The sequence below is a fragment of the Hemiscyllium ocellatum genome, chromosome 14 (genome assembly GCF_020745735.1).
Source record: "Hemiscyllium ocellatum isolate sHemOce1 chromosome 14, sHemOce1.pat.X.cur, whole genome shotgun sequence".
Taxonomy (NCBI): domain Eukaryota; kingdom Metazoa; phylum Chordata; class Chondrichthyes; order Orectolobiformes; family Hemiscylliidae; genus Hemiscyllium; species Hemiscyllium ocellatum.
Window position 1 is genome coordinate 25,800,851 of NC_083414.1, and position 139,964 is coordinate 25,940,814.

The 139,964-nt window shown below is 39.5% G+C and overlaps 1 protein-coding gene across 4 annotated transcripts; it reads right to left on the reverse strand.

Annotated features, from left to right (window-relative positions):
• Positions 1-239: 239 nt before the first annotated feature.
• Positions 240-111,455, reverse strand: vgll4b (vestigial-like family member 4b). Of its 4 annotated transcripts, XM_060835516.1 has the most exons (6): positions 111,361-111,455; positions 110,987-111,084; positions 39,645-39,831; positions 17,448-17,664; positions 8,624-8,747; positions 240-2,645 (listed from the first exon to the last, which is right to left on the reverse strand). In XM_060835516.1, the coding sequence occupies exons 2-6, from the start codon at positions 111,048-111,050 to the stop codon at positions 2,365-2,367; spliced, it is 873 nt and encodes a 290-aa protein (XP_060691499.1). In that variant the 5' UTR covers positions 111,051-111,084; positions 111,361-111,455; the 3' UTR covers positions 240-2,364. The 4 variants fall into 4 exon arrangements, with proteins under 4 accessions (XP_060691499.1, XP_060691500.1, XP_060691498.1 ...); XM_060835517.1 differs by lacking the exon at positions 110,987-111,084 and having other exon boundaries at positions 111,361-111,435; XM_060835515.1 differs by lacking the exons at positions 110,987-111,084; positions 111,361-111,455 and adding an exon at positions 48,568-49,035.
• Positions 111,456-139,964: the final 28,509 nt, after the last annotated feature.

Below are 139,964 nucleotides of genomic sequence, written 5' to 3' on the forward strand. Positions count from 1 at the left end.
GTCGGATGGTGAGGGAGCGGCGGCGAAGGCCCAGGACCTCCATGTCCTCGGGAGATGGGAGGGGGAGTTGAAGTGTTGGGCCGCAGGGCGGTGTGTTTTCCAGCATCTGCAGTCATTGTTTTTACCTATTAATCTAAGCCTCTTGATTGCTAGTCCAGTGACGTCATCACTAGGTCACTGTCTCCCTTGCTGGCTGAAAAAAGAACCAGTAACAAATCTCAACAAAATTACAAGAGACAAATGATTTAAGAGCACTTTATTGTTCTTTGAGGCTACTTTAAGTACAAAAAGTGGCCTGTCAAAAGCTTTTTTCCATTTTGGGTGAAACAAGGCCGCAAACGAGAGGGATAGAATTCAAATTTACAAACTGAAACTAACAGTAAGTACACTGTAGACATTTCTGCTCTCTGTAGTAATAAAAATTGTAGACAAACCTGGTCTATACATTTTAGAATGTTTTGCAGTCTCCACGAAATTTATAACTAGTCCACAATCCCTGGATTGTTGTTTGTATTCTTGTTCAGTTGTCTCACATTAACAAAAACAGCCAAGTAACCAGACGTATAGAGTCCACAGACAGCATCTACAGCCTTCTACCATTATAATGCTCAGTAGCCTGTAGCAGTAATGAACTAGTGGCTATTAATGCTAACGCAGTGTTTTCATAGATAACTGTGTTCCTGCACTTTTTACCTTATAACAGACAAATCTACACCAAACAAAAAAGATCAACTTTTTTCTCCAAACAAAAAAAAAATGCATGATTACAACAAAAAGGACAGGGAAAATTAAATAGCTACATATCATTAACAAATTAATTGTTCCTCAAAAAATACCTACGAATTTTTTTTTTGTACATTCTTTACGCACAGCGTAATGATGGTCTTATAGTTACCTATATAAAAAGTGTTCATTTAGTGATTTTCCTACAGAGTAGGGTACTGAATGCCAAAGCAGACAAGCGGTAACTACCCAGTAAGGTGGCGATGAAATGTGTACGTTTTTACTGGGATGACGGAATGTATGGGCATGTGTGACTTTCTCAAAGACAAAGGCTAAATCGGGAAGCTATAAAGCATTACACAGCTGCTTTCTGTACCTCTGCCTCTACTAGTAGTTGTAGTAGCTATTAATACAACAAACAAAATAGCAGTATACTATTAGAGGAATGTACGCCTTGGCACAGGACTAGAATAAGCATAAAAAATTAAAATTGCATTCCACAAGCCATGACAATCTTCATTACCACATTAAAGCCAAGCCAAATGCTTCTCTTTGTTTCAAATAATGTCACGACTTGTTTAGCTGTAAATCTTAGTCTGATTTCACAGACATCATGGGAGCTATTCTATTACTTTGTTAAGCAGGTTTTATGCATTGATTATTCAGTCATGAACAAAGCTATTGCTGCCTGTACCATGGAATTTATAATCTACTGAATATTATATGCAGGCCTTTCCTGAGGCTATCCTCTTTTGCTGGCTTCTACCAGTGTGAATACATGCTTAAATGTCATTGAGTAAAACTGTACCAGCAGTAAGTATCTAGGACTGTTATTGATGAAAATAAACTACAATTCTGAAGAAAAAGCTCTAATATTATTTTTCATTATGCCTATACAATATAGATACCAGCTATTTTTTTTAAATCATGCAGCTACTTTAATAGAAGCACTATTGACCTTCATTTCTCAAATCTATTTGAACAAGCTGACAAATACAGATGAAGGGTGAAGGAAAACAAAATGCCCGTGTTCTTTGAAAACAAATGCAGTCCAGTTGTGAGCACCAAGCACAAATTGTAATCTGAAGCTAGAGAAAGGCTAATACCTGTATGAGACTTTCCCTTCCAAAGCTATCTTGCCTCTGTAAAAGCACAATACATATCATACGAAGCCCTCATTGTCAGCAGTCTGCCATCTAACGAAACAAGAAAATCTGATGTAAAGTTGACAAGCAACCTCACCACTCCCCAATAGTGCAAATCAGACATACAGTTCTTTTCAAGTATATAAACGTACAAAATTACATAACAGAAAAGCAATGTAAGCAAACCACACACACTCTAGTCAAAGGAACTAGCAGAGGCCAAAGCATTTGGGTCAACCAATCATAACATGGCTTTTTGGGGCAGCAGAATTGCATCAGAGGTTTCTTTGGTAACTGAGGCAGGAGATTAGGATGCTACATCATACAATTTATATGAATAGTTCCTGCTATTTTTTTTAGGGCACCCTTCTGCAAATGCTAAGCAAATACACAAAAGTGTCTAGTTAAAAAAATACCCCTCCCACTTATTTAGCAGTGTTCAAGCTCAGTCAAACCATGCATTTCACTCAGCACAGAATGCAATGTGGTCCACTCTTCATGAAACAACTGAAGGGGAGTGATTGTGATTGACCATATGGGACGAGGGTGAGGATTGTCCTCTTCTTGAGCCAGAATCAGGGCTGCTGGAAACACCATCTTTAGCAGCCTTAATCTGAAGCCATGTTTCTCCAAGAGCTTTGGCAAAATGATCATCTACCGATCCTGTGATGGAAACTGAATTTGTCGCAGGTTCTGGTTGCTTGTACCGCTCTCCAAGACTTCGGCGAAAGTGTTCCTCCACAACAGGGTCACAAGTTGTAGTAGTAGTTATGGAGGCTGTGGGGGAAGAGGGGAAAAAAATCCAAAATTTAAAATACAAGAGAGAGAAGCAGGAGGAGAAATCATCCCAAATTAAAGTAACAGTTTCTCAAATTTTGCTCTGATCATAATCAAAAATAATGAAAATAAACACATATAAATGGTTAATTAGGTCCCCCACACATCTACATAGCAACAGGAGTAGGCCATTTAACTCTTTGTATCTATTCACCAACCAGAACATGATTGACTCGTGAGCTAACTCCAAATATCCACCTTTGCTCCATACCCCTTAATACTTTCGAAGCATGTTAACTAACATCAGATTTAATTTATACAAAAAATTACAAAGCATATTTGCTAAATACAGAATGATACTAAATATTTCATCACAAACAGCACAATTCCAAAACCATCTTCCATCTGCTCATTCTAAATAATTCTGTTGCTCTAAACTGTAAATCAGTATTTTCATAACAGAAGTCAGCTCGTTCAACTTGGTGCTGCTCAGATATTAGTTGTGATGATACTTTGCACCAAATTTCCTAATTAAAGAAGAAACAAATCTGAGGACGGAGGACAGAATATCTTAAATCTACTCCTGCTGTCCATGTGATACCTCCTTTAAATGGCTGTCATTGAAATCAAGATGTTTCTTAGCCCCAGGTGGTGATCACCACTGAACTGGCTGCACACCATTTCGCACCAGCTTTTCAAAACCAGAAGGCATTAAGAGTGTTATTTCTGTATGCTCGAGTTAAGTCTAGCCCATATTGACTGCTTTTGGGCACTTGTATAAAGTATCAGAAAGCTGCTCGTTTTATTATACTTGAAGAGTCACTGTCATCAGAACACAAGGGAAGAAGGAAAACAGGAGCAAAAAAAAAAAAATGCAACCAATGTTTACTAATGAACATTAAAAAACAGGTCTGGAAACAGGATCCCTCTTCTTTTACACTTGTCTGCAGTATAGGCAGACAGCCAGCAAAGAAGTAAGCGAAGAGTTATATCTTCTACAGCACTGCAGCATCTACTACAGGTTACTGCAATAATGTGGTATTGCTATGCAACATACTAGTGCCCTGAGTTATGGTGACTGATCAAATCAAATTGCGTTCCCTTTAACAAGGTGCTCTGGAATTTTTGGAATCAGACTCCGAGGCTGTCCATTTATTCATGGCAACTGCAAGTCAGAGAACTTGATTGTAAACTTCTTTATTCACATATTCAAATTTAGCTCTCAAGTTTAATTTAAAGAGGTTAACAGAAGTCGTCTATTCAGAATTTGCTTTTCAACAGTAGTTTAGAGGTAGGTGCTTAATGACAAAGTACAGGCTTACAACAACCCACAAGCTTTAGAAGAATTCCAGGGATGAAATCGCAGGTTTCAGTAAGTGTGGGTTGTAGATCTTGCAAGATTTCGATAGAATGAATGAAGATGTACAAAATAATTTGCTGTATTTAGACAGCGCATTTTAGCACAGGGAAGGACTATAGTAGGGCTGAGGGTTTAAACAGTAAAAAAGGTAAAGCCTGGGGTTTGGGAGCACAAAGATATTTTGGGAGCTCTGACATAAAGAAACTGCAAAGGCAGATTTAGCTAGGATAATATTCCATATTATCTAGCAATGTCTTTGATCAGGGAGAAGTCCTTGAATGGAGCAACAACCTTGGAGCAAAGAATGAAGTCCCCATGTCTGTGTTTTACTCGCTGGTTGCATTAACTAGGAGCACTGAGAAAGAGTGGTGTTGTGGGAAGCAAGAGATAGAGGGAACTTTGGGTCTAAGGCTGTGACCAAGCTGACAGTTGTCAGCAGCTGGGGTGTTAAATCATCTTGCATTAGTAAAAGGTGGAGGCTTCACCATCTGTGTTTTGAGAAATAGAAAGAAAGAAAGAAAGAAAGATAGATAGATAGAAGATTATGGCTACACTAATGGCTTGGAGTGAAGAGGGAATTATTTGCCATCAATAAAAGTTTTAAAAAAAAGTAGTTCAGTCCAAGCTGTAAACACTGGTAATATGGTCCAGAAAAGGAAAGTTGAGACACAGTCAGGTCTGGCAACACGGGGTAGTTTATTTTTGGGAGTTTTTTTGGGGGGGGTGGGGGGATGGATGGTGGTGGGAGAAGGTTGGTGGTGTTGCTGTTTGAGATTGATACATGAAAATCTAGCCCAGGAAAATCCTGGACTAAATGAGTTTGAGAATCTCCGCTTCCCCAACCCCACCCCCAAAGAAATGTTCCATCTGGGCGATATGTTTCAGGATCTGCTTTGTTTATCGACATTTTAAATGCAACTTGGTTATCATATTTTTGACATTTTTCTTTCCACATGAGTTATAATTCACGTAACAATGCATATTTTTGACACTTACTAATTTTGTTGTCCATGTGAGACACTTGACAATAAAATCAACAGAAGCTGGCATTAATTTTTGATCTATCTTCTCAACACTAGATGGCAGGGGATTTTTGTTTTTATTTTTACTCTATTTATTTATTCGGTTCCAATGAGTATCAGCTTTAAATATACTTTTATTCATTACTTTTCTTCTGTGTAGCTAACATAAGGCCCATTTACTTTCAGGTGTTGACCACCTCCATTGTAGTAACCCCAATGGCTGCTCCTACTTGCTAATCTGAAGCCTGCAGTGCTGTGGGCTTTTATAACAAAATAAGTGAATTAGTAGCACACATTGAAGTTATTCAATACAATTTGATAACCATTATAGATACATTTAAGTAAAGCAGGAGCTAGGTAAAAATGGAGGAATTGTGCTGCTGCTCACAGACAGCATCAGCACAATTGTTTGAGATGACTTTGGTTCAGAAGGTCAAGATGTAGAATCAGCTTGGGTGGAGAGGAGGACTAGTAGGGAAAATAAATCACAAGTGGAGGTCGCCTATATGCCCTTTAATGGTTACCACATGTAGGACAAAGTATACAAGAAACATTGATGCTTGTGATAAAAGGTACAGCAGTAGGTGACTTTATTCTACACAATCTGCAAGATATCACGTTAGCTGCATTGGGTTGGATGAGGAGCTCATAGAACACTCCCAAGATGGCTTCCTGGAGCAGCACGTTCTGAAACTGACCAGAGAGCTGGCTATAACAGATGGAACGCATCAGCAGTAAGTTCCCAAGAACTCTTAAATTTGGAAGGGAACGTGTAGTGGTGGTGCTCCCCTGTACCTGCTGTCCTTGTCCTTCTAGATGGAAGTGGTCATGGGTTTGGAAGATGGTATCTTAAGGATCTTTGGTGAATTTCTGCAGTGCATCTTATAGATAAGTGCACCTTTCTGCTACTGAACAATAGTAATGAAGGAAATGAATGCTTTTGGAGGTGGTACAAATCAAGCAGGGTGCTTTGCTCTGGAGAACGTCAAGCTTGTTGAGTGTTGTTGGAACTGCACCCATCTAGGCAAATGGGGAGTTAGGAGGAGAGTTACTCACTGCATTATTCACAAACCTGCTCTTGTAGCCAGTGTTTTTGTGGGGAGTCCAGTTGAGATTCAGGTCAATGGTAGCCTCAAGGATGTTGATTATTGAAGTAAATTGAATGATTTATTGTCACTTGCATTTTAGTGTTTAATATAGTAGAAAACAGTGTAAAGCTTCACAAGTCGCCACAACTCAGCGCCATTTTGAAAAGCTTTTAACTGAAAGCGAGTGTATCTTCATTCTGTTGCCTCCACCAGGAGTCCTGAGTCAGCTCACCAATGACATGTGTTGGACCCACCAACGTAGAAGTTGCCACATTTTAGGTGCCATCTCTTCACCACTGGGCCCACCTCACCATTGCAGTCCCATGCTGTACTCACACTTGACCTGCAATCAGGCGCCCTTGGCTCTGCTGATGTCTCAATATCACTAGGAGTCCCCTTTCTGAGCATCTTCAACACTGCTGCTGCCTTGTCAGCATCGGGGCATTCTTGAACCAGAAGGCCCTGGCTGTATTGCCAGGCTGCTGCACCAACAGTCCCGCTCTGGCCACCCTCCTGTGAGATGCTGCCTTGAGGTCTTGAAGTGTCTGGGGTTGTCTCCTCCAAACAGTGGAGGAGATTTGCTGCGACCTCCGACTGCCAGGAGGCTGCCACTACTCCGCATAAGGCCCACTCTCACAGCCGCACTGATGTTGCCAACAAACTCAGCAAAAAGAAATCAAAGAAAAAACAACAAAAAAGAGAAAGAGCTGAAGTAAAAAGAAAAACAAAGAAAGAAAGCAGATAGGAGTCAATAAGCCTCAGACAAGAGCATACATGCAGATCTGATATTTTGCCGTCATCTTGAAACTACTACTTTCGTGATGATAAGGGTTGTATTGTCTGTTAGAAATGGTCATTGTATGGTGCAAACATTACTTGACACTTGTCAGCCCAAGTCTGGATGTTGTCCACATCTGATCGCATTTGAGCATAGACAGCTTCAATATCTGAGAAGTCAGGAATGGTGCCAAACATAGTGTAATCTTCAGTGAAAATCGGTATTTCTGATATGATGATGAAGGGAAGGTTATTGATGAAGCAGCTGAAGATGGTTGGGCGTAGGACACCACCGTGAGGAAGTCTTGCAAAGATGCCCTGGAGCTGAGCTCAGCTGACTTCAAACAACCACAACTGTCTTCCAACATGCTAGATATGACTCCAATCAGCAGAGTGTCTCGCCCCTGTTCCCCTTTTCATCACTATAGAGGATATTACAAAAAATTCCAATAGCAATTGCAAATCAGAAGTGGAGAGAAGAACATGGTGAAATTACCAAACAAGGAAAATAGTACTGAGCAAACTTTTGAGCAGTGAGCTAACAAGTCTCTGGGTTCAGATGTATTATATCTGATGGTCTAAAAGGATGTAGCTAATGACTATATGTGGTAAGATGTGCTGGTGTGAACTTTGCAAAATTCAGTAGATTCATGCAGGGAAAATTCCATTTAACTGGAAAACAACAAATATACACTCAAAGAAAGAAGGAGACGGAGACAGGAAACAGGCCAGTTAGTTTGATATTTGCTGTGAGAAAGGAGTTAGATTTGATCACTAGAGATTATAGCCATGCACGGAGGAAAAAAATTCAAGGTAATCAAGAGTCAACATGGTTTCATCAAAGGGAAAGGCACAGCAGTATTAACATTCACATGGATAGCAATTCCCTATTTCACTAGCCATAATGGTCATGAAAAGATAACAGATAGTATTCACACTGCTGATAATGGGGGATGCTTAATCATGAAAATGATGGAGAAATGCTCCAGGTAACCAGATATCAGTCTGTGGGAGATGACAACATCAGCCTTTTTCTATAATTTGCAGCAGTATACAATTAGCAACGCTTTGCTGTCCAACTTGCTGACTAGAGAACTACGCACAAAGCAAGGAGTTAAAACTTATCTACGCAAGGGTGAAAAAATACTTAGAAAAATGATTTCCTGACTATTTTAAATTGAACTTCAATTTTTATGTGAGCACCATTTTATTTTTACAGTGGGTGTGATGAAACAACACTGCAAGCAGAAATTCACAGGAGAAATATCAAAGATCGTTTCTCATGACCTACATTGGCTTCAGTTGAAGCCCAGTTGCAGTGAACCCATTTTGTTAATTCATATTCACTTGGCATCACAGTACCATATTGTCACCAATTGTTAAGTCTATTCAGAGTCCAAATTTACCGTGCGAAATGCAATTTGCAATCTTACATGTAGCTGCCACTAGATTCTATATAGTCAAGTGCAGACATATTTTGTGAATTGCCACAAGTATTTGGTATGAAATCTACACTGAGTTAATAAATGCAAAACATGAAAACTAACTCAAAAAAAAGCCTTCGCTTCTGTTTATGTGAGGCCCCTTTACTTGAAGATTAAGAGCTGAAATGATCAAGGGAAATCTATACGGATGTAAGTACTGTATTTTTTAAAAATATAAACAGTGCCCTAAGGGCCTGACTGGATTGAGTTAGATTGCTTACATAAACATCACTGAAATGCAACTTACAATTGGAGGGTCTCCTGTAGTTTAGGGGCATTGCTGGAACACAACTGCTGTGAGCAATAGGGCAATGGGAAAGGTTGCAGTTACGATTGTTACCAGATGCACATGTAATTACCGATGGGCGATTCTGAATGGACAAAAAGAAAAAAAAACAGTGCATTAGTACAATTCCAAAGATCAGTGAAAGGCTTACTTCTTAGCAATAGCAGTTAATATTAATGCTTAAGTACACAAATTCTTCTAGCTATGAATGTAATGCTTTGTAATTCAAATTTATAATGTATCAATGCAAAGACTGATCTCTCCATTAAGTGTATGCATATGTTTTTAAAAAAGAAATCTGATCATGTAATAAATATCATTGGCAGTACTGTTTCATACAACCTAACATTCATCCATTCGATTCTGAGAAATACTCTAGAGTGGTGCATAATCCACAAAATCAATTTCGAGCTCAAAGCTATGTTCCCCAAGGTGCTCACAAGGATCCCAGTGGTCAGGCTTACATTGCCTGCATTGTGTACTCAAAAATCCATACTCTACATTTTATATTTTTTTTGACAAGCGGCAACATGGCTCAAAGTCGGAATATTTTGACTGAGTTAAGTGCCACCAGGGAGCTGAACACATAAGATAGAATGGCAAATTGCGCTGTACTGTTAGAAGTGCAATCACATAATCTTGAACCGAGGCTTCCATGATTACCACCTCAAATCGATGTAAAAACATGGCATAGCAAGATTTAAAAGATCAGCAGAAAAATCTCTGAATCACGGCTAAGGTTTCTCTCAAGAACCTGCTGTTTGTAGGATCTTAACACATGATGACAGTCTCAATTTCCTTACCTAGTAGTGACTGCACTTCAAATCAATCTACTAATGGTAAAGCAATTTAAAAAGTACTAAAAATATGAGGAAATGTTAAGCTTTTTCATATTTTAATACCAGGAATAATGTGCAATTATCCAACATCTTTGATTTATTAGCTGGCATTATCTTTCAAAAGACAGACTCCCAGGAAAGTATAAAACTTCCATTTCACTTCAATGGAAGCAGCAAGCGCTTGACTGATTGTCCACTGGTCTCCACTCACAAACACAGAGTGAATGCCAAGCCACAGAGCCAAACCCCAAAAGTATCAAAAGCATAGGAACATAAGCAGGCCATTCAGCCTATCAAAGTTGTCTTACCATTACAGATCCTGACTGATCATCTTCTCAATGTCACCTCCCCACACTATCTCCCTTAAAAAGTCATTAGTCTCCAGAAACCTAAGAACTTTTGTCTTGAAACTACCTGTTCAACAATTAAGCTCCCACAGCCCACTGAGGTAGAGAACTTCAAGGACTTCCCACTCGGAGGAATTCTTCTGAAAATGGTCTGCCCCTTATCCTGAGATTATATCTACTCATCCTAGAGTTACCAGCAGGAGAGATGTCCTAACTACACGCGCTCGGTCACGTCCAATAAGAATTTGCAAAGTTTCAATGAAATCACCTCTCATTCCTATCTTCCTGGTGTGGAAATTGAATAAAGACTTGTGCACTTTGTGTCTCTCACTGCGTCTCACACCTGCCCACACACACCATGGGTGCTGGGGAAAAAATAAGCACTACCGCAGTTAGGCGGTAGTGCGGGGGTTAATTAAAAAATAAATCACCTCTCATTCTTCATAGGTGTAGTGAATAGAGGCAGTTTCCTTAGTCTCTACTCCTACAACTATTCTGCCATTCCAGACATTATCCTGATGAAATGACCACCGAACTCCCTTTATAGCAAGTATGCCCACCCATACAAGGACTGTCCACAAGACTCCCAGTACGTTCTTGTCAAGTCGGTATACAACTACAGAAAGACATCCTCTGTGTGCTCAAGTCCCCTTGGAATGAATGTCAATCAACTACTGGCCTTCCTAAATGCTTGTTGCACCTGCACTCTAGTTTTTAGTGACTCATGGACAAGCCCACCCAGATTCCCTCGGGCATCTACATTTCCCAACCTCTCAATTTCTGAAATATGGCTTCTTTCCTTTTTTTTCCCTTGTCAAAGTGAATAATGTCAAAACCCTACACAATATATGCCATTTGCTATGTTATTTATTTAGCCTGTCCAAGTCTTCTTGAAGCCTCTTCAGAACCTATACCAAACCCAATTTGGAATCATCAGTAAATTGACCAGATTTTTAAATGCTGAAAATGTGTTGCTGGTTAAAGCACAGCAGGTTAGGCAGCATCCAAGGAATAGGAAATTCGACGTTTCGGGCAAAAGCCCTTCATCAGGGCTTATGCCCGAAACGTCGAATTTCCTATTCCTTGGATGCTGCCTAACCTGCTGTGCTTCAACCAGCAACACATTTTCAGCTGTGATCTCCAGCATCTGCAGACCTCATTTTTTACCCGCAGATTTTTAAATGATCAAAATTATACCTGGAATTGACTGTCAACTGCTTTGTCCCTTCTGTTTAGGGACTATGCTGTCTTTAAAATATTTTAGTTTGGCAACAAATATTAATACTATATGTTAATTTGATTAGTGAAATCTTCTACAACAAATTCACATTCACTTTCAGCCCAGTATCAACTTTTGCAACCTCAAACATCCCAAAATACTTCATAAACAGTTAAAATTTTCTGTAATCTAGCAAAATGAAGCAGAATATAGTCTGCTTCACCTGTTTTTGAGAGCAAAAAATGTTTACTAATTTGATCCTACGACTAAATTTGTGGAAGGGAACCTGCCAAGATATTAGCAATGACACTGCCCTACTCGAGCATTTTTAGGAGCTCCAGTGCTAAATCAAAAACATAGGTAGCAATATCAGTTTAAAATAAAGACAATTCTACAGATTTGGTAGGGCATTGATGCTTCCCTGACCCTGCAGAACTGGAGATACCCACTGCCACAACCTCTTTCACAACTTTCCCAGCAGTTACCCAAGACTGAACTCTTGGCATGGATTCTGGATTAGTGGTGCTGGAAGAGCACAGCAGTTCAGGCAGCAACCAAGGAGCAGCAAAATCGACGTTTCGGGCAAAAGCCCTTCATCAGGAATAAAGGCAGTGAGCCTGAAGTGTGGAGAAATAAGCTAGAGGAGGGTGGGGGTGGGGAGAAAGTAGCATAGAGTACAATGGGTGAGTGAGGGAGGGGATGAAGGTGATAGGTCAGGGAGGAGAGGGTGGAGTAGATAGGTGGAAAAGGAGCTAGGCAGGTAGGACAAGTTTGGACAAGTCATGGAGACAGTTCTGAGCTGGAAGTTTGGAACTAGGGTGAGGTGGGGGAAGGGAAATGAGGAAACTGTTGAAGTCCACATTGATGCCCTGGTGTTGAAGCGTTCCTAGGCGGAAGATGAGGTGTTCTTCCTCCTGGCGTCTGGTGGTGAGGGAGTGGCAGTGAAGGAGGCCCAGGACCTCCATGTCCTCTGCAGAGTGGGAGGGGAAGTTGAAATGTTGGGCCACAGGGCAGTGCGGTTGGTTGGTGCGGGTGTCCCGGAGACGTTCCCTAAAGCGCTCTGCTAGGAGGTGCCCAGTCTCCCCAATTTAGAGGAGACCGTATCGGGAGCAATGGATACAATTTATGATATTAGTGGATGTGCAGGTAAATCATTGATGGATGTGGAAGGCTCCTTTAGGGCCTTGGATAGAGGTGAGGGAGGAGGTGTGGGCGCAGGTTTTACAGTTCCTGCGGTGGCAGGGGAAAGTGCCAGGATAGGAGGGTGGGTTGTAGGGGGGCATGGACCTAACCAGGTAGTCACGGAGGGAACGGTCTTTGCAGAAGGCGGAAAGGGGTGGGGAGGGAAATACATCCCTGGTGGTGGGGTCTTTTTGAAGGTGGCGGAAATGTCGGTGGATGATTTGGTTTATGCGAAGTTTTGTAGGGTGGAAGGTGAGCACCAGGGGCGTTCTGTCCTTGTTACGGTTGCAGGGGTGGGGTCTGAGGGTAGAGGTGTGGGATGTGGACGAGATGCATTGGAGGGCATCTTTAACCACGTGGGAAGGGAAATTGCGGTCTCTAAAGAAGGAGGCCATCTGGTGTGTTGTGTGGTGGAACTGGTCCTCCTGGGAGCAGATACAGCGGAGGGGGAGGAATTGGGAATACAGGATGGCATTTTTGAAAGATGTAGGGTGGGAAGAGGTATAATCCAGGTAGCTGTGAGAGTCAGTGGGTTTGTAAAAAATGTCAGTGTCAAGTCGGTCATCATTAATGAAGATGGAGAGATCCAGGAAGGGGAGGGAGGTGTCAGAGATGGGCCAGGTAAATTTAAGGTCTGGGTGGAATGTGTTGGTGAAGTTGATGAATAGCTCAACCTCCTCGAGGGAGCACGAGGTGGCACCAATACAGTCAATGTAGCGGAGGAAGAGGTGGGGAGTGGTGCCGGTGTAATTAAGGAAGATCAACTGTTCTATGTAGCCAACAAAGAGACAGGTATAGCTGGGGCCCATACGTGTGGAGAAAGTGAAGACTGCAGATGCTGGAGATCAGAGCTGAAAATATGTTGCTGGAAAAGCGCAGCAGGTCAGGCAGCATCCAAGGAGCAGGAGAATCGACGTTACGGGCATGAGCCCTTCTTCAGGAATCAGGATTCCTGAAGAAGGGCTCATGCCCGAAACGGCGATTCTCCTGCTCCTTGGATGCTGCCTGACCTGCTGCGCTTTTCCAGCAACACATTTTCAGCCCATACGTGTGTCCATGGCTACTCCTTTGGTCTGAAGGAAGTGGGAGGATTCAAAAGGAGAAATTGTTAAGGGTGAAGACCAGTTCAGCCAACCGAATGACAGGGTCGGTGGAAGGGTACAGTTGGGGATGTCGCTTATCTCTCCACGCTTCAGGCTCACTGCCTTTATTCCTGATGAAGGTCTTTTGCCCAAAACGTCGATTTCGCTGCTCCTTGGATGCTGCCTGAACTGCTGTGCTCTTCCAGCACCACTAATCCAGAATCTGCAGTCACTGCTTGTACCTCATTGAACTCTTGGCATGACCAATGATACCAACTCTCAACAGGTTTTTTTTTAAAAGAATTCATTCACGAGATGAGGGTGTTACTAGCTAAGCTAGTATTTAATACTCATCCAGAATTGCCAAGGAGGCAGTTAAGAGTCAACCACATTCCAGTGGGTGTGGGGTCACACCTAGGTCAGACCAGGTAGGATAACAAATTTCCTTCCCTGAAGGACCTCAGTGAACCACATGGGTTTTTCCAACAATGGTTGCACAGCCAAGTATATTTTTAATAGAGTTCAAATTCTACCATCTGCTTTGGTGCGATTCTAATTCAGGTCCTCAGAACGTTCGCTGAGTTTCTGGGTTAATAGTCTAGCAATAATGCCACTAATTCATTGCCTCTCAAGTGAAACTTATCAAATGTCCAAAATTCAACCTTTAATGTATCTTCTTGGTTGGAGCCCCCACTAGTTGAGCAACACAAACTGGGGAAAAATATATCCTCAACCCAAACTTATCCTAACGGAACAATGGAGGTAAGTGACTAGCTGGTGATTTAGTTATATTGATTTGAAGAACAAATATTGGCCAAGATACCAGTGACCTCCTCTGCAATTCTCAGATATGTAGCCTGGAATTTTTTATATCGACTGGAAACTACAGACAGAGTTTGGTTTAAGAATTCAGAAGGCTGTTGTGGCAAGTGCTACTGTCCATACTTTGGAGGTGGAAGGTGAGAGTTCAAATCTCACCCGCCCTAAAAGTGTGTCATTATATGTCTGGATAGGTCAATTAAAATATCTGCATTGCACAGAAGCTGTAATTAAAATGGACTGAATTTGTAAACCTGGTGTACAGTGAAGTTTTGGTCCGCTAACTTGAGGGAAGATGTTCTGGCTATGCAGCAAAGGTTTACCTTTGGTTAACTAACAGGAAGCTAAGAATGGGAACAAAGAGTGCTTTTCTGGTTGGCGATGGGTGACTAGTGGTGTGCCTGAGGGATTAGGATTGGGACCGTAATTAGTCACAACTTACATTGATTTGGAGTTGGGGACCACGTGTAGTGTGTCAATGTTTGTGGGTGACACTAAGATGAGTAGTAGGGCAAAGTGTGCAGAAGACTGTGAAACTTTGCAGAGAACATAGATGCATTGAATGAGTGGGCAAAGGTCTGGCATTTGAGGTACAATATTAATTCATGTGAAGACATCCATTTTGGTAGGAATGACAGTAAAAACGGACTATTATTTGAATGGTAAAAAATTGCAACACGCTGCTGTGCAGAAGGATCTGGGTATCCTTGTGCACAAATCACAGAAGTTGGTCTGCGGGTGCAACAGGTAATTAAAAAAAAGGTAAATGGAATTTTGTCCTTCATTGCTCAGGGGATTGAGTTTAAAAGCAGGGAGGTAATGTTGCAGCTGTATAGGGTGCTGGTGAGGCCACACCTGGAATACTGCATGCAGTTTTGGTTCCCTTACTTGAGAAAGGAGGTACTGGCACTAGAGGGGATACAAGGAGGTTCACTAGGTTGGTACAGGAGTTAAGGGGGTTGGCTTATGAGGAAAGACTGAATAGGCTGGGATTATTTTCATTAAAATTTAGAAGGAGGAGGAGGGGATCTTAGAGAAACATAAAATTATGAAAGGAATAGATAAGATAGAAAAACAGAGGATATTTCCACAGGGGGTAGAATTAGGACAAGAGAGTATAACCTCAAAATTAGGGGGAGCAGATTTAGGACTGAATTGAGAAGGAACCTCTTCACCACAAGGGTTGTGAATTTGAGGAATTCCATGCCCAGTGAAGTAGTTGAAGCTACATCACTGAATGTTTTTGAACAGTGTAGGAATTAAGCGTTATAATGAGAGGGTGGGCTGAGGCCACAAAAAGATCAGCCATGATCATATTGAACAGCTGGGTGAGCTCAAAGGGCCAGATCGCCTACTCCTGCTCCGAGGTCTTATGTTCTTGGGATGGCAGGACTGATATAAAGAAAGGTTAAATTGATTATAATTATAATCACTGGGGCTCAGAAGAATTTGGGAGGAGGGGGTCTCATAGATACATAAAATTCTCAGGGATAGGGAATCCAGACTAGGGGGTCACAGTCTAAGGTTACAAGGTGGGCCATTTAGGACTGAGAAGAGGAGAAATTCCTTCACTCAGAGGGTGGTGAGCCTATGGAATTCATTATGAAAGGAAGCGGTCAAGGCTAAAATAATGTACGATTTCAAGAATGAGATTAATATAGCACTTGGGATGAAAGGCATCTGGATGGGCTGAAAGGCCTAATTTCTGCTCCTACGTTTTATGGTCTTATGGATCGATGGATAAGGGGGAGAAAGAATAGGAGCAGGCTACTGAGTTGGATGATCAGCCCTGATCATAATGATGGTGGAGTAGGCTCGAAGGGCTAAATAGGCTGCTCCAATTTTGTGTGTTTGTAATTCCTCTTGCTTCAGAAGACTAATTATTTATGATTACATTGAAATTAGTAAACAGAAAATTCTTTGGTTCATGAGGTGAAATGCAATAATAACCAACTTAGAACACCCATGTACTTACATTGTGACTGAACATGGTCAACCATGCATCATGATGCACCACAATGACAACACTTGCACCCTCTCCACCCTATATCTACAATCATGCTGAGTGAGGTAACCATGTATATGGATAGTATTGCAGTCTTAATATAAACAGTGAGGACCTTTGCTTCATAAATAAGCAAAGTCTCCAGTTGCAAATCAAGTAACTGATTTTTCTTCCCTTGTTTATGTGGGCAAGTTGTGGAAGGAGGAATTCTGCCAACATATGGAGACGGTACAGGATGTGAAATCTGTCCCATTTCTATTGCAAAGCAGTTTACACAAACCAACAGAAAACAAAAAACTCTAGTGTTCTAAAGTCACAAATCTCCACTTTTAATTGTCCTTGCCCAACAGTAAAGATTGTATGAGCAGACTAAATGGACTATATTACTGGACTATGGTTAGAGTGCCAACAGCAAAAAAAAATTCTCCAATATCATTCGCAACTCTGAAATGTCTCAAAGCACTTCACAATCATTCAGTCACTTTTTAAGTGCTGATAGTTTTGTCAGAAATCATGCCAGTCAGTCAGTTTTATTCAAGATCCCACAAGCTGCAATGCTATTAACAATTATTTAACCAGATGCTGCTTGAAGATGAACACTGGGCAGAATAACAGAACTCATTATTTTCCAAAAGGAATCTCAGGATTTAAAAATCCATCTGTACAAGGAGACAATGTGCCTCCATTTGATATCTAATCTGAAAGATGACATCTGTGATATTGCAACACTTCCTCAAAATCTAGACTGCTGTTTCAGTGTCCACATGGAACTCAAATCCACAGCCTGCTGACTCAAAAAAGGTAAAAGTACAACCAACCAAACCAATTCAATAATATGATGCTACTGTGGGGTCCAGAAAGAAAGAAACAGAGGACATCTATTGCTACTTTGCTTATGTGATAGCATTGCAACGTGAATCTGAAGGAACTTTTGTAGAGTTATAATTTTAGTAAAACAAAAAAATGTTTGTCCAGGGATATGGTTAATGATGAGTTAATTAGTCTTACTATTAGACACAAAACAAAAAAATACCCATTCTGTAACCAACAGATTACTGAATGGCTGGACACCAGTTGTTTTTCTAACTCTCCCTTCCCCAGTCGCTCCAGATAAGAGGTGGCATTTGCACAGAGTAAGGATGACTGGCAATTTGAGTGGCACTAGAACAAATCATTTATCTCGCTCAACATCAGCATAATTGACCTCTAGCTCAAGAGTTGCAAAACATTAGGAAAAGACTATTACAAAATATGTATTTGGAAAACCAACCAAAAAAGATCAACATTTATACCTGCTGTCGTTCCACACCAATGCTGACTGTCCTAGCTGCATCCAAGCTATTTTTGGTCAGTGCTAGAGGCTGTTCCATTGACATGCTTGGTAGTCCTATGCCAGCATAGGCATGATTGCTGAGATGGCTCATGGTTGACACTGCAGCACGTTCTATTGGACTACGACTTCGCTCTCTATGTTGATCTTTTCGAAAATCCCCATTGACTGGTTTGGTCCTGCAAAACGGATTCAATTAGTATTCGCTGGTGATATAACATTTTCAGAATAGCAGATGCAGAAAAATTAAGTATGCTTCTCTGAAATACAGCAGATAAAACACAATTTTGTATTCGGATATTAAACACTCAGATCATTCCTGCCAATGAGATAGCAGTGTTGGAAGAGAGATGATAAGAAATTTACTTTATTTAACTTTAGGTTTAAACTGAAGTCAGGTAGCTGTAAGTCACTTAATTGATTACAATAGAAATGTACAAATACACTACATTCATGCATCTATAAATAACTTAGCAGTTCAAATACCCACAAATTGTACTATTTTCAGTTTTTGACTGTGAAATAAGTCACAATTATGTAAACATATAAATCAACAAGGTACTAATTTTCAAAATTTGCCCCATTTCATTTACTGGCTTCAAGTTTATTTAAATAAAGTCATATTTCCATGCATCCATTGAAATTCTTAAAGATTTTGTTACTGTTTAAAAGTATTAAGTGAACTTTATAAATAATATGTAACTCATAGGACCCTGTACTTCTGTTTGTATCCATAAATATATATTAGATCATCATTCATTATGTGACAACTTGGAATCAGTTCCAGAACGTTGTCATAAATAATTAACCCTGAGGTATGTAAATGAGATAAGTGACAAGTTAACACTTTAATAACTCATTGACTCATCTACATGCTTATACAGGTTGACAGCAAAGAAACTGCAACTTACAAAGGAAACTAGTAAAACGGCAATGTCTTTCATGCATTGCCCACATATTGGCACAAGAATACACAGTGAGGGAAAAAGGGTAAGAGGAGGAAACAGATTCAAGTACACTTAATCTAGTTTTTTGATTTGCAAACTGAATACAGTAATCAATTATGTCTTGGTGTCATTTGTTTTAAGACAAGTTCAGGAGAAAATATAAAACTTTAAAATAAAGGGACATTTCTCTAAGTAAGTTGGATATCCATAATGCTAAAAACATACTGGAGAACTGTTACTCAAATGATGCCTATGCTTTGGTTTTAAATTAGTTTTTCAATATTTAAACACCTGTACAGCTGACTATATTATTGTTCAACTGGGTGGAGCCATTTTCAAAGGCACAAGCTTTTTTTGTGCATAAATGCATTCTCTCATTTTGTGCTTCTCACATGTTTTGGTGATGATTGTTGCTAAAATTTCTTCTAATTACAGTATGTGCAGCAATGTGTCATATGATGGAATGCAGGATGTGAGATTTATAGTCAAATATTCATACAAACATACATTACATCTTATCCTCTCATTTAAGCTGAGCATAATATCCCCCTACTTACAGAAACAGTACTTGCTTTGTTGAATTACATGAGAGGTATTCAAATTAGAAAAATAAATTAAGTCTACACAACCTTCTATTTAACAACTGCCAGCTATATGCTAGATATTGATAAATAGCTGAAGTACTTTTATTTGCAAGAAAATAAAGGTTCAAATTTCCTTTTGCGTAGTAATATTTAGTGAAACAGCACATCTATCAGAAAGACACTGTTGCAGTACATAAGTATCAATATTAAACATGGTATTTTCTTTCAGTAAAGTCATGCTTTTAAGCTGATCTTAATATTCCCTAGTGTAACAATGGATTTATTCAAATGGTTCTCCTATCATGTGATGCAGCTAACTACAAAAGGAAGGACAGAACTTTAAACAGTTGCTGGAGAAGAAGCATTGCTCAGCTTTTGTTATTAGCTTGACAAACTTCTGATCATCTGCATGCTGGGTTCTGAAAAGGAGTGGTTGCAGAGATGGTGGACACACTAGTTGCACATTTCCAAAATTCCCTTGATTCTACAAATCTTTTAGTGGATTAGAAAATTGCAAATGCAATGCCTCAATTCAAAAATGGAGAGCACTGGAAATTAGGGTAGTGTTATGCCAACATCTGCTGTTTGAAAAACATGCTGAAATCCATTATGAAGTAGTGGTCAAGACATTTAGAAAATCATAACATAATCAAATAGAGTAGTGATGGATTTATGAAAGAGAAATGCAAATGTTTGATAAATTTATTAGATTTTGAGGATTTAAAAAAGCAATATGAATAAGGGAGAGCCAATAGTTATAGTGTATTTTGATTTCTAAAAGGCAGTCAATAAGAGGACACAAAAATTACTACACAAGAGATTACAGTATTGAGTGGTGATATATTAGCATGGACAGATGATTGGCCAGCTAACAAAATACAGTCAGAATTAATGAGTCAAATTGCAGTTTAGCAAACTGGGACTACTGAAGTGCCACATGGATTAGCGTTTGGGCCTCAAATAATTACAATTTATATTAATTTTCTTCTTTTTTCACATAGCTTTAGAAGAAAAAGCTTTTGCTGTGGCTTTACAGTCAAGATCCACAACTAATCCAAAACCTTAGTGAAAGGTAAGTGCAAGTGCAGGACATTGCTAGAATTTTAGTTTGGGAGCAGGAATGCAGGGAAACCATATACAGTACCCTGTTGTTTGTTATGATCCATACAGTTGCAGCCAGGTGAGGTTTTGAGGTGCTAGGAGCCATATCAGCCACAAATATTCTAGGGAGGGCTGACCACATAGCCCAGGGACAGAATGGAAGACATGAAAAATTTGCATGAAAAGTACAGCAAATAATGAAGAAGACAAATTCAATTTTAGGTTTTATTGCAAGGGAAATGCTAGTATAAAGTGTCAAAATCTTGTTACATTCAGCCATACACGGCACTGGTGTGATCACATTTCAACTGTGTAATTTAAAAAAATAATAGGAGTACACTTGTATTGGAGACAAGGCTGACTAATCGTATTTCTTGGATGAAAGGACTATCTTATGAGGAAAGGTTCAGCACTTCGGACTTGTACTAATCGGAGTTTAGATGAATGAGAGGAGATCTAATTAATTCAGAGGGGTTTGACTGGATAAGTGCTGACAGAATCTTTCCTGTTGTGAGAGGATCTAGAATTTGGATAAAGGGGATCTCTCAATACAAATGAGGAGGAATTTATTTTTCCAGAAGATTGTGAATTGTTAGAATTTGCTCCCCCAGAGAGCTGTGGAGGCTGTCATTGATATATACAATGATAAGGATGTCAGTAATTACAAAGAACAGATAGGCAAGTGGAATTGAGGTCAATATTACATCAGTACCAGCCTTTCTGAATAGCAGAACAGGTTCAAAATTGCTATTTGGTTTTCTCCTATTTATATTCTTCTGTAATAATAGGACCCTAGAATGGTGTGCTCAAGCTTTGCAATTTATGATGTAATTCAACCTTCCCTTTTGAGTCTTAAAAACTTATAATAGTCATGATTTATATTCCATGTAAAAAATATAGATACAAATATTCATCTTTCCACATTTCCTGAAAATTATATCCTGCATTTCGTTTTGCTTCCCATAGGATGTCCACTTCAATATCCAACTCAGATGTTTTGCATTACACTCATCCCCTACCCCCTACCCCCAGCTCATGCAGTCAACCTGCCTAATTTCAAGTAAAAAGGATGGGAAAGAAAATTACATTAGATGTTCAGGGAGCTGGTGAATGTACATTACCTTCAGGAGGGGTAGTCTCGCTAGTTTTCTGACTCAATAGCAATCGCCCATTCACACATTGGCCCAAGTATTAATTTAGGACAACATCAACATCCATATATTTGAATCAGTCAATATCCAGTGGAGAAATTGATCAAAAATTGAACATAATTTGCAAAGAGGAAAATTTAATCAGACCAACCTTGAGGTGGGACTGACTCAGAGCTAGCTTTCATAAAATCATTTAGTGAGAATCAATCTTTGGGGCATTCACGGTGTACCCCAAACCATGGTACAACAACAAACATTGGGAGATCATCACTGCATTCAGAAGTGAACCTAATACAAACTTAAAACAAACCACTGTTCCTGAAACTCTTCCTGCCTGACCACAACCATGACTCCACATCTCCCACATTAAACCTTTAGATCCATAGCACACATTCACTTCACCATAAAAAAAAACTTGTATTCATTGTGTCCACAAAGTTTTCAAAAAGCTTTACAAACAGCAAATTACACAGGAATATTACCAAATACCACAAATTCAAGGTCATAACTCAAAAAAAATAGATGAATATAAAATTGAATTAAATAATTCAATCCAAAGAAACATCCAAACAAACTCCTTCGAGCTATCAATAAGACCTCAAACATCTCAACACTAGCTAGGAGGAAAATGAGCCCACCTCAAGTTTTCATAAAACAGGATCCTCACTTTACAAATGCCCAGTGTCATTCTCATCAATATGATTTATTCAAGCACAGCACAAAATCAAACATGACGGTCTATGATCTAGGAAGGCACAAGCATGGATTAAACAGCTGGTAAACAAAAATGCTGCAGCATGGAATATGAATACCCCATTATTTCACTCATGTGTTGAGATGTTCTTTCCTACCTTTATGCTCAGCCCAATATCATATGGTATCCACTATTAGACAAAGAGACAAAGTTCAATTGTGTTCTCATCAAGTAAAATACATTTATCTACTTGGAGGAAGAGAGTATCTTGAACGCTAAGTAACAGTCCAAGCTGTGCTAATTTATTATGTCGCTGCTCCTTTTCAAAAAGGTGGTAGACGTGTGCAGGGGTGCATCCATTAGTTTTGCATTGTACAGTATTTTCTTCCACATCAATCCTTCAAATCCAATCTCTAACAGGGGCCCCAGTCAGGGTCCACATTTGGCACCAGTACCCATTAAGTTTACATGCAAAGGAAAGAGATTGATAAACAACTTCCAACTTGGAGCTTAAAATGCTAACTTGACAATTACTGTAATAATTAAATGTCCTGATCTGAATCCTCAATGCTCTAAAAAGGAGCTTTGATTGCTTTAAAAAAAAGAATAATTGCAAGAATTTTGGATTTTTTTATTCTCATAACATTATAACAGCTAAAAATAGATCGACATTGGACTGCTCACGTCTTTAATCTTTAAAATTTACTATAAGTGGAGGCTTTGACTTGGTGAGTGGGAATTGTCAAACTTGCAGCTTGACAATAACACAGAAAGCTTGTACTACGGATCATTATCACTAGGCACTCAGTATTTTCTCAAAAAAGGTTTTCTGGTGATTTCAGTTCCACTGATTCCAGGTTGTTGTCCCAGAGTCTGGAGAGGCACAATATATTTTTCAAATCACCACTGCATATGAGCTAATGGTGCAGCGGGGAGAATGGTGTTCACTGCTAAGTAAATAATTTTACCTCTAAAAGAGCACACTGACTCAAACTTTAAAATTAATTGCAGCTGAACATGGAACTACCATCTGTTTTTAAAAAAATAGAATGGAAGGTTTGGTACTAACCTCACTTTAATCATTGTCAAAAAGCATGAAGGCAGCCCAACGTCCTCCCACAAGAAAGTCCTGGGCCCCTGAATCTTGGCAGGCCCTCTTATGAAAAGCTAGGCAGGCAGAAACCATTTCAACATAAAAGTCCTTGGCAAACACAGCAATCAGTACATTGCACATTTTCCTAATCTCCTTTGAACTGCACTAAATGCAAATGAAGTTAGGATCGTACAATAATACATTTAGTCCAAACGATTTTCGTGTTGAAAGGCATTTGTCAAAGAAAATTGAAGACTTTTCTAGCTAAATCAATAGAAATTATTTTCTACATTGTGCCAACTGTTACTACTGGTGGCATTTGTTTTCCACACAGATACAAAGCAACTGATCAATATAAATGTCATGAGAAAGGATTTCTGTCAAGCTTCCCAACTCCCCTGTAGACTCTTAATGCAGCACATTTGCCTGCTGGGGAAGGCTGATGTCAGCGCTTGTGAACACAGCTCAGTGAAAGGATAAGGAGGCCTTTGTTTTCAGTTGAACTGTGAAAATGAGAAAATGGCTCCAGCCGACAAACAAGAAACCCACATGCACAGGTCATCCCAAGCCCTTTGCTTAATGTTTTAAAATACAATTTATGTAATTCATATATTCTCTTTCACAGAAGCTTATTTTTTTGAAAAAAAAATGAAATCTGGAAAAGTGAGACAAAACAGAGGATTCTGATCACAAGAAGATTCACCGAGTCTGACCATGAGAAGAGGGAGGGGAAATTTCCTCAAGTAAAAACCTGGCAGAAAGATAACAGTCAAATTCTCATGTTATTCTGTCCTGGAAGAGTACCTTTCACACATATGGTGAATTAGACAAACTTGAATTTAAAATAACCTTGCAATTTTTTTTCAATGTTTCACAATTACTCTCAGATGAAGAATATTTATATCTCCGGCATATTAGGGTCAATCCTATTTGCCCTGCACAACAAGAATGATTTCAAAGTGCAAGTAGACTGCTCACAAGCAAGAAAATCAATGCTATTCTGATAGTTTATTGAATATTTATGATGGCTTAAACCAAAAGACAGTGAAAAGTTATCTCTTAATGTTTAGCAATGTAATGAATGATTCACTACACTAAATGTTGGAAAATAACTTCAAAGAGGATTCACTTCTCCGCTGCTTCACAAATTTCCCAATTATCAACCATAAAGACAAGGGAGATCCTGGCATCAATCTATAGTCTGTGCCAATGTTGCCAATGCAATGGTCAGGCACTACACTTAGACTTTAAAAGTCTTTGGACAATGGATGTGAATGTTAGTCAATGCTCCAAGCTTTACATACAATAATAAAATATTTGTATCTTCAGACAATAAGGTAAGGCCGGTCATGCTGATCCTCACCAGCAAATCACCATCACGTAATTCTTTTGAACATCAAAAAAACAAGTGGTCAGTAATCGTGGAACAGAACCATACCATAATCAACATACTTGGAGAAAGGTTCATGGAAGATAATATTGATTGTGGGTGAGTGTGATAGAATGTACATTTTCTCTCACATTAATGTTGAAAGAGGATTTCAAGTTGCCTTCTTAGAGGATATAGCCTTTTACTTCAAAGGTTCCCAATATCCTTGTCATTAGAACATGATCAAGACACTGAACACGATGTCGGAGTCTCATCTGAACTAGATACATATTGCTTAAATAATTCTTGTTTAGATAATGAAATTTCATTTGAATGCTATGTATTTCTGAGAATCAGCTTGAACTAAGAGCAAACAATCTGTTCTTCTTTAAGCCATCAATTTTGTGCCAGAGATGGATTCATATTAAATTCACCCTTGCCATGAACTGACATTATAAATCAGTTAGTGCTTCCAAGTAAACCTGTTGGACTAAAATCTAGTGTTGAGAGATTTTTAACAAATTAAATCAGGTTTTAGTATGCTTTGCTTTTAAAACAAAGCTCTAAATTTGAAGCAAGTTTACCAAGTTACATGGCTACTCGACATAAGTAACATGAATTCTTAATCCCCAATCAAAGTAGTTCAACTTGTAGAACACATCAAGCTTGAACGGACCTTTGATGAAGAAGCAGCCAATATCATGAGTAGGACATTCATAGGACTGATCATTAACTTCACTGAAGTTCAATATATACAGTTGTACAATGCAATACAAACTGGAAATCAAAGTCTTACATACTTGTGCTCACTGAATGTATGGGATTTGCCAAGTGGAAAATTAGTAAGATCCAGAAGAGACCTGGGTTCAATTCCCGCCTCAGGCGACTGACTGTGTGGAGTTTGCACATTCTCCCCGTGTCTGCGTGGGTTTCCTCCGGGTGCTCCGGTTTCCTCCCACAGTCCAAAGATGTGCGGGTCAGGTGAATTGGCCATGCTAAATTGCCCGAAGTGTTAGGTAAGGGGTATGGGTGGGTTGCGCTTCGGCGGGTCGGTGTGGACTTGTTGGGCCAAAGGGCCTGTTTCCACACTGTAAGTAATCTAATCTAAAAAAAAATTCCACTGGCTTGCTCAACAAACCTAAATAGCTCAAGAACTTCAAATTCACAGTAAAAATATATATTAAAAAAAGTGCTCTGGTCATGTGACAAAAAAGTCAAACGTCCTAAGGCGCTTTAGAGGAGCGATTATCAAATAAATTTAGACAGAGCCAAATCAAAAATGTCTTACGCAGTCATTTATAAACTTATAGATGTAGGGCTTAAGGAAGGGTTTAGATGACAAAAGAGATGGATAGGAGACGATTAAGGAGGGAATTCCACTCTGTAAGGCAAGCATTTGAAGGCACAATTCTCAACGTGTAACAATGCAAATCTAGGTGCACAGGTGGTTAGAACTGGAGGAGTGGAGGTGGTGGAAGGTCGTATGAGGTAATAGAAATAGGGAAAGTACAAGTCATGGAAAGATTTGATAACAAGGACCAGAATGTCTTTTTAAAAAGGGCATGCTGGGGGAATCATTGCAAGTTGGTAAGTGCAGTGGTGAATGGGAATTGATGCAAGTTAATCAGTACAGTTTTGGAGGAGTTCAAGTTTAGAGAGGATGAAAGGCAGTCAGGACAATACTGAAATTGTCATATCCAGATCAAAACAAAGGCATTCTTCAGAGTTACAGCAGAGGAGCAGAGACTAGGACAGGCATAGAATGACATTGTAAAAGTAGACCTTCTTCAGCTGATCAAACCTATCCAGTGACTCTGTGACATATCTTATTAGTTAAAAGTAGATTAAACAGTGCTACTATACAAAAAAATGAAAACATAGCTTTGCACTAATAACTTCAAATATATGAAAGCAAAGTTTTGTTTAGAAAAGCTATGCTTCCATTCACATTCTGCACCTAATGAAGCTTGTGGATTTTCTGCAGGTTATCTGGTTTTGGATCATATCCACAAGTTTGCAATGGTTTACACAAACCAGCTTTTAGTGTATGGGCCAAAATGAGTTATGAAAGCCAGGACTTTACTGAAAGCTGCATTCTGTCAGAGCTTAGGAGGTTTCAAGGAAAGAACAAACTCTGGAAGTAATTATATACCATCCGTTTTTACTGGCATTAAATTGCAGGGGTGTTTCCGTTTTTCTTTATCTTAAATATAGCTATTTGAACATGATTGTGATCCTCTATACAGTCTGATGTAAGACATTAATTTTGGCTGACTTTGTGAAAAATATATCACAATACGAACCCAAAACAAGGTGCAGCTTCCTCTTGAAACAAGAATAGGTCATTTTTATCTGACTAATAAACAAGTTTACTTCTTGGCCAGCCAGATATGAGCGAATAAATGGACTTAAGGTCTTATATAGTATGCTGCATTCCAACTGGGATTGATTTCAGAAACGACGACTAAATCACTCCACAGTTTCATTAGCACAGTACCTGCCTGTAGACTGGAAATATACCAGAAAGCTGTGAAATACAAAATGGCATGCAGACAAAAGAAAAATCCCAGTTCTCTTGCTTTGTGACCTGCACAAAACCACAACTCTCACGTTGCAACTAATGGGAATTTCTGAAAAGCCCCAGGAGATCAATGCACTGAGAACAATCCAAGTGGCAACAAGTTTGTGTTACAGGTTTGCTCACTGCTGCATATAGCAAGCACTATCACTTCTTGGGGATGACAGAAAAGAACCACGTCTCATTTCATATTTACTGAGATCCCGAATTGGTGAAACTTTCGAACAATACTGTCGTTAAAAGTTATCAAAAGCATTCAGCTAGTGACTAAGCACATGGATATAATGTCACCTTTGCTACACTGTACATTTTTAACATCACTGTTTTGGTTCTTGCGACTAGGGAGTTTTGGTACAGAGAAATTATAACTTGACAAAATGAATCAGTAATCAAAGTCAGCTTGCTCTGTAACAACTGATACAAATGGACAAAATAAAATCAGGATGAATATAATCAAAAGCTAGGAAGGTAACTGATCAGGTAAATTAGTACATGTCCAACTTGCTTTGTTAACAACATTTTACGATCAGAGGACATCATCCTGTTTTGTCAACCAAGCCAGTTGCAGACTTCCATTGTTCTTACCTACTCCAGTGCCAGAAAATGTATTGCATTACGTCACCACCCACTTGTAAGCCATGAATAAATCTTGTTGTGTTACTATATTGTACCATAAAAGGAAACAGATGATTGTTATGAATGGGGCTGCTAATTTTATTCAAGCGTATGCAATCTTTCAAATTCTTCCCCTCAAGTCTACAGGCCTTTTTCCCTGTACTCAGGTTTTGTTCAAATCGAGACATTTTGTTACTTTGGATAGAAAGGTTTCATGCTAAAATTTCCACTATCACCTTCACTTTGAAGGAAACACTCAAATTTTCTGTATCAATCTTGAACTCATCTGCAGTTTAGAATATAACCTTACTTTGCGTGCTTTATGGAATAATAAGTCTAAAAGAATAAATGAAATAGCTACAGTAAATTTTAATCCCACAGAAAACCAAAATACACAATCACTAGCTGTTTAAACTCACAAACAGGAAATTTCTTCCTCTTCCTTGAATTTTCCCCAGTGACCTACAACACCAGTCAACAGTGTTCCATCGAGACAGACACAATAGACAGGTCAAAAAGTCACAATGGCATATAGAGTGTTGATTCACCACAAAACAAAGGGAAAGATGGAGGGAGATTACAGTGTCGAGGCTGCAGCAGACAGACTTCATGCAAATGAGCAAAGGGTGACACACATCATTGCAGAAATACTTCAGATTACATCTGAAATCATTTGGAATAGTGCAGCTCCCAGGTCCAGGAGCAGTGGAGTAAACTCTCAACAACTGGACACCACGTCATGCTTTCTGCATTTGACTGAATTGATACATTACTAAAAATTTTGATCAGGTTGGAAAGGCTGTTTTCTAAATTAGATATGGATCCTCATTTCAACAAAAAAGCTATTCACACGTTTCTTATTAAAGAAAACAAAATAGAACGATGCTATCTGCAACAAAAAAAAGTGACTATTCATCAAGGACTTACTAAACATTAAAGATCTGAACACACTACATTGTAAATTGCACTGGAATGCAAGGAATGTAGACTACTTCAGTTAAGCTCTAAAGCTAAGAACTGTAAGTAGTGATCAGGAATGCATATTGGCACTGTCGACATTGTGCTATGATCATTTTGTCTAGTCAGGAATAAGTAGAAATCTGTTTCAACATGATGCTATTCATGGTCACAGGAACAGAAAGAAAATAAAGTTTCGTGTATTTGCATGCACACACATTTCAATGTTATTTTTTAACAGATATACACAGATTTTTTTATACATGCACAGATATATGTACAAGCAAACACAAATCTTATTACTGTTCTCATTTAATGTATCAGTAACTTGTATGAATAGTCATCTCTGAAAATGATGCAATTTTTCAGCAACATAAATTTTAATCAGATGTAGCCTAAAACTCTGGGAACATTTTGATATTTTCCACAAATCAAAATTAGAAAGTGGTATGGCACATTTGAAGTTAGAAATATTAGCCCATACCACTTCAGCAGTTTCCAATGTCTACTGCTTGATTAATTAAAAACATTTCAATGTATTTTCAAAACCTTTGGCTTTTTATTTTCCTCAATTCAGACTTCCAAGTGCTATACAATCTGTAACCATTCAGCAGAGGGGATGGTGGAGGATCTTAGAAGTAGAAGCTTTGAGGTCAGGAATTCCAGTACTTAAGGACTTGATGGGTGAAGGAGTAGAGCAAACGAATTGGAGGTAGATGAAAGAAACCAGTGCTGGGGAAACGTCATGTTCTTGAAAGATTGCTTGGTTGCAGCAGTCTGCAAAGGTTGGGGGGAGCGGGGTGAATATTTGGTGAAATTCAAACACGACAATGACAATTTGAAAACACAAGCATTCGTAAATTGGGAACCAATCTAGATCAGACTGAGGTGATGGTTAGCAGAACTTGTGCAGAATACATGCTGTAGCATTTTGGATGAATCACCTCCAAATCTGCAAGGACTTCTAAAGGGTTATTGGAATACTCAAGCCTGGGAACACCAATATGTAGATTGACATTTTAGGATCAGATAAACTAAGGAAAGGGTGGACATGTGTAATCTCCTGAGTAGCAAAAAAAAAAGCAGATATGGATGGTAATTTAAACTCAAAATTAGACAGAATGCCACACAAACAAGATAATAGCTATGTTTGACCAAATGTTTAATCAAAGAAAATTGTAGTTTATTCAGAATTCTTACAATTCCCAAATAGTCCGAGTAGCAGTGCAGGTGTCAAGAGGTGGTAGGGTTGCTGAACTGGGTCACCATTCTGCTTGCAGAATTCCCTACATGTGATCAGATATTGGCATGAATGGGTTACAAAAAGATAGTCATAGAGACGTACAGCATGGAAACAGACCCTTCGGTCCAACCTGTCCATGCCGACCAGATATCCCAACCACATCTAGTCCCACCTGCCAGCACCCGGTCTATATCCTTCCAAATCCTTCCATTCAAATACCCATCCAAATGTCTCTTAAATGTTGCAATTGTAACAGCCTCTGCCACTTCCTCTGGTAACTTGAGGGCAAGATGATGAACTATTGCAAGAGATTTTCTAGCTATTACTGGAATGATAAAAGTGCAAAGTGCCCACTTAACTGTATAATGGAGACAACTGAGATCAAATGTATGAAAGACAGGCAAGCCAAGTTGGAGAAGTTGTTTACTGTACCATGAGTATTGTTACAAACATTATCACACCTCTTTGGTCAGGATTATTTTATTGTTGTTCAACTGGAGGTGTTCAAACAGGGAGCCATGAGAAGGATGAGCAGATATCTGGGTGGCAACAGCATACTCAATGATAATATCAGACTATACTAACACCATCATTAAAAATGTCAGTATCATGGCGGTCCACCAATTATTGGGGAAAGGGTTAAGAAAACAAGAGATGAGCCTTGTAAACAAGAATACCTGACGGAAGAGAAGTCAGAAGTTGGAGAAAAATGGGATTAATACATTATGGTAGAGAGGATCTTCTGACTGAAAGAAATGGGAGGGGAGGATCACGACAGAGGGCTGAACAAAAGATCTTACTCTTAGAGACTATTTTTATCACAAAGAGGGATTGTGGAGATGGTAGTGAAGAGATGAAACTGAGGGTTGTCTTTCAATTCTGAAAATGTGAAAAAGTGAAAGTCTCATTTGATAGAGAACTGGTAATGAATTTAGCTGGACAGTCACTGCCTCTCGGGGGTGGGTTGTGAACTGAAGAAGTGAACAATTTTCACAAGGACAGCAAGGCACAATAGTGCTTGATGAGGTCCAGCCACAGTGTACTAGGAAGAGCTGGATAATTCATGTACTACATATCAAAAGTTTGTACACTATGAACTGAAGAAGAAAGCTGGGAGCTATTTAATTAGATTAGTTTCCCTACAGTGTGGAAACATGCCCTTCAGCCCAACCAGTTCACACCAAAGAGTAACCCACCTCAGACCCAATTCCTTCTGCACCTAGCAATTTAGCTACGGGCAATTTAGCATGGTCAATTCATCTGACCTCCACATCTTTGGACTGTGGGAGGAAACCGGAGCACCCAGAGGAAACACACTCAGACACAGGGAGAATGTGCAAACTCCACACAGACACAGTCGCCCGAGGCTGGAATCAAACCTGGGACCCTGGTGTTGTGAGGCAGCAGTGCTAACCACTAAGCCACCATGCTGCTATTATTGTAATTTCACTGAGAACAAAAGCATGCAATAAAATTGCAGCGTGATGATTTTAAATGATGCTTTCAAAGAACTAGGAACCATTTATTCCTCATTACATCACACCATCAATTTCAGTGAAAACATATTTAGGTGTATAGCACTACCCCATAATAAATGTAAATATACTGGTATTGGATGTAATGCAATGTAGAGTGGTATTGGATAGCACTGAATACTTTGTAAATTCTCAAAGTACATCCACCTATGAATAACATTCTTTCGCAAGCATGACTGTTTAGCTGACAATGTAGTTTGAGGATTCTATTTAAGTTCATGATTCTTCCAGCTTACATTATGGGTCTCAAATCATTTTATTATAAAAACACAAATTATAGATGGAGTTCAAACGCAGTATCTGGAATGATCAGTTAAGAAGTTTACATTGAATGGGAGCATGGAGCACGGGATAATTGAACACAGTAAAAATGGGAGCCACGGCAAGAAAGTTGGGAAAATCAGATGAGACATCCAAAAGAAGTTCTTGATGCTGACTGAAACACCCCATTTTCCAACCAAGTGTTGAACGACGAAACAGCATTCTTATTCGACAGCACTGTCAGGCCTATTTGCATGGCTTAGCACTCATTATCACCTCCATTCCTACTTATGCTCACCTCATTTTAATGTAGCTTCTCCATTCTCCCACCTGCCAGATAGAAACTTGATGCCAAGAATTCCCATCATGAAAGTCAGAGCAGTTACCTAGAGAGATTCCGACCCACCGCTCGCCTCTGGTCATCCATTCTGGACACTAGGCTCCAACATGTGAGGGAATGCTCTGTGGGCAAAGACCACACATCCCCAGCCATGGGCATCATCATCATCATCCAACACACACCAGCCTCACTGCAGCCTCATGGTACATCCCTGATTCACTTAGAATGTGATTCTGAATGTCTATGCTGCACTGTAGAGCACCGCACCTCTCATAATTTTGCTTTGAATATTTTCTTCTGCTGCACAGATGTTGGAGGTCTGGCAGCAAATCAATCCATTGCCATGCTAATTGACATGCAAGCAGCATGCACAGAACAGAGTGACTGCACAGCAGTGCAGTTTAGAGGGAACACTACTCATAATACGCCGGTGTTGCACACAGGAAAGGGTACACATTTCATGGATTGGAACTTACATGTTTCAGGGATTCTCGCTTACTCTCTTCGTATTCAATCACTTTAAGCCTATTTGGATGATCTCAAATAAGCTTCACATGGTTGTCAGCAGTTATCAGTCAAGGGGACGGACATCTTCCCTATGCAGTACTGCGCAACTTAGGTAGCAAACACACGTGCCTCAACCAAATTGCCATTACTCAAAGTCAAGGGAGACATGCATTAGGCAGGGAGCCCCAGCAGTTAGTCAGAGGCATTGTCCAATGTCAGTCAAGACTTGGGCACAACTAGTTGCCAATCAAGGTGGTTACAGTTCAGATCCTCTGCTCGTAGGTGGTGTCAAGTTGAATGTTGGGAACTCAACCACTTGTCTCGATTCTCTGTCCTATTGAGAATTGTTTTCTCCTAGAATGAGATAAAGGAAGAGACTAAGTGAGGGAAAGGTAGTAGTTCTGGGGTGAAATTGGGTGGGCAAGAGTCAGGGAAGAAAGATGTTGCATATGACAGCGAGTGTGATACAGCAGGAGCCTTGTAAGAGGTGGGTGCAATTGCAGATATAGCGCAAGCGTGATACAGCTTAAAGACGATGATGTAAATTTCCATGCCAGAGTGAAACTCATACTCAATAGCTGGGTCAGGTTGACAGAAACAAGTACAGTGGTTTCTTTGGCCAGTTCTGGGGAAAGATGACGACCCTTCTCTGCATCATCTCATCCAGCAGGACCTCCGGTTTCCTGTCCATAAATCATAACGCCAATTTCCCCTCAATAGTCATAGAGATGTACAGCATGGAAACAGACCCTCCGGTTCAACCTGTCCATGCTGACCAGATATCCCAACCCAATCTAGTCCCACCTGCCAGCACCTGGCCCATATCCCTCCAAACCCTTCCTATTCATAAACCCACCCAAAAGCCTCTTAAATCTTGCAACTGTACCAGCCTCCACCACATCCTCTGACAGTTCATTCTGTACACATACCACCTTCTGTGTGAAAATTGCCCTTTAGGTCTCTTTTGTATCTTTCCCCTCTCACCCTAAACCTATGCCCTCTAGTTCTGGACGCCCCGGCCCCAGGGGAAAGACTACCTATTTACCCTATCCATGCCCCTCATTTTGTAAACCTCTATAACGTCACCCCTCAGCCTCCAACACTCCAGGGAAAAACAGCTCCAGCCTGTTCAGCCTCTCCTTATAGCTCAAATCCTCCAACCCTGGCAACATCCTTGTAAATCTTTTCTGAACGCAGTCATTTGTGGGGCAAATCTATAAAACATGCAGGGCAGCTCCAGACTGCTAGCACTTAATCGGCTGCAAAATAGGCTTTTAAACACGGTGTCACTGCCAGGGATGTACTTGTGCCTCTGGCGAGTGGGAGAATCGAGTTAACACCAGACAAGTGGGACAGCATAGGGGTACCATATATACATAATGACGCAAATTTTGGATGACAACATGAGAAAGCTCACTAGACCTCAAGGAGCAATCTTCTTTGAAACTTGACAAAAACAACACTGCTCCTTTCTGGTAAAATTCAATCCATCAGGCTCACAAGTAGGTGAACAGCGAGGGCTAACCAGCACATGGAAGGGCTCAAAGCAGCAGAGATATGCAAATATAACAAAAAATAAGACACTCAACTTCAAACAAAAGACTTCAAATCATTCAACTGATCTCACCACCACACACCCTTGCCCCACAAATCCTGCTGAGAGAGAGAGACAAACCAATCAAAATCACAAACAGTGCTGGCTCTGGTCAAACATTCTCAGCTCCAAACAAGATGATCTATGTAGTATGAAGAGACAAGCTGTATCAGCCCAAAAGGAACTGACCACCAGTCATTGTTTACATATTAAAGCAAAGATCTGACAGCTGGATTTACTGTTATAAAGGCAAACGACAACTTTCTTTGGTGTATTTTTAGACAGTTCAGTTTGGTATTGATTTTACAGGGGCTGGAGATCTAAATTTAATTAGAGTCCATAGTGGTATATCATTGACAACGCTCCGACTATGGTCACATAAAATGCACATGAAAGTCATGTACACTTGGCCAATCAACAGGAAGGTATTGTTACAGGTAATCCTGCCCCCAGAAAAAAAAAGACATGGTATTGAACTGTGAGCTTGAGCTGTTTACAACCATCTAATCCTTGGATTGCATTACAAACTACTGACTCACTATTTAGTAAACATTTAAAATCACAACCTTAGTTTTCAATCGGGTACTTTGATATACTACTTGTAATACAACACTCAGATGCTTGCAAATTCACCGAAAAATACAACTTGATTAAACAAAATCGAAGTTGCTGCATTCTGATTGCTGTGATGAACGCACTCTTCTTGGTTTCTCAAACCATCACTGGATATGGATTTCGTCTTGTAAATACAGCTCAGTGTATTCAAAAGTTATGTTTAGCATGACACAAATCAGCATAATGACGCAAATTCATACGATAAACCAATCTGGTTCAGTGCCTGATGTGGGTGCCAATTTTTACATAAAAATAGAATGTTTTGTTCACTCAGGGAAGAGGAACCTACAGTCTCCTGCATCCACTCTCCAGAGATCAGTACAAAGTATCAGACTGAACTGGGACATTCCTTGTCTGAATGGTGCGGCTCACATCTTAATAGAAGCTCCAGGGATTTCAATCTACATTGTTTACATTTCTTTTATCACTAAGGCACTGTCAGTTCTCTTAGATATTATGGTAGTAACACACGACATCTTGCATAGAATTTGCCTTCTTTGATGAAGTAGATTTGCCACCAGCAAAGCTCAACCATTCTAAAAGATATTATGCACCACAAGCTATTCAGCAATTGTCGGTTTCATAAAGAAGAGTTGCACCTATAGACACCAAATCATTTCATAGGCACTACTGGATTGTTTTTAGCCCTTCACCATCATTTTAGGCATTTTCTTTTGCATTCCAAAACTGGAGGAGCAGACCATTACCAAGCCATTGTCAATGCCCTCGTGCAAATCAACCTCAACATACTACTGGCTTTGCATATCCATTAATTGAATATTCGAGCATAGTAGTATCTTCATCAGGTGGCAAATCCTCTCACCTTGTATTCATGCTTCAGGACTTTAGGAGACAAGTTAGAAAGGAACTCCACACATCACATTCAGTAACACCTTCACTCACAGCTTTCTTTTTGCTGAGTCAAAATTTATCTGATAGCCATAATAAAAGTGCTTCTCTCCCCCTCAATCTCAATTCTGGCTGGGCTATATCTTCATGGGCATCAGTAGCCTTTATGCCTTCCACTAGATGGCAGCTGAATGTTCAAACATAAATATCACGTTTTTCTGGATTGGCTTGATAACTGGCAAGTGACATTTGTGTTATACAAGTGCTGGCCGATGTTCATGCCCAACTTAAGAACTCAACCAATCTTCCTTGATATTCAGTGGTATTACAGTCGCGTTACCCACTGTCAACATCCTGGGGTTACCAATGACCAGAAACAGAAAAAGACCAGAAATATAAATACTGTGGCTATAAGAAGAGGTCAGAGGTTGGTAATTCTGCAGTGAACAATTTACCTCCTGAATCCTCAAAGCCTGTCCACTACCTACAAAGGCACATTCAGGAATGAGGTGCTATATGCTCCCCCTGCCTGGACGAGTGCAAGCTGCTTGACTAGTGCCACATGCACCACTTTCAACTTTTGATCCATCCACCAGTACACAGTGGCAGCAGCATCTACCATCCTACATTCCCTGTCAACGTTTCTGCCACTGCACAGACCCCAGAGGTTTATGTGCAGCACTGATTTCCAGAAATGGAAGTCAATGCGTCAGATGACCAACAAGTGCAGAACCTCTGAACGGCGACACAACTTCAAGGTAGCATGGGATCTATTTACAAGATGTACTGTGTTCACATATCAAGGCTCCTTATGCAGAACTTTTCAGAACTCTAAAAAGACAAGGGCCCCAGATTGATTGGAACACCACCGCCCTTCAAGCCACATTCCATTTTTACTGGGAGCTATGTTGCTGTGTGAAAATCCTGGAGCACCCTCCTTCACAGCCCTCTACATATAGCTCCATTATATGGACTGCAATGGATCAAGGCGGCAGCTCAACACCACCACTTTCTCCAGAGTAATTAAGGTTAGACAGTAAATACTAGTCTCACTAGCAATGCACACATGCATGATTTTTTTAAAATCCAATCTGCAGTCATACAAACACCTGCCAGAAAACAACTGAAAATAACAAATTTCATTCCAGCTTTAAACCAAGGAGATTGAACCCAGGACAATTAAATGCCATTACCACCACATAACTCAATAACAGCTGACACTGCATACATTTGGGATTGATCGCAAGACCTTCAAGGTCTGTATGGCTCAATTCCACACTGGGTTGTACATGCATCAGCTGAACTATTGGGAAAGCTTATAAGAGGCATTCAACATAGAATTTCGATTTGTTTGAATGTTAATGGAAGCAGCAATAAAGTGCGCAAGGTATGTGGAAAATTCTCAGACTTTGAAGAAATTGACCGTGGTATTTAAAATTTGTAAATTTCCCATTCAGAATGATTTTAGCTGTTGCACTTCCAAAAACAAATCTGCTGTTGCTTCACTATTAATTATGATTTGGCAAAAGCAGTTAGCTTAGTGAATAGCGTTGTTCAGGAAAAAAAATTCTGCCTTCATGTGATGGTTCGAAACTTGTGTTGCAAACATTCTTACTGTTATTACAAAGGAATATTGGTACTTTTGCAATCTGCAAATTAAGTAAAATTTAAACATGGTGAAAGCAACATAAGTAAATGCTAAACTTATTTTTCCAAGTGCCGTTCATTTTATTCTACTACAAAGTCTTCACTTTTTATGCTTCAGAGGTAGGGCTCATACTGTATGCAGCAGCCATTATTTGGCTTGGTATTTGTCAGGGAGGAGAAAGTGAGGTCTGCAGATGCTGGAGATCAGAGCTAAAAATGTGTTGCTGGAAAAGCGCAGCAGGTCAGGCAGCATCCAAGGAACAGGAGATTCGACGTTTCGGGCATAAGCCCTTCTTCAGGAATTATTACAAATCATTACACTCCTGAAGGAGGGCTTATGCCCGAAACGTCGAATCTCCTGTTCCTTGGATGCTGCCTGACCTGCTGCGCTTTTCCAGCAACACATTTTCAGCCTTGGTATTTGTCAGGGCCATCACATCACAGATACTATCTACAAATATGACCAGGAAGCCAGTGTGGTGATCTGGAGTAGGAACAGAAGTTGATTTTCCCCTCATTTAGCTCCTAACACAAATTGAGCAGTCAAACTTAGATGGACGAACTCAACACAGATCAGAGATTCAACTAATATTATTTCTGCTTGAATGTTGTAATGCAATAATGCTGTGCTTGCAACATTAATCACCACAGAGCCACTGCTGCAAGTCCATTGAGCTTACATGAGAACAAAGGGTTTTATTAACATTTTAACCAAATGAAATTATTTAAGATCACCAAAGAATATAATTGCTCCTGTATATGTCCCTGGTCTACCCCAGGGTGGAAACACACTCAGATAAATAAATGCAGGGATAATGGAGACACTGGCAAATTGCCATTAATTGCTGGATTCATGCAGAAAAGGCCAGGATGAGCAAGCAACTGGAACTAGGGAAGTTGTGGAGATCAGATCAAATAAATTCAGGAAACAAATATAAAAATTAGCTCTTGTTGCATAATCCTTGAAAGGATTAAACTGAATGCTTTTGTTCCTCTGCAAAATGCAGTGTATAAAACAGTGTGTGGAAAATTCCATTCATTGGCTAGCTGAATGCTACATTCTGACAGAGCTCAAGAACAGAAAAACAACACCAGTTTTCTCCAGTTTGTTGGGTCAAGTTCTCAGATACTAATAATTTGTACCTTGAGTACAACAAACGTTTCTTTTTGAACAACTTATTCTGGTTGTAATAGTTGTACTAGGTACATAAAATCTAATTTATTCACATTGTAATGTAGAGGAGAGGCAGTGAGAGAATTGGAGGGGAAGTGTGAGGAGGAAAATGTGAGGTGGTGGGGTAAGATGTGTCAGAGAGAGAGGGGGAGGGAGGGAGCGCACGCAAGAGACAGCATAAGAGAAACAAAAAGGAGCAGTGATGTTGTTTTCATGGCACTTCTGCTCACCTTCCCATCGAATAGTGACTGAAGGGTTGGAGATGAGCTGTTAAAGTCAGCTAGATGAATTGCCAGAACCCACTCCTGGGTTACAGAGTTTACTAAAGCTAGAAAAGGTGAGTAGAGTGCAGGGGCAGCAGCAGAGAACAAGTTGGATGACACTAAAGAGAACTGTACACCGTGTGTTATGGATCACAATACTTCAGATTGATAAAATCGGAAGGGAAAATCCTTTGTACAAAACTGAAAGAAAAGGAGTTGAACATCTATAAAATAATGAGGTAAAAACAATGACTGCAGATGCTAGAAACCAGATTCTGGATTAGTGGTGCTGGAAGAGCACAGCAGTTCAGGCAGCATCCAAGGAGCAGTGAAATCATCCATAAAGTAATGTCATGTGACTGGCCTGGGGAGGTAGGGATTAGGTTTTACAGCAGGGGTATAACGCAAATCTAGGACAGGCTGAGGAAAGAGTAATGGTGAGTGTAAAGTCATATTACCAACTGCAACAAAGTGTGACAGACATTAACACTCTTACATAAAATTAATGAAATTTCTTTAGTCACCATTGTATTGTGGTTTATTTTCCTTCAGACCTTCACAACTATTTTTGTATATATTTGCTTTTCTGAGGATAACATATTTCATATCCTTCTACCATCTCCTTCGATACAAAAAAATTGCCATGCAATTCTGTTTTTTAAACTGGAAGGAGAAAAAAAGAAAATCTGGACAGATCTAGAGTCTGAGTATATGGCCTCTTTTTGGCTTAAACATGATGGACAGCAGTTTATGTACAGACAGTAATTGGGCAAGTCTACTATTTAGCAACGAGATTTTTTTTAGATCTATGCTGTTTTGCACATTTTTGCTCAGCAAAGTATGAAGAACCTACTATAAGTGCACACAGATAATGAAGCTTCAATGATAAGCTTCAGAAAAAACACAGAGACTAATAGTGACTGAAGTTGTTCTACATTGAGGCTGTTTAGTCCGCTCCAATTAGTTCCAGTTTTTGAAAGTTAGTGCAACTCAACAATTCAGTTTCCAGCACACGGAATGTTTCTAATCGAGAAATACTTACACTTGAACGTATAACCTGCTTGTTTTAGAAACATGTTCACTCTCGCTTTCCATCTCTTCTCCTCCCTGGTCCCCGCTGAACTTCCTTTTGTTGGGGCTGATGGGTGGAGGCCCTGTGCGGTGGTTGGTGAGTGAAGAGGACACTGGGATTGACTGCATCCTACCGTCACTCCTAAGTGCAGCTTCACCTATGGATTAAACATTTTAAAAAATTAATCTTCTTGAACACCATCCTTCCAATCGCAGGTTGCAACTACAATCTAGGTCTGCAAAGAGTTAAATATACTTGCATATTAAAGACTTCAAAAATGTAGACTACATGTCAATGAACAGTTTACAAGTCACACTCTGAAATGTATCACAAATGGACAAAAATACTACAGTTTGCATAAAATTTGCTAATTGCTCTATTGCAATGAGAAATATAACTCAGTACTGCTGTGGGAAATTTTGTTTTTCTTTCCGCACAGTAAGGGCTGTGGCAGAGGAAAAAGCAGCTTGCCAAACTAAACTTTACGAGATTATTGGACACTGTTAATGTTCTACAGTATATATACGTAGGCATAAAAACCAAACTCCAAACAGACTCTCACACCCTGCCTACATGGGAAAAATAAGTGCATGCACCCAATTTTGCTACAAGGCCCACACCTCTTCCTCAAAGTACAAAAAAAACAGAAAAAAAAAAGACGTGCTGAACATTCAAGAGATTTATTGTTGATAGTTTTCCCCATTGCATTCAGTGAAGGGAAACCACAGTGCAGTTCACCAAACAAATGTCCTATTTTACTGACTGGGTTGTCTCCTCCAGTCTAACCACACTCCATAGCAACCAAGATGACATCATAACTTTGGCAAGAAACAGTCCGATAAACCTAGACTTTTCTGAAAAAAAGTTCAGCAGCAGTTTGAATACATTTAATTTAGTTTTTGTCTCTCGAACCAGATACTACACATTCCACATGCAGGATATGCATGTGACTTTTTACAAGTCATAGCTTCATTACCAGGCAGCATTTTGATGCATTTCCAATTTTTCCTTCCTGACTGCTTATTCATTTGAGGCAGCAAAATTCAATTACATGTATTCCCTTGCCCAGCTGAACAGCTATGTATAGAATTTCCACCCCTCCTCCCCATGGAATTTTAACCTGATGTTTGCCAAGTTACTTTTGTTCCCCAGGAAGGAAGCTCTCCCCCTGCCAACAGATGTGAAAAAGCTACAAAAATAAAAATGCGCCAGACAGAGCATTAGATGAACATGAAATAGGACTTACTGAAACTTTGTATAACATCTCTCAACTTATGCCTGACCAAGTTATAGAGGTTATTGAGTAGGATAAGGACCCATGGGTGTTACAGGCAAGGTACTAGCATGGATAGAACCTCGGCAGAAGGCAGACAGTGTGGATAAAAAGATCCTTCTCAGGATGGAAGCCAGTGACTAGTGGTGTTCCACAAGGGTCAGTGTTGGGACCACAACCTTTCACTTTATTACGTTAGCGATCTGGATGAAGGAAATGAGGGCATTCTGCCTAAGTCTGAAGATGATAGAAAGGTAGGTGGAGGGGCAGGTAATATTAAGGAGGCGGAGAGGCTGCAGACAGATTTAGACAGGTGAGGAGTGTGGGCAAAGAAATGACAGATGAAATACAACGTGGGAAATTGTGATTTCAGGCACTTTGGTAGGAAGAATAGAGGCATGCACTAATTTCTAAATTGGGAGAAAACTTAGAAATCTGAAGTGTAAAAGTACTTGGAAAGCCTACTCCAGGATTCTCTTAAGATAGAATTACAAGTTTAGTCAGTAATTGACCTCCTTCCACCTATCCCACCTCCATCGCCCCTCCCCCTAGTCCCTCCTTCCTACCTTTTATCTCAGCCTGCTTGGCTCTCTCTCTCTTATTCCTGATGAAGGGCTTATGCTCGAAACGTCGAATTCTCTATTCCTGAGATGCTGCCTAACCTGCTGTGCTTTGACCAGCAACACATTTGCAGCTGTGATCTCCAGCATCTGCAGACCTCATTTTTTACTCAGTAATTAGGAAGGCAAATACAATGTCGTCATTCATTTTGAGAGAACGAGAATACAAAAACAGGGATATAATTCTGAGGCTTTAGAAATATCTGGTCAGACCACATTTAGAATATTGTGAGCAATTTTAAGCCCCATACCTCACGAAGGATGTACTGAACCTGGAGTAGGTCCATAGGAGGTTCACAAGAATTAATCCTTTCATTTCTGGGATCATATACGAAGAGCATTTGAGGACTCTCAGTCTTTACTCAATTGAGTTTAAAAGGATGAGGAGGATATGATTGAAACTTACAGAATACTGAACGGCCTGGATAGATTGGAAGTTGGGAAGATGTTTCCACTGGTAGGAGAGATGGGCTCAGCCTTAGCATAAAGGGAAAACCATTTAGAATGGAGATAAGGAGAAACATCTTCAGCCAAAGTGTGGTGAGGAATTCATTGCCACAGAAGGCTGTGGAGGGTAGCCATTGAGTACATTTAAAACGGAGATAGATAAGTTCTTGATTGCCATGGGAGATCAAAGGTTTTGGGGGAAAAGCAGGAAAATGAGGTTGAGAAACCTATCAGCCATGATTGAATGGCAAAGCAGACTCAATAGGCCGAATGGCCTAATTTTTGCTTTTATGTCTTATTCACATGAAATTAAGTATTTGTGAGAATTATGATTAGTCCCAAAAAGTGATGTAAAAAATTGCTTAAGGCACAAAAGGAAGATAAAATTTCAGCAGTGGAATATACAATATGGGAATAAATGGCTTTTATTTAGTAATATTCAATAAATCAGCAGAGAAGTGCCCAAAATATAGACTTCTTGAGCATCACAGCACCTGGAAGGGTGGCTACCAGTTTCTACATTAATGGTCAAACATTAGAAATCCAAAATGTTTTGACTCACGAGTTATCCAACTAATGAAGCAACATCACTTTTTTAAAAAAATCACTCCAGCCTATAAGATTAAAACAAAATAAGTAAGTACAATTCAGACTTCAACAATACACTTGCCACATGTGGCACTAGGACTACAGGTTGACATCACTGCATTCAAAGATCAGCAGTTGCGCTTGCAAATAAAAACATGCATTTATAATATATCTATTGCAGCTACAAGTTGATTTGATAAATTCTAGACTCAATGCAAGTTTAACCTTCCACTATGGTCGTACATAGCAAAATACACATCTCCAAATGCAAAGGATTGTTTTAAAGTCCACAACAGTTTTCTGTCCATTCAGCTTTTTCCATTAACAAATTACTTTGCGCATTACACTAGTTTATAATTTTTTATTCAGAATCCCATTATTAATACAGACTATGGTTTACACATTCTTATTTGCAGCTAATATTTTTCCTTTGCTCAGCTGGGGAAAAAAAAGAGCATTGAGTCGGTGAGGAAAAGAAGGAACTGTCAGCGTTCTCATTCAGATGCTTGAGTGTTAATCTGGACAGACCACAGTTACTGTAATAGTCTTCAAAATAATACCACAGCGAGGAATGGAAAATATAGCTGCAAAGCATACCAGATGTCCTAAGAGTAGTATGTCCAGCGATCTGGTCAGAAACAATGCGTGCACAAGACTGACACATACCATGGTGAATACTTGTACCCCATTTTAACTGAAGATGTGCACAGGATTTATAGAATAACTATGTATATCCACAACTGCAAAATTTTATATCCTGACCCATTTTTCCATGTGGGTACCAGTCACCAATCAACTGCCTCTTAAAAAGTGGGTCTCTGGATATTTTTTTTAAAAAAGCTCTTGGTCTTCAAAACCAAAATGAAAGGAATAAGAATTAAATGTTCATTAACTAGTGGAGTTAAGGTCGATAGTTTTATTGCAAAGTATACATTAAATTGCAAATTCAAGCTCAGTTAGAATTGTTGTAAATTTAAAAGCAAATACAAGATGCCCTTGTTGCAGAGTTGTTCAAAAAATGGAAATCTTCAAAATAATGAGAAATGTATAAAAAACTCAAGAATTACTCATACACAAATATTGCATATACAATTAATATTTTGGATTCACGCTCTCATACACTTCAGCACGATTTGCTTTCATCATTGCCATTTTTGTGCTGCTTAGTGTTCAATCTTAAGTTGACCATCTGGCTACTTCAATTTTCTTGTCACAATTATGGAAACAAGGCTGCTGAACTGGAGTTTGATCACATTTCCAACCAGTTGTTTGATAAGAAAGCACACTTAAACTGCGAATCCGGATTTAGCTGCCAAACAACAGTGTAATATCTGCATTTGGTCTCAAATCAAAATATAATGAAAAATTGTTCTCATGCAAAACAGATGGAAATTCCACAGGCTTATGCACGAGCAATTTTTCTGTCTTAATTTCAGTTGTAGTTTAACAAAGCTCACTGTTGTTTCCACTACTAGTCTTTTCATTTCTGCCTTGCTCCATTTAAATCTGTTCCAGGTTTGTTGGAACTGAAAAGCAATGTTCAGATCACTGACAATAGCACTGAAAATGACCTCTTCTTTTATCCCTTTGCAGGGAGATGAAGCAGTGAACATAAAGATGTCAAGTCAGTTTACATAAAGTTGCAGATCAGGTTTTACAGGACAGGATCATTCTGGTTTAAGTGGACTTTGCTTCCCGCCAAAATAGTGTGCAGGAGAAAGGAACAAAATAAAGTGCTTAAAGTATCATCAGATCAAACAATGGCTTACACAAATATTAATTTTGTTTTACATAACCATGTATTAAAAAACCATGAAGTGTAAAAAAAATCCTGACTTTATACAGGTGTTGTTCACAACCTCAGAGGACAACCTGAAGTTCTTTATATCTTAAGAGGCACGTTTGAAGTGCAGACACTGCTATAATGTAGAAACTGTGTCAGCCAGTTTATGCACAAGATTCCATCGATCTCACAATTAAATAGATGATCAGATAAACTATTTTAGTTGTTGGTAGATATTGGTCAGATAGCCAGCAGACACTAATTTTATCACTTTACTCATCAACCCCACATAAACATTAATATAACTTGACAAATGTCAATGTTTCAGTTAGCTTAATCAGGCATTCAAATGACCTGGATTATTACCTCAGATTCAAACCTGAAGCCCTCATTTAGAACCGACATTCGAAAATAACAGCCATCAACACAAACTAAAATGTGGCTCTTGGCCCATCAGAAGAAAGAAAATTGCTAAATTCTGACAATGTGAAACTCAACTGTCAACTTTGTTTGACCTTTTCCCAAAATAAGCAATTTCTCAGCACAAATCCAAGCTATTACCATATCACCAGGTAGGACAGCTAAATGTTGTGCCAGTGTTCAGGATCCCTGTTCAGCAACTTGTGAACAACTTTTCAGTACAAGCTGGAAATGACAATAGGCTAGACACAACGCGATTTGCATCTCAACAGAATGTTGCATTTCAGAATGAGAAATTAAAAAGGCAATTTTGATTTCCAAAAGAAAATTGTTTACTGTGTTATAATACTTACCAGGCTTCTAGTCACAGATGTTTCTCCATACTTTTGGCTATCCTTCATCTTAAAAGGGAGTCTATCTTACTCCTTTCCAGCAACTCTGGAATATTCAGTATGCTTTTCCTTGCCAACTACTTTTTGCTTGTCATCATGCAAGGATTCTGAAATACGTTTTCAAAAAACCACTTGAAGTGAAATGCTGACATAAATCAGGAGAACCATTTTCACTTAAGCTAATCAGTTATTCTATTGATAAAGGATTAATTATTCTACTGCTCAAAGAGCCACCATTTGAGCTCTAGTTCTGTTCCAAGTTCAGAAAATACCCAAAAGGTCAGCTGCTAAAATTCTGTGTTTATTGTTTGGTTTTTACATCCTAGTAACTGCAGTTCAAGGCCAAGGAGAGGGATACAGAAGGAGCATATATCACAAAAGGACACCTCCTGTTGTCTTAGCCATCTGGACACTCAAACTAAACAAATGAAAATCATTATCAAGGGATACTAGCCCCACCACAGAGAATGACATCTTTGCATTATTTTCCAGAATATAATTAACAGCAAGTTAAACAATTCTACTACTGTACACACTATGCTTGAACCATTTTTACTAGATTCAACGAGCTCAATGAACATCATTTCCACAAAAAAAAATAAGATGCAGATGTTGAAGCTCAAAATTCACTGAGTATCAAGTGTCTGCCATTTGACACGGTGCAGCAGATCAGGCAGCTGGTACAGAATGGTTCTGCTACATAGCCTTTTCACCCCAGTGCTGCTGTCTCAGCTTTTGTAATGGACTACTGAATGTCTGCATCCTTAGTTTTCAGATCACACTGAATCAGGGATAAAAACAGGCACCAATCAAAATTCGCAGAAATTCAACTCAGTTGCAATTCTCTCAGCTCACATTTTGAGAATTTTTGATTTAAAAACTCAAAATTAACAAAAATTCATTTCAAATTTTGCAATGCTCCATAGTTATCTACCTTTTAGTAATCCTTAATAGTTAAAGCTCCAACCAACCATTGTAAGCAAAAACATTTTAACAACCTGAATATTATACAATGATATGTCCTTTTTTACCTTCAACTGAGAGCTATGAATTATAGACAGAGGTTAGTATTCAATTCAAAGTCTTATTGTAAGAAGTTATCTGAATTGGTGCACATAATAATAAAGCATTTCAATAATGGACAGGGTAAAATTAATTTAGTAATTATGTTTCATCATTGTACCTCTGCAGGTCACCGATTATAATGAAATTTACATTGATAATACAGTAATTTATTCAAACTAAACTATGAACAAACTAGATAATGCTCTCACGATCACAAATGTTCCCAAGCACCAAGCTCCAGATAAAACTTGTTTTGCATTGAAGGAGCTTGGGAGCAGAAATGGATGCAGTAATTGATAAAGGATATTTAAAATCACTTTTCCCATTTTGAAAAAAATAAATAAATTTGTAAATGTAATTAATAATCTAAATACTGTACAGTGTCACCAATGTAGAATCTTCCTTCTTTTAAAAAAAAGGAGATTGAGAGCAGTAAGAACCTAACACATGACAGCTTTTTTTATGCCAATTATGTATGGACCAAATCAGTGACCTCTAGCATTGCCATTAATGTTGCTGAATTACTGTTTGCTGAACAGGATTGTTTCCAGGTCACAACAGCTGCTAACACAGAGGCAATTAGTAAAGAGAAAAGTAAAGTGTAACCACACAATCTGAAACTTCATAAAAAGATTAAGAATAAAATCTGTGCACTATGACTGCCTGATTCCCACCATTAAAAGTTTGCTTTGGTCTTTGATCTCTATTCAAACATACAGTCAGAGTTCCCAGGAGTCTGCAACAACAAGTTTGCCAAACTGCAATTTGTTTGGCATCACTGGAACTGTATTAAAACTCTTAATGATTTCAAACTGAATTAATATGCCCAAGGAGCTGAAAATTGGAAAACAGATGTGGTTAACTGATGTTCCACTAATTTCATGCATGTCTAAATTTGGTACAAACCAGAATAGAACTGTCAAATTCAACAAAGAAATAAATAATAACCATCAAAATAGGCTGAACCATACTTAATTTCCATCATATGTTGAATCTCATTGAAAAAAAATTGGATAGATGAAATTTTCGAATTTTATTGATACCAAATGAATTCTGGAAAAGCATTTCTAATCTATATACTTTGCTTACTTATAATGCATTTGAGGTTTTTAAAATGATTAAGATTTGCAAACTCTGGGTGCATTGTGTCATTTGTGGAAATCCCCAAATTTTTCAATGAAATCTTTTTGAATAAAGTATTAGCATAAATGTAGGAAAAAAATTCAAAAAACTCGCAAAGTTATAAAAGAAAACTGAAACAAAATTACTTTAGAAAAACATTAATCCTTTGTCTCCCGTCAGTGTTTTATTTCCCCCACGTTCCTTCTTGAATGGCCAGCTAAATGGAAAAACTAAAACAGGAATAAAAACAAGCTTCCCATCGATTTTGTTGAAAAGAAATCCTATTTGCAAGTTAATCATTTAAAATAGGAATTCTGCTCTACGCTCATATATTCAGGCGGTTACAGTTGTAACTAATTGACAGATTCACTTTTAAAACTTGAAGCTAATAAAGCTAACAAACAAACCCAAAATTGCTCAACAGTTTTCAACATTGTCAAAATCAACAGGTCAGATAGAGACACCCTCTTGCAATTAACTGTTACACTTTTACTGAATGAAATCCAAAAATATGCAGCTTGAATTAATTTAGTCACAAGAATAGACATTACTGCACCCAATGCGGTTTATGAGATTATTGTGCCAAACAACTTTATAACCCTAATGCTTTTAGAATCCAAAATCAAGCTATTACCATTCCTTATATGTGGTTTAACAATACAGGCTGCTCCAAAAGGATTGATTATCACTGAACTTTCAACACTATAACAAAATACTGTGTGTAAAATCATTGGAAACATAAAGGGGTTGTTTTTTGGTTCAGCCATCGTTTCTTCCAGCATTTGGGAGAAGTGTACATCCTTCAATGTCAGAACTTTCTCAGAACTACACAGGAAATGATAAGCTAAACAAAGAGTCAGACACTGCAAGTACAACATGGCTCCTCAGACAGGCAGCAAATTGCCTTTGTTAGCGCGCTGTCGTCCCGGTGCCTTGGGCAGACATCGAACACAGCTATTCCACTAACAAAAGGGATGATGAACCGGAAAAAAAATGACAGCAAAGTTGAAGAGAAACTGATAGACATTATTAAAAGCAACAGATCTAAACATTTTGTTTCTTTTCTCCAAAAAGGGAAAGCATGGCAACAAAGTGACACTCTATAAATGAGAGAAAAAAAAATGCACCCAACCCATTGTTTATTTTGTTGCAATCCTTGAATACAAATAAATTGGAGACTTACCTTCAAAGCAAAGGATGCCAATATTGTTGCTCATCTTGTCCAAGTACTGATAGTTCAGCAGGTCCATTTTCTTTAGTAGCATTTACTGGGTAGCAAAAAGGCCAGCTGTTTGCTTAACCAGACAGCGCGCTTCAGAATAGCTGCTTTCTCTCTCCCTCCTCTATCCCAAAGTTGAAAGGCCCCAGCCTTTCAGATCCAAAATAAAAGATAACTTTTTAAAAAAAAACACAAAAAAAAACTTTTTGAATGTGGCAAAAAGGTTTTATTTGTGCCCACAGATTTTTAAAAGTTTTATCCTCACAGGCCAGAAACTTTTAAAACTGGGCTCTTCATCGTTAGAAACCTCAATTAGTGACAGAGACGAAACGCGCCAGCTCTCCTCACAGCCCGCTGCAAGTTAACTGCACAGACATGCAGGCTATGCTTGGTATGACTCGTATGTAAACTAGCTTCCTCTATCTGAGCGGGCAGGCCAGTGAGCATGCTCACTAAATCCTTCCAACGTCTCAAATGTCACGGATTTTTCCTGCACACGATCAGAGTCCAAATGCACCAACTGCTGGAGTAGGGAGAGAGTGAAGAAGGGGGCAGAGCCAGAGCTGCCTCTCTGTGACAGCAAACATTGCTGGCTCTGCAAAAATGACTACACACAGAGACTTACTGTTCGCAGAATACACTCACAGCGAGCAGAAAGTGCACACATTTTGTACACAATTTTAAACCTTGGAACCATTAATAGTTTGTAAGTAACAACAGCATTTGCAAAGGGTTGTTATAGGACTGCACAAGGTACTTACACCCATTTTGAGATGTTTTGGGTTACAGACAGGCAGGCACAATTTTGATCCAGCATTTTATATTGTAGCATATCCAGCATTTCATACTGTAGTTTTTTTTTCCCCCTAGTATATGTTGTATCTCCACCTTCCTCTAGTTTTCCCCACAACCACACCAAGAGGTCAGATTCACAATTGCCTTCTAACATCTGTAAAACCATTATGTAACCATTCAATTGGAGAACCAAGAAACTGGCCTCTTGTCAGTAACTCATCCTTGAGGTGTAACTGAGTGAATTACAAGTTATTCATCTGTAACAATGAGCCCTATTACTGCTTAAGTGTATCTAGTGGCCAACTACAAAACTTTAACTTGCTCAAACGATCAACATAAAGCTACTGGAGCACAGTTCTGGTTTGTCTTATGAACTATTCACATTTTATTTCTCTGTTGGAAATACCGGTGGCATGTGATAGCATACTGCTGTTTTCAGTACACTGCTGTGCAATCAGGTCTGCATTCAAAAACCACAATGTCAAGTGATGCTGTATTGTCATTGGAATAATGGTAGAAAGTTTTGTCATGAGTAGTTTTTAAAATGCTGATTATATTGATGTGATGTCACTATATCTTTACAGGTATGGAACAGAATTAAATAACATCTATTGAGCCAGTTTTATAAAAAGTTAAAATACAAACTCCCAATATATGTTCCAACAGATGGAGCCTTTTAATAATAAGTAACAAGGTCCTGCCCAGAAGAGTGTGGCACCTCCTGGCACTTATACAGGGAGCTACTGGATCAGGATGTTTATCAGACATTGTTGAAAAGAATTACAACATATTAGCATTTACCACTGCAAAGCAGATTTGACTTTGTGTCGATTCAAAGTAATGTGATTTGAGTGTGAAGTTGCCAAATTATGATTAGGAGGTGCACTCACATCCTTTCAAATTTCACATTTCTTGGGTTCAAGCCTAAATCCTTAGTACATTTTTTTTTGTAAAAAAATAAATTAGATTACCCCAAGTTACTCACAAAGTTTATCTAGTGACTAGCTGAGAAACAGACCAAGAGGGCATCCCACCTAAGAATTACTGGCGAATTGGATCACTGACCACTCTGAAGAAACAGTATGAGTATTGGTCACTGCTGAGATATTTATTGAGTATTGTTGAGGAGTATCCATCCAGGCAAATGGAGAATATTCCATTGCACCCTTACCTGAGCCTTGTGGGTGTTGATAGGCATTGGGGAGCCAAGAGGTGAGTTTGTTTGTTGCAGAATTTCTATCCACTAACCTGACCTTGCAGTCAATATTTATATGGCTAGGTCACATCAGCTTCCAGTCAATAGTAACTGTCACAATGCTGATAGTAAGAGATTCAGCAATAGTAATGTCGTTGAATATCAAGGGTCAATGGTTAGGTTTGCTCTTATTGGATATTATAATTGCCTGGCATTCATATTATTTGCCACTTATTAGTCCAAGTTTGGATTTTGTCAAGGTCTTGCAACATTTGACATGGATTGCTTCAATATTGTTATGGATGGTGCTGAACATTGTTCATGAATGAACATCCACAATTCTTGCTTTCTGGTGAAAGGAAAGTTATTGATGAGGCAGCTGAAAACATAGGGGCCTAGGACACCAAGGAACTCCTGCAGTGATGTCCCAGAGCGGTGATGATTGTTGTTTGAGGTCAATCACTATCTTTTATGCTACATATGACAACAACCAGTGAAGTTTCTCCATATTACCAATGACTCCAGTTTTGCTGGAGCTCTTTGATGCCTATGTCAATCAAATGCTGCTTTGATGTTAATAAAGACTCTATACATGGCCAACAGCCTGAACCCTCCTCACATCCCATGGCCGGTTAGGTTTCTGACAGCACGTGGGCAAAGTAGATAGGCAGCAGGAAAGCCACCTGCAGAAGTGCTAGTTAAATTTAAAGAAAAAGTGAGCAATGCTTTAATTATACGAGGCACTGGTGAGACCACACCTGGAATACTGTGTACTGCATTAATCATCTTATTTAAAGAGGAATGTAAATGCATTGGATGTAGTTCAAAGTAGTATTACTAGACTAGTAGGAATGGAAAGGTTGTCTTAGAAGGAACATTTGGACAGACTAGGCCTGCATATGCTGGAATTTTAGAAGAGTAAGAGAGCACTTGATTGAAACAGAACGTTGTGAAAGGACTTGGCAGGAGTGCAAGTCGAATGGCGGTTTTCTCGTGGGGAAAATGTAAAAAATGGACTAAAAATAAGCATATGGAGATCAATCTAGATAAATGCAAGGTATTGCATTTTGGTACAACAAACAAGGGTAGGTCTCATACAATTAATGGCAGCACCTTGGGTAGTGTTGTAAAACACTCTGGGTGTAGTTCCATAATGTTTGAAGTTTGTGTCACATGTAGACAGGGCAGTTAAAAAGGCATTTGGCACACTTGCCTTCATTTCTCAGAGCTTTGAATATAGGAATTGAGAAGTCATGTTGAGGTTGCACAGGATATTGGTGAGGTCTCTTCTAGAATGTTATGTCCAGCTCTGGTTGCCCAGTCCAGTCAACAAGAAGGATGTTATCAAGCTAGAGACAGTTCAGAAGAGATTTATCAGGATATTCCTGGGTATGGAAAGTTTAAGTTACAAAGAAAGGCTGGGATTTTTTTTCACTGGAGTATAGGAGGTTGTGCAATGACCTTACAGAGTTTATAAAGTCATGAGCTCTATAGATAGGGTTAATGATAGGTGTCTTTTCCCTCAGATGGGGGATTTCAAGAGTAGGGGGCACTTTTTAAGATGAGAGGAGAGATATTTTAAAAAGGACATGAGGCCAATAACTTATACGTATGTAGTGTACTATTTAGTGACTTCTATTGGAATTCAGAAAATATATTTTCAGGAAGAAATCCAATGGTAAACAAAATAGGATCTTCCCCACTCTTGAAAGGCATTTTACTACACTGTATAAAATGCAATTTAAATCAGGGTTAAAATTTACTGTACTTTAAAAATAACATACTTTTCCAACAGATGTGAGCCACGCTTCTAACACTTCACTCAAGCAGGTATTCGTTCCGTGTAAGATGAGATAGAGAGGTTTGTCAGACTACTTGACCATGACAGAAGCTTAACCCAAATCTACCATCAGCTGACATGCATATGCAAACAGACTTTCCTGCCACTGATTACTGGATAATGATCTGGAGCAAGAATTTTAGCTAGTTTTCTTGTTTTTTGTAGCTTAAAAACATTGAGACCAGTTGTCTTATTGCCTTCATTGCGATAAGTTACCTCAACACAGGCACACAATGAGCCTTTGACCTTCTTTAGTTTGTATGGTTCATGTCTTCAATTGGTAGTGCAGTTCTACAGGGGTAATACTTTTTTTAAAAAAAGAACAAACAGTTTCTGTGCTTTCTACCAGTCCTTTCAATACATTTTTGAAGTTGCACTTGCTTATTTCCCTGTTGTGAAGATCATTGCTTCTTTGAAGAACAAAGATTTTCTAGGTTTAACGAGTTTTCCCCACCTTCTAATTGATAGGAGCCAATAATATCATCTCCTTTTCATTTAATTTCCCTTGCCTTCCGACCTATCACAAATCTTTGCTTTCATTCTTTATGCCCCTCCCTAACTTTCCTGCTTCTGTACTTACTTAAAAGCTGCTATAGGTTCATAAGAGCAAATGTAGGCCATTTGGCCCACTGAGTTTGCTCCATTATTTAATAAGACCATGGCTGATCTGTTATATCCCTAACTTTTTCCAGTTCTGATGAAAGGTCATCAATTTGAATCGTTAATTTTGTTTTTCTCTTCACAGAGTTTACCTGACTCGCTGAGTATGATCAGCAATTTCTATTAATATGATGGGTGGCATTCCATAGACTCCAGACTGAGCATTTTCAATTATTAAAATCATACTGGAGATGATGGAGTGGAATACTGTGGACTTTGAAGTATGCGTTTTAAAAATATAAACTATTGTTTTTAAAAAGGGTAGGTATCACGTTTGGAGGGGGTAAGAGAGAAGAAAGATATGATAGGATGTTTCTGGGTTTACATTAATATTTGAAATTGGACCTTGAGAATGTGCACAGCAGCACAACCTAGAGGAAATGTAGCAGAGATACAAGAGAGAATAGATGTACCTGGAACTCAATTAACATTCCATTAGTCAGGTTCCACCTTCAATGGTTCTTTTCATATTTTCTAACCAAACCTAGCTTACTGTGTAGTTTTTAAAATCTATGATAATAGACTGTGGTGTCAGATTTAGCAGGTCTGGAAAAGACAATCTCAGTCTGGTTCACATGAAGACCCAACAGTGTCCACAACTTATTTATAAACCAGAAATTCAAGTTCTTTTCTTGTTTTGACAAAGGTAAAGGCCATAAAGTTCATGAAATAATAGATTACTCATGGTTAAAGCTTTCTCAAATCTATCCTCAGAATTATTGGTGGACCAAAACACATTGTACAGGACGTGTTTCAGATTTCCCAAAATCTAATATACACTGCATCAACCAGGTACTAGAATGCTATTTCTACTTCTGACAACAGTATAGAAAAAAGTATTTCAGGTATGTTTACCAAATGAGAGAGAGTTCTGTCAGCAGGAATGTTTTGAGACTTCAATGCTCAAAATTTGTTTTCAGGAGTGTAGATTATCAAAAGAATTTATTTGATTTTCAAAGCTTTTTTGGTGCAGAATAGTTTCCATTTCACAAATAACAGTGAGATGTCCCCATTAATGGCACATCCTTGATAATTTATAGCTAAAAGTATTACTCTTGTATGCTACCTCCATCGCAGGTGGAAAGTTCATTAGGGATGGAATTTCCTGTTACAATATAATTAGAAGGTACAGTCAAAGTTATGCCATTCTTGCAACCATTTTGCAGATGTCTATTTACAACAAATTTCCTGCCAATTTTTTCAATGCATAAATGGAACAGAAAACATGCAAAAAGCACATCCAGTATAAATAATTGTAGTTTGCAGAAAGTAAACTCACATCATGCATTCCTTTCACAAGTACAAATGTAACAGTTGCAGGCAACATAACTTTAATTTCTGCTTGAGAACCTGCAATTTTGGGAGCTTTTCAATTTTATTGCATCATACTGATGTGAATAAAACGTGTACCAAGAAACAAAACGTTCAGGTCACAGTGGGGATATAAAAAAAAATTCTCGGCTGATTTGAAATCTGTTTCGCAAAAGTGTAGCTTCAGGAATTGTGTGTGTTGGAGCCTTTAGCCTTGGTGTGGAGCCTTTGTAATGAAGCAAGATCCATTTAAATTTGTTGATTGGCAGTGCAAGAAAATTCTGTGTAGCATAATGACGAGTGTGGCATGCTTGCACTAGGTTTGTCCAATCCTTTACATCAGGTTCTTACTCCATAGCTGATTACATGCTTTGCCATCACAAGTTTCAACATACAGCAAAATAAAATGTGAACAATAAAATCACACGGAATTGGCAATTTGAGACCAAGTGCTTAAATCATGGTATATAAAAACAAAGTACTGCAGATGTTGGAGATCTGAAAGATGTTAAGAAAGTGCTGGAGAAACCCAGCAAAGCTGGCAGCATCTGTGAAGAAAGGAACAATGTTCTGAGAACAAAATGACCCTTCTTCAAAACTGGAAATAAAAAGTGAGGAGCAGCAAATAGAAGGTGAAGATGCCCTAGAACAACAGGCAAAGGAATGCTTCTGGTAGTAAAAGAGATAAAGATGAAGAATTAGGGTTAATGGAGGCGTTAATAGAAAATGGGTCAATAGGAGAAAAACCAAGCAAACAAGATATGGTGTTGGTAGACAGTTGACAGTGAGGCCTCAGAGTTTTGGTAATTTCCCTCTAAGCTGTGTGACAGTATGACCACCCAGCAATCATAAACATGGCCTATATGGTAATGTACAAGCTAACTGCATTGTGTGTATGGCTGGGGAGAAGAATCAATACAGTGTTATGGACAGGTTCCCATACCAAAGGCTAAGTGCTAAAACAGATCACCTTTGGTATGAGAACCTGTCCATAATACTATATGACTAGCAACATGATAATAAGACTGTTATGCTAGATGTTTGGTCGTGTAGAGTAATATTGCCAGTAATGCCCCAGGTCCAAGTGTCTAAAATTATTTTCAAATGGATGTCTAGCATTTTACTTTGTGTTGGCACTATTATGACATTGTTGGCCTTATTGTTATGACAATACAACATATGCAACCTCCTATTCTATGGTTCCCGTCTCTTAAATAACCACCTGTCTCAAGATGCAGCAACATTCCACAGATTTTAAACTTCAGTGCACACAAGTGTTTACAATCTCAGTCTGTTTGACATAAAGCCCAAACTGTGTCCACAAACTTATTTGTACTCGATGCTTATATGGGGCTTCACAATATCACAAAGTTATCGGTTTCAGCACTTAGCCTGAGCTAGCAGAAATCGCATTCATACACTGAACTAACCAAGTATCACTCCATCCCAGACAACTACCAGAAACAGAACCTGACTGTTTTCTAACTTTGGTATCATCATCGACTTCAAGGTGAATTTCCAAGCTCTCAATTGGATTCTCCCTACTCACACTGCTGTTTAAAGAGAAAATGACACCCACTACCATCTAACAAGTGCAACCTAATAAATTTCAGGAATCAGGATCCAAAAACCTTAAGTAATGAGAGAAAGAAAAATGAGATTGGAGGCAGTCAATCTGGTCTAAACAGAGATTTTCAATTGTGTCTACTGCTGCTGTACTTATTTGACTACTAACAATGTCCTTCACAAATTGTTCAAGGCAGGAATGTACTGATGCTATCCAATTGCAAGATACCAAAGGAACATATTGGAGTAAACAGTATGGTGTTCTTGCATTGTAAGCAAATTATAAATGTAAAACTGAAAGTAAAGTAATAGCTAGCATTTCAAATCAAACCTGCTAAACAATCCATTGCCATAAAAATATCTCATCACCGCTGTTGGGACATGTTGCCCAAACAATTTAGATACAATGATGTTTCTTCCTCCTTCTGCAAACAAAGTAGAGGGGGAAAAAATCCACAGACCACTGTATTAAATTAAACTAAATGTTGGCATGTAGAAAACATTATCTCAAAACCGATACAAAGCTATGCTGATCATGCAAACAGTATAAGTGGAGTCACAGGTAGATAGGATAGTCTAGAAGGCATTTCGTATGCTTTCCTTTATTGGACAGAGTATTAAGTAACAGGAGTTGGGAGGTCGTGTTGTGGCTGTACAGGACATTGGTTAGGCCACTTTTGGAATATTGCATGCAATTCTGATCTCCCTATTGGAAGGATGTTGTGAAACTTGAAAGGGTTAAGAAAATATTTGCATGGATATTGCCAGGGTTAGAGGATTTGAGCTTGAGAGAGAAGCTGAATAGGGCTGAGGCTGTTTTCCCTGGAGCATTGGAGGCTGAGGGGTGACCTTATAAAATCATGAGGGGCATGGATAGGTTAAATAGACAAGGTCTTTTCCCTGGGGTGAGGGAGTCCAGACTAGAAGGCATAGGTTTAGGGTGAGAGGGGAAAGATATAAAAGAGACCGAAGGGGCAATTTTTTTTTTACACACAGAAGATGGTGCTTATATGGAATCAGGTGCCAGAGGAAGTGGTGGAGGCTGATACAATTACCCAACACTTAACAGGCATCTGGATAAGTATATGAATAGGAGGGGTTTAGAAGGATATGGGCTAAGTGCTGGCAAATATCTGGTTGGCATGGGTGAGTTGGACCAAAGGATCTGTTTGCGTGCTGTACGTCTCTATGACTCTAAAACCCAAGAGAAAGTACCCAATTAATTTAAAATAAAAGCTGTTAGTGCAGAATGTTTGAAGAGTACATACAATGTTGCAAGACAGGGGCTCAGAGAAACTTTAACGCATTGTTTTTCTGTGCAAATTGGTTAACATTGTCAAAACAACCTAGAAGTAGTATACAGGTTTGATGTGCAAAAAAGCATTTTCCACTCGGTGAAAAATTAATCTCAGTTGGTATTCGTAAACCCCTGGGGACCTACACTGTTCCCATAACAGAAGGTATTAGGCCAATGAGTGTTTCCTGCAAATTAACTTCTTCCAACAAAAGCCTTTTGTTACAATGCTATAAAAGAGAAACTGTACAGTTTGAGAGAATAATGGCTGCAGATGTAGCACAGTGAAAGCCAGTAATGAACATCTGTTCTCAAACTCTTCCTGGCTTATAACTATATTTCTTCAGATGATCAAGTAAGGTGAATAAAAAAATTTAGGTCTGGGCTAAAAGTGTACCAAATCTTTTGACATGGGACTAAGGAATATCCAGTGATGTGATCTGATGAATAGATGCTATATTTAAGAGAAAACATATCCACAGATCCCACTGGTATCTTTTTATATAATCTGTATATACTGAATCGGAGGAAAATCGGGCTGGTTTATTCCCGAATCCCGTGAGTCCCAAATCTCTCAGCAGGCCTGAACTTCCTAGTAAATAGCAGAATTCAACAGATAAAGAGCAGAGTTTTGAAATACGTTTCAAAGCAAACATGTAATGCCCAATTTCTTTCACAATATCCTGATGTGTTGGTTGCAAACTGGCAGAAAAAAAAGTTCTGTTTAAATACTGCCATGGTTGTAGGTATATTCGCTGAGCTGGAAGTTGATTTGCAGACGTTTTATCCCCTGTCTGGGTGACATCTTCAGTGCTTTGGAATCTCCTGTGAAGTGCTGTTATACTGGTTATGTGGTTTCATTCGTGCTACTTCCAGTTGTCAGTTCTGGTAGTTCACTGTCGTGGCTGGTTTATTGGGTCTAGGTCTATGTGCGTGTTGATGGACTCCATGGATGAATGCCATGCTTCTAGAAATTGTCTGGCTGTCCTCCGTTTAGCTTGTCCTATGATCATTGTGTTGTCCCAATCAAATTTGTGGTCCTTGTCATCTGTATGTATGGCTACCAGGAATAGCTGGTCGTGACGTTTAGAGGCGAGTTGGTGTTTGTGGATGTAGATTATATTGGATAAATAGGCAGACTAGTAATGTTTTGTGCAGCCTTCATTTGGAATCTTGTAAATCAAGTTAGCATTTAAACCCATTATGTGCAAGACTATTGAATGGCCCAGATTTGTTTTCTTACATAGTTTCCTGGCAAACATATTACATTAAGTGAATGGTTTAATTAGACCTGGAATACCAAATTGTTGAAGGAGAACTGCCTCATTAACTATACTTGATATTAGACAGTTCATTAATGTATGAGCTAGTTTTGCGCATACATTTTCATCAAAAAAAGTTTGGATGTCTCAGAAAAAGAATGAATGAAACAAGCAAAACAAAACTTAAATTTTAAAATTCATTCCCAGGAACTGGCGCATCCCTAATTGGCCTGAAGATGGTGGTGATAAGTCACCTCCTTGAACCACTGCAGCGTAAGTAGTACAGGTACTCACAGAATACTGGCCAGTTGGAAATTTCAGGATTTTTAAGCCGGTGATTCTTTTTTCCACGCCAGGAATGGCATGGCAAGAGACTAGGAGGAGAATTTGCAGCCTGCTGCCCTTGTCCTTCTGTAGTAGACAGGGAAGAGGCTGGAAGAACATTGCAAACCAGACAGCATCAGGAAGTGCAGAAGTCAACGTTTTGTGTGTAACCCCAGGAGAATGCACATTTGAAAAGTAAAACAGCTTCAGCGAGCTGCTGCAGTGCATCATTTTGTATTGCGTCAGAACATACCTAATGCAAAGACTGCTGCCAATGTTAGCAATGCCAATGCATAAACAGTAACAAAATTAATCAGATCAACCATTCTCCAAGCACTGGTGGAAGGATATGCTGGCCAGGCGATCTGGAGAACACTCTGCGCTTATTCAAATAATGTCACGGATCATTTATAATGAACCTTTGGAGAAATCTCCAATTACCAACTCCTCCAAAAGACAGCATCAATACAGCACAAAGAACCAACTCTGATCTTAAATGCAAATATCAGGAGTACAGCTTGAACCCAAACATCTGACTCAGAACAACCAACTGAGTCAAGGCTGACACAGCAAATCTATAACCAAATTAATAATCTCCGCAGACATGTTTCCAAGAGTACATGTCTAGGTCACTCAGGTTAAAAATCTGTGGTTAGGATTATTGTAATGATGATACCATAACTCAGCTTGGGGATGTACTAGCCTTGTTCTTGTTCTGCTGTCCTATTTCAGACACTTGGTGCCATTCAGATAGCTCTCAGTCTTTTCTTCCCTTCCCTCAGGTTCCTACTTTCCTTCCTGTCTGTTTACAGTACTGGCAACTTGTGGAATAGGAGCATTTATTAAATTCTAATTTCATCTCCACAGAGAAACAGTGACTGCTGGACAGTATTGGGAAGTGTCCCACAGGTACACCTCAAGCATATCCTCATGTAGATGAGGATTTAAATTTATACAAGAAGAATGGCCACTTGCCTGAGATTTCATGGTCTGTCTTTAGGACATAATCTAAAGATGGGCCGCATACCTCTTTCAGGAGGAGGTAGACATTTTTGAAATTATAATTTCCTTTTGAAAAAAGATTAGTAGTTTTCAGTGCAATGCAGAATATTTTATTTACCAGCAAACCCACAATTCCCACACATTTTTCACATTTGCAAGACAGTTTGTGTTGTTTTGCAGGGGGGCAGGGTATGGAGGCAACCTTGTTGATAAGTTTAGATCAATTCCACCACTCCTTTTGTTCCATCTAAAGCACAAAATGTTGAAAAGAATGCAAAGTGCTGAGTAGCTGAGTGTTGCTGTTTATTTTTGTGCTTTTTCAATGTTGTGTATTACTTAAAGAACAGTCTGTCCAAGGTCCTTTGCTACAGCATGTCAATACACCACCTGGCAGACTAATATCTACAAAGGCAATGAGAACCCCCACACATTCTGAGCCCCACCCCGAACACATAAATACCAAATTAAATATGCATTTTCATAAATGATAGATTTCAAACATAGAAAACATTGGCTACACACATAAATTGAACAAGTTTTAGGATCATTACCCATTAATGCTAAAACAAACAGTATCTAAGATGACCGATTTAAAAGAAACTACATCAAGTATTCGAGACAAAAATGAGTCTGCACTTCAATAGTCAGAAATACTCCCTCTTGTGTTGTAAAGCAAAACTATCGATGGTAAAGACACTGGAAATTCAGAGCATACCTTTAAAATGAAAAACATTAATTCTTCAGACAGTGCTGGTAAAGGACAGGGAAGTAATTGTGAACATGACTGAGCAATAATCATCAAACATGTAGGACTGAAAATGGAATAAGATTTAAATACTTGAATATCCATAAATTTAAAGAGTTGAATTTCTTTGAGTGTTATTCATACCTCTTAGCAAAATTAGAGGTCATTGAAATGGCAAGTGATGTTGAACCATTAAGTCTTTACTGAACCCTGTGGTGCATCACTGTAGCTCTACGTATGTTTGTGTATTAAATACTGTTTCTGGCTGAAAGGCAGAAAAACATTGAATCACAATATGCAAGTTGTGGCAGAGATTCTGAAGGCACATTTTGTGCAGCTTGTTGAATAATTTATTGAGTGAAAGTACTTTATGGCTACTGTTTTCCATATAAATGAATTCAGGAGCTCTCATTTTTCTTTTATATTGCCAGAGAGATCAGTGGAATAAAAATTAAGAAAACCTTTCAGGATCAATATTTTCACTTTCAAAGAAACTTCCAAACAAGTTTTCAAGTTTATCGCAAATGTGGAGGAGTACATCAAGGCTCTTTTCAAAATGGCCTATAGCAGAGTGCATGTCAAGAAACAAAATATTATTTCTGAAATGGATCCTTCACAGGTATATCTTGATACCTACCACATAGATGGAGAAGATGGTGATGATTGAGCTGTAGGTTATGAGTATTTATTCATGAATCCATAATTAAATTGTATAATTTCGTTTACCACTTAACTTTGCATGCTTTTATGTTAAATGAATTTCAAAAAGATCCAATAATATTAATTTATTAAATGTTGAAATAATACATACTTGTTCCCTAACACCCCTTTATGAGAATATCGACACATTTTGAAATTGAATTCTGGCAATGAACTGAATTGGGTCACAAAGGAAATGTACAGTGCTTCAGTAAGACCAAGATCCACACCCAAAATATTAATCTGATTTCTTTTTACACATGCCAATAGATCTATAATACACATGACTTTGAGCATTTCCTCCATTTCAGATTTCTAGAATTTAAGAAACTTGGCCAAAAATGCAAGTTAACTGAAATTTGTCTCCCTTGATTGGTCAGCTTTGGTTGTTCAAGTCAAAGTATTGGAGTATTATAAGCACTCTACCTTGCTTTCTTCACCTCCTTGTCATTCCTGCAAAACCAACACATGGGAATCAGATCAGCTCAGGACCAACACCAAACAGTTAATTTACTTCAGGTCAAGCCAAGAATTTATCAATTAAGCATCAAAGTCAAAGGTCACATGTAAAATTCAGGGACAGTACAAAATAACATGGGAATGAGTTGAAATTTGTGTGCCCTAGACACTAACTTGCCAGATGTAGATCCTTGCCCCTGTGGAATCTCAGTCTGTGAAGTCCTCATTGCTCTCTCAATGTTGCTGAGATGGATGAGTGCACGAAGGTCCTTTCCAAAATAAAAAGGCCAGAACAGCCATCACCAGCAGCATTTTGAGAATTTAGTTTTTCAAATTGTTGACCTTCTGGCATCTTGTTTCTGATGGTATGTGCAAATAAAAAAAGCCTCTGAAAATGTAACACATTTTTCTGATACTGTTCTTTGGATTCAAGTCATGAATTCTTCAAGACAGCCAATCTTTGCATCAATGCCCTACACAACCAAGGTGACATGACCAGTCTTTAAATACATCAGAAAACAAGTCACAAATACTTGTCCGAATTAAAAGAGAACTGACGCTGCATTAATGCGGAAAAATAATAAAGCAGAAAAGACACTGGTGTCATAGTGATCAAAACCATTTGGAGATACATTCTTCTTTAAAAAGGAAGATTGTTTACATTAACTGGATAGAAGAGCCTCAGGAAACAGGAGTGTCGATGCCAAATTAAAACATGAAAATGAAAGTGCCACATCAATTTTGTAATATTTAAAGTAGCTATTAATTTGGAACAATAATGAAGTTGCAGAGTAAATGAATCTTAAACATTCTTAAAATTAGAAGAAGTAGAATTGAAAGGCAAAAGGTAATTGTCTCTATATTTTTGTATTTTGCCTACCATAGATTCCTCTGCAACATTCTGCTTTTCGTATAAAATTAACGAAGTATCCAAATCAGGGCTTATACCCTCTCCTCAAAAGCAGGGCAAATTAAATTGGTGTTTTGAATTGACATCACTTTCGAGCCCCAAATCGCTGTAGATAGATACGCCTACTATTTTATATGGCAACTTTACAATATTCACAAGATAGAATGATCTGAATCTAACCATTACATAACAGTTACCAAGCAACATGTAATTAGATTACACAAAGGAGCAGATCTAACTGCTAGATTCTTATCTAATATTTATTCCACTATTGATTTGGCCAACTAAAGTTTGCAAAACCAGCACCTTAGAATATCGTCGTGAAAAAAAATAAGGCAGAGAATGGGTCAAATGTATGTGGGTAAACGAAGTGATGTGTGTAACATGTCATAGACCATATCAGGTTGACACCTTGACCTTGAACCAAAGTAAATGATGACAAACCAGGAAGATACAATTTACTGGCCAAGTTGGATAAGAATGTAATGTTTAAGTAAAACAGTGTTTTAAAGCTGAATGTCTAGGAGGAAGGTTTAGCAGAATAGCCCAAGATCTTGTGACTCTGCTTGCTACAATCACAGTAAAGCACAGCTCTTCCAAGATCAATGCTGTGAATTTGAAAACATTGTAAAGTTTATTCCCAGTTATGAAATATTGAATGCATTAATGAAATCAAAATATTCTGTAGAGAATTGATATCCCAAATGGCTCAAATGAAGTCCAACACAGCAGCTAATGTTAAATGTCTTTCAATGCAGAGTGAAATATGGAAGTAAATGCTTATTCATTTCTCAAAAAGAGATTTGTTTACAGAAGAAAGATACTGTGAGCAAGATACTGTGGATGCTGGTAACCTGAAATAAAAATAGAACATGCTGGAGAAACTACGCAGCAGGTATGGAGAGAGGCAAAATCAAGTTAACTTTTCAAGTACATCTTTAGTTCTGAGAAAGAGTTATATTGGACTTGGAAATGTTTCTCTCTCTCTAGACGTTGCCAGATTTGCTGAGTTTCTCCATCATTAAATATATGTCTCCATACTATTTTAGAAAAACTCAAATCAAATTAAGCCAAAACAAATCAAATTTTCAACTGATAGCTCTTTAAAGGAACAATGTAACACAAAGTAAATTACCTTTATGATTTTATGAATTAAAATTATAATGTATTTTCAGATGGTTACAACAGACTCCAGTTCCTATGGTAGCCAGTCACAAAGGTGAAGCATGTCAATGGGGGTCTCTCCTAATCTTTAAGCAAAGGGTTCAGATGTGTTATGACAATTCTGGAGCAGTTGGAACTTGAATCTGGGCATCCTAGCTCAGAGAGAGGGATATTACCATTAGACCACTTGCACTCTAACGTTTCTCCTTATACAATTAGGAAGATAACTAATTAAACTAACTTAAACCTAATAAATGAATTAACCCAAATTAACAACTTCAGTCAAGTATCAAGTTTCTGTTTCTAAGGACTCAAAGTACTTAAACAATGCACATTTTGACAATATAATTAACACTATTAACAAAAGAAAATATTATTTGTAATCATGATTACCTTAATTACCTAGCCTAGCCGGTCCTAACCTTCATCAATATTCATTTCACCACAGCAAGTCTAGTATGAGGTAAAAAGACCAGCTGAAACAGGTCGTTTCTGCAGAACCAAAATGAAATTACATAGAAAAGCAAAATGTAGTCAATACAAAAAAAAACAACTTCAAATTGAAGGACTGGCAAATCAAAAGAAATTCTGGAAGTGAAAATAATGCCAGGGTTACATGCTACAATTTTATATTATCCCCAAACATTATCTCACATATGGTTAGCTTCACATCTTGAAGTTCTTGCATATAAACACCCAATGTAAAGTCTTGTGGTATAGAGGTAGTGCCCCTATCTCTGAGCCAGGAGACTGAGGCTCATATCCCATCTGCTCCTGAGGTGTGTAACAACATCTCTGAACAGTGGAGGGCGTACTTAGGTAAATGAATCATCGGACTTTTACGTACTCAAGAATTTTATTTTCCTTTAAGATACAAGTGTAACTCCTTACCTGATATTAAGATTATTACTAGCTTGTCAAATATGCTACATTCAGGGGATTTGGTAGTGCAGGGGTAAAGTTACAGGACTAGTTAATCTAGAACATCAGGCTCATGTTCTGGGGTCACAGGTGAAATGGTGAAAATAATAAAATCTGGTCTTAAAGGCTACCCAAATGCTGACCATGTAACTATTGTAAAATTGTAGTGATAACTCCCATCTGGTTTCCTAATACTCTAAGAAGAGAATCTGCCATCCTCACCTGGTCTGACCTACACGTGATTCCAGATCAATAGTAATGTGGTTGACTCTTAATTGCCTCTGAAATGGCCCTAGCAAGCCATTAAGACCAAGGGGCAATTAGGATGGACAATAAATGCTGGCCCAGCCAGCAGTATTCTCGTCCCATGAATGAATAAAAAGCTCTAGTTTCTTCAGGAAATGTCAGTGTTGCTGGTGAAGCCAGCATTTGAAGCCCATCACTATTTGCCCTTAAGAAGGTAGTGTGAGTCACCTTCTTGAATTACTGCAATCCATGTGGTGTGAGGATACCCAAGGTGAGAGTAGGTACTCCAAACGAGGGAGCCTAGCTGGATTAATTTGCTGAGTTTGTTTGCATTGTATGAATGGTAATTAGTTGCACTCTCACAGTAAATAATGTCAACATTTCTCCTAAAGACCGTTTGGTTTAGTGTATTGAATAGGCAAAGGGATGCAATTCAGCTTGCTACAGCAAGGGCAATAAGACCTCACTTTCTCCCAATCTTGAGATATTCTAGAGGAAACAGGTCTCTTATGGAAATAAACAGGATAAGTTAACAGCTCAAAAATAAAGCCCTTGACACATTAAATCTACTAAGGTGATGCAAGTCAGCAATAGTCCAATGTAATGTTGGTGGGAGGCATCAGCAACTGAGCCAAATTTGTCCCCCAGGGTAGAATCCAGATGAGTCTCTTGATAGTAAAAGCAGCTTGTCATTCTGAATAATAGTTTATCACAGTAGCCTTTGGAAACATTTGGTTTAAAAATTATAAATATAATACAAGGGTTAATTGAAGGAAACACAATATTGAAGGTGTAAGTCACTTGAAAATAAGTTTTTCTGACTAAACCATCTGCAAAGGGGAGAATTTGGAAATTGGAAGCCCAAAATTGATACTGTAGTGACAGGAATCAAGAGAGATATCACGGCCATGGAGTTTTGGATTGACTAGAGAGTTTATAAATGACAGAAATCGGAGAATTGGTAAATGAATGGTGGCAAAATATTATCTCTATCTATAGGTGGATTATGGATATTATTGAAAGCAGCCTCTGAGGGGTTAATAATCAGAGATCATAGAGAAAATGAGCATTGAGGTTACACATTCAGCAGTGGGATCTGGGCAGGTTCCTGGATGATAAGTGATTGGAAGATTTGAATATTATCAAGAAACCTTTAACATGAGCTCCCAAAAACAAAAAGATGGTTTTAATATGCTTAACACAAACTGAATGCAAATACTTTTTAAAATTTGTTTTATGGATTCTGTTCTAGTCTGATTATTATAGACGCACAACTTAGGGGTCAAACATTCTTGCATCATAGTCAAAAACGGCTAACCATTTCGCCTAATTACAAGGAGTGCAGCTCTTTATGAATGAATGTTCAATAGATTTTCCAAGAATCTGGCACAGTAATTCAGTGTGTACTTTTGGCTCAGATTTCAGTCTATAGTCGCTTTCCCACAAGATGAAAGTTGTTCTCATTTGATTCCTTGGATTCTCTTTTTTAGTTGATTGAAAGGAGAGAGACAGCTCAAGGAGAAAAAGCTTTATAGATCTGGAATACCAAAGAGAACGAAAATGTCAGATGAAAGACCACTGACCTGAAATCTTAACACTAGTTTTCTCTCCCCAGATGCTGATCTGATGAGTGTTTCTAGCATTTATGGCTAGATTATAAAAACATTTGTATTTATTGGACGTACTGTTTCAGGAAAAAATGGTCTTTGATAACTAAATGGTGTGCTAATTTATATTTAGCTTTATATCAAAGACAGGTCGAAATATCAGACAGCAAATAGCATGTTTCTGATGGCCAGGGTAAAATGACCAGGTTCCTGTGTTGGCTTCCTGGGCCTCATGATCGTATTACCTAGATTCTGGTCAGGTAACAGCATACTCTTGCTTTTTGCAACATAAAACCTGCTTAAAAATCCCTTGTATACCACTAAAACGCAACAAGAGTATAAAGAAATCTGCTTGTGCAATGATGGAAACGTGATTAGGGTTTTAATCCATGGAGGAAAAGTAGCAGCAGCTCAGCAGCTGGGTAATGTACCAGAGGTGGAAAATGCAGTCTTGACAGTTGGGACAGGAAGGTAAACGCAGGGTCAAGCACAGGACACAGATTGCACATTTTGATTTAGGCACTACTTTTCTGAGGCTAAGTTAAATGTGGTTGGTGCCAGCAGTAAATAGATGCCATGACTAAAAAGTTTTAAATCAACTACGATATCCTTATTCTCTACAATTAAATAGATCAGAAGAAAGGAAAATATTATTTATAGCTTTCAACACTAAACATCTTTTAAATATATGTATGTTTTTAATTAGTTCTGGGGATAAGGCTAAAGTAATGCTTTAGGTCTCCTTCCCTTTGTGCGTTAATACCTCAAGAATTGGCAGTTAGCTCCACAGCATATGGAAAACTGGAGCCTCAAGTCTTGAACTACTACTTGATGAAACAAGGTCATTTAGTGTGAAAATTTGTTCAGATTTCAAAACAGATTAGGTATTATTTACCAAATTATTTCTTCTGCCAAACTCCGAGGCAAAAAAGCTATTTGCATTTAAGTATCCTTATAGAAGAGACGGAAGATTTTGATCGCAAACTATTACATGCAAATCTCTCAACCATTAAATATGTTCGACACAAAAAAAATCAAGGTGCTTTTGTGTTTCTATGGTATCTAGAAATTTGCCCTGGATTTAGTTTGCTAACTTCACTGCTAAAGCCATTAAACTGATGTAAACTTGTCAAAATTGAATACATGTTGGTGTTTGCTGTTAAATAGTTAAGTCATAACTTGGCACTAACCCTTGCAGTTTAACCACCATAATGTAACCTTGAACAACTGTACTCACCAAAAGGAGATTTTTTTAAGTTGGCATGTAACAAATGGAATACAAGCTACTTTGCATATCACTTAATAGTATTTCAATAACATTTAAATTTATTAGCCTAGCTAATCCTAATGCGTTAAGAACAGTAAAATATTCTGTTGGGCATGCCATGATCACAAAATCTATCTGAAGAGGTAAAGTTATTGTATATCTCAGCAACAGCTAGTAGAAGAATATGTTACTGCTCATAAAAGAGCCAAGTTCCCTGCAACAGCTTGCATCCACACACTTTGCTTACTTTAACAGCTTGCATCTCACAAGGTGATAGTTAACCGAGTTGACCACCAAGGCACAAACTATTCATTACTCTAGAATGGTAGTCTCTGCTGGACTTGCTCCAGGTGATAATAGTGGACTCGGGTGGTGTGGAATTTGTTGGCTATTTGTGGGATCTTTTCTCATCCAGCCGAGCTGTTTCTGTTTACCTTTTCCCTTCAAACAGCCCCAGCCTCCAGAAATTACAGCTCATGGTGACTGCCTACCAGTGTTTGTGTTATTGTCTGTCATTTATTCCTCACATGGAGGTTTCCTTTTAGCAGAGGAATGAATGCCCAGCAGATCATAACCGAATAGCTAGTTTATACCGCAAATCATCTTTGAGTATGCAGCCATCATCATCCAAAGAATATGGCTGAGCCAGTCTAGACATGGTTGGCTTGATAACCAATGTATGCTGAAGCAGTGAGCACTCCCTAGGACCTCCAGTCAGTAATCCGAGTTTAGGTCAAAGTGGTGCTGGAAAAGCACAGCAGGTCAGGCAGCATCCAAGGAGCTGGAAAATCAGCATTAAGGGCTTTTGCCCAAAACGTCAATTTTCCTGCTCCTCGAATGCTCCCTGGCCTGCTGTGCTTTTCCAGCACCACTCTGACCTAAACTCTGGTTTCCAGCATCTGCAATCTTCACTTTTGCCAAGTCAGTAACCTCTCCAGTCAAGAGACTAAGATATGTCGGAAACAGTGAATGTGTAAATTGTTCAAATTTTTCCCCATTCTAGTATATACTTTTGAGGAAGAGTTCCAAAGACCAAAAAAAAAATGCTGTCCTGCTCTTACTATTACAGAGCACATCAAAGGCAAAGGCTTAGTAGATTCTCAAGTTGGCACTCTCAGTCAGGTCATTATTGCTCCACACCATCTTACTCCATTTGCTTACATTCATATAGATAGGCAAGTTCAGAATTGGAGGAGAGCAGAGTTTTTAGAAGCTGAAAGAAGCTATGAAGAGGAGAAGGTCCATGAAGGAGTTTGAATTTTAGATTTTTAAATTTGAGGTACAAGTGCACTAGGCGAAAGATGGGAAATGGCCAAGAAAACGTTAAAGGCAACAGCAACAAAAGGACTGAGGTAGGGGCAGAAGTGGAGAATATTAGGGAGCTGAAAATAAGCAGATCTTGTGATGGAGAGGGTCAGAAGTTCAGGATAGGGTCAAAACTAAAAATATGAAGGTTGCACCATGGATTAGCTGGCAATACTGACTCTGAAGTTGGAGCCATAGTCAAGGGAATAGAGTTTGTGAAAAATGCTAAAATAATGACATTGATCTACTTGTGGGAGAGAGATTGCTGGTCCTCCAGGGCTGGATTCAGGATAAAAAAAGCTGACAGTCCAGAGACAGTGGAAAGATCGAGAGAATAAAAGGGAGTGGTAGAGTGGAGTAATGTCAATGTGACAACATTTTGGATTATGTCACACAAACACATATGAATTCGGAGCAGAAGCAATTCACTCAGTCCCTTGGCCTGTTCCACCACCCTGTCCCTTCGGCTTGTTACACCACTCAAAAGATCATAGCTGATTATATTCTAACAGTAATACCACATTCCTGCTGAACCCATTATCAAAATTCAATCTATACCTGCCTTAAAAGTCATCAAGGGCTCAGTTTCCAATGCTTTTTGAGGATATGTCGGAAACAATGAATGTGTAAATTGTTCAATTTTTTTCTCCTCTCTAGTATATACTTTTGAGGAAAAGTTCCAAAGGCACTCAAAAAAACCCTCATCTCTCTGAAATGGATGAATCCTTATTTTAAATTGTAGTCCATAGTTTTCCACAAAAGGAAGCATCCCTTCCAAACGTACCATGTCAAGACCCTTCAGGATCTAATGTTTCAATCAAGTCATCCTTTACTGTCAGCTTATGTTCATAGCACCAATATTCATAGATACAAGACTAACTTAGAATTTTAAGAGTTAGAATTCCTACAGCATGGAAACTGACCCTTCAGCCCAATCAGTCCACACTGACCTCCGAAGAGATGTTCACCCAGACCCATTTCCCTATCCTTTGCCTACCACTGGCTAATGCACATAATCAACACATCCCTGATTACTATGGGCAATTTAGCATGGCCAATTCATCTAACTTGTATAATCTTTCCTCATGAGACAATCTTGGAGAAAGTGAGGACTGCAGGTCAGAACTGAAAAATGTGTTGCTGGAAAAGCACAGCAGGTCAGGCAGCATCCAAGGAGTAGAAGGGCTTATGCCCGAAACATCGATTCTCCTGCTCCTTGGATGCTGGAGCAACACATTTTTCAGCTCATGAGACAATCTGCCCACTCTAACTAATAAATCTTCTCGGAGCTGCTTCCTAGGCATTTATATCCTTTCTTAAAAAGAGACAACCAATAGCATACAAAGAACTCCAGATGGGTTCCACTGATGCCCTGTAAGAGTCCACAGGAACAGAAATAGGCTAATTAGCCCATTGAGTCCATTCTGCCATTTAATAAGATCATGGCTGATCTGACAATCCTCAACTCCACTTTTCTGCCCTAACCCCATAACCCTTGATACCCAGGATTATAAATCTAGCTCACCCTTGAATGTACTTAACAGCCCAGCCTCAACAGCCCACTGTAGTGAAGAATCCACAGAACTACTATCCTTAGAGGAAAACAAAATCCTCATCTCTTAAATGGATGATTTCTTTCTCTGAGATTACATACTCTGGTTATTGATTCTCCCAAAAGAGGAAGTTACCGCTCTACAACAATCCTGTCAGGCCCTCTAAATGTCTTAATAAGAACTATGGATGCTGGAGATCTGAAAGGAAAACAAATTGTTGGCGAAACTCAGCAGGTCTGGCAGCATCTGTAGAAAGAAAGCAAGAAAACGTTCTGAGTCAAGTCACTCTTGATCAGAACGGATAGCAGGTAGGAAAACAATTGTATTAATGCTGAAGACAGAGTCGTGGCAGAGAGGTAAGCAGATAGGTGGAGGTGGAGCCTAGAGAGAGAGATAGGAAAAGGATAGGTAAACAATGGGATTGTGGATAACCGGTCAGGACAGAAGAGAAGTCACAAACTGTGGTGCTGGAAAATGTGCACCCAATCAGGCAGCATCTGAGGAGCAGGAGGGTTGATGTTTCAAGCATAAGCTCTTCATCATTCCTGATGCTCAAAACATTGACTCTTCTGTTCCTCAGATGACAGGAGAGTCAACGTTTTGAGCAACAGGAATGATGAAGAGCTTATGCTTCAAGCATCAACCCTCCTGCTCCTTGGATGCTGCCTGACCAGCTGTGCTTTCCCAGCATCCCACATTTTGACTCCTCTCCAGCATCTGCACTCCTCACTCTCCCCCATGACAGAAGAGAAGCTGAGTAAGTGATAATAAGAGCAGTGGATACAATAGTAAAAAATGAGGTCTGCAGATGCTGGAGATCACAGCTGCAAATGTGTTGCTGGTCAAAGCACAGCAGGCCAGGCAGCATCTCAGGAATAGAGAATTCGACGTTTCGAGCATAAGCCCTTCATCAGGAATGATGAAGGGCTTATGCTCGAAACGTCGAATTCTCTATTCCTGATGAAGGGCTTATGCTCGAAACGTCGAATTCTCTATTCCTGAGATGCTGCCTGGCCTGCTGTGCTTTGACCAGCAACACATTTGCAGCAGTGGATACAATAGACTACATCAAGTAAAGGGCAGTTAACCAGTTGCTTCACCTGGAAGCTGTGTTTGCAACCTTGGATAGTGAGGAGGGAGGAGATAAAGAGATAGGAATGGGAAGGTGGCATGGGGGTGTGTGGGGAGGTGTTGGAAATGGAGGAGAAGTGGGCCTGGGTATTCCGGAGGAAACGGGGGAATAATTTGTCTGGTTGTGGCATCCTGTTGGAAGAAGTGACGGAAATGGCAGCATTCTGTCCCTTTGGATGTGGCAGCTGGTGAGGTGGTAGGTGAGGACCACAGGGACCATCTCGTTGTTGAGGGAGGGAAGATCCCTAAATATCTTGTATGTTTCAAATAATGTCTCATTCTTCAAACTGGAATGTGTACAAGGCCAACCCTCTCAAAAGCTCCTCCAATGAAAAATCGCTACATAATCAGGAGATCAGCCAAATGAATCTTCTATGGACTGCCTGAAGTACCACCATATCTTTCTTTAAATCAGGGGACCAAAAGTATTCCGCCTATGGTCTGACAAATGCCTTGTATAGTTCTGGCAGGGCTGCTGTACTTTTATACTCAATTCTGTTTGAAATAAAGGTTGCATATTTACCTTCCATATCACTCACTGAACTGGCCTACAAGCTTTTTGTGATTTATACACTAGCTCAGCCAAACCACTGTTGGTGCAGTCTTTTTCCCATTTAAAATAATAAAACAGCAAAAGTAGCACAATGAATGGTCTCTATAATATCGATAAGGGAGTCCTTGAATTTAGGCACACAGATAGGAGAACCGTGAAGCTTGACTATGTAAAGAAACAAAGGAATATCTTCAAATTTCAGGATGTAGAGATGCCAATATTGGACTGGCGTGGACAAAGTTAAAAATCACAAAACACCAGGTTTTAATCCAACAGGTTTGTTTGGAAGTACAAGCTTTCAGAGCACCACTCCTTCATTAGACAACTGTGGAGCAGGATCATAAGACAGAATTTATAGCAAAAGATCACAGTGTCATGCAACTGATACAATATATTGAACACACTTGGCAATCCTATTAAAAGTGGATGCCTGCCAGATATGTTCAAGTCTACAACCCTTGAGGGGATAAAGGTTGGAGTCACACAGTGGTATTGGCCAAGGTAAGAGAGAGTATGTGTTTTTAATCAAGGACAGTCTGACAGAATAATAAAGCAGTTACTATAATAAAACTCAATGCAGGTGCCCAAGGCTAAACTTTAGAACTCATCTCCTCGAAGGATACATCTAGTGCTATCAATCACTTGGTGACCTATTGATTTGTCAGTACATGCCAGAAAATCTATTAAGCACAAAAAGGACCACATCAGCGTGAATTGCAACAGCTTTCAATTGAACGACCTTCTGAAGCAAATCAAGTCATGTCTTGTCAAAATCTACGAGCATCCAGGGATACTGTGACATGGAAATATTACAGACTGTCATGCAAACTATCCAGGCATATTTGGCAGAGGTAAAGGGTAAACTCAGAAGCTAGTTCTGAGCTGTTGGTTCTAAATTGGTCAATTCTTTAACTATGTAGCAGAGATCTAGTTACTACCTTTCCTTAGGTAACAATGTCTCTTAACAAGTGTTAATGTAGTTAACCAGTCTTTTGTTTTATTCACTCAAAGGACATGGGCATCGCAAGCTGGCTAAGATTTATTGCCCATTCTTAGCTGCCCTTGAACTGAATAGCTTGATAGGCCATTTCAGAGGGCAGTTGAGAGTCAATCCCATTGTTGTCGGTCTGGAATCACATGTAGGCCAAACCAGGTGAGGATGGCAGGTTTCCTTCCCTGAAGGACATTAGTGAGCCAGATGGGTTTTTCTGACAATCTGGCAATGGTTTCACTGTCATCATAGATTCTTAGTTCCAGATTTTTTTAGTATTGAATTCAAATTTCAACATCTGCCATAGCAGGATTCTTAGAACATTAGCTTCAGAAAAGAGAAAGAAAGCAAGAAAGCAAGAAAGCAACTAGTGAAGTGGAGGAGCTCCGGCTGGAGCGTTCCACTCTGCCGCCATCTTACACATGTGAAGCAGGTTAAGGAGCAGTAGGCTAGCCAGTAGCTGTAGCAGCAGAGACAGCAGCCATAAATGTTCAGACTAGAAAACCTCCAAGTGTACTGCAACCTTTCTCTAAAGCTCAAAGTAAGCAAAAACCACGGGGAGAAAAAGTATAGAAAAGCTTGCTATGGCTGAAGAGAGTCCGAGTCACAATCCAGCAAAGTTTTGGTGGTTATCAGACTCCAGACACAAGTCGAGACCTGAAGAGCAATGGTTTAAAAACTCAGTTGTGTAAGACACCAAGAAACAGGAACATGAATAGGCATTCAGCCCCTCAAGCCTGTTCTGTCATTCAATAGGATCATGGCTGATCCAACATTCCTTTCATTCACTTTTGTGCCTTTTCCCTGTAATCCTCGATTCTCCTACTGATCAAAAATCTCTCTCAGCCTTAAGGACTATGTCCCCACAGCTCTCTGTGGCAAGAGTTCCAAACACACTCAAATCCTCTAATGAAACTCCTCCTTGGCTCAGTCTTCAATGGTTGCCCCATTATTCTGAGACTACACTCTGTGGTCCTGGACTCTTGCATGAGGGGTAACATCCTTTCAAGCTCCTTAAGAATCCTACATGCATGATAGTATTCTGAGCTGGGAAGGTGTGAAAGTCAACATTTATAAAATGAAAAACAAGAAATATTCTTCGTGCTCAGATTTGTTCTCTATATTGTTTTCTCAATTCTCCAAAATGGAAACATTCAAGTTCAAAGTGGAATATATAGGTTAAATAAACGAGCTTGAGACAAAAGAAAAGATTTGATTGTGTTAACAGAAGTTACTTGAAGAGACAAAAAAAAAAGTCTGGCACGCCATTTTGAAGAGCAAAAACATGTGAAACAGTGGGAGAAGCAGAAAACAAAAAAGGCATGAATTCTTCACCTTGCTGAAAAAAGAAGCAAAGCCTACCAAGAGAAAAATAGTGCAAAACCACCAACTTAAATATGTGCATTTGGAAGATAAATTTACTGAAGAGAAAGCTTTATAGAAATGTTAAAAGTAACTTTTCCAATTTGAAGCATGGAAATAAATTTTCAAGGATGATTTGGAGGAAGCATTAAAACAACCAAGTAAATTAAAAATTTTATTAGGTCTTATCTTGTTGTACCTGCAATTAAAATTTAATTACATTTTCAAAAAACTTGCGTAAAACTTCGCAAAGGATTTCCAGCTTTATAGCAATTGTTGAAACCACAATTCAAACTTCAAGAAAAACCGATGACCCAGCAGAAATTAATTTTTAAAAGCTTTCATAATTTAAAGTGACCAATTTAATTGAAAAAAAAGAGAAAGTTATTACACTTCAAGGCAGATTCAAATTTAATGATGCTTCAGACAGAACTAAATTGATCAAGATCAATTCATATGATATAGAATATACAAACAAAATCACAAGCAGAAAAGTTAACAAGCTGCTTTATTCTGGTTCCTATTTACAGACCATCTTGTTAATAGTTAAAAGTTAAGGAAGATGCTGATACCTTGGATGTATTAAAATAATTGACAAAGTTTACGGAAAGGAGCAAGATTAAAAAAAAGAGCAGAGAGTTTCCAAGAAAAGTTCATCTAATCAATATTTAAACATTCACTGAATTGTGTGAATATAGAGCTTTTCAACTAGAATAATTAGAGACAGAATTATCACTGGGATTTCTGATTCATTTCTTCCAAAATCTCTTACAATCAGTTAAAGGAAGATCCTACTTAAGAGGCTATCCAGTGTGTGGTAGAAGCTGAGATTTGGAAAAAAGTACAAAAAAAATCCAGAGGATGGAAATTTACTCCAGAGACTAATAGATTCTATCAACTTCACAAGATACAATCACTTCAAATGCACAACAAACCAATGTGAAGAGTGTGTTAGGAGTCATTTCCAAGATGTGGAGGAATGAGAACTCACGAACAAAAGCAATGTCCAGTTTTATCACAGGAAGGTCACTTTTGCAAGAGAGATATTTTCAAAACAAAATATCCAGAAATCAGAAACAATCCTTAAACTACTCAAACAATGCTGGAACATTTGCAAAATCAATACATTCTACCAAACACAATTTAAGAAAAACAAAACTCCCAAACTATACTTGGATGGAACGTGTATTCTTAGATAATGACATTGTTCATAGCACCAGAATGGCTGAGCAATCAGAACCAGATATGAAAGCTCATCAATATCAATGGACATCCAGTTCACTCAAGCTTGAAACTTGAACAGATATTGCCATGATATCCAATAAACTCTTTAGTTGTTAAACAAAGTTACAACTTTTGATCTGATATTACCTGGGGTGGGGTGGGGTAGGTGGAACAACCCCCAGATGAAAAGGAATGTTCTTTTGACAAAGTTTAAAGGTAACAAGAAGGACACATGAAGGGAAAATAGTGGATGCAATAAGTTTGGATTTCAGAAGATGTTTGGTAAGGAATCACACATTAGACTATTTAACAATAGACCATGATTCTGAAAGGAGTATAATGGCATAGATAAAGAAGTGGTAATTAATAGAAGACATAGAGCTGGAGATAAAGGGGGCCTTTTCAGTATGGCAACTTATAATTAGTGATGTGCCACAGGGATCAGTGTTGGGACCACAATTATTTACAATTTATACTAAAGACTTGGATGAGGAAAATGAAAGTACTATAGCCAAGTATTTTCAGATGACACATAAATAGGCAAGAAGGCAAGTGGAGAGGATTACACAGTCTGCAGAATGATACAGACAGGTTAAGCAAGTGGAAAAAAACATAGCAGATGGAATAGAAGGTAGGAAAATATAAGATAATACACTTTGTTAGGAGGAAGAGGGGAATGGAACAGTATTCAAACTGGAGAAAGCCTGCAGGAAGCTACAAACACAAAAGGATTTGAGAGATCTCAAACATGAATCACAAAAACCTAGTATCCACGTTCTGTAGGTGACTGGGAAGGGAAATGGAAATTCGAAAGGACAGCATATAGAGTCATAGAGATGTACAGCATGGAAACAGACCCTTCGGTCCAACCCACCCACGGTGACCAGACATCTCAACCCAATTTAGTCCCACCTACCAGTACCTGGCCCATATCCCTCCAAACCCTTCCTATTCATATATCCATCTAAATGCATTTTAAAATGTTGCAATTGTACCAGCCTCCACCACTTCCTCTGGCAGCTCATTCCACACACGTACCACCCTCAATGTGAAAAAGTTGCCCCTGGAGGTCTCTTTTATATCTTTCCCCTCTTACCCTAAACCTATGCCCTCTAGTTCTGGATTCCCTGACACCAGGGAAAAGACCTTGCCTATTTACCCTATCCATGCCCCTCACTATACAAAGCACTAGTCAACCCACAGCTGGAATACTGTGAACAGATGGAGACCCCTACCAAAAGGAGATACATACTGGCATTAGATGGAGTCCAGAAAAGCTTCATTAGGCTGATACCAGGCATGGGGGTAATGTCTTTTATTGGCATTGGGAGAGGGGGTGGGGGGGTGGGGGGCGGTGGTGCTGAGAAGATTTGGCCTGCACTCATTGGAATTTAGAAGAATGGGGTGACCTTATTGAAAAATGTAAGATTCTTAGAGAATCTGCCAGGGTAGGTGTGGAAAGGTGGTTTCCCTTTTTGGAAGAATCTGGAGCCAGAGGGCATAATCTCAGAATAAGAGGTTACACATTTGAGACAGAGATAAGGAGAAATTTCTTCTAATTTCTTCTCCAATTCCATGGCCCGTTGCTGTGGAAAGGCTGCCGACATCAAAAAACCATCGCACCCTGGTAATGCTTTTCTGTAACCTTTCCAGTCATGCATACAACTACACACCAGCCTGCTCAAGTACAGCTTCTTCCCTGCTATTATTAAACGGACAAATGGACCCTCTAACATCAAATAATGCCAATCTTGCTAATGTTGATCTTGCCTAGTGCATGCACTGTGCAATGTAACCTGTATGCCTCTGTCCAACTGTTTTATTTTCACCTTATGATCTGTATGTCCTTGCTTCCTACGATTTGCCTGTACTGCTTGTAAACAAAGTTTTTCACTGTACTTTGGTACACTTGACAATAAAATCAATTAATCAGAGGATAGTGAATCTGTGGAATTCTTTACCACACAAGGCTGTTCAGACTCGACCATTAAGTATATTCAAGGCTGAGATAGATTTTTAATCAATAAGGCAATCAAACAAAGGCAGAATGAATGACCTATTTCTGCTTCCACCTCTTACGATCAGAGTTTGCAGAACATGCTTACATCATCCAGAACCAGAGACTTCACTTCTGAGCTGGAAGGTGATCTCAAAAATCTTGTAAATTTGAGTGAGAATTCTACTATCCAAGGTGACATCCAGGAATGACCATCTTGAAATACATCAGCAATAAGAGAACTTTACTGGTCTCAAAAGAAAGCAGATACCAGTTGAGGTCAGCTAGGTTGGTATTAAAAACCTGTTTTACATTACCAACTGGGCAGTTTACTTGTTCAGCATTTTGGGGAAGATCTTCAGGACCTGGCTTCCAGCAAACTCCCACAGTGCCAACATATGAAACCATTGGTGAACACCAATGTAATGGGTTGATTAGATTAGATTAAATTAAATTAGATTAGATTACTTAGTGTGGAAACAGGCCCTTCGGCCCAACAAGTCCACACTGACCCACCGAAGCGCAACCCACCCATACCCCTACATTTACCCCTTACCTAACACTACGGGCAATTTAGCTTGGCCAATTCACCTCAGCTGCACATCTTTGGACTGTGGGAGAAAACCGGAGCACCCGGAGGAAACCCACGCAGACACGGGGAGAACGTGCAAACTCCACACAGTCAGTCGCCTGAGACGGGAATTGAACCTGGGTCGCTGGCGCTGTGAGGCAGCAGTGCTAACCACTGTGCCACCGTGCTGCCCATCAATTGTGTTGAGAGAACACAATTGTTCAGAGAAGAGATTGCCAATACTGCTTGGTCCAGTGCCATTGAAAATGACAAAACTGATCAAAACCATGGAACAGGCTAAAAGAACAGGTGTCATTGTAGAAGATCTTCATTTACATTTACCCCAGATGATGATGACTTATTTTACCACTCAACTGATGTCCAACATAGGTTTTCATGTTCCTCAAAGATCCTCAGAACAGAACAGTTCACCAGCAACTTCAACACCAAATAGGTCTTCAGTCAAAGTCACTCCAGTCCCACAGAATTACAAACTGCAACAGAGTAGATCAAACATACCTACTTATCCAGAGTTTGTAAAGTCTGAAACTTAAATGGAGAGGGATACTGATAAACTTGATACATCTGTTTAAGCAATTGTAAAATAAGATTCAACAAGAGGAGAGGAAAAGCTTCGCTTTGTTGGAGATAGGCAAAAGATGTAAAGGGATGTTTACCACTGATACACAAATGGGAGGAGAATAGATAGTTTTAGGTTAGTCAGTGCTACAGCGTACTGCGTGGCTTAAAACATAGCCAGTATAATCTAGAAGTGTTAAAGTAGTTAACCAGCCTTAAACTAATAAAACCTGTTATTTTACTATTACGTAATAAAATACTACTACTTACTCACATATGTGCCTCTTGTGCTGAAGACTGACCAGCATTTATGCTTCACAGTTTGTGTGTTATAAATGTTGTAGATTTCATTGGGCAACAGAAAAAAACATAAGCTTTTTAATTAAATGTAAAATATTTAACTTTGAGTATTTGCATGACGTATTTTCAAATGTTTGACAGTTATTCAAATCCAAATGTTCCACGAAATATAACATACAGTATGTAATTAGATGCACCTTTAGATAGCAAGTTTTTATCACTCAGAATTTTGATGGTTTTAAATTATAATATTGATTAAATAAATTTGCATTCCAGCTGCAATTCAGATGTTTTATACCTTCTAAAGTTAAGTAATAGTCCCAAAATGGATGATAATCGATTTCTCAAAATGGTGCAGATTCGATGTTGAAAACTCAATTCAAAAGCAGAGTGATAAGATTCCACAGTAGTACAGTAAGTAAGGCTTGTAAAGTGAATCAAAAGGGAAACAGCTGTTCAGATTTTAATTCTCCATGTCTTAGAACAAAATTTTAACAATGTGTTAGTGCACATCTCTTGGGGTGTGTAGACCTAAATTTCACAGACTCGAAACAAGAGGTCAGCCATTTAATGCTGAAATGAGGATAATTTATTTCACACAAGTTGTGAACTTTTGCAATTCTTCAGCCCTAACAGCTATGGATATTCAGAAAACAATCGTATATTCAAGACAGACAGGTTGATATATTTTCGGATGCTGACAGAATTCAGGAATATGGATTTGAGGGAAGGTGAAGTTTCTGTGGAAGATTAGCCATGTCCTTACTGAATGGCAGGCTTCAGCAGGCTTGAAATGGTGAATGGCCTACTAATGTACATTTTAAAATAAAAATGTTCTTGTTTAAATGTTACTTATCTGTGATATTATGAAATATAGATTATCAGCAGTAAAGCCTACCATCAAATCATCTATGATGCTTTTGAACAGCAAGGTATGTTTGAGTTGTCGAATAGCCAACTCCTGCTTCTATAACTTGTGTTTAAGACAAGCTGTCTGACTGATGTTAACAAAAGTCAAAAAGAGTGTGGTGCTGGAAAAGCCAGATGGTCAGGCAGCATCTGACGAGCGAGAGAGTAAACGTTTTGGGCATAAGCCCTTCATCAAGAAGAGCTTATGCCCCAAACATTGACTCTCCTGCTCCTCGATGCAGCCTGACCAGCTGTGCTTTTCCAGCACCACACTCTTCGACTCGGATCTTCAGCATCTGCAGTCCTCACCTTCTCCTGATATTAACAACACAAACCTTGCAATTTTGTAAAAAAAAAGTCTATAACTGCAAATCTGTACATTTGGAAAGCATTCCTGGAAACCGTGCATCAGAGTAGATGTTACCTTTGAAAATGTAACCATTTATTGCACTAGCTATTAATTTGACTTCTCAAATAGTTCAAAGATCAATTGTTCAAACATATGACCCCACTTCTGATGGTCATAAAAAGTTAATTATTTCAAATGTTGCAATTTAAAAGCCACTTGCATGACATACAGGAAGCAACCAATTTATTTTGGAAATATATTCTTACATTTAAGTAATTTTACAGGAAATCCATTATGATCTATTGCACAACATTGTTCCATCAATAACTACACCAATGTCAGTACACAGAAGCAAAATGCAGGCCATTAACAGTACCTAGTATACTTGGAGGCTACATTTTGGTTTTTATTTGCTGCTTGAAGTTGATAAAGGCAGGGGCAACATGTATTGCAGTAACAACTTGAATTTATACATTGCTTCATGGATTCAATTCACACTGAGCAACAAAACAGTATTAGGACAAATGGTTAAAGGTTTGATCAAAGAGAGGTTTTGATGACAGAGGAAAAGGTAACATTGGAGAGATTTAGGGCAGAAATTTAAGGCCTTAGCAGCTAAATGCACAGTTACCAGTGGCTAAAATTGGAGGTGCTTAAGAGGGTAGAATTAGATTAGAGTCCCTGCAGAATGGAAACAGGTTATTTAGCCCAACAAGTCCACACCGACCCTTTGAAGAGTAACCCACCCATACCCATTCCCCCTGCCCTATATTTATCCCTGACTAATGCACCTAATACTATGGGCAATTTAGCATGGCCAATTCACCTGACCTGCACATCCTTAGATTGTGGGAGGAAACCCACACATACACTGGGAGAACGTGCAAACTCCACACAGACAGCTGTCAGAGGTTGGAATTGAGCCTGGCTCCCTGGTGCTGTGAGGCAGCAGTGCTAAACACTGAGCCACTGTGCAGCTTGAGGACTGTGTGGCTTGAGATTACAAAGATAAGGAGGAGCAAGATCTTGGAAGAAATTTAAAACCGGTGAGAGAATTTTTAAAACTGAGGCAAATTCAAGTTAGGCAGGAAAGTTTAGCCAGCAAAGGGCTGATTGGTGAATTGGACTTGGCATGAGTTAGGACACACACTGTGTTGAATGACCTCAAGTTTAAGAAGAGTGGAATAGAGGATGCCATTAATTAAACTTCGTAATACAACTTTCATAAGGCCCGAAGCAGATGTTGGCAAAGGTGTTGTATTCTTGCATTAGTATATATGACAGAGAACACAATAGTTCTTTAAACATTAATTAGGTAACAATCAACTGGAATTTGAATGAAGCCAATACATGTTGCAAGAGAAGACAGTTCAATGGCTAAAATCTCAACCACTTTCACGGATTTTCATTACAGATTCTACTCTACAAATGAAGCAGACCTTTATATAAAGACTTCACCTTAGGCATTTTGACACGAGTGCAAAACTGGTCACAATTATTCAGTTCACTTGCAACACATCCCATCATCACTCGGCGTATATACTATGTTATCGTGATAATTATCCTATATTCCAATTAAAAAGTTATTATGACATAAAACTAGCAGATCAACCTACTTTAGGTAGAGAGAACCTTTGGCACTGGATCTCATTACCAAATAATCACAAAAGATAAAGAAAGCAGAAGGGTTATTTTAACCTGGAAATATAACTACTCCAAAATGAATGGTGATGAAACATCACTGTTATTTCCAGCATATAGAGTGGAATTACAACCAAAGTACTTGCAACAGACCCAACTTTCATTTACCGAGCAATTGTATCTATGCTTTTCCCTTGTTTCACAAGACTGTTGACTTGATGTTGGAACAATTGATCATTGAACTATTTGAGAAGTCAAATTAATATTAAAATTAATATTAACTAGTGCATTAAGTGGCTCAACTGCAAATTATATGTTTTTCATGGGGTTATAGAGTCATTCAGCATGTTGCTGGTCAGGGTTAACACTTCTTGCCAGAAAATGTTCCAATGCAGAAGAGTTCAAATACATTTCATCTTTATTGCATCAATGATGGAACATTAAGGAAACCTCAATGTTAGTCTTTCCCCATCTGGTCTCTCTCGATAGTATCGACATAATTCACAATGGATTTTTAATTTAAGATATTAATTTCAAAAGTTTAGTATCATCTTTCACCAGCCCAGTATTGGTCTACCTATTCTTATGGTAACGGCTAAAGTTACAACTGTTTGTAAACTGGAGAGCAGAAAGCCAATTAAATATTTATAAATATATACAACAGAAATTGGTCATATAATTTTCTACAGGTGAGATTATTTGCCTCTCTTTCAATTAGAAATAACCACATTAGAAATAGAACAAAAGCCTTTATCTTTCCAGGTGAACTTCATGGAAAGAAATGTGTTATGCTCTTACATAGCTTTGTTTCCAAGGTAAGGTTTAGACTAGCAGCTCTTTCCTTTCCCATCTAAAAGACCAGGGCTTCCTGAACCTCATTATAAAAATGCAAAGCTATCAACAGGACAGGACAGAAAAGGGGGCAATTGCTGTCGTGGTGGAAATATTACTGAATGAATAATCCAGCGGCCAAAGATAATAATCTGGAGACACTGGTTCAAGTCATACCATGCTATCTATTGGAATTAAATCTGGAATTGAAAACTAGCATCTGTAATGGTAACCATTAAACTCTCATTGAATTCCATAACAATAAACTCATCTGATTAACCATTGCCCTGAGGAAAGTAATTCTGCCATCTTTCTCTGCTCTGGTCTACATATGACTCCAGATCCACACTAACATGCTGGACTCTTAACTGATCTCTGAAATGGCTAAGCAAGCCACTCAGTTCGGGGTAATTACAGATGGGCTAAAAAATACTAGCCTTGCAAGTACTGTCCACATCCCATGAAAGAACAATCAAAATGAGTGCGATAACAAGTAAACTTTGCCACCATCATTGAGACAAATTAATGCGTAACAGATATTAATGAGATCAGAGGAGATTAGGGGCTGCACACAGGTTAGCACTGCTGCCTCACAACAAACACCAGGGACCCGGGTTTGATTCTACCCTCCGGCGACTGCTTGTACAGAGTTTGCACTTTCTCCCAGTGTCTGAGTGGATTTCCTCCAAGTGCTCCGGTTTCTTCCCACAGTCCAAAGACGTGCAGGTTAGGTGTATTGGCCACACTAAACTGCCCATAGTGTCCAGGGATCTGTAGGTTAGGGGCATTAGCCGTGGGAAATACAGGTGTATGGGGATAGTGTGTCATTGCTCCAGTCACAGTCAGGAGCTGTGTCAACTGCTACCTCTGACCACCAAGAGGAGCCACAACTCTGCGCATGACCCACTATCTGTTAGGCTGAATTCACCAACTAACCCAATGCAAAGGGCTCCAAAGTAAAGAATAGAATGAAATAAAGCATGTGGGAGCAAATGGGCCCCATGCAGCCTGGCTACTTTGCTGCCATCTTGAATCAACTTCTTTTTTCAAAATCCTTCAAGACTTTATGTCCTTCAAAAAATATCAAATACAAGTAGCAGAGGTGCAGATATGCTCTGGGTGGGGTAAGTTGAATGCTCACCACCAAGAATGGCTTGATAGCACCACTACTGACTAAATCATGAATGACACAGCTACCAAACTGGGTCCACAGCAGCTGGTGAGAATCAGGATGAAAAAAAATCTACTTAACCCTGACATCACAAATCTACCTCTTATAGATTCTCATGTTCTTGTCAGTATTGATAGACGCAAAGAACTGATCATGGCACCATCCTGATAGATACAAGGTAGAGTGTTCATGCTAAGAAGCCTCTCCATTGAGCCAAGAGACAGTGCCATTTCAATAAGCAGTGCAGGATAGGATCCCAGGGTTGCACCAAGCATAGCTTAAAATTATGTCAAATTACAACACAGGAATACTTGGTGCTAAACAGCAGAAGCAACATGCTATGGATAGAACTTAGCAATCCCACTACCACTAGATAAAATCAAAACTTTGAGTAATGGTAGACGATTCCTCCAACAGATGGAGAAAGCTGCTACGCATGCATCCCTAACTTCAACAATGGCTGTGTAAAAAAAACAAGGCTGACACATGGGAATTTAGGACAGAAATAACAAAACACTACTTCACACAGAAAGTGATATGCCAGTGATGTTCTCTGCCACATAAAACAGTTAAGGCCAAATCATAGAATGGTTTCAGGACTAAAGGGATCAACAGGGATTGGGAGAAAGCAATGAGTTGGATGATCGGGCATTGTCATATTGAATGGTAAAGCAGGCTCTAGGGTCTATTCCTCCTCCTATTTTCAATATTTCTACATATAAACATCTTCAGCAAGAAGTGCTGAGTTGATAATCCATCTCATGCTCTTTCTACGGACTTATCTTAGCTGCTAGCTTCCATACAATTTACTTCATTGGTAACAGCAAGATAATCTCAAGGCACAGGATACTTCATGAAAGACTAATGGGTCCTGACAGTTGTGTCTCAGGACTAGCTGTATCCTCAACCAAACTGTCTCAGCAGAGCTAAAACACCAATATCTACTTGATAATGTGGAAAAAGTACTCAGGTACATTCTGTCCACAAAAACACAGAACAAATCTATTAGCTGCTCAGCAATCCATCAGATTACTCCCAATCGTCAAAATGGTATAAGATGTCGTTAAGAAGGCTATCAACAGACACTTACTCAGCAATAACCTATTCAATGATCCTCAGTTTGGATTTGACTGGGAACACTCAGGTTCACACCCAGTTATAACTTAAATCTAAACATGGAGAAAAGTACTGAATTCCAGAGTGAAGTCAGAAATGACTGCTAATAAAATAAAAGCAATATTTGATTGAATATGGCATCAAGGAGCCCTAATAAAATTGGGGGACAACTCTCTACTTAAACCTAAAACAAATCAAGATGGTTGCGGTTGTTGAAGGTCAGTCATCTCAGCCCCAGGGTATCTCTGGGATTGACCTTGGCCCAACCATCCTCATCTGTTGCAATGATCTTCCCTTGATCATGATGTCAAAAGTGGAGATGTTTGCTGACAAATGCATAATGTTCAGCACCATTCGTGAGACTTCAGTGATTGATGTGATCCAATGCTGCAAGACCTGGGAAACATCCAGACTTGGGCTGAGGTGTGGTACACATTTTGCTTGCCATTTAAGTGCTGGGCAATGATGATCGCCAGCAAGAGAATCTAATTTTTGTCCATTATTCTCATTGCTGAATCTCCCATTGACAACAACTTGGGAGTTACTATTAACCAAAAATGGAATTGAACTACTTATATAAATACTGTTGAGAGAGAGCAGATCAAGGCTAGGAATGCACCATTTGTCTTTCCAATCTGACCAACTACAAGATACAAATCAGGCGTATGTGATGAAAATCTCTCCACTTGCCTGGATATGTGCAATTCCAAAAGCAGTAAATTTGATACTATATAGGACATAGCAGCCTATCTGATTGACACCTAACCCACTGTATTTGAATATTCATTTCCTTAACAGATATACAAAAAGGCAGGGAATACACACAAGAACCACATAAAGGCAAAATATTTTGAGTTTAGAAAGGCATCACATGTCAGCTCAGTTCTGGTGGGCTGAAGGACCTGTTCTTTGTTCTAGTTCACTGTCAAGGAGAAGATGCCTGAAGTAACTCAACAAGGCTTCTTCGGCAGCACCTTTCAGACCCACAACCACCATCTTGGAACACCATGTCCTGTAAGTTCCCATCCAAGTCAAACACTATCACGACTCAAATATACTACCATTCCTCCTCTGTCACTGGGTTACAATCCTTAAACTCACTTTCCTTCCTAACACTACCATGGGTGCCCTTACATCCCAAGGAGTACACAGTTCAAGATAACTTCTTTGGTGCTTAGGAATCAGCAATAAATGCTGGCCTAGCCAATGATGTCCAACATATCATGAACAAACAAATAAACAATATTCTGCAGGTCAACACGGATCTGAAGCTGAACTAGACTAACCAATAAATACTGCTCCAACAAGGTTAGGTCAGAGGATGGGAATTCTGCGGTGAGTGACTGACCTCCTGTCTTCCCAAAAACTGACCACCATCTAGGCAAAAGGTCAAACTCTCCATTTAGGTCATGACAGAAGTCAGGTGTGTGATGCAACACACTCACTTGCCCTCATGACCAAAATGCCAACAGCACAAGAAGCTTGACACTGCTTTGAACAAATCAGTACACTTGACTGAAACACCCATCCAACACCATAAGCATTCAATTTTACCACTGATGTAGATAACACTGTGCTGAAATTGTACACGATCTCTAGCTTATTGTGGCTCTTTGAAAAGCTCTATCCAGACCCACAAGGTCTATCACCTAGAAGGACCGGGGCAGCAGATGCAAGCCACATATAATCCTTACTTAGGACTATATCATGGTTACTTTTTCCCTAATATGACCGCACGTATACCAGTACCAAATGGACTGCAGCAGTCAAGTGACTCACCACCACCTGCTAAAGGGAAATTAAGGATAGGCAACAAATACAGCCTCGCCAGCAATACCCACATCCCAAACAGGAATTCAAAAGAAAAATCTATCATATCAAACTCTTCCATAATCATTAAAAGGTTTCCATCAGGGCCACCAGTTACCTGCTTTTCTCTAAAGATAAGCAATGCCCCAATCTGTTCAATCCTCAATGCTAAGTAATCTTATGGTGTTCCGAAGAAGAATCACTGGACTCAAAACGTTAACTCTGATTTCTCTCCACAGATGCTGCCAGACCTACTGAGCTCTTCCAGCCATTTGTTTTTGTTTTAGAGTTCCAGCATCTGCAGTTCTTTCAGGTATTTTTTTCTCTCAGTTTTGGTATTGTTATAAATCAATATTTTTTTTGCTCTATTTTCTGCAGAAAATCTATCCTCTTATGTTACTAGGGGAACAAATCCATCAACACAGCTGGGTCAACATTCTGCATCTCCCTTCTGAACAAGTGTGGAAGTGCCTATAGAACCAGTGAAGTCCATGTACAAGAAAGCAGCTCACCATCACTATCTCAGGCAGAATTACAGATTAACTGCAATTTTGCTGGTGATGCCCATGTGAACTGTACTCCAGGCATGGTTGAATTCAGGTTCTGAAGGATTTCCTTGACTCATTAGCTTTGAAGCTTCAATAGATAACGCATTTTTGTCATCAATGGTAGTTTGTCATTACTTCCACACTTAAGGAAGGCAGGAGATCTCTAATCTAATCAATTGAAACTTGAATCGAACCTATGCTGGTAGAATTATCTAGCCAACTGAGCTAAGCAGACACCATTCCTCTATAAATGTACTACAGCAATGTGATTGCATTGTGATAGCCTGATTAAGTCTGTCATTTGTTTTAGTGTTCAAACTCGGAATCCTTTTGGTTCGCCAAGTGATTAAAAACTTCTACTTTTACAGATATAATTCACTGTCTAATAAATTCATTGATTGAGTCTTATTGTTAGGTCGGAGAAAAAGACAAGCAAGGTAAGCAACAATTTTATAATTTACTTAAATTTCAAGACAACAATAATATTTCCAGCTTTATAATAGTGAAACTGCAGCTAATGCCTCTGCAACTCATACTTCAGCACTTGTAATAGCGTACTGGCATTTCTTTTTTAAACATCTAATGTAAAATAAACAGAATAATTTAACTCAAGTAGAAAGGCCCTGCAATATTACAAATCTTTAAGTTAAAAGTAATAGTTTAGTTTTAAATCCTAAAATTTTTCGTAATAAATCTCACATAGGAGTACCCTAAATGACTTGAGAATATCATCCATGGAATATTGCACATTTGACATAAACGCTGACATAGAAATTAATGAACTCATCATAAAAACCTGTTTAGATGTTGGAAGGACAATGAGAATTGTAAAAATATTGAATTATGCAATGTTCATCTGTGACAGCAGACAATGTTTTATCCTACCTTAAACAAACTGTTTAAAAAACAAATCACTTTGACCAAATATTTTATCATCTGTTTCAATGTATCCTAAGAGGTTCAATTTCCAATTAAGCTCCTTTGAAATGCTGTGACACATTTTAAATGTGTTAAAACAAGCTATATAATTACTGTTGTATGCACTGTTTTTGAAGCATTATTCCTCCTCACTCATCTCCCCTTTCTTTCTGATATTAGTGTCACTTTAAAAGGATGGCATTTGCTTCCCTTCCCTAATACCATGGAGAAAGAAATGCTTATTAGTGGGGTATAGCATCAAAGGCTCCATTAAGGCTGCATTGGATACTCAAATAGCAATTATTATTGGAAAGCAAGTTATGGTGGATTCAACTGAAGTGGGCACCACACGAAATCCCCAACATTCCCTTTCTGAAAACCATATGTGCTCTTTCCAGCAGTTAGAAATCAGGATCTAGAACCTCAACAATTAGTTTTTAGGGGGATGAGAAAGATATATATAACCAGTGAAGGTTTAGCAGTTCTGAGGAAGGGTCACCAGAACCGAAACATCAACTTCGATTTCTCTCCACAGACCTGCTGAGCTTTTCCAGCAACTTCTGCTTTGGTTTGCTGAAAGTTTTTAATAACTGGACTCAACTGCTGCAAATGTGTTGCTGGTTAAAGCACAGCAGGTTAGGCAGCATCCAAGGAATAGGAGATTCGACGTTTCGGGCATAAGCCCTTCAGCCCGAAATTTTAACCAGCAACACATTTGCAGCTGTGATCTCCAGCATCTGCAGACCTCATTTTTTACCCGAATAACTGGACTCAAGTCTAGAAATATCAGATATACCCGATCAGTATACATCACAATCTACATTTACCGAACATGCTAACAGAATGTTATTTCAAGAAACTCTGTACTTTCTTAAAGCTTTATAGACAAGTGTTGACACAGTTGCAAAAACCTGATTGCATTCACCACAAACTTGGCAAGGGAGAAAAAAATACCGCACCTAGAAGATTTCATATTCTGGCACTTCCTGAAATGAGTACATTCACTGCACTCAACGATCAATCATTACACCAAGCAAGCCATTTTCTTTGTTTTCACTTAAGCATTGGTTTGTAAATCAGTGCACTTCTCTCATTTGAAAAAAAAAACTGAAGCCATGTAACTTCACAATCAAGTCAAAATTAAAAGGAAGACAGACAATTGTAATCCCACTTGATTTAGAAAACAAACGTTTCATGGACATACAAGAAAAGTCTGGGTACACAAATTGATTTTAAAGAGGTCTTAAAAAAGGTCCAGGAGGATTTATGTAGGAAGGGAATCACAGAACATTAGACTTGGCTCTCTAGAGGCCACAGAGAGATGAAGTAGCAAGGATTGTACTAAATGCTACAGTTGGAGGAAAGCTGGGGGCAGCAGATGGTATGGGAGGATTCTAGGGCCACGGAGATAGAGATGGCTAAGACACCGGTGTGATTCAAAATCAAAAGAGGTGTGAATTCTAAACTTGAGTATTGTGTGGTTATTGCCCAATGGAGGCCTGAAAGTACAAATATGATAGACATGAGTTAGTGTGGAATCGGACAAGAGCAGAATTTGGGATGAATTGACACTTATGGTGTGTGAAAGATGAAATGGCTATGTAATCCATGAAATTACATGCTGAAAAATGTGTTGTTGGAAAAGCACAGCAGGTCAGACAGCATCCAAGGAGCAGGAGAATCAACGTTTTGGGCATAAGCCCTTCTTCAGGCATTTGGATGATTCCTGAAGAAGGGCTTATGCCCGAAATGTCAATTCTCCTGCTCCTTGGATGCTGCCTGACCTGCTGCGCTTTTCCAGCAACACATTTTTCAGCTCTGATCTCCAGCATCTGCAGTCCTCACTTCCTCCATGAAATTACGAGTAATCTCATAAATTAATATGAGATTTAATGTGATCTCATACATTATATTTTTACGTTGCACAAAATGACTTCCTTTTAAAAAAAAATCACAGCCAAAGATGATCTTGATTTTGTAAAATAATGAGTCAATATTATGCTTTCAATAATAAATTTTCCCCAAGAAAACTTTGTATTCAGCTGGTTGGATCTCAATATGGTGAATATGAAAACAAGTGAATAATTAAAAATAAATCTCAAGCACACACACTGACCCTTCACCTCACTCTGTGAAGAGCCATGTCTTTTTTTTTTAAAATGAACACTTTATATGGTAGTCATGTTCACTCTAGGCTGAATTACAAAAACAACATATCACTAAGGCCAGAAAATGAAAGTCCTTCCATAGGCAGAATCTTCCTTTTGCAATTCAGAGAACAATTCTTTTCATTTCTTTCATCTGAGAATATGCAAAGATTGCCAAGTAGAATCAGTTAGGATGTTTGATTCATCCAAATGCCTGGAGAATAAGCTTTGAAATTGAATACTTTAATGAAAATAATTACAATTTTGGCATGATAGCCTTACTGTGGGAAAAATCCACACTGCAAATTTTAAAATACCAAAAACAATTGTTAGGTAATGCACTATCAGAAATCTACCGCACAGCGAGCTAATCGTTCAAAACTAATCTGGTACAGGTTTATATCCCCACCCTGACTAGGGTGGGTAAAGAATTTCCATTGCTGTCCTTACATGCAAAGACTGATTGCCTCATCAGTTGGTGTAACTGCAGCCTATAGGAGATCAAAAGACTTTTTAAAAACTCAATTGTAATGCAATATTTAACTGGCTTTTAAAAGTGATCAGTGTGGTGGTCCAATATGTAGATACGCTGTGTTCCTAACACAGCAACTTGAACATTAGGAGAAAGTGAGGACTGCAGATGCTGGAGACCAGAGTTGAAAAATGTGGTGCTGGAAAAACACAGCAGGCCAGGCAGCATCCGAGGAGCTGCAGAATTGACGTTTCGGGCACAAGCCCTTCTTCAGGAAGGGGGGCTTGTGCCCGAAACGTCAATTCTCCTGCTCCTCGGATGCAACTTGAAAACTAGTGCTATTCCAAAGCAATTATTGTCTCATATGTGGGTGATGTACAGATTACAGTTGTGCAAACTGAGCAACAAGCTTTAGCATAGACATAGAGGTGACTTTTCACTAAGGCCATTGCTGGAACAAAAATGGTTGAACCTTTCTTTCTGGTATTTATAGTGAGATCTTTCCAACAGATCTAGTAGAGTACAATTTTTTTTTGTTCTATCTTTTGTGGTAATAAACTTAAGAATGTTTGTTAAAAGTACATCTTGGAGAATATGTTCAGTCACTGACCTCTATGGTAAATCAAAACAAATTCAGCTGTGGCAAATCAAGTTAGGTTTCACCCTGGGGTCAGTGTTGTCAAGTATTACCATCAGCTGAGATCATAATACCTTCAGCAGTTAATGGAAATTGATGAATAATCTGGAGTCTATGAGTTTTGATCTTACATGCATGGTCCACCAATAGACTAAAAGGCAATAAAGATGGCAAATGCACAAAAGGAAATATTTTCTTTACCCAAAGGCAGATCTGACCAACAGATCATGACTTCCACCATGTGTAAGGGAAGGAATCAGTCCTGAAGTCCACCCAGCCGGAACAGAGATCAAACCCCTGCTGTCACCCAGCCAATCAGCCAACTGGGTCAACCTGTCCTCCAGGGAATTTGAGCTGCTATGCAAAATGCATTTTTAGCCTGGAGCTTTGGTTCCTGATGATAAAGGCTTCAACTTCTTTCCATCACAGGAATCTCTCCCATTCCTACTGTCTGCTATTGGAAGGGTATGCAACCTGTTTGGCCGGTATGGTTCCCCTTGACTGTCAAGTCCTGGAGCAGGACTTGAAGCCAGAGCTACTGGATCAGAGGCAGGGACATTACCCATGACACCACAGGACAACCTAACAAGTATTTTATTTAGTACAAAAAAGAAGAAATGCAAAAACGAGTGTTTAAAAAAAAACAGAAAAGGAGGCTAATGAGGCAAGCGTGCTACATAAAGAATGTGATCGTGGTAAAGTGATTTTTAGTGACTTGTAAGTTAAACGGAATACAAGTACCAAATTTCTTTTAAGGATCAGAAATGATGGATCTCTGATTAGTACAGCAACATACAGTGGAGATTGTAGATTTGTGTTTAAACACCTCAGCTGTCAGGTTCGTCCTTGACCTTAATTCTGCTTGCTTGGAGAAAGAGAAAGAAACAACGAGTGGATGGGTGGCAGGGTCTGGAATTAATGCTGAGAAAAAAAGCAAATCAATTTCAAGTCGATATACAGACATTGTTTGAGTGAGGGGGCAACATAAGATTGCATTGGGAAACCGTTTTTTGTGCAATCATTTTTGTCATCTTTACCTTTGTAAAGTTTTGAGAGTGCACTGATTCTACCTTCCTACAGACAATCAGGAGCACCATAAATTGTTTTTGCCATAACCATTCATTTCTCTGATTGAATCTAGCACAGGAATGGGATGATATTTGTCAAATTGTCTCATAATTAAATCTTTCTATCCATCACTTATTGACCTACACTGACTCTCAGTAAAACAATATCATGATTTTTAAACCTCTCCTCCTTGCTTTTCCTGTCATTAGTTCCAGGCTCATAATCCTCGGAGATCTCTGGGCCCAGAGAATTGTGCCATCTTTAGCATCTGGATGTTCACTTTCTACCCCCATTGATGACTTGCCTTCTGGAATTCCCCCTCTGCATCTCTATTTCTTTATGCTTTTAGAGACCCCTTAAAGGGAGTAGGTGATAGTAGTAGGTATTAATCACTAGATAATTAATCCAGAGACCCAGATAATATTCTGGGAACCTGGGTTCAAGTCTCACCATGCCAGATGGTGGAATTTGAATTCTATGATAATTTGGAAGTCACACTCTAACGATGACCACGAAACCATGGCTGATTGTCAGGAAAAGCTCATCAGATTTACTAATGCACTTTAGGGAAGGAAATCTGCCATCCCTTACTTGGTCAGGCCTACCTGTGACTCCAAACCAATGTGGTTGACTCTTAACTGCCCTCTGGCCAATTAAGGATGGGCAATAAATGCTGGCCTAGCTGTTGATTCCCACATCCCACAAATGAATTTTAAATAAGTCATTATTACTTCAGAATAATATGATATTGGAGAACAGCACCCAGCAGGGTTTAAAAAAAAAAGCCAAATTCTTCTTCAATTTGCAAAAGTTCCAACAGCAATTAAATTCTGCAAATTAAATAGGAGAAAGTGGTCCTTGGGTGTCTATAGGAATAAACTGCAAATGCAGCTCTTGAGTTAACTCATCTTGATTAAAGATATAAATAGTGTTATGAAGATGTGGGTGTACTGTACCTTCATGAAAGTTAAAAGCTGGCAGAACTACCTGAAAGCGCCAAGTGTTCTGAACAACGTACAATTTAACCTTTTGGTTCAGCAGCTAGTGTAGCTGGCTGCCTGGAGACAAAAAAAAAATGAATTAGGCCAATCAGTTTAAATTACACCCTGGAAAATACCAAACTCCAATCAGGTTTGAAATTAGTTTATTGACAATATTAAAAGCCAATGACATAATGTGGCTTTGAAGGCATAATAGTGGGAAAAATTGAACAGTTGGAGAAGAACTGCCAAACCATCAGCATGTATAAACTGCCCAAAAATTAGCTGTCTGAAAGGTACCTTTCAGTGACCTGTGAAACACAAATCCTAAAGAAAAAGAAGAAGAAAAAAAGACAGAGGAAGATCCAAAGAGAAGACTCAATAGCTGACTGGTTTTGAAATTTGAATTTTTGATAAATCTCAATGGGGGGTTATTTGGACTAGTATTTAGATTAGATTCCCTACAGTGTGGAAACAGGCCCTTCAGCCCAACCAGTCCACACTGACTCTCCGAAGAGTAACCTACCCAGACCCATTTCCCTCTGACTAATGCACCTAACCCTATGGGCAATTTAGCATGGCCAATTCACCTGACTTTGGGGGGGAAACCGGAACACCCGGAGGAAACCCAAGCAGACACGGGGAAAATGTGCAAACTCCACACAGACAGTCGCCCGAGGCTGGAATCGAACCCTGGTGCTGTGAGGCAGCAGTGCTAACCACTGAGCCACCGTGCCACCCCTACTGTCGAAGGAAAAGGTAAAAGATAGGTTAGAGAAAGGAGTTGTAAATATTTGTTACCTAATCATTCTCTGTTATACTTTAAGAAATAAAGTTGTTAAATTTTACTTTAAATAGTGACCTTTCGGATAATTCTTGACCTCTTGAATTTTCACAGATTACTGCACAGGGTAAATCTTTTCAGTTTTACAGCTTTAAATTAGCAGGAGGGTTTACCCTATGTCGTAACAATAGACTGATTACAGCACAGGTCACCAGAGTATATTTTTATCATTGACAATGTTCTGACCAGAAGTGTAAAATTGCAAATGAAATTTTGCAATAACTCCATGTACATTTTGATTTTTTTTCTAACTGCATTGGCACAAATGTTTAACACAGGTTGGCGTGTTGAATTCAAAGTGAATAAAAGAGGTTATTTGATAACATCAGGAACCAACAATTACATTTGGAAGCAGCTCCGCAATGCACAAAGGATATTAAGCAGACTGCACAAAGGCAATTAATGCTTTCCCCACAACTACAAAATACTCTTAAAATACAGCACAATAAAAGCTGTTAAGAATAACCATTTGATTTATCAATTGACCTAATTGATTACAAATCCCAATGTAACTTCAGTCTCACAGCCAAAGAATTATATATGCAATCTTACCAAAGGCCTTATATCCAAACTTCAGGAGCAAACAAAAAGAAAAATGCAATTCTGCCTGATTTAGTGTTCATCATCTTGAATGCCACACATTGAGCCAAAATTGAATAGTATTGCATTTAATGTCCATGACTTGGATTAGAAAACATGAGTCAACTAAATGCTTTTTTAATTAAGATGCTTTATCAATGTTCAGCAACATTGGGATTTCTCAAAATTACATGAAGGTGGATGTGTTAACTGGGACCACCGAACATTTGACTCATATATTTGTGAGAATGCATTGAATAGATTGAATAGTTGGGGCGGCATGGTGGCTCAGTGGTTAGCACTGCTACCTCATAGCGCCAGGGACCTGGGTTCGAATCCTGCCTCAGGCGACGGTCTCTCTGTGGATTTTGCAGGTTCTCCCCGTATCTGTGTGGGTTTCCTCAAGGTGCTCTGGTTTCCTCCCACAATCCTAAGATGTGCAGTCAGGTGAATTGATCATGCTAAAATTGCCCAAAGTTTTAGGTACATTAGTCAGAAGTAAATATAGGGTAAGAGAATGGGTCTGGGTAGGTTGCTCTTCAGAGGGTCGGTGTGGACTTGTTGGGCCGAAGGGCCTGTTTCCATACAGTAGGGAATCTAATCTGATTAAAAAATACACCAATTTGCGATTGATTAATGTTAATCTAGCATTTTTAAATTTCATTTAAATTAAATACAAAATACTTTAGCAGAGTTTCAGTACTTGTGTTGACAAAAATCAGGGAAAATCACAAGGCCACTACTAATACTGAAATTGTAATGGCTTTATGTTTCTATTTTAAAAATAATTATTTCACAGTTTTAATTTAAAAGTTAAATTCTTCCCCTTTCTGAAGAACAGGAACTGGCAAGTTTTTACAAATCAGGGAAACATATTAAAATAAAAATTGCAATAACCTTGAATGCTATTTAGTACTACCTGTTTAGCGACTATGACAATTTGTTTCATGACCAAATGTCTTAGAAAATTACAGTACAGAGATCACAAAATGTTGACTGTGCACTCAGCCTCTATAAGAATCACCAGACCAAAAGGCAAAAATAGAACGGTTTGCTTGAAATCTTGGGTGATATATTACTTCTAGTCTAATTTCCATTAGCTTGTAACTAAATACACCGGGAGATTGAGGGAGTAATTGCATCAAAATTGAATTGTAGTGTCATAAAATTCTATTAAAATGATATGCATGAATCAACAGAAGCAATTGCTGTAAAATTTCATAAATAAATCGTTTCCAATATATTGGTACAATTTTACAATATGGAAACATAAATCAACATAAGTCATCCCTTTTAAAACACAAACATCATACAACATAAGAGCTTAAATGCATATTTATGTTCAACATCTTGTTTAATCATGCCATTATATTCTAAGCCACAGGCATTAGAGTTGTCACCAGATTTATGTATTATTTATTCATTATCTTTTAACTATCCGTGAACGTATTGTCAAGGTGATCTGGTTTCCTCCCACAATCCAAAGATGTGCAGTCAGGTGAATTGATCATGCTAAAATTGCCCAAAGTTTTAGGTGCATTAGTCAGAAGTAAACATAGGGTAAGAGAATGGGTCTTGGTGGCTTTTTCAATCACTTGTCAGAAAATTACTGCTACAACTTAAACTTTCCAAAAACATGTAGAATACTGGATAGAAACTTAACATGGATTTCTACCATTTGAAATGATCAGTAAGGGAGCAGGGTGAAGTGTAGGTAAATACCTAGATTGATGTTTGTTTAAAAATTAAAACAGCAAGTACTTTTCATAACTACATGCTGCTCACCCAGAATTTTCCCCGGAAACTGACAGCGAATTGGGATCCTGACAAGGTCCCATATATCATGGTGGTGCAGCCTCTTAGAGTGCAGAATTAAACCTGTACTTAATTGATACAGACCATGTGTCCCATAATACTATAGTCATAAGCTAAAGTTTAACAGTTGAGATAAAAAGATAACAAAAAAATGATTTAAGCATTCACTGAGTTTACTCATTGTGCAGCTATGGAATATAAGTCAGGAAGGTTCAAAGCTGGTAAGTTAACTGAGTTTTCACTTTCCCACCAACCGTTAAACAGCTCCAATATTCGCAGACTTAAATACATATAATTAGCTGGCCAAGAAATCAGGTAGAAGTCAATGTCTTCAAGCATGACAAAAAAAAAGAGAAGATGGTAGAAAATTAATGAGAACGTGGTTAGCTAAAACACAGTCCAGTTTCCTTTCCAAGCTATTTTCTTGAGAGTTAAGCCACCAATTTAATGCTTTAGAGACATTGTAATGGAAGAGAGTTAGGACAGAACCACAGATGGCTATGGCACAGCAAAAAGAATCATGGGTAGGCTGGCCAAGACAGCATGCGGAACCCAGGCATGATTAACAGAATCATGAATTCAGCGGGAGGGCTGTAGAAAATCACAAAAGTTCTTTTTAAACCAGGTATTAAAGAAACATTTTAAGTTCAATTCACAATGACGATGACAGTAAAAAGGGCTAAATTTGGCTTGGATGAGAGAAATGGGGGGGAAAAAAAGGACAGAGACTGCCTGTGTAGGTGGTAATGACCCGAATCATCTAATGCTGCTAAAATTCACTGTTACGGGTGAGAACATATGCAGCATAATTGAGTCAAATGGTTTGGGATGGAAACTGTATACCTCATCTCACTGCAGGTGACTAACAGATGATCACATTTTCCTTTGGTGTTGATAAGTAAAGCTCCTGTGACAAATTTTTTCCACGAATTAGATTCAAGATGATGTTTCAAAAATACCTTCAAAAATAATGTTTGGTGACAGAACATGTTGCCATTTAGAAGCACAGTTACAATCTTGTGCTTAACTAATATGGTGTTCAACCCATGGTATCAAGTTGAAATATGGATACAATGGAAAGGAAAACCTACAGAACTACCACAAATTAAAAAACCCTCTGAAGTATTCAATTAGTTTTAAAATTACCAGCAGGGGAAAAACCATAAAAGTTTATTTAACTTTAGTCAGTGGGAAAATGTTAGTCTGTTCCAACGGAAGTAATAGAAACACATTGAGAAACACAAAATTTAATTGAGCAAAGTCACCACAGCTACATGAAGTGGAAATCTTGCCCAACAAATTTATGCAAATTCCTTGAGGAGACATAAATGGGAATTAGTTGAACTAAGATATTTGGATTTCCGAAGCTGTTTGTTAAGATACCACTAAGGCTACTTAATATGTTAATGCCTCACGGTGTTGTGATGTAGAGGTGCTGGTATTCGACTGGGGTAGACAAGGTCAGAGGTCAGACAACACCAGGTTATAGTCCAACAGGTTCAGTTGAAATAAACCTGTAGGACTATAACCTGACGCCGTGTGACTTCTGACCGTGGTGTGTGGGTGTGTGTTCGCATGATCGCATGAGTAGAGAATTGGCTAACAAACAGAAGAGTGTTAGGATAAGGAAGGAATTTTGAGGATGACAGCCTGTACCAGTGGAGTGCATCAGAAATTAGTGCTGGGGCCACAATTATTTACAAATATATATGAATGATGATGGGGGGTAAATGTGCTATCACCAAGTTTGGGGATAACATGAAAATAGAAGGGAAAGCAAATAGAGAGGATGACACAGAGTCCGCAGGTGGAAACGGACAGTTTGAATGATTGGATGGACAGATGGAATAAAATGTGGGATGATGAGATTATACACGAACAGGAAGAAAAGGAGTTGAATGCTACTTAGAGAAATATTGCCAGAAGCTGTAGCAGAGAAAATTTGGGGGTTGGTGCACATAAATCACAAAATAAACTTGCATACAAGTGGATAATAGGGAAGACACATGAAATGTTGGTCTTTAAATCAAAGGGGATAGAGTATAAAATTAGAAAAAAAACTTGCTAAATTTATACAAGGCACTAATTAGACTACATATACAATACTGTGGACAGTTTAGTCTCCTGACCTAAGGAAAGATAAACTCGTAACAGAAGCAGTCCACCGAATGTTCACTTGGTTGATCCCAATATGAAGGATTGTCTAGGAGGACAGGTGGAGTAATTTGGCCCACACTCATTGAAGTTTAGGAGAACGAGAGATGACCGTATTAAAACATACATGATCCTTAGGGGGCTTGACAAAATAGGTGCCAGGAGGTTTTTTTCCCTTTTGGAAACTTAGAAACAGAGGGTGTAACTCGGAGTAAGGAGTTGTAAATTTATAACAACAATGAGGAGGAATTTGTTCACATAGAGGGCTATTGAGGCTGTCATTAAGTATATTCAAACGGTAAAGTTTTAATCAGTAAGGGAATCAGGGTTATGAGGAAAAGGCAGGGAAGTGGAGTGGAAGCTCATCAGATCAGGCATGATCTCACTGAATATGGCGCAGACACAATGGGCAGAATGGCCTACTTCTGCTCCTATGCCTTATGGCTTTACTTGGACAGTTATCAGGCCTTGTCATTGAAATGGCATAACTGTCTGCAGGATGGAGGAATTATTGCAGAAGAGCTACCTGCGGGATCTAAAAAAGACAAACAGAATCAAAGATTTTCTTGAAGCTTTAAGTGGGAACAAATTCCTGACCAAGTGGATCAAGCAGCTTACTTGATTGCTTTGTCTCTATTCAATCTGCAAGTGTGCATCTGAGTGGTCAGTTGCCTGTGAAATCTTAACGGCACTTCCATCCTAGGCTTCCTATAGTGTTCCACTGAACTTCATTGGAAATATACATAGTAGCACCTCATCTAACAGTTTGACATTTTACAAATCCAACAATTTCTCATCATAGTCACGATTCCATTTTTTCCAGACAGCTTTTGTCTAATTTTGCTTCTCACATGCAAATCTCTCAAGGCCCACAAGTCATCTTTTTATTCAACATAGCAAAAGGGATGAAACTATTTAATCATCTTTGCATTCTGCTTTATTGCATACTCGTTATTCTTTCATCCTCCTCCACATTCCCTGCCTTTTGTACTTGCTTAAAATCAGTTGCATCTGGTTTTGTTGCTCTGATAAAAAGCTAATGCTCTAAAATATTACATTGCTTACTCACTCCATGAATGTCACTTGACCTTCTTAGTATTTCCAGTATTTTCTATTTTTAAGGGCTTATTTCAAGATTTGTAAATGGCAAAAATGAACAATAGCTGTCTCAATTAAGTGTCAAGCACTTCAGTGTAACATGAAGTACCAGAGGTGAAGGATAAGGTTATTCTTAAAGCAAGAGCATCAGTTGAAACAGCACGAGTAACTACTGTAACAAGTAAGCTATGATAATAAATAATGGTCTCTTTGGAAATATGGTGATTAAAAGAAAACATAAGATAATGTTGGAAAGGCATGGTGACATATTACCAATAGCAATGCAAATTTGCTACCCTCTAATCTCAGTCTGCATTGAGATGGTGATAGAAGTTCACTCTGATCGTTCAATCTCCAAGTATTAACACTGACTAGGTCTTGTAAATTCATAGCAACTTCAAATGCTTGTCATGTGAAAATATTAAATGTCTCCACTTACAATTAAACCAAATGATTTTATTGAATATGACTACAGAAATTAGTATAATACGGATATTATTTCTGGCAGGTGGGCAAACAGATCAAAAATTTGCACATTTGTCTTTTCAAATATTTGTAACCCAAACAAATCTGGACAATTTTCCAGTCAATCCAAGACTGAGCAATGAGATAACCAAAATATTTTGTACTTTTAAAAAAAAGTCATGCTCAAAAGCCTTCAGGACTTAATTGTTGCAGCATCAGCTGGAGGAAGTACCAATCTTATTAAAACAAAACAAGTCCCTGATGTTATCATACAACATTTCCATGCAGAAATACTTTTCCCAAAACAAAAACAAACCAAAACAAAATGTAGACATGTATATCCAATACAGAACAATACAAAACACAAAACTGAATAGAAATTATACACTGGATTGAATAACATCACCGGCTTAGTTAGTGCACTCAAGGGTTTCAATATTAATGTCAGACCAGCGTGTCCAATATCAGATGAAAAGCCCAGCCAGGCTAGGTACTTGAAGGCCCTGTAAATCGTAAATGCTGCAGTACACAATTGACCCGACACCTCTAAATGACAAACTTTACTTTGGTTTCGTTCAATATCTCAAGGGAATCAGAAACGATCCTCCACAATTATAGGAGTGATAGAGACAAAGATATGAATGATGACAATTCCAGACTTGGCGGTCTCCTTGGTCGCGGAAAAGGTGTTTGACCGGGTGGAGTTGCTGTATATTTTTGGTGTCCTGGAACGTTTTGGCTTTGGGTGGGCTTTCGCTAGGTGGGTGGCAGTGCTGTAAAATAACCCTATAGCGACAGGCCTCACGAATTGCATAAAATCAGATAATTTTAGCATTGGGAGAGGCAGCTGATAAGGGTGTCATCTCTCGCTGCTGCTATTCACCTTAGTAATTAAACCGCTGACAGAGGCTTTTCAGAAGGACTCTAAAATAGTTGCCCCAAAAGGTAGGAATGGGAAAGCACAAAATTACTCTTTACGCTGATGATGTTCTTCTTTTTCTGGCTAACCCAGAAAAAGTCTGTACCCCGGTTAATACAAAACATTAACTTCTTCGGCATACTCTCGGGTATAAAATAATTTTACAAAATCAGAAGCCATGCCCTTGGGATGCCTGATCTGGCGCGAGTGCCTGATCTGGAGGCTCCCTTTCTGGTGGTCACAACAAGGTTCTCTTTATGTGTATTTTTATTACCCCTGCTTTCCACCAACTGTACAGAATTAACGTTGTGCAATTGTTTGATAGGATAAAACAAGATCTTCAGCATTTGGAGGGGTTACCAATTTCACAGTTAGGCTGAAAAGCCCTGATTAAAATGAACGTTCTTCTTTGGCTACTTTATCCCACGAGAATACTCCCGTTGCTATTGCCCAGACAAGTGCTGTGGAGGCTCAATGGTTGGCTCCCAGATTGTAAGCGATACCAAATAAGCATCTTATTGCCCTATGTGAGTGACTAGGTGTGGAAGGATCCAAGGTCTTAGCAAGTTTTGCAAAGATTTGTAGCTCAGGTTGAGGTTTTGTATGTAGGTTTGCTCGCTGAGCTGGAAGGTTCATTTCCAGATGTTTCATCACCATACTAGGTAACATCTTCAGTGGGCCTCCAGGCAAAACATTGTTGATAATTCCTGCTTTCTATTTATATGTTTGGGTTTCTTTGATATCACCAACCCAAAGAAACCCAAAAACATATAAATAGACAGCAGGAATTACCAACAGTGCTTCGCCCGGAGGCCCACTGAAGATGATACTTAGTAAGGTGATGAAATGTCTGGAAATGAACCTTCCAGCTCAGCGAGCAAACGTATATATGGATCCAAGGTTGATATGGCTTGACATGGAGGCTGCCCAGGCAAGGCATCCCCTCCTTAGTTTGGGGTTTATGGATAGGATGAAATCTGAGCATTGTAGAAGTCTGATTCTTATAAACACGGTCAAAGCATGGAGGATGATGCAGCAGGGCAAGGGTAACTTGCGTAAAACCTCACTGTTTACCTGCTTAGTTGAATCCCAAGGATTCAGGCCGGGGTCAGTGGATTCCAGCTTCAAAGCATGGGAGGTTAAGGGAGTCTCCTGTTTGGGAGACTTATTGGAGGGAGAGATCTTGATGTCTTATGACCAGTTAAGTCACAAATATGGGCTACCCAGGGACCTCTTCCGTTATTTTCAGATTAGGGATTAGATACAGAGAAGAACCACGCTTTTACCTCAGCCCTACAAGTCTGACATGGAGGGAAGAGTGCTCCAGCTCGATATCATTTAGAGAGGGGGCACCTTGGAAGATATGGAAAGGCTCCACGGAGTCTGGGGTCAGGAACTAGTAGTGGAAATTTCATCTGAAACATGGAAGCACATATGGGAGAATGTGAATAAGATCTTAATACACAATAAAGCATAGGCTATGAAATTAAAGATTCTTCACAGAGCCCAGATGGCCCCAGAGTGATTAGCAAAATGAAAGGAGCATCTACAGGGTGCCCTAAGTGTAAAACAAGCACCAGCACCCTCACATTGTCTGTGGTTGTGTCATAACATTTCTAGGTACTGGGTTGCCATAGTGAACAAGGTGGAGGAAATCCTGGGAATTGAAGTTGAGGCGAATCTGGTATCCCTTCTTTTGTGACTGCCAAATCTGCCTTTACTAGATGAATGGAAGAGATTATTCAACATTCTCACGTATTGTGCAAGGAAGAACATTTTAATGAGCTGGACCTACAGTGTGGAAACAGGCCCATTGGCCCAACCAGTCCACACTGGACCTCTGAAGAGTAACCCACCCAGACTCATTTCCCTCTGACTAACGCACCTAACACTATGGGCAATTTAGCATGGCCAATTCACCTGATCTGCAGATCTTTGGACTGTGGGAGGAAACCGAAGCACCAAAGGAAACCCATGCAGACACGGGGAGAATGTGCAAACTCCACATAGACATAGACATGTCACCCAAGGCTGGAATTGAACCTGGGACCTTGGTGCTGTGAGGCAGCAGTGCTAACCACTGTGCCACTCCAATATCTGCTGATAAGAACAAATGTGATGCATCCCATTTCTGATCACTTTTTCTGCTTTCTTTTAAACTTAAGAGCTCTGCTGATAATCTGTTGACTCCCCAGCAATTCCTGAATACAAACTGCAATGCCTTTGTAGCACAGACTCGGGCATCTCCATTATCCATCTGCCATTAGATGAACTGCACTAAGATCACTGCATGCCAAGAGACTATATCCATATGTCACAGTACACAAAACTATTACGACATTGCATACTGACTTGCAGAACTGTCTCAATAGGAATTCTTAGGTTCAACAAAACCAACAATTTGTTGCTACCTGTTGTCTTCTCCTTCCTGTAATGGAAGTGGCTCAATATTTTGAAAAGGACTGCACAGAAGAGCAACGTAAATGTCAGAGTGCGGCATGTGAGGTATTTACAATCAGGGTCTGACAAACAAAGTCAAAATATCAGTAAAAGTGCTGATATCAGTCCAGACATTAGAACAGGGAGAAAATGAGGACTGCAGGTGCTGGAAAAGCACAGGCGGTCAGGCAGCATCTGAGGAGCAGGAGAATCAATGTTTCGAGCATAAGCTCTTCATCAGGGCTGCTCAGACATTAAAACAACCAGTCCAATCTACTCAGGAAAGACTCAAGCTGCTTCTCTTGTTTCTTCATTATCAAAAAAATTCATTGACAATATGTTTAAGCAAAATTAACATCTAGATGTTCCTTGTAAACGCATATTAAATGGCATTAATAAATAAAAGCTCCGACATCTATAAATTATTGCGTTAATGGAATCTCATCGTAAATATATTGAGAGAGTAGTTTTATCTTCAGCTATTTACACAACCTGTATAACCTATTCACACCATGACCATTGTTTCTTTGTCCACTTTACTGTCTCTGTCACATTGAAACCATCTGAATTCTAGCCCGAATGATGCAAAAGCATAATATTAGGTACTGAAATGAAATATTGCCTTAAGGAAGGTGGTTTTACTGAAGCAAATGGAGAAAATCAATCTTGACATTTATTCTCAATTAAACATTTGACATCAGACAATGGTGAAACCCAGCACAGCTTTTACATTACAAAAGCTCATGGCTTGTGCAATCACTAAAACATGTCTTCACACCAATCAATCCAAGTGAGTCCTGGTACTTGTTATACAGAAAGCAGCACAATAGAAAAAATATAGAATTAGTTTCACTATTTCAAGGCCATAAGGACATGACAAATTGGAATGGGGTTTAATATATAGGAATCTCTACTGAAGTGTGCATGCAGACAGGACAAACAAGATCATGTAGAACTTCCATGGCACCACACTAAAGGTCTATTCTACCTAAATATCAACTTGGACATGCAAAATGAATACCTATTAACAACAAATTAAGTTCACAGCTGCAAACACAGTCAGATCACAGAATCCCTCCAGTGCAGAAAGAGGCCAAGTGGCCCATTGAGTCTGCACCAACCCTCTGAAGAGTATCCCACACAGACCCATCCCTACTCTATTCTCATAACCCACATTTCCCATGGCTAAGACCTGCAAATCCCTGGACAATATGGATAATTTAGCATGGCCAAACCACATAACCTGCACATCTGTGGACTGTGGGAGAAAATCAGTGCATCTGGTAGAAACCCACACAGACACAGGGAGAATGTGTGGAATTTTCACAGTTGTTTGGTAGTACAAAATCCAAGTACTGCTCCCATAAAACCAACATTTTATGATCTGAAGTTTCCACAAGAAGATCACCATCATCCTGGTGCCAAAGAAAAATCATGCAGCGTGCCTCAATGACTACCACCCAATGGCTCCGACCTCAGAATTATGAAATGCCTTGAGAGGTTTGTCATGGCTCACATTAGCCCACCAAGCTGCCTTGATCGTCTGCAATTCACCTACCAGCACAATAAGTCCATGGCAGGTGCCACCTCCCTGGTCCTACACTCAGCCCTGGAACATCTGGATAACAAGGATACCTATGTCAGGCTCCTATTTATTGGCTATAGCTTGGCCTTCAGCACCACAATTTCAAACAAACATCTTTAAACTCTGAGACCTAGGTCTCGGCTCCCCAATCTGTGACTGGATCCTCGGCTTCCTGACCCATAGATCGCAATCAGTAAGAACAGGTGACAACACCTCCTCCATCATAATCCTCAACACCGATGCCCCACAGCCACCTATTATACTCCTTATACACTTATCACTGTGTGACCAAATTCTCCCACAACTCCATTTACAAATTTGCTGATGACACCACTACTAAGTCAGATCTCAAACGATGATGAGACAGAATAGAGAAACAAGATTGAGTGCTTAGTGGCAAAGATCTCTCTCTAACATCCACAAAACGAAGGGGTTTCAGCAAGTAGAGTGGAGGTGGCGATGGTCAACAGCATCAAGTTCCTTGGAGTGATCACCAAGTATCTTCCTGGTCCACCCACATCAACATGACAGTCAAGAAAGCACAACAGCTCCTCTATTTCCTCAGGAAGCTAAGGAAATTCAGAGTGCCCACAATGACACTAGCAACCTTTATAGAGGCTCCATAGAAAGCATCCTATCCAGATGCATCACAGATGCAGCAACTGCTCTACCCAAGACCGCAAGAAACTACAGAGAGCGCCATGAACACAGCCCAGTCCAGCATGCAAACCAGCCTTTCATCTATTGACTCCATCCATACTTTTCACTGCCTCAGGAAAGCAACCAACATAATCAGACATAACCCACTCTGATATACTCTCTTCAACCCTCTTCCCTTGAGCAGAAGACATAAACACTTGAATGCACATACGAATAGCAAGAGCAGCATCTCCCCTGCTGGTATCAGACTTTTGAACGCATTTTTCTAATATAAATTCTGATCTCTCTCTCTCTCTCTCTCTCTCCATCCCCCCCCCCGCCAACCATCTTCACTGCAGCTGTAACATTGTATTTTGCACACTGTTCTGCTACCGTGATGCACTTTGAATGATAAAATCTGTCTGCATAACATGCAAAACAACACAGTACTGTACATGTGACAACAATAAGTTGATCAATGTTTTTGGTTTGTGTCTTTCTATATGTGTGGAAGGGTTTCAAAAAAGTAGTTTTAACTACTGAAGCTATTGTTAATATTTCATATCTGTTTACTTGTGATCAGAAACACTTATTTGTAATAATGAGTGGTTCTTGTTAAGGATAGAAACCTGGTCAGGTGTTTTCTGTTAACTTGGTTGCAGCAGATAAAAATCAAAGTCTGCATAAGAATACTCCTCGATATAGAAAGAAACGGCTACATCAAGGTTCTTGAGATGCAGTGGCAATGTCTGTACTGTTAAGCCAGAACAGCCTAGGTTCATGTCCTACCTGCTCCAAAGGTGTGTAATAATATCTGAACAAGTTGATTTGAAAATATACATAACATGGGCGGCACGGTGGCACAGTGGTTAGCACTGCTGCCTCACAGCGCCTGAAGACCCGGGTTCAATTCCCGACTCAGGCGACTGACTGTGTGGAGTTTGCACGTTCTCCCCGTGTCTGCGTGGGTTTCCTCCGGGTGCTCCGGTTTCCTCCCACAGTCCAAAGATGTGCGGGTCAGGTGAATTGGCCATGCTAAATTGCCCATAGTGTTAGGTAAGGGGTAATGTAGGGGTATGGGTGGGTTTCGCTTCGGCGGGTCGGTGTGGACTTGTTGGGCCGAAGGGCCTGTTTCCACACTGTAAGTCTAATCTAATCATGACAGAGCATTCAATTAAGTCAATCAGATAATTTGGAAGTAGCAGTGTCCCTACTTCTAAGCCAGGAGGTCCAGGTTCAAGTCTCACCTGTTCCAGGAGTGTTTCAAAACACATCCAAACAGGTTGGTTAGAAAATATACAAACAGATTAATCAGGATGTTTTTGTGCTTTAATTATTTTGTTGTCACTTTAGAACAAGTGGAGCTTGAGAATCAATGCACCAAGTAGGTTGCAACAGAGAGAAATGGAGCTTTCAACAGTTCTTTTTGGCTGAACATTTTGATGCAATAGAACAAATGATATTCCATTAAGTTAAAGAATCCAGAAAGGATATTATACCTTTTATTTTTTACAAACTAAAGTTCCCTATGTCTGGGGCAAACAAACCACTTCTGTTGCCATGCTCTTCACTATCTACCCTGCCAAAGACCTATTGTCTGTTTGCTGTTTCCCTCCAACCCACCTCAATTTCACCTGTCACACCGTTTCACCCTGGCCCAAAGCAGCATCACCTTTCACATCTAATATTCAAATTAGCATTCTCCTGCCTCTGCTGTTAAAGTTGGCACTCCTCCTTCTTATCCACTTGGACCGATACAATCTACCCACTGACTCTCAGTTAACTTCAGCATTTATCTTCTTCTTCCTTTAAAACTGCTAACACCACTTTATTCTATTTCCCCCCCAATTCACTGGTATCCATTGCCCTCCACCCATCCTCAGCTCTCAATCTGACTTGTCCGTAGCAAATGAATCAACTTAAGGTCCCTGTCTCTTTGGATGTTGCTCCTGGCATAGATACTATGAGTTACATCACCGTCTGTGGGAGAGAACTGCTATTCTTGTGAATATTTCCACCTCCACTACGATAATCAGGATCACTACTGTTAAACATTTTGAGGGAATGAGGAGCTTCAGTGTGCTCCAACACGTCACCAGGAAAGGCAGCAATGGTTTGGATCCGAGTGCTGTTGAGGGGAGGGAGGGGAGAGTGGAAAAAAAGTCAAATGCTAGTGCTAGGAGGGAGAGCCTTGTTAAAGGTATGTTTAAATACCAAATACTGGCATAGCCTCCAAAACACTCATAGTTGGCATGTATGCAACAAGTCCTTCAAGTGGGTGTCAGTTGCCAGCAGGTTTAAGCTTGATTGAACTATATCAGTTGCCAGCACATTCTTACAGATGAACTGGGTTAGTTTCAAACACTCAGTTTGCTAAGTTTGGTCAGAGTGATCAAACCTTGCAACTGTGCACTTGAAGTTAGCAGGCAGTGATGATAACAATTCTTACTATATACCCTGACCGAGCTGGTCCTCTTGTAAGTCACTGATTAGGTGCCTTAATTGAAAAGTATATATTCCAAATATTATCTTTACATTTACAAAAAGCTTTCAAACCCTGATCTGAAGTTCAAAGTAGCTTACTTCTGAAGCTAAGACTTGCTACTTTAACAGGTAATCGATCAGGTCAATGACATCGATGGTAGTAAACAGAGACGACCAGAGCGGCCTCTGAATTCCATTGCCCCACCCCGGTAGAAAACAGAACTTCAGCTTCCACTCTGTGTTGAAGAGACTTGTGTAGAAAGCTGCATGCACCCCGCCAAGGCAATCTCAATACAGGAAAGTGGAGAAAGGGACCTTGCCGCATTGAAGCTGAATAGATAATGATTGGTCTGATAAAAATTAAGAATACCTTTGAGATCAAGTATTATTTCCACAAGGTAAGCATAACTAGGTCTGGGGCAATTTTTAAACACTACCACCTGGCAATGGAGAGAATAAGTGGAACTGATGATGAAATTGATCTAATTTCAGGATTCAGCTGTGATCCTCCCCTTAAAAAAATAATCCACTCCATGCTCTGCACCGAAATGTTACTCAGACCAGTACAAAAAGGTCACTGGACCCTATGCGGGATAACTTTTCTCTGCACAGATACTGCCGGACTTTGTCGAGTTTCTCTAGCAATTTCTGTTTCTGTACAGGAGCTCCCATCCCAGTGGTGCAACTTGAGCTGCTTCACGCCTGCCCACAAAGTGTGAGCTTTCCAAGCCGCAGGGATTTACACAATGAGAGAGAGGGGGAGAGAGAGAGAGAAAATGTCGGGTCACAGTGAAAACACCCAAAACCCCGCTGAGGGGAGGAGGGTAAACTAAGATTATCACAGCGACAGCCAGCGTGGGTGGGTCAAATACAAGCGGGAGCAGCCGAACAAACCGACCTCTGGGGGTCACAGGGGTACTTGAAATCTCAATGCATAACAGTCAGCTCAGGATCTGTTTCCACCGCAGAATGCTCCACCTTTAACGCCCTTCTCCGAAACTGACAGGCGCGCTGAGGACTATTGAGCCGGACAGGCGATTGGACAGAAATTACATCATTTCATTGTATCCTATTTCCAAATGCAACACAAGTCCTTGAGAAGTCTCTGAATAATAAAGGGGAGGTGATTCTACACAGTACCCTTTCCTCTAGAAACGAGAATAAACAGTACCAAGGGTCTGGCTAAAACAAACCACACCACCACCCCACACAAAAAAATAAAATCACTTGGACACACAGGTCTGATTTATTTTGTTTAGAATTGAAAGCAAAATGATCTCCTTTGCCTCTACGCTACACCCAAAACCAAAGATATTGTTGGTCAATTCTCAATTTGGCACCCGCTTATCAATATCATGCCTTTTGTCATCATTTTTAAATCTAAAAACAAAACCCAACACCCATGATGATGATGATGTGGAAATGTTCCAGACACACGCTAAGCTAATCCTCCCGCCTCAATAAACAAAAAGATTCTTCGGACTGGCCATGAAAGTGTCGGTACACTCAGCTGAAATGTGTACACTGGAAGATGACATGTTGCTATCCAGAAAACCCAACAGATGACCGCGAGTAAACAATTCCAGGACTGCATCATAAGTGTCTCAGAATCACACTGCATTACAACTCGGGGGGAGGGGAGAGCGGAAGAACTCTTTAACATAACGCGCTGCCGAGCAATTTCGTCTTTTAACCCTAGAGTTCCAAGTACTAAGTTAATATGCTGGTCAAATCCATTAAGCAAGCACATTGAGAATTTTTAAAAACAATGAAAGGACTAACAATTTCTCACCCCACCCCATGTTGGAAACATTAAACCCAGAGGCAGTATTTATGAAAGTTTTCCTCTGGTTCCCCTTAAACCGGGACTCTCTCTTGTTATTAACCCTAACAGAGATTTTAAAAAACTGCAATCCTCTCATTACCATACTTACGTTTCTCGTCATCAGCGTGCACTAAAGATGCTGCTCGGGACAAGACATCCAGGGGAGTCTCCATTCTTTAAATATATGTGCATATATATCTCTGCAGCCTGAAAGAATGAACGCAAAACAGAACACACTGCCTGTACCACATCATATGAAGAAACTCGGGTTTCATTCTTATGTTTTGAACAAGAACGCGACATCACCCAAACACATAGTAACTAACCCAAAGCTCCAGTGTAACATTAAAGAAGGCAGCCTTTAAATCCAAAATAAACATAAACCCGCTTCATTACCCATTACAGACGTACACTTGAAATTTTGACTAGTATAGTGATTGCTGAGTTGTGTCTGCTGAAATGCCTGCTCGCAGTATTATTTACCTGTGGTTCACTGGCAGCGCCTGTTTAACTGCAAGCTGGTGTAAAGTAGACAGACCAACGCGGAAGAATGTGAAGAATGATGGAATTCTGTCCTGGCAGGTGGTGAAAGTGACACAACATCATTGGCTCAGAGCAACACCAAACTCCGAATACATTATGGTAATATCCGCCAGGCGTCATATCCTCAGGTAGAGCCAGTGGGATGATGCGGAAGTGAGTGTAAACTTAACCTTCACCTCCTAGCACTTGGGCGTTTGCTCGCATGTCTGGTTTTCCGCGGGAGTGGTGAGATTGAAGTAGGGGTTGGTGGGGAGGAATACTCATCGAAGGGTTGTATTTTTCGCTGCAGCCTTTCAATTCGGGATGTCTTCTTAATTCCGCCCCGAAATCTCGCATTCACTTTTGTTTAATTGCGCTGCACGGAAATCCTTGCAGTAGATTTGAAATGACCCGCTCTTGAAACTGGGACGGGGAGCGGCTTCTGGCCAATAGTTTTCACCCCCACTCAGCAGCGCGTCTAGAGTAGTATTCGATTTAAACTGTTATTAATCAAAGACGCCATGCCATCCAAAACAACTTTGTGGTCAGATGTGGAGAACTGATCTTTTAGCACTTGTTTGTAAACAGTTCAAAAAAGTACATTTTTGTGCCGAAGCAATGTGTCATATCCTTGACTGAGTGGGAAGTGGAAAACATAATTCCAAAAATAAAGTAACTTGTGCGTTTGCCATTTACAATAGGAGGCCATTTGGCCCATCAAAACTGTTCTGCAATTTAATTAGATGATGGCTAATCATCTCATGCTATTTTTCCGTACCATCTCTGTATCCCTTAATGTCATTTAGTCTCCAGAAAACTATAATTTTCCTGTTGAAACTACTCAATGATTGAGCTTCCGCAGCCCACTGCCATGGAAAATGTCACCTTCTGAATTAAGAAATTCTTCCTCATCTCAGTCTGAAATGGTCTACCTGTTATGCCAAGATTATGTCCTCTGGTTCTTGAGTCATCAACTAGAAGAAACATCTGTTTCCTGTGTATGGAGAAAGTGAGGACTGCAGATGCTGGAGAGTCAGAGTCGAAAACTGTGAAGCTGGACAAGCACAGCAGCTCAGGCAGCATTCGAGGAGCAGGAGGGTTGACGTTTCGGGCATAAGGCCCCAATGTAGGGTTCATGCCCAAAATGTTGACTCTCCTGCTCCTTAGATGCTGCCTGACCTGCTGTGGTTTTCCAGCGCCACATTTTTCAACTCTGTTTCCTATGTATGGCTTGTGAGATTTTTAGAAGTTTCAGCGAGATCACCTCTCATTCTTCACAACTCAAGGGAATGCAGATGAAGTTTCCTCAATCTCTCCTCGAGGTACACCAACATACCAGTTTGGAATCCATTGATGAGAATTTGAAATTTACTACTGGAGGTAAAGTCTGTACATTAAAACAGGAGCTGGCCAAACCCTGAAGAATATATTGTCACCTGCAGCAACTGGTGAGAGAATAAATACAAAGGAAAAGCTACTTGACCTCATCCTCATCAATATATCTTTCACAGAAGCATCTATCCATGAGAAAATTGCTATAAATGATCTCCACATAATCCTTTTGAGATAAAGTCCCATCATTACATAAAGAATAACCTTCAATGTGTTATATAACACTAAAATTATATTAAGTGAGATAGATCAAGAATAGACCTAGCAATTCAAACTTTTTATATGTTTATTCATCAGGCATGGTGTCGCTGGCAAGGCCATCATTAATTGCTTCTCCCTAATGCCTGTGCATCTGTGGTTCATCAGCAGCAGCAGAATTGTCTTCCATCACAATCTGCAACTTTATCCCTAGCGTGGCTCTCACTCTACCATTCTGTTAGACCTGCAAATAAACCTGCTTCAAATTGGTGATCAGAGAATACAGCAATACATTCAAGCTATACAACAGAAACAGCATGCCATAGACAGAGCTACATGATCCAAACAATGAATCAGATCAAAGCTTTGCAGTCCTGCCACAACCAGTCATGAATGATGATGACAAATTAAACAAGAATAGGAGGAGTCTTCATGAAAATTCCAACTTCAATGATGGAATAGTTCAACACTTTATTTCAAAAGACAATACTGAAATGTTTGTAACCATTTTCAGCCTGAAGTCATAACTGGGTGATCTATCTCAGCCTCCTCTTGAGGTCCTCAGCATTACTGCTGCCAGTCTTCAACCGATTCAATCCATTTGTTCTCAGAAATGGCATATCCAAGACTAGGTAATTAATGTAGATAAAGAAAAGCAGAAGACCATAATTTACAGCCTAAAATATGATCATTCACTACTCTGGTTCCTTTCCTTTTAACTCAGCCAACCTTGGATCCATGGTGCCACCATCTCTTTAATTACATCAGCCACAACCTTGCTCTCAAACATGTTAAGGGGCAGTTTATCAAAATTTTGTATAAATCCGTGTACACTGCATCAAGAGTATTACCTTTATTAACCTACTCTTACCTCATCAAAAAAAACTTAATCCAATCAGTTAAGCACGATTTGCCCTGAACAAACTCATGCTGGTTTTCCTTAATTAATCTGTTTTTGTCTGTGTGTCTATCATTTAGACCCAGATTATCATTTATCAATGTTGAGGTACTCTTGTGGTACAGTGATCATGTCCCTACTTCTGGACAAGGTGGTCAAGATTCAAGTTTCACCTCTTCTACAGAGGTCTGTATAAACATCCCTGAAAAGGTTGTTTGTAAAGTTTCATTTATAAATGTTTTCCCACACTGAGATGAAACAAATTAGCTTGTAGTTAACAGGCTTATTTGAATAAAGACATAACACTTGCAATATTCCAGTCCTCTGGCCCTAATTTTGCATTTTAAGTGGATTAGAAGAATATAGCTGGGGTACTGTACAATTTTCACCCTTAAATCCCCCGTGTTCTTAAATGCATTTGATCTGGGTTTTTTTAATTTCAAAAATACACTTTATTCATTAAAAAAATCTTGTTATACAAGACATTAGAGCAGTTCGATTCTGTTCAGTCTTTACATATGGAGAACTAGCAAATCTAAGGAATTCTTAATTATACAAGATACTATTTACAAATATTTGAGGCACTGAGAGGATTCAATAACTGAATGGACCCCCCATTGTATACTAGCCAAAAGACCTTAGGCAGTGGTCTTTTCCCATTGCACCTTGGCAGCAGCTAATGGTTTAACTACATTGTGTACAGCCAGCTTTTTTAGAAGCTCCTTTTTATCATATTTTAGCCTATCAAGTATCTCAGCTACCTTGACTTTGCCTATGAGTTTGGCAGCAATTTCTTCCTTGGTAAAGACAGGTGAGAAGTATTTAAATGCCCAAGAAGATTTTGGAATTCCCTTTTATATTAGCTGCCAGTCCCTTCTCATTCTCTGTTTGCTGCTCTTAATTATATATGATTTTTCCCTCTGAACACTTCAATCTATCCTGGTTTCCTCTATATTACTAATCTTGCATTATGACAAACGCCACACAGTGTAGGCACACTGTAGGCCTTTACTTCTGAGTGGAGCCTGAGCATATATGCAGAAGAGATATATACAACAGCTACTATGTGACAACTCAAGTAACCATTAAACAGCCATCAATCTTTTGGAAATAAGATTGACATGCCTTTTGCCTGCACAGTAGCTCAGTGGTTAGCACTGCTGCCTCATAGCGCCAGGAACCTACGTTCGATTCTAGCCTTTGGCAACTGTCTGTGTGGAGTTTGTACGTTCTCCCCGTGTCTGTGGGTTTCCTCCCACAGTCTAAAGCTGTGCAGGTCAGGTAAATGGCCCATAGTGTTAGGTGCATTAATCAGAGAAAAATGGGTCTGGATGGGTTATTCTTTGGAGGATTGGAGGATTCAGTGTTTCCATGCTATAGGGAATCAAATCTAAATCATAATAATACTGGTGGAGCAGGAATCGCAGGAAAGCTACAATGAAACATGTACAAGAAAGTCTTGTAATAATAGATAGGTTTCTCTTGAGTTTCCTTTAGATACCCATGTAAACAAATAAGTTTTATATCCCCAGATGCCTTGGGACCCATTCTTTGAATAAACTTACCATCCAACAGCATCTGTAATGACATCAGATCACAGCAAGGATTGACCTAATGTGATAAAAAGCTTCCTATTAATCTGTTTGCTGAAGCAATTGAACTGTTAATGGGTCATTAATAAATTAAATAGAAATTCACTTTGCACTTCCAATATTTGCTGGCTTATTTCAGACTGTAGAGGTATGTCACTAACCTGAAGCTGAGCATCACTGTGCTTTCCCACCATCCTACCACCACCTACATGTGTGCTCAGGCAAGCCTGTGATGTGCTCACCAGACTGTGACATGATCACAACTGCCTACTATTGTGGTAGTGTCTGCGCTGGGTTGGTGTGTGTGTGTGTGTGTGGGGGGGGGGCGTGAATTTTTTATTCATTCTAAGGATGAGGGCATAGCTAGCTGGGGCCAGCTTTTATTGCTCATCCTTAATTGCCCAGAGAACTCTTTAGAATAAATCATAATGCTGTGGGTCTGGATTCACATATAAGCCAGACCAGTTTCCTTCTACAGGACATTAGTGTACCGGATGGCTTTTTCTGATGATCAAGAATGAATTCACAGTCATCATTAGACTCTTAGTTCAAGATTTTTATAGAATTCAAATTCCACGATCTACTGTGGCAGGGTTACAACCCGGTTGCAGAGGAATGAAGTGACCCTGCATCCTTTTGAAGAATCCTTTTGAGGTGCAAAGACATCCCACAGAATCAACAGCTTGCTGTTCTTCTTGACCTGTGAGGAAAAGGACTTTCTTGGAAAGGCACTGCACATTCCACTGCATCCTTCTAAATAGTTCTCTGGAGCTCCATGCGAGTAGTAATGGTGAAATGACAGTAATTTATTACTCATCAGTGGGTGTAGTATACTCACCTATGACGGCTTTCACTCTCTGGTAGTTCCAAACCTGTTTCCCCATCAGCTGCCTTGCATCTTGGACTCCCAGCTCCAAGGAATCCTCTTCCATTGGTAACAAAACCTTACATTATGGCATGCTGCCACCCGACCTAGTTTTCTGACGCACTCTTAAGCTCTCTTCTCCTGCAAACACATAAACTAACAGGAGCACTTACTCAGCAGAGATACACACCACATCTATATTAGGGCACCCTCTCTGTGCATCATAGAGCCAAAGGGATGCCAACTGTATGCGGCCCTTCTGTAATGACAGTGCAAAGGTCAACTCTGACTGGCCAGTGTGTTTCACAGAGAGGCTAATAGTCACCTGACAGTAAAAGCTGTTGTCTAGGCAATACCACTCACTGGATGGGTCCTCTTCTCCAATTCGTACACTATCTTTAAGACATTTAAGGCTGCAAGCTTAATTTTAATCATCTTGCCAGAATACATTATGTATGAGATCTTCTACCTGTTCTGTATGGGAGACAACTCCATTCCCCTCCTCCACAACGTCCAGTGTGCTGTCGTCATCTGCAGAGCCTGCTCACCTTATCTCTTAGGATAAGGACTTATCCTGGTGCCCTGAACACCTGGAGAGACCATTAAGACCATAAGACATAGGAATGGAATTAAGCCCATTTGGCCCATTAAATCATGGCTGATGGGCATTTCAACTCCACTTACCCACACTCTCCCTGTAGCCCTTGATTCCTTGCGAGATCAAGAATTTATCAATCTCTGCCTTGAAGACATTTAATGTCCCAGCCTCCACTGAGCTCCGTGGCAAAGAATTCCACAGGCCCACCTCTGGCTGAAGAAATGTCTCCTCATGTCCATTCTGAATTCACTCCCTCTAACTCTCAGGCTATGCCCATGGGTCCTAGTCTCCCTGCCTAATGGAAACAACTTCCCAGCGTCCACCCTTTCTAAGCCATGCATTAACTTATAAGTTTCTATTAGATCTCCCTTCAACCTCCTAAACTCTATGAATACAATCCCAGGATCCTCAGCAGGGATCGACCGTGTGAATCTCCGCTGGACACACTCCAGTGCCAGTATGTGCTTCCTGAGGTGTGGGCCCCAAAACTGGACACAGTATTCTAAATGGGGCCTAACTAGAGCTTTGTAAAGTCTTAGAAGCAAATCGCTGCTTTTATATTCCAACTCTCTTGAGATAAATGACAACATTACATTCGCTTTCTTAATCATGGACTCAACCTGCAAGTTAACCTTTAGACAATCCTGGACCAGCACTCCCAGATCCCTTTGTACTTTGGCTTTATGAATCTTCTCACCGTTTAGAAAATAGTCCTGTATTCTTTTTTCCAAAGTGCAAGACCTCACAGTTGCTCATATTGAAATTCATCAGCCATTTCCTGGACCATTCTCCTAAACTGTCTAAATCTTTCTGCAGCCTCCACACCTCCTCAGTACTACCTGCCTGTCCAGCTAACTTCGTATCATCGGCAAACTTCACCAGAATACTCCCAGTCCCTTCATCCAAATCATTAATACTTAAAGTGAACAGCTGCAGCCCTAACACTGAACCCTGTGGGACACCACTTGTCACCAGCTGCCATTCTGAAAAAGAACCTTTTATCCCAACTCCATGTCTTCTGTCAGACAGTCAATCCTCAATCCATGCCAGTAGCTCACCTCAAACACCAGGGGCCCTCAAGTTACTCAGCAGCCTCCCATGAGGCACCTTATCGAAGGCCTTTTGGAAGTCTAGATAGATAACATCCATTGGGTTTCCTTGGTCTAACCTACTTGTTACCTCTTCAAAGAATTCTAACTGATTTCTCAGGCACGATGTCCCCTTATTAAATCCATGCTGACTTGTTCTAATCTGACCCTGCACTTCCAAGAATTTAGAAATCTTATCCTTAATGATGGATTCTAGAATTTTACCAACATCCAAAGTTGGGCTAATCGGCCTATAATTTTCCATCTTTTGTCTTGATCCGTTCTTGAACAAGGGGCTTACAACAGTGATTTTCTAATCATCTGAGACTTTCTCTAAGTCCAGTGACTTTTAAAAGATCACAACCAATGCCTCTGCTATTTCCTCAGCTACCTCCCTCAGAACTCTAGGATGTAGCCCATCAAGACCAGGAGATTTATCAATTTTTAGACCTTTTAGCTTTTCTAGCACATTCCCTTGTGTAATGGTTACCATACTCAACTCTACCTCCTGACTCTCTTTAATTGTTGGGATATTACTCATGTCTTCCACTGTGAAGACTGATGCAAAGTACTTATTAAGTTCTCCAGCTATTTCCTTATCTCCCATCACTAGCCTTTCTGCATCAATTTGGAGTGGCCCAATGTCTAATTTTGCCTCTCATTTGTTTCTTATGTATTAAAATAAACTTTTACTATCATTTCTAATATTACTGGCTAGCTTAACTTCATATTTGATCCTCTCCTTCCTTATTTCTCTCTTTGTTATCCTCTTCTTGTTTTTGTAGTCTTCCCAATCTTCTGATTTCCCAGTGCTGTTGGCCACTTTATAGGCTGTCTGTTTTCCTTTGATACATTTCCTGACTTCCTTTGTCAGCCATGGCCGTCTAATTCCACCCCCCCCCCCCCACACCATTACTGTCACACCATTACATTTGATTTTGCTTTCTCTCTTTCAAGCTGCAGACTGAACTCTACCATATTATGATCACTGCCTCCTAAGTGTTCCCTTACTTTAAGATCTTTTATAAAGTCTGGCTCATTACATAGCACTAAGTCCAGAATAGTGCTCTTGTCCCTAGTCTCCCTTGTGGGCTCCATCACAAGCTGTTTCAAAAAAGCCATCCTATTAGCATTCTATGAATTCCCTTTCTTTGGATCCATTGGCAATACTATTCACCCAGTCCATCTGCATATTGAAGTCCCTCATGATCACTGTGACCTTGCCTTTCTGACGTGCCCTATCTATATCCTGGTACATCTTGTGCCCCAGTCCTGACCACTGTTAGGAGGTCTGTACATAACTCCCATTATGGGTTTGTTGCCTTTGTGGTTCCTCAACTCCACCCGCACAGATTCCACATCATCTGACCCTAAGTGTCATGGATTTAATTTCATTCTTAACTAGCAAGGCAACCCCACCCCCTCCGCCCACCTCCCTGTCTTTTCAATAAATAGTAAATCCTTGGATGCTTAACTGCCAGTCCTGAACCCCCTGCAACCACATCTCTGTGATGTCTACCATACCATAATCATTCATGATGATTTGTGCTGTTAATTCATCTACTTTGTACGAATACAAATTCAGGTAAAGCGCCTTAATGCTAATTTTCTTATCCTCAATATTTCCAACATCTCTAGTAATATGTCCTAAGTTATCCTTCCTTTATGGTTCATTCCTAGTCTGCCTTGAACTTAAATCCTGCACACATGCTATCCTGCTGCTTATCTTTCTACTTGACTCCATATTGCTGTCCCTGTCGCTTTCCCTTTCCCTTCCCCCACCTCACAAGTTGGAAGTCCTAGTGACCAGTTGAAAATGTGTTGCTGGTTAAAGCACAGCAGGTCAGGCAGCATCCAAGGATTAGGAAATTCGACGTTTCGGGCATAAGCCCTTCATCAGTCGTAGTGACCACCCAATTTATCCTTTTCATTGGAACACTGGTTCCAGATCGATTCAGGTGAAGACCGTCCCATCAGTGCAGACCCCCCCCCCCCGGTTCCAACACTGATTCCAATGTTCCATGAAATTGAATCCTTCTTTCCCACACCAATCTCTTAGCCATCTGTTTATTTCCCTAATTTTCTTATCCCTATGCTAGTTAGCACGTGGTTCGGGCAGTAATCCAGAGATTATGACCCTCGAGGACCTGTTCTTCAATTTCCTTCCTCGTGCTTGATAATTCCCAAACATGTCCTCCTTCCCAGCCTTGCCTATGTTGTTAGTGCCAACGTGGACCACAACAACTGGATTTTCTCCCTCCCGCTCCAATATCCTTTCAAGCCATTCAGAGATGTCCTGCACTGAGCTGAAAATATGTTGCTGGAAAAGTGCAGCAGGTCAGGCAGCATCCAAGGAACAGGAGATTCAACGTTTCGGGCATAAGCCCTTCTTCAGATGTCCTGCACCCTGGCACCGGGCAGGCAACACACCATGCAGGACTCCCGATCTGGCTTGCAAAGGATACTACCTGTCCCCCTAATTATAGAATCCCCTATAACAACTACTTGTCTTTTTGCTCCCCACTCTTGAATGTCCTTCTGCACCGTGGTGTTGTGGTCAGCTGGTTCATCCTGTCCACAATCTTTTCCCTCATCCGTACAAGGAGCAAGAATCTCATACCTGTCGGATAAGGTCAAGAGCTGAGGCTCCCTCATTCCTGAATTCTTGATCCCCCTACCTGCCTCACTCACAGTCACACCCTGTTGTCCCTGATCACTAACTGAATTTTGAATCACTGTATCTATCAGGTGTGACTGCCTCCTGAAGAAAAGTGTCCAGGTAACTCTCCCCCTCCCGGATGTGCCGCAGTGTTTGAAGCTCAGATTCCAGATCATCAACTCTGAGCTGGAGTTCTTCCAGCAACCAGCACTTGCTGCAGATATGGTCACTGCCGTTCACAATGGGATCAGCCAGCTCCCACATCATACAGCTACAGCACATCACCTGTCCAGACAGATCTACTTATTTAATTAATTTATACAAATTTATAAGTTAAATAATTTCTAATATTTCTCTCTTATCTTGTTCAACTAACCAACTAACAGTAAACGTTCAATCAATCACATGATACACAAGAAATATTAATTGAAACGCCTTACCTTAGCAACACAAGGGAATCCTTTTTTTTGGTTAGAGGAGGAGGGTGGGTGGGAGACACTACACAGTGGGATTCAGCCGCTGCCCAAATGTACACCCAGCAGCCCTCTGGCCCCTCCCTCAGCTGCTCCTTTAAAAACAATTCTTGCGCTCTCCCTTCCAAGCAGCCCTACGTTCTCTCCGCCCTCTCTACTTGCCGTTCTGTAGAAATGGAGGCCTAACTCTTGAGATAAGTCCCTTTTTTAAGTGGAAAAATTTGCCCTTCCTGGCAGCCCTTGGTTCTCTCTGCCCTCTCCACTCGCTGTTCTGTAAAAATGGAGAGCACTGAGGTAGTTTCAGAAAACTTGAATGCCAATTTTGCTCTGGCTACTGCCATCTCCCAAACATACCATTTGCTGTCCTGTCAATGTCCCCTAGTAGTCATTTGATACCTTTTACATATTGTATCTATCCGACATGACAAGCTTCTTTCCTCTTGCCAGTGCTGTCTCAATGACCGGCTCCCATGCCCTCTCGATGTTAACTGGATGGCCCCGACAACTCTGCAGTTTCATTGACAATCTCTTGTCCAGGCAACCCCACCACTCACTGGAATTGGGTACTTTGTGTTGAAACTTTGACTTTGCTGGCAAAATCTCTCCTGACATTTCAGAGGTAGGTTCTTGATGAATGTTACTTGCAAACGCCTGATTTTTATTCCCTTCAGATATCTTCAATCAGAAATTGGCTTCATGTTGTCCAAGTAGGAGAGATAAAAATGAGTTAAGACCGTGAGTCTTTCAAAGCATGCTTCAGGTGAAGGCAATAATATTTAGTAATTTACCTCAAAATAGAGTAAACCCAGCCATCAACAGTACTAATGATTCTAACTGAAAATCCTGTTACTTTTTGTGGAAAACATAGTCATACAAATAGTTTAAAAATTAGTAAATGTCAGTGCTGTTAGAATTTCAACAGGGGGATGTGGTAACATAGACCAGAGGTTCAGCTTATTTTATTGGTGACATTTAAAATCCATTAATAAATATGGAATTAAAAGCTGAATTAATAGTGACCATGAAGTCATTGCCAATTGTTGCAAAAATCAACCTGTTTGACTAATGTCCTTTCGGGAGGAAAATGGCAGCGATAATTTTAAAACATTATTGATTACAATGAGATAGTTATTTCACAGTAACAAATTGTATCTTTGTTACTTCTAGGATATTTTACCAACTTCATCCAACCTCACTCATACTACTCCCCACAGAAACCCACTGAAATACTGAGATCAAGAGGCCAGTGATGCGTTAAACATTTCTTGCCTGTTTTTAACAAAATCAATTTGAATAAGAAAACACTGGACAATATTTTCCAGGTGAAGAATCAAAGACAAGGCCTGAGTAGTATACTATTCTAAATATATACTTTTCGAATCACATTTTTGCATACAAAAATGATTTATTTCCAATGCTTGATTATTAAATGACCATTTAAAATATTATAGTCATTATTTTGGTAAATATGATTTTAGTGATCTGTATTCTAATTAAAGTCTGGTGTTTTTAGCTGTTTTCTGCAACACAGAAATGTTAACCATGTCAGGTTTAAGTTACATTACTATTGTCTGCTGAGGTAGTTTCTATATGGAGATGGATTGCGTGTCAGTTGTTTTGTTGAAGCTTTAAATTCCATCTACTCTCAGATCAAATATCCTCTGCTTCCAATACACTAACAATGAGTAAATAACACAGGTAGCAGCAAAAATAAAGAATGGATATGTCACTTACCACTAGTCTCTTACAGTAATATCTTTTCTTCATGAATTCATCAACAAACTAGGGGAGACAAATTAATGTTCATATTACAGAGTTATAAATTCATAGAGGTCTACAGCACAAAAAAGGCCCGTCAGTCCATTGAGTCTGTGCTGGTCAAAAAACAACAACCTAAGTCTCCTAATCCCATCTTCCAGCACTTGGCCCCTTCTCTTGCATACTCTAGCATCGCAAGTGTACATCTAAATACTTCTTATGAGAGTTTCTGCTTCTACCATCCATAGAGGCAGCGAGTTCCAGTTCTCACCACATCTGGGGGAGAAAGAAAACCTTTCATCCCCTCTAAACCTCCTGCACCTTACCTTAAATTGATGTCCCCCTCAGTCTGTTCTGTTTCAAGAAAAACAATGCCTGTCTGTCCAATCTCCCTTCATAACTAAAACTCTCAGGCCCAGCCATCATTCTGGTAAATCTCCTCTGCACCCTCTCCAGTGCAATCACATCTCGCCTATAATGTAGGTTCACTATCTGAGCTGTGCAATGTGCACACACTATTTTAGCTGTGGCCTAATCATCATTTATTAAATTCTAACATAATTTCCCTGCTTTCAAACTTAATTCTTGAGCTAATAAAGTCAAGAATCCCATATGCCTTCTTAATCACTTTATTCCCCTACTGACTACCATATGGGAGAGATGGACATGCACACAATGCTCCCCTTCATCCTCAGCACTTCCCATAATGTGCATCTTAATATACATTATTGCCAAAAATTCTACAATGAAGTGCTATTTATTCAAAGAGATAAAATCAAAGTGGGATTAGATGACAGATAATTATTTGAAATTTCATAGGCAGAGATTTACGATAAATGAAGGAGATCGGAACAGAGCCTGTCCATGAATTGATTCAAGTTTCTCTTTAGGGATAATTGCTGTTAGTTATCTTCATTCATTGTTATTGGATGAAGATATTATTTGAACTATTCATAAATTTGTAGACAATGTGAAAATAAGAGTTAGAGATAGTAATAAAGTCCAAGTCAATAAGTTGTAATATAAATTTGGGTGTTGTCCTATGAGAAGAGTTGGATAGATTAGATCCATGTTACCTGAAACTTAGAAGAATGAGAGGTGATCTAATTGAACAATTGCATTCTTTTAAGATCCTGACAGTATAAATGCTGGATAGATGTTTTCCTGGCTGAGGAATCTCATACACAGCATCACATTCTTAGAAACTAAGGTCAGTTTTTTAGTCATGGTAAATTTATTTGCTCAACAAGTTGCAAATTTTAAGAATTTCCTACCCCTACAGAGATGTACTTGCTCAATTGTTGAATATGTTCGAGAAAGATTACTCAACTTTTTTTGAGTGCTAAGATACTGAAAGAATAGTACAGGAAGATGAGTTTGAACTAGTCGATTGGGTTGAATGACAGAGCAGTGTAAAGGACCACATAACATCCTTCAGCACCTCATTCTTATCTAAATAAGCACAGGGTAATACATTTGGGGATAACAGGTTTCCACAGGATTTATTGTTCCTCATATGGTAACACTGTCATCTCTGAGTCACAAAGTTGTTTCCGTCAAGTACTACTGCATAAATTCGAGCACAAAAGTCAGGGCGAACCATCCATTGTGAAGCTGTATTAATGCTACTTTTCACATGAGATATTACATTAAAGTGAATCTAAGAGTGAACCAGCTATTAACATAAGCATATATTGCAAGAGGTAGACAGTGAGACAGGAGAAGTTATCGCATGGAATATGCACATAGCTTGGGTCTACCTTCACAATGGAAGATACAAATTACATAACCAAAGTAGAGGGTAACTGAGAAACTAATAAGAGAGAAGATTTTAAGATAATTACATTATTTAATTTGAACATTATTTGAATTTAAGAACTTTCAGCTGAAAAATCCTCATGACTGGATGGCCTATGTTTTAGGTTCTAAGACATAGCTGTAATGATGGTGGATGAACTAGTTAGAATTGTCCACAATTCCCTAGATTCCAAAACTGTTCAAATGGATTAGAAGTAAATGTAGCACCACTGTTTAAGAAGAGAGAGAGAGAGAGAGAGAGAAATCAGTGAACCACCAATGGATTAGCCGATTATCAGTGATAGGAAAATGTTCCAATCCATTCATAAGGATAATTCAACAATATACATAGAATAGCAGACACAATCAATAAAGTATTACAAAAGGGAAATCATGTTTGACAAATTTAATAGAGTTATTTGAGGTTATTGTACTGATTGTAATGAGGTCAGCCAGGTGAACCTCATAGAGTATGAGTTCCCTGATGGGGATGTTAACCTGGTTCAATCAGGGAACCCTGGCTGACAGATGTGACAGGTTCTGTTCACAATGACAGCTGGTTCTGAGGATGCTGGACCAGTGTCAAGTACTATTCACATATAAATAAAGAGTGACTTGGTGACAGGAGACTGGCCTCTGTGAACTTATTTCAATGGCAACAAGACAACACAGAAACAGCTCCTGACCAAATTTGCTCACAACACCTGGTGGCACGGTGGTTCAGTGGTTAGCACTGCTGCCTCACAGCACCAGGGTCCCAGGTTCGATTCCAGCCTCGGGCAACTGTCTGTGTGAAGTTTGCACATTCTCCCTGTGTTGGCGTGGGTTTCCTCCAGGTGCTCCGGTTTCCTCCCACAGTCCAAAAATGTTCAGGCCAGATGAATTGGCCATGCTAAATTGCCCATTAGTCAGAGGGAAATGGGTCTAGGTGGGTTACTCTTCAGAGGGTTGGTGCAGACCTGTTGGGCTGAAGGGCCTGTTTCCATACTCTCGGAATCTAATCAGCAACAGTTGTCTTTGAGTAGGAGTAAGCATTTCTGGCACCATGCCGTTATTTGGGAAACTTGGTTTGTTTGACCGTGCCTTCAAAGATCCGGCTCAATATGTGGAAAAATATTTTTTCTGGCGAAATGACATTGGGGCAGATGAAAAGCAATGAGTAATTCTTATGACAGCTTGCGGACTCACAGCTGTTTCAGTTATTAGGAGCCTAACATTTTCTGAGCACCAGATACTAAAACCTTCCAAGAGTTGCCGAATTTAGTTAAAGAATATTATGGCCTGATGTCTCCTTTAATTCTGAGACCCTTTTGGTTTTACTCAGCAGTTCAAAAACCAGGGGAATCTGTGTCGGGAATTTGGACTAAGTTAAGTTAATTGGCAGAGGCATGTGACTTTGGGTTAACCTTGGATCAGATGCTGAAAGATTGTTTGGTAGATGGGATTAATAATGTAACTATGCAAAAGCATGTACTATTTGAAGCCCAACTGGACTTCAAACAGACACTACAACTGCCTTTCTCATTAGAAAATGTGGCAAGTGGAGCAAATGGGTACCGATGGAAGTTAATGCCCTTGGCCGGCTGGCTGAGCTTGGGGGACATAGCCTCTCTCAGGACATGTCCTGAACAGAGGGACTCCAGGCCAGCCCACAGAAAAACCCCAAAACAAAGCCAAATCTCAGCCATACGGTTAACATTTTCTTCACTATCCAGGCCAGCAGGTGATTCTAGTTGCTGCCAATATGTGGTCTCAAGACAGAAAAAGAGTGCCGCTAGGTCTGAATTGAGTAAGGTAACTCATAGGCCAATATCCAGGAGAATGCAACCTGGAAGGTCCTTCTACATCTGGCTGGAACAGGTATATTGCTTAACAACATCCAAGTCAGAATCAGTCAAAATAAGTGGTCACCCGGTTCTAATGGAAGTTGATATCAACGTGCTTGTATCAGCAATTGCAGAAATAGTCTTTAACAAAATTCACTCTGGACTTAAGTTTGCATAAGACCTCAGCTAGACTGAGAACCTATACCAGGGAAAATTTACAGATTAAGGCCAGGACTTTAGTTCCGGTGCTGTAAGAGAAGCAACTGTTCAGTTATCATTGATTTTAGTAAAAGGCTTGGGCCCAATCAGAATGGGACAAAACTGGTTGAGAAATGTTCAACTTAATTGGCTCAACATTTTTCAATTAGAAAATGGCTGCCAGATGAAATCCTAATTAAATAGCCAGACATTTTCAGGAAGGTCAAGGGACTATCAAAGGAGCCAAAGCCACCTTCCATGTCAACCAGGGAGCATTCCATGATTCTGCAGGGCCTGCCCGTGCCATATGCCTTACAGGCAAAAGCGGAGGCAGAAACCAGGAGACTGGAAGCTGAAGGAACCATCAAACCAGTCCAGTTTGCAGAATGGACAGCACCAGTTTTACTGATTGTGAAGCGCAAAGAGTTGGTTCACCTTTGTGGGGATTTTACACAAACTGTAAATTGCTTTTCGCAGCTGGATAAATATCCAATCCCTTGCAAAGACAATTTGTACACAAAGCTGGTGATGGCAGAGGGGTGTCCTTCACGACACTGGACATGAGCCATGCACACTTACAATTGTAGTTAGGAGAGGATTCCCAGCTGTATGCTACAATTAATACCCATAAGGTTTTTACCAATATGCAAGACTGCCATCAATCTGTTCCAGTTTTCAGCGGATGATGGAGAAACGTCTATCCCATGTCCCCATGTATCTGGATTATGTGCTAATAACAGACAAATCCAATAAAGAACACTTGGAAAACTTGGACATAGTCCTTCGACGTTTCTCCAAGATGGGTGTACATCTTAGAAGGGAAAAATCTGTTCCAGGCACCCCAAGTGACCTATGTGAGTTACAGAGTCAACAAGACTGGATTACACCCGTTGGAAGATAAAGTGAGGGCGATTAAAGGTAACCTGGCTTCCATACCTAGATAGGAGCTTAGGTCTTCCCTTGGATTGATGAATTATCACAGAAAGTTCACACATAATCTGAACTCCATCATAGCACCCTTAAATGTGCTATTTATAAACAGCAGAAATAGAATGGTCTCGTAGCCAAAATATAACCTTTAGGGAAGCCAAGAAATGGCTAAGGTGTTAGCACACTATGATTCCAAGCGAGATAGACCAAAGAACAAAGAAATTTACAGCCAGGAACAGGCTCTTCGGCACTCCAAGCCTGAGATCTGGTGCTAAAATGCACTTCCCCCCTGTATGATTTGGGGTAGTATTGGTTCACAGCTCAATGAAGAGGAATATGCATTAGTAACTGCCTCTCAGGCTTTGGCTAATATACAGCACAAATATACCCAGATAGAGAATGCAGGTCGGGTGGTCGTTTTTGGTGTGATAAAGTTCCACCAATATATTTACGTTGATTTTATATTTATAAATCAGTAATAGTAACAGACCACAAACCCTTGCTAGGGCTACTCAAAGAGGACTAGACTGTGTCACCTGTAGATTCAGGTCAAATTCAGTGGTGGGCTCTCATTCTAAATGCGTACAATTACAAGTTAGAACACCATCCTGGAGGCCGAGTATGCTGGCACCTCATACCACTTTCCACTAGCAGGGACGCTACTGGTGGTGCTGCCATTGGTTGAGTCCATTCTGGTTTTCAACCTTTTGGTTACTCTTCCTTCTACTGCTATGGAAACAAAATGATCCAGATCTGGTAAAACTAAAACAGCTGGTGATGATGGGGGATGCAAATGGGCTAATGCCACTAGAACTGAAACCTTTCTGGACTCAACAAGACCAGATCACCATCGAGGCCAGCATTTTATTATGGGGGGCAAGAAGGAAACTCCTGAGTAAAGGTCACTGCCAGATACTGCTTGATCTCCAGCGGGATCGTCCGGGATGTCCAAAATGAAGATGTGGGTAAGAAGTTATGTCTGGTGGCTAGGATTGGATGCAGAAATAGTCAATTGGTGGGGTAGTTCCCAGAGTGCCAATAAGAACAAAATTTACTGCCAGCAGTTCTCCCATATTCTTGGGAACAGTTGGGTAAATTGCAGACTCAGATACACGTTCTTTATGACAGTCCTTTCATAAGCTTAGTGTTCTTACTCATTTTGGACACCCACTGAAAGTGGTTGGACATGCAGAGAGTGAAACACGGGGATGACAATGGATAAAACTGTGAGTACCTTTTGCAAAACACAGGTTCGCAGAAGTGTTGGTCACAGACAACGGGCTGTCACTCACCAGCAAGGAATTTGGGTGTTTCCTAAAGTTGACTGACATTCAGCACATAAGGACAGCTCCATACCATCCATCGTCCAATCCTCTGGTGAAAAGAACAATTCAAACTTTGGAAGCAGGCTTACAGAAACAGCCTACAGCTTCACTTGATACCAAACTGTCCTGGTTCCTATTAGATTATCAGACCACCCCTCATGCAACTATAGAGATAGGTCCAGCAGAGTTTCTAATGGGGAGAAGACTCTGCACTTGGTTAAGTCTGATCTTCATGGAGCTGGGGGGTGAAGGAAACAGTGAAATAGCATCAGGAATGCTAATGCTAGATACAAGACTCCACTAAGTGAGTAACACAATTTACTTCAGGGGATGAAGTTTGGTGTAAAAACTATGGAAATGGATCTGCAAGGATGAGAGGCGATACGAGGTCAGGTCTATTGACATACAAAGTTCAGGGAGGTGAGACAGTCCTGAACAAGCATGTGGATCACATGAAAGCGGCAATCTCACAACTGGAGCAGGAGCGAAACATACCAGGCACCTCAGAACAGCTGGAAAGGATGTCGGACCCATGGATTCTCCCCCACTGAATAGCGTCGAACAAACCTTGGAGTCTGAGATGGACGCAGTGGATGTCACAGCCTTGATGCCTTTACCACCTGAAGAAGAGGATCAATTTCTTCCAAGACTCTCCGGACACAAGAGACAGTCTATGGTCCAATACTCACTGCCTGTATCTAAGGCTGAGTTGGAGGATCCGGACCAGATGCAAAAACAGACCAGGACAGGCTACAAGAGAAGGAATAGATCTCTATCCCTGGATTTAGAGAGGGGAGGAATGTAGTGATTATAACAAGGTCAGCTAGGTGGACCTCACAGGAGTTCCCTGATTGGGGCTGTTAACCTGGTCCAATTAGGGAATCCTGGCTAACAGGAGTGTCAGAGGTTCTGTTCACTCTGAGAGCTGGCTCTGAGGGAGCTGGATCAGTGTCAAGGACTCTCCACAGTGGGCTCCTGACTTGGAAAGTTATCATCACTCCTTCAATGTCACTGGGTCAAAATCTTGGAATTCCCTCCCTGAGGGCATCATGGACTCAGTGGTTCAAGAAGATAGCTCACCACCACCTTCTCAAAAGAGGCTAAGGATGGGCAATAAATGCTGGCTGGCCAGTGACACCTATATCCCAAGAATGAGAAAGAGACTGTAGTTAAGTATGTAACTGGAGTTAGCAGATTAACGACTGGACTGGGTAAATGTAAAGAGAGATTTAGTGGGTCTGGTGTGTGGAAGGAGCTGTAAGACTGAATAGCTAACAGACTCTGCACAAGGAAAGAGGCTTGATTACTGTCCCATGAATTGCCTTGAATCTGTGTTTGATAGAGGTAAGGGAAACCTTTTCATTGAGAGAGCTATGTTTCATTGGGATTGTCTCCACTGTTGAGTATATTTAAGGCTAAGAGGCAGATTATGGTCTCTCAAGGTAAAAAGGTGTATGGAGAGCTGATAGAAAATTGGATTTGACACAAAATATCAGTTACAGCTGCATTGAATGGTGAGGCAGTGTTGAAGGTATTTTTGGTCTAAGCCTTCTCTTATTTCTTGCAATCCAGTGTTAAGTTTTGTATCCTGACTGGCTTCTCTCACAGATGTAAAACATCCTCTGGCACAATCTTGAGGAAGAACAAGGGGATTAGTCCCCATCCAGAGTCCTATCAAATATTTATCCTCAATCAGCATGTCTAAGAAACGGATCATCTAATCATGATCATACTGTTATTTGTAGAAGCTTGCTGTACACAGATTTACTGGCAAGTTTTCTATCTTACAACAGTGACTCACTTACAAAAGTATTTCACCGACTGCAAAGTTCTTTGAGATTTTCTGTGATCATAAAAGATTTTGTATGAAATAAATTGCTGATTCAATACTTGGCAAAACCCAGAACTCCATAAGTGCCTTTATGAGTGCTCTTGTGGGTTGCTGGCTCATCATTGCCTTCTCAAGGGCAATGAGCATTGGGATCCAGAAGTTGGCTTTCCTGTTGATATTTACATCCCATGGAATAATTTTCAAAAAGTTTTTTCTTGTTTTTCTGGCACATTTCAATAATGCATGAAATATGATGGATTACAAAAGACACTTTAAGTAATAGTTGAAAGCTCATTGAAGAATCTTTATTGAAGGTCTTCCGCAAAGGTTTTGACATATGGCAAACTCGTTAGTAACGTTATATCACATGGAATCCAGGGGGAGCTTGCTAACTGGAGACAAAATTGGCTTGAAGGTAGGAGAGAGAAGGTGGGGCGGGGGGGGGGGGTGCGAGACTTGTTTTTCAGACTGGAGATATGTGACCAGTGGTGTGCTACAAGGATTGGGTCCACTACTTTTTGTCATTTATATAAATGATTTGGATGTGATTATAGGAGTTATGGTTAGTAAGTTTGCAGATAACACCAAGATTGATGGTGAAGTGTGCTGTGAAGAAGATTATCTCACAGTATAATGGGACCTTGATCAGATGAGCCATTGGACGAAACAATGGCAGATGGAGTTTAGTTTAGACAAATGTAAGATAGTGCATTTTGTAAGGCAAACCAAAATGGTAGGGCCCTGAGGAGTGCTGTCTAACAAAGAGACCTAGGGGTGCAGGTGCATAGCTCCTTGAAAGTGAAGTCACAGATACACAGGGTGGTAAAGAAGGTGTTTGGCACGCTTGCTTTCATTGGTTAGAACATTGAGTTTAGTAGCTGCAATGTCATGTTGTGGCTGTACAGGACTTAGCACTTTTAGATTACTGTATATAATTCTGCTCAGTCTTCTAGAGGAAGGATGTTGTTAAAACTTGAAAGGGTGCAAAAAAGACTTACAATGATATTGCTGGGATGGAGGGTTTCAGTTATGGGGAGAGGCTAAATAAACTCATGCTATTTTCCCTGGCATATTAGAGGCTGAGGGGTAACCTTATCGAGGTTTATGAAATTATGAGGGGCATGGATAGGGTGAATAGCCAAGGTATTTTTCCGAGAGTCGGAGAGTCCAAAGCTAGCGGGTGTAGGTTTAAGGTGAGAGGGGAAAGATTTAAAAAGGATCTAAGGGGAACTTTTTCACACATAGGGTTGTAGGTGTATGCGAGGAGCTGCCAGAGGAAATGTTGGAGGCAGGTACAATTACAACAGTCGGAAGGCATTTGGATGGGTATATGAATAGGAAGGATTTAGAGGGATTGGGCCAAATGCTGGCAAATGGGACTAGGTCAGGGCTCCATGACTCTAAGACTATGATACCACAAGGAAAGTGAATACAGTTTTAAATTACATTGTATATTTTCAGGTTGCTCAGACTATGAAATAAAGGCAAATTATATAAAGTGTTGATATGTCTGGAGTATTGTTGTATCAATTTTTGTTTCCTTCAATGGTAAAATTTATCAAGGTTATAGAGAAAATATACGTTTTACATAGGGACAATAGCAACCAGAATTATACTTACCCAAAGGCTCCTGATTAGAATAGAGTCATAGAGATGTACAGCACAGAAACAGACCCTTTGGTCCAACTCATCTATGCCGACCAAATATCCTAAACTAATCTAGTCCCATTTGCCAGCACTTGGCCCATAGCCCTCTAAATCCTTCCTATTCATACACTCATCCAGATGCCTTTTAAATGCTGTAATTATACCAGCCTCCATCACTTCTTCTGTCAGCTCATTCCATACCCGTACCACCCTCTGTGTGAAAACGTTGCCCCTTAGGTCCCTTTTATATCTTTCCCCTCACTCCATAAACCTATGCCCTCTAGATTTATGAGTTAGGGCTTCAAGTGTTATGCTGATATTTTGAAAATGCTGATTGTAATATTCAATCCAGTTGGATAGGTTATTTGAGACGAACAGGAGCAGGAATAATGCATGAAAAATCTTTTGGCCAAACAATTTGGATGGAATGAATTTTTTTTTAGAATTTTCTAGAGTCATTCTCCCCTAGTAAAAGCAACCAAGTACAGATTCACTGCAATTCTTCGAAAGGAAATATGACAAGTCCCCAATGGGAGAGGACATTTCCAGTTATAGAAAGTTAATTGCTGGTTAGTGGGATGATAAAGCACCCAGACTCCTTCAGTCACCTGCAACTTTGTTTGATTGCCTTAGGGAGGCGGGAAGCGATTTGCTAGAGATTTTCATCCCTGAAGACACCAGAATGATTACGCATTTGAATTATTTTTACTTCTGATATTTTGCATGATTATGGAAAGGATAAATGGTATATAATATATGGTTTTGTTGTATCTGCACTTGGGCTAGCTTGATGATCCTTATTCACCATTCTTTTCATATCTGTATTCTTATCGATCATTTAAATTCTTAGTCACATTTTCAAATGACATTCAATATTATTTTCAAATAATAATAATGCAAGATTAAGGATTAAATGTTTCATTTCAAACTTCAAAGACTCATACATCAACTAGTCCTGCTGTTGTAGTTTTGCTGTATAAATCAATGCAACATTACCCTTTCATCTGGCCTTATATAATCTCATCTGAAAATGTGTTGCTGGAAAAGCGCAGCAGGTCAGGTAGCATCCAAGGAGCAGGAGAATCGACGTTTTGGGCATGAGCCATTCTTCAGGAAGAAGGACTCATGCCCGAAACGTCGATTCTCCTGCTCTTTGGATGCTGCCTGACCTGCTGTGCTTTTCTGGGAATACATTTTCAGCTCTGATCTCCAGCATCTGCAGTCCTCACTTTCTCCTTATATAATCTCATGCCCTATAAATTAAAAGGTTTGTTTTCCTACAACTCAAAAATTGCACTAAGCTCTATCAAAATCTGAAAAAGAGAGAATTATATGGTACTATTAGAATTATGACCTTCCTTTATACAAATATTAGAATTTCCTTTATACAGATATTTTTTACATATAATTCTTGTAATATAATTCTTATAATATTCCTATAAATCGTGGTCTTTTATCGCAGTATGTAACAAAACTGCCCCAATCTGTTGCTGAAGAGCATCGTGCACATTGTTTAATAATATCATTAAGCCATTGGGTCACAGGCATATTATGTTTTTATGATATATCGTATTAATCAACATGACATAATTTTCAACACATTTCCAATCTGAGTTTTCAGGTAAGAATCCAAACAAAGATATGATTCCTGCACAAAAAGGGAAACATATCATGAAGCCATCCCATGCAATGCTTTTATGTTCTTTGGGAATTAACTGAAGAGTGGTGTTACCCAAGGCTTGACGTCAGACTTAGCAATACAGGTTTCCTTAATGGCAAAGCAGAATAGCTCCAGTGTTGATTGAGAACACATGGTGCTCACTGAATTTTGTATTTAAGAGCTGGTCTCTTTGATATTTGTTATAGAGTAACTGGTTCGCTTGGAAGTGGGTTTATTTGAAAAACAACAGCTGGGAACTTCCCCTGTAGGGAGTTGGCTTCTGAATAGTAAGGGATCCAGAGGGAAAGGTGGAAACTGGTGTTGGTACGAAACTTGGAATTTACAATAAAACCTTGTAAATCTCTGAAAGGCTTTTTCTGCCTGATTCAACATATGGACATTGGTCTGTGAAATACTGCAAATTGTTTGATTAACCTGCATCAGATGTAGTAGTAGTATGAAGAGAAATTAAACGAGGAGTGGAATCTTAATGGGACGACCTATCTCAAAGAGAAGAAGCTGGTAATGGATAAGGAATTCAATTAAATGGAAGCAGGTTTTGCTATAGCTCTTAAAATTAGCTTTAACATCCTTGCTTCTGTGTTTCTCACCAATCACAAACTGTCAAAGGGACCCCATTTGGAATCAGAGTGGCTGAACTGTGCATTCATTCCTGAGGCTTCAATAAGTACATGAATGGAACAAAGAAGCTGCCCCTCAGATGTCACACCCACATCTTTGAAGTCTCGTTGTGGGATCTGGGAGACATAAGAATAAAAGAAATAGGAACTGGAAAGAACTATACTGCTCTGCTATTCAGTATGATCCAGGCTGAACTTGGGCTCAATGCCACTTTCCTGTCCATTCCCAAAATCTCTTGACTTGCTGAAAGATCTCAGCCTTAAAAGTAGTCAATGATGATGCACCCAGAATCATCTGAGATTGAGAATTCCATAGCCTTGCAACCTTTTGAGCAAGGGAACTTTCCCTCATCACAGTTTTAAATAACTGGCCTCTTATTCTGGAACTTTAACTTATTGTTTTTAGATTGCTCAACCTATCATTTCAGTATCTACCCAGCCAAATCCCTTCAGAATCTGGAATGTTTCAATGAGATCAACTCTCATTCTTCCATACTCCAGAAAATGTAGACTCAATTTATTCAGCCTCCTGTCTAGAACAACCTTCTCATCCCAGAGACCAAACTCTGAACGTTTGCTATACTGCCTTCAATGTAAAAATATTTTTCTTTAAATAGAGAGCAAAATTGCTATCTAAAGCCCAAAGCCTAGTGCAAGCTTAAAAAGTATTCCTTCCTCTTGTACTCCAGTTTCCTTTCATTAAGGGTCGAATGCCATTTACTAACATTTTTGGTTTAACACACTCTTTTAAAAAAATTCTGCTTTACCATTCTTTAGACAAAAGTGAATAATTGCACATTTCCCCACATATTACTCCATTTGCCACTTTGTTGTTAATTCACTTAAATGGCCGAACCTATGCACTGACTGTGAGTTTACTGCATCCCAGTGTAAACTTTGAGGGAGAAAACACCACTGCTTGGCCATTCATCACCCCACTTTATTTTTTTCAACCAACAGCCTTTGAGTTAGTATGAGGCCAACATTAATCTATCAAGCAGTTACTTTCATTTTGTCCTCTCAGAAAAAAAGACAAAAAATTCTCAGATGTGCCAAGGAAACAAAGCTCTTTCGGGAAAGAGGAACAGAAGGAAATTAGAATTAAAAAGGCTAGTGGAATTAGTATTGTTTGAAGGATTGAAAGTTGATAAATCCATAGGTCTAAGAGATGTAGCCCAGGAAATAATGGTTGCATTAATTGTTATTTTCCAAACTTCCACAGATTCTGAAATAGTCCCAGCAGACTGGAATGGGGCAAATGTAACTTCACTGTTTAAAAGTAGAAGGAAGAGAGAAAATTGGGAATTACAGACCTGTTAGCCTAACATAAATAGAAGGGAAAATGCCAGAGTCTATTATAAAAGATGTCAGAATGGAACAATTAATAATACCAAGAGTATTACACAAAATCTATTAAAGGAAAATTGTATGTAACAAACTACTGGAGTCTTTTTAGGACTTAATTAGTAGAACTAATGGATGTGTTGTGTTTAAATTTTTATAAAACTTTTGCTGATGTCCCACATTTCTGCAAAATCAAAGAATATGGGATTGGTAGGAATGTAGGGATAACAGCAATCTGGCATTGAGAGAAAGGCTCAGTATGAGATTATGTTAAATGACGGAGTAGGCTCAATGGGCCAAACGTCCTTCTCTTGTTCCTATATTCTACATTTCTTCAGAAGAACCCCCTACTTTATTAAGCTCACAGATAATCAGAAATTTGGCAAACACTGGATGTAGGGTTTGCTTGCTGAGTTTGAAGGTTCATTTCCAAACGTTTTGTCACCCTACTAGGTAACATCTTCAGTCACCCTACATCCAAAACGTCAACCTGAGCTACAAATCTTCGCAAAACTTGGTAAATGCTGCTGGCATTGCAAGAAACCTGGGAGAAAGAGAATGCCCTAAAAACTAAAATAAGGCTGGGATCTTGTCAGAGTAAGTTTGGCAGGCTTTTGGGAACATCTGGGATTAAGGATGGGCAGTGAGGGAGAGTGGATATTAGGTGGCAAAACAGTGGGAGAAGGGTTTCCAATTGGCAGAGGGAGCCTGGGATAGAGGGACACACGCCTTTCCACTGACCTGCAACTCACAGGGTTATAAATTCAGGGTTTGACACTGGCATAGTCCTCTTCCACTGCCTGTTAAAGTTAAAAATCAAACCATACCAGGTTATAGTCCAATGGGTTTATTTGGAAGTACTAGCTTTTGAAGCGCTGCTCCTTCATTAGCTACTGCTGAAGGAGTAGCGCTCTGAAAGCTAGTACTTCCAAATAAACCTATTGGACTATAACCTGGTGTGTGTGTTTTTAACTTTGGCACCCCAGTCCAACACCAGCACCTCCACAATATGACCACCAGTTAAAACAGAGTGTTGGCAAGGTGAGGCCCTTAAGTGGGCATTCATTGCCAACAATGGTTTCAGTTCAGCTACAGGTGATATCCCCTGTCGATATTTCCCCTGTTACAATGCAGAGGTCAAACCCCTCTGCTAATTAAAACTAAAATATCCAGAGAAGCTTGCTTTGCCCCGGAGTCTGCTAAAAGTGTGAGTGAAAAAAACCCTGCTTTCCTCTGTTTAAAGAAAAATAAGAACTTATTTTTCTAACTCTAATAGTGAACACTAAACAAAAACTATTGACAAATCCAAGGGGCCCTTTTCTTAATAATCACTAACTGATCCCAACTCAATAAAATGCTGCTCCAATAATACAATTATTAAACATTAAATCAACTCAATCTCTCAAAGTCCACACACAGTCTCTTATGTTGTCTTCCTTTTAGTTTTCCGAATTTTGTTGCTTTTTTCTGTCCTTTCGACTCTGCTGTCTTCTCCCTGGGTCATCCTCTTACTTATTACTGCTTTACGGAAAATAGATAGTGCCTTCTGAGGTTCCCTTGAGAGCAAGATGTTTATTTCTTTAGATGGCAGTTGCTCTGACCAAGTTTCAAAACGCCCTAATTTTTTAAACATACCAGCTCATTGGTCTGATGCTGCCAATAAATTCAAATTCAATTGGGTTTTGATATCCTGGGCATAATTTAAATTAATTGGTTAAATTTGAATTGTTGTCAAAACCGCAACCAAAACTCAGGTATCCATTTAATTGCCAATTGTTACATATACCTATTTTGGACTGGCCCATCTCCTAGCTGCTTCCCCCACTGACAGCCGTTGCTATACCCCAAATTCAGAAAAGCACTTTCTGTCTTAAAGTGACCATACACTCTTTTGACTTTGCAACACTTGTCTCATGGAAAATCATGTGGGGTGAGCTAGCCAGCAGCAGACATGCTGTCAGTAGCACTATTTAATTGCTGCACCTAGCTGTTTTCAGTTCAGCCTCCTAGAGCATCTTTGTGTCCTCCACACAGCTTGCATCATCGCCTAGCCTTATCATCAGCAAATATTTTTATATTACTTTGTGTGGAACTGCAGGATTTTCTTTCCAAAAGATGGAGCAAGAGGCCAAATCTTCAGCGAACAGGAATAGGTAGAAGTGGCTTAGGTAGCAAGCATCACAAACTTGGAATTGATGTCCCAAAATGTTCAAGGATCTCAGGAATCTACATTTACTGACACACAATATAGCACTACGTGTGACAATAACAGTAATGGAAAACAAAATAAAAATTTGATTAGTAAAGCCAACAACTGAAGAAAATAAACAAAGCACTACAGGGTAGAGTTCTATTGACTGAACCAGTTAAACTACCCTATAAATCTTGTAAGAGATTCCAAACCAGTTTTGTTGTAACCTTTATTTGATCTTCTTTACTTAATTCTTCTCATTACAGTCTATAACTAACTTTAAAATTGGCATCAACTGTAATGCTGCAATACAAGAAATGCTGTTATATATTGAACTTTTAACTTCTATTGCTCGATAAAACTTACCTATTAGTTAAAATGCTAAATGTGAAGTAGGTTGATCAATAATTCATTAATTCTGTTATTTTGTGTGGTATTATTATGTAATTTTATGTACTTACAATATTACACAGTACTCAAAACACACAAAACAGGTCATTCACGGGTCAAAACTACATTAAAGCCCCACACAAGTCTATTGTTGACATTATTGATCAGATGTGATTTAATTCACTCGTTGTGCAATGATGTCTTTTTTACTGCAATAATAAGGGAAAACTTCCCTGGGGCTACTTGTGATGAGTCAGAAGATATGCTGTTATACAATAATAGAGATGTTTACGCTATGGATAGGCTAACATGAGGGCCACTGATAACTGAATAAGTCAAATTCCATTTTTATTAAAAGTCAGTCTGGGAACTTTGTTGGCACTTTATCGACTGAACTGGTAAATATCCATTCTTTAGTGATACCTGTGAATGATTGTTAATAAGTATGTCTTATTCCATTGCCTTTGAATTTATTTCATCTTGCACCAATTTTAAAGCTAGGATTGTATCTGAAGGTGGATGACTGAGCTTACAAGCAGGAGGCTGAAAGAGCACAGAGGGCCAGGCAGCATCAGAAGGTGGAGAAGTTGACATTTTGAGTATAACCGTTCTTCATGAATGGAGGTGGGAGTAGGGGATGTTGTAGATAAAGAGAGGGGATACAGTTTTGGATGGGGAAAGGATGGAATGGTGAGGTAATGATAGGTGAACACAGGTAGTGGGTATGACCTGGTTAGTCTATGGTATGGGTGAGTCCAGTTGGTAACTGGAAGGAAGGGTCAGTAGGTGGAGGAAGCGGGACTAGAAAGGGAGTTGAGGGATGAATGGGGAGGTTATTTGAAATTGGAAAACTCAATGTTGAGTCCTCCAGGCTGTCGGCTGCCCAGGTGGAAGATAAAATTTGTTCCTCCAATTTGCGGTCTGATTTACTGTGGCAATGGAGGCGGCTGGGGATGGTTATGTCAGAGAGGGAGTGGGATGGGGACTTGAAATGGGCGGTGACCGGGAATACAGGCGGGCCCTTATGGGCCTGGTTGAGATGCTCGGCAAAATGTTCCCTACATTTACATTTGGTCTCACTGATGTAGAGAAGGCCTCACTGGTAGCATTGGATGCCTCTGAGAGTTTGGCAGCATTGAGGATATAATCTTGTGTTTGGCTTATTATTGTTTTTTCGGCTTCTGCACAAAGACAGAGGAAAAGGAATACTTGGCAAGGTGTTCCAAACATATTGTTTTCTAATTAATTGCTATTTATCTCTTTT

Coding starts and splice junctions, on each gene's coding strand:
- vgll4b (XM_060835515.1), bottom strand. CDS start 48,649: ATGCTACTAAAGAAAATGGACCTGCTGAACTATCAGTACTTGGACAAG. Junction 39,832..48,567: donor TGGCATCCTTTGCTTTGAAG/GTAAGTCTCCAA, acceptor TTTAATCCATAG/GTGAAGCTGCACTTAGGAGT. Junction 2,646..8,623: donor CTACAGGAGACCCTCCAATT/GTAAGTTGCATT, acceptor CTTCCCCCACAG/CCTCCATAACTACTACTACA.